This window comes from Protopterus annectens, chromosome 10.part0 (genome assembly GCF_019279795.1).
Source record: "Protopterus annectens isolate FY-2018-M chromosome 10.part0, PAN1.0, whole genome shotgun sequence".
NCBI classification, from domain to species: Eukaryota; Metazoa; Chordata; order Ceratodontiformes; family Protopteridae; genus Protopterus; species Protopterus annectens.
In genome coordinates, this window is record NC_056744.1 from 684,118,315 (window position 1) to 684,262,493 (window position 144,179).

Consider the following 144,179-nt stretch of genomic DNA (forward strand, 5'->3'; position numbering starts at 1 on the left):
TGTACTGGGATGGGTGCCCCAAGGTTGCCAAGGAGCTTCTTGGTGTATGTCAGTGGGGGCTGCATGGCTGGGCCCCCACCTGTGGCTGTGCGGTCCCTGGCCACTGCAGCAGCCCTTTGCCGGGCATGGCGTATGAGGTCATTTGCACAATGCTGGACCTGCTCGTATGTACATGTATGCAGGTTGACATTATTTACCCTGTGGACAAAGTCATCCCACAGGCCAGTCCTCTCCCGCAGATGCTGCTTGCTCCAACCAAACATTATGGCATGGTTCTGTAGTATGGCTTGTATGATTATATATGTCTCAGCTGCTGAGAAAGTAGACCTTTGCTGATGTGACATTGCACCTGGAAGACATAAAAAGGGAAACACATCACAGGACCTCATGCATTTGGCAACAGTATGTAAAGAACCTGCACAGCTACATTGAATACCAGTAGCCACCACTCACAACCACAACATAACCCTGTAATCTATCAGCACTGTATCTGCTTGCATTGCACTGCTGGTCCTGATGTGTCATATTCCCCCCAATGAGGTCTAGATAATTTCATAATCCTCTACTCCTCATTCATGCCTGTGTAGAGGGATGACATTGGGCATCTTCCATGTGGATGGGGTGTGGATGGTGCCAAGACTTGGTGTGACTACAGTCTGTAATGGAGCTGGGAGCACATGCCTGAGTTCATGCAGGATGTGGACAGGGATGTTATCAGGTCCCATGGATACTTACTTTTGTTGCCTTTCAGTAGGCAATATGTACCTGCGCACTGGTGATGAGGGGAGGAGTGTGGGTGCTGTGCATATCCACCTATAGTGATGCTGAGCCAGGGGGTGATGTTTGCCCTAAACCTATCTGCAGCAGGTTGGCTATAGCTATGTTGTGTGTGTATGTGGTGAGATTGACCACCATTACAGGGTGGGTTGGTTTGTTGCCTCTGAGATTGCCGACATATGTGAAGATGGTCTTGTGATTGGCCTTGGTGGATGTGTTCAATTTGTACTCATAGTTAGCCATACAGTACTCTGCCTGTGACCTTATATGCTCAATCAGACAAATGCTGACTTGATGCCAAGTTGGTGCCAGCTCCTAATTTGCCCTGTACAGCCAATATGGGGACCAAGTCTGTGGTTTGTGTATTGCTGCTGTCAAGCAAAGGGGATTTACTCTACTCTACTTTGGTGGAGGCAGGTTTTATGAGTAAGGTATTGCTGAGTCCATACAGCTATGTTGGTGTTCATATAGCTGTTTGTAGTAGACATGGACACATAGTCATAACACAGTTGGGCATCTCTCCAATTTCAAACAGATAATCATGCTTATTTTGGTACCCATGGCTGTGTCAGGGCAATACAAAAACCAGTAGCTGTAGAAATGTCACTCTGTTGGATGCACAGTAACTAAGATTACACACGTGTACAACATGTACAGCTTATTTAACTGATATTTTGTATCCCATGTCTGTTGTGAGGTGGCCATTTATACCTACTCATACTGACATGTGCAGAGGTAATACCTGATATACATTTGTGTTCTATGTCAGTATGGCACACTGTATTCACACTCACTGCCCAGTCATCCCTCTCAACCCATTACAACAGGACATCTGTAGGATGCCACATATATATGGGGGCAATGGGACGCAATTAGTGACACTATCTTAATATTGCTGTAACACACTTGAGTCATTCAATAGCACAGTAGCCTTTCCATTGACAGACATACCCTGGAGGATGTCCAACACTCATATGGCAGAAAGAGAGGAGAAAGGCTAGGAGTGTGGTAGTGAGGCTAAGAACTTTTAATGTTGGCAGTATGACTGGTATAGGGACAGAGCTAGCTGATATGATGGTCAGAGGAAGGTGGATATATTGTGTATGCAAGAGACCAGATGGTAGGGGAGTATGGCTAGGTGTATCAGATGCAGGTCACAATTGTGCTATCAGGGTGTGGATGGGAGGGGAAAGGGGGTAGGGGTTATCCTGAAGGAACAGTATGCTGAGGGTGTTTTTGGAGAATGACATGAGTGTCTGATAGAGTGATGTTATGAATCTGGAAATTGATGGTGTAATGATGAATGTTGTCAGTGCATATGCTACGCAAGTTGCTTGTGAAATGGATGAAAAAGAGAAATGTGAAGTCAGTTGGATGATGTGGTGATGACTGTACCCAAGGGTGAGAGTGTGATGATTGCAGCAGATTTCAATGGCCTTGTTGGTGAAGGGAACAGAGGGGATGAGGAAGGGATGGGTATGTATGGTGTTAAGCAAAGGAATGCAGATGGTGAGATGGTAGTGGATTTTGCAAAAAGGATGGGCATGGCTGTGATAAATACATACTATAACAAGAGGGAGGAGCATAAGGTGACATACAAGAGTGGAGGGATATGCACACAGGTGGAATATATCCAATGTAGGAGGGCCAGTTTGAAGGAGATTGGAGACTGTAAAGTGGTGAAAGGGGAAAGTGTAGTTAGGCAGCACAGGCTGTTGGTCTATAAGATGATATTGATGATCAAGAAGAGGAGGAGTGTGAGGGCAGCATCAAGGATCAAATGCTCGGAACTGGAAAAGGGTGATTGCGAGGTGGAGTTCAGGGAAGGGTTAAGACAGGGACTGGGTGGCAGTGACTATTTACCAAATATCTGGGTAAGTACAGCAGAGCTAGCAAGGGAGACGGCTAGAAAGGTGCTTGGTGTGACATGTGGATGGATGAAGGAGTACAAGGACACCTGGTGGTGGACTGAGGAAGTACAGGACAGTATACAGAGAAAGAGGTTGGGGTTGAAGGAGTGACATTGTCGGAGAGATGAAAGTAGACAGGAGTATAAGGAGATGAGGTGCATGGCAAAGAGAGAGTTGGCAAAGGCTAAGGATGAGGCATATGAAGACTTCTATGACAGGTTGGACACTAAGGAGGGATGAAAGGACTTGTACAAGTTGGCTAGACAGAGGGACTGAGATAGGAAAGATGTGCAGCAGATAAGGGTGATAAACGATAATGAGGGAAACATACTCACAAGCGAGGAGAGTGTGTTGAGCAGATGGACAGAGTACTTTGAGAGCTGATGAATGAAGAGAATGAGAGAGAGATGGTTGGATGATGTGGGTATGGTGAATCAGGAAGTGCAATGGCTTACCAAGGAGGAAGTAAGGATAGCTATGAAGAGGATGAATACTTGAAAGCCTGTTGGCTCACATGACATACCTGTGGTTGCATGGAGGTGTTTAGGGGAAATGGAAGTGGTGTTTTTCGCCAGATTGTTTAATGATATCTTTGAAAGTGAGACGTTGCACGTGGAGTGGAGAGAAAGTGTTTGTGTACCGTTTTAAGAATAAGGTTGATGTGCAGAGCTGTAGTAACTACAGAGGAATAACATTACTCAGTCACAGCATGAAGTCATGGGAAAGAGTAGTGGAAGCTAGGTTAAGCAGGGTGGTGATGAGTAGTGGTCAACAGTATGTTTTCATGCCAGGTAAGAGCACTACAGATGTGATGTTTGCTCTGAGAGTGTTGGAGTAGTACAGAGAAGGTTAGGAGTTGATTTATGTCTTTCTGGACATAGAGAAAGCATATGACAGGGTGCCTAGAGGGGAGTTGTGGTATTGTATGAGGAAGTTATGAGTGACAGAGATATATGTAAGATTGGTACAGGATATGTACAAGGGTGGTGTGACAGCAGTGAGGTCTGTGGTGGGAGTGATGGATGCATTTAAGGTGGAGGTGGGATGATATCAGGAATCAGCTGTAAGCCCTTTCTTATTTGTAATGGTGATGGACAGGTTGACAGACAAGATCATACAGGAGTCCCCATTGACTATGATGTTTGCAGATGATATTGTGATCTGTACTGAAAGTGGGGTATAGATTTAGGAACCCTATAGAGGTGGAGATATGCTCTAGACAGGAGAGGAATGAAGGTCAGCAGGACTAAGACAGAATATCTGTGTGTGAATGAGAGGGAGGGTATTGGAATGTTGAGGATGCAGGGAGGAGAGTTGGCAAAGGTGGATGAATATAAATGACTGGGATCAACATTTCAGAGTAATGATCGCTGTGGAGGACAGGTGAAGAAGAGAGTACAGGTAAGATGAAGAGGGTGAAGAAGAGTGTCAGTACTGATTTGTGGCAGACGAGTACCAGTAAAAGTGAATGGGAAGGTCTACAACAAGGTAGTGAGACCAGTTATGTTATATGGGTTGGAGACAGTGTCACTGACAAAAAGGCAGGCGTCAGACTTGGACATGGCAGAGTTACAGATGTTAGGTTTTGCACTGGTTGTGATGAAGACGGACAGGATTAGCAATGTGATTATGACAGGGTCAACCCATGTTGGACATTTTTGAAACAAAGCAAGAGAGGCAAGATTACATCAATTTGGACATATGTGTCAGAGGGATGCTGAGTATATTGGGAAAAGGATGGTAAGAATGAAGCTGCCAGGTAAGAAGAAAAGAGGTAGGCCTCAGATAAGGTTCCTGGATGCTTGGATGTGGTGAAAGAGGACATTCAGGTGATTGGTGTGACAGAGCAGGATGAAGAGAACAGGCAGAAATGCAACAGATGATCCACTGTGGTGACCTCTAATGGGAACAGCCACAAGAAAAAGAAGGAAATGTGATTTCAGCCTTCACAGATCTGCCAATGATTTGCCAGACATAACACAACTGTATGAGTAAATGACTACAAATATGAGGCACATACATGGTCAGTGTGCATAATACTGGACAATTTAATGGTATGAGCTCAGTATATTACATGCAGTTCAACACACATGTGTGCAACAGTACTTTATTGTGTAAATACCATGTATAGGTCTCTCACATTTCTGAGACAACCAAGTATATCATAGTTGTATTCACAAGATATGGATATGTATGACATCCCCGTAGCTGGCCTAGCATTGTTACAGTCAGTATTGTTCAACATACACTGCAGTAGTAGTCATATGTGAGCTATCCTTTCCTGGGGTGACTCAGGGGCCTGACCTATGATCTATGTCACTGCAGACAGACCCAGATTAAATGAGCACAAATGAGCACATAGGTTAGTACTAGGCTTACTGCCCTGGTGAGCCATTTTAAGCCTAGCCAATTATCCCCTGTGAGATTTAAACCCTGTACCTTGCGTTTGCAAGTCAAACACCTTAACCATTAGGCCACCCTCCCAACCCTTATGGCCATAGGTTATGATGAGCAGTATATTAGTACAGCAAGTCTTGTTGAGACATATATGTTATAGTTCCTATTTCCCATTCTTACATACCCTCTACCACAGTCCATTACATGCTTACTTGTTTGACATACCTGTTTGTTTTATTTAAGTGTAAGTAGTTATGTCCTGCTTGGCTTTTATTTTCTTTTTCCTGTTTATCTCTCTCTCTCTCTCTCTCTGTCTCAAGGATGTAGGGAGTGAATCTGTTCTGCATAGGCAGCAGCTTGCCTTTTTAGGTAATGCTCATGAGCAGCTGATGGTCTGTGCACCAATTGGTGTACCCCACTTCATAATTGCATGCAGGACAGCTGTGTTGCTATTCATATAGCCAATGGCATGTCAACACACTCCTAACACTGAATATGTCATGTGAATGTTGGCCCTTTTCCTTGCCAGTGAGGAGAACTTCATGGAAAAGTGTGAACAACAGCATCACCAAGAGTATTTGAAAATACATCTTACAACCAAAACTGTGGAGACAGGTCAACAAAATGAGGGAGAATGTTCCAGACATAGAGACAGAATGTAAGTATTGCTGTATACATTTGGATTAATGCTAGTCTAACAGGATTTGTGTGGACATGGAGATACTGAGTGATTTTAACTCTGACAGTGTTATGTGTTTGACATAATGCTCAGCTGTAGGGCTATCCACAGAATGGCCAGAATTTGGACTCCTATGTTTGGTATGTTCCTCATACATTTTTTGTCTTTGGAAAATCAGTACATTCTCTGGGAACTGCAATCAGTAACTGCTAACATCCATTTCTGTTTCTGACCTCATATCCCTCAGAAAAGATATATTGTAACTAACCCTGTTACAACAGCAACATTCCCAGTTGTTATGTGGAAGGGCCTTATATATGAGGGGAAAGCCTGGACATGCTGTGGGACTCTATACAGTTGAGAGGTCTGTGTATTTCTAGCAATTGTTGACAGACTGTCAGGATTGTGTAGCAGTGCATTGTGTCAATGTTTTTTGGCCTGTGTAGAGAGGGGAGTGGATGTATGTGTTATGGCTCCTTTTCTATCTGCCTGTGCATCCTGCTCTTGTTTCGGGTGGCCTATTGGCTGTATATGTTTGTAGAGGCAGACTGAGACGTGCCCTATACCACAGTCAGGCATCATAGTACACTGTGAATTAGGCCAGTACATGTGGGGTTAGTGCGTGAGTGGCAAACATGTTGAGATGCTTTTCTTCACACATTCCTTATACTGTACTGTTCCTTTGGCTTACTGGTATGTCACCGTGACTGTGGTTGAATTGGTTGTGGGTATGCACTTTCACACTGGTGTCTGTTTTTCAGTGCTGTGCCATCCCTGTAGTGCCTGATATATTTACCAATACATGTGTAATTCCACTTAGCAGATTTGGGTTAGTGTTGTGTCAGTCTGAGTGTAGTTTGAACAGTGCTTGGTGACATGCTTAGCAGCAGAGTGTAGTTTCCCTAATGTGATGTTATGTCCAGATATTTGTAGGATGTAGTGTTGACTGGCCCCCATAAGTGTTGTGTATTTCTGACACATCAATAGGCTGATGTGAGGACTTCAGTCACTAACTAGTGGTAAGTAATTGAGTGTTGGACTTGTGCTATTTCAGCCAATATATGTTAGGACAGACATGAGGGTGCTACTGTAGCAACTGTGTCAGCATATCTACTCCAGTATTTCAGATATGTCTCTATTTCCATGGCTTTCCCCCCATTTTGTCAGGCTTGGCCGAGGTTCGTTGCACTAAGGGGTTCTGAACCTAACTTGGGACTGTCTGTATTGTTGCAGTATGTCCAGGTTTATTGCTCATATTTCTGGTCTGTTCCACCGATGCATGCTTTTCATATCCCTGGTAATTCACGGTGATGATCTGAGATGATTCTGACAGTAAATGATGACAAACATTTCAGTTTCAGAACTCACATCCTTCAGAACATGTTTGCTGAAACAAACCCTGTCACTCTGGCAACAGTCTACATTTATAAGAGCAATATTTGAAATATATACCTAATTTTGTCGCATTGTCCCCCATTTGGAGAGCCTTGGGCCAGATTTCTTGCAGTAAGGAGTTGGTAGGTATGGTTCTGAGATATGACTCCCCTACATGTTATGGGTATATATATATATATATATATATATAGAGAGAGAGAGAGAGAGAGAGAGATTTTTTCTATATATGTATAGTTTCTTTTTATATATATATTATATATATATATGTGTGTGTGTGTGTGTGTGTGTGTGTGTGTGTGTGTGTGTGTGTGTGTGTGCGTGTGTGTATTTTATATGTATATCACTATTTATATTATGTATATATTTGTCCATATATATGCATCTCCATACATATATACATGTGTATATGTATAAATACAAAACATGACTGATTTCACTGAATCTTTTCCTTACTGTTGAATGAGCATATATTGTAAAAAGCACCAGTAAGCACTAAAGCTCAAATGGTGAAGTGGTACATTGCTGTGTTTGTGGTATTTAGGGCCCTGGGTTCAAGACCTTGTAGCGCTGATAATTTTGTTGCTCTTACTCCTGCTTACAACTGCTTACTCACTCTTACACCTGCACTAATTATTTAAAAGAAAAGAGAAAGGGGTGATAGGAAAGTGGTGGAAAAGGGGCACGCAGAACAATATGAAAGATAGCTATGAATGTGCAGGACAGGTGTACGGAAGGTCCATAGCTGTCCATTTCTTTTACAGCAGCAGCTGTGCATTTATACAGAATTTACAGGTGAATTTGGACACTTAAAGCCCAGAGAGAATGGGTGAGGACAACAGAAATGTGTTGTTTAATCTGCTAAGTATAGCTGAACATTGCTAACCATTGCTCACAGTTCATTCTCATAATATACCACACTAATGACTTCATTTAGTAAGTGTATATGCTTTTTATTACATGGCATGGCTGTATGTGCTTTCATTACAGTAGCAAGGGGTGTAACTATACTGTATGGGACAAGTGTATACATGGGTGTTTTCACTTGTATACACTCACACATCCATTTTACACCAGCTACACTACCCTGGGTGATAAAAATAACTTACCACATATTTTAATATGAACATAGCACTTTTAACACTGCTTTCCCATGTAAATTTAGATTGCCTGTTGTATTACTCAAACTGTGTATGCCTGCATGCAAAGCTGGGACTTTGACTCTGTATATTTTTATTTATTGCCTATTGGATATTAATATTATATTACTATAGTAAATGGAGAGTACTGAGGTTTTTGGACATGTCATTGAGGACTGCTTTTATGACATAATGACATACATTTCTGTTTCAAACTTGTATCCTTCTGAACATTAGTGCTAATGCATAACCTGTTTTCTATCAACTTTCTGTCTGTCCTCTGTGCAGATGGGATGACACTGGTGCCCAAGCTGTGGTTGACTACACTGCAGAATGGGTCTGAGAGCCCACGCTTATGCTCATGTTGGGCAGCCAGAAATGGTATCAGGCCTATGGAGACCTCTGTGTGTTGCCTTTGATAGGGCATTACAGACCTGCTTCCTGATCATGAGGGGAGGGGGAAGGTGCTGCACATGCACATGTGTACCTATGGGGGGATAGGGGGGTGATGTTTACACTTCACCTGTCTGCAGCCATTTTTCTATATCCATGGCATATGTGTATGCATAGACAGCACAAGGAACAAGAAACTAAGGGTAATGCTGCTAAACGCCAGATGCATGCACTCAAAGCTCTCCTCAGTATGGAGAACATCGATATCTGTGCAGTGACAGAAACCTGGTTCAAGGCTCCAGAGAGCACCCCAGCACTACCAGGCTATACCTCATATCATGCTTTTCGGCCCCAAAACCCGGACCGAACCACAAAAGGAGGGGGAGTTTCCATATTTATCAAGGATATCCACACCTCCAGGTTAGTGGCATTGCACGAAGTATCGGAGACCATCCATGTGCAACTAACAGTGGGCAAGACTGCTTTTCAGTTTATAGCATCCTACAGACCACCCTCTCAAAGTCAGGAATCCCACTCGGCTTTCCTGAAAACATTGGAGAACATGAAGATCTCTCCAAACACCATTATATTGGGTGACTTCAACTACCCAAACATTGACTGGGAGCACTACTCAAGCCCCAGCACCTTAGCCCAAAGGTTCCTGGAAATTATAAACTCAAATGTTATGGAACAACTAGTCACCACTCCCACAAGAGGGGACAACATACTAGACCTGATCATTACCAACATGGGGACTCTATGCTCCACACCAGAAGTATATCCCTCATTGGTAAGATCAGACCATAAATTAATTTCACTGGATGTCCACATCCCGACCCTACCCCCAGCCCAGAAAACCACAGTGAAAAACTTCTCAAAAGCGAACTTCTCACTTCTCAAAACCGAAGTGGAATCCTTCAGGGCCCAAGGGCCAGTGGTAACTATGGCCCAAACTGCAGAATCCTATATAAACGCATTCTACGGACATCTCCAGGAATGCATGGATCATGCTATCCCAAACAAAACCAAGACCCAATCATCCAAAGGCAGGCGTCCAGTCTGGTGGACCCCTGCCATAAATAAACTGTACAACAAAAGGAGGAAGCTACTACATGATAGAGCAAAATCCCTAATAGGGAAGGCATCTCTGATCAGTACTAGCAAAAAATTACGATCCCTCATAAAATCCTCCAAGGCCAGCTTCGAGAGAAAAATTGTAAAGGACACCAAAGACAATCATAAGGCTTTTTTCAGTTATGTTAGAAACCTGGGATGCAACTCCCAGACTTGTTCTGAGTTGATTCTAAACGACAAAAAATACACTGAACCCACAGATATCGCCAATATCCTGGCAGACAGGTTCAGTGCAAACTTCTCCACCCCCTCCCCCCCAAAAGAGCAAGTATCTATCCCGGCAGAAGGCTGCCTCCCAAACATCTCTTATGCTCAGGTGAAGGCTGCCCTCTCCAAAGCAAAAAACACTGCTTCCATGGGACCAGATGGCGTCCCAGGTTGCGTCCTACATGAACTCCAAGAGGAACTAATCCCTCAAATAAAACAGCTATACAATCTCAGCCTCACTACAGGATATGTGCCCACAGAATGGCGTACAGCAACAGTGGTCCCACTCCACAAAGGTGGTGCCTCTACGGACCCTGGAAACTATTGCCCCATAAGCCTGACTAGCTTAGTCTACAAGGCTATGGAGAGGATCATCATGGAGCTCATAAACAAAGACATTGGGGACCTATAGACACTGGATCCTACCCAGTTCGGCTTTGTCAAGGGCAGATCCTGCCTTTTGAACCTGGTTGACTTCTTCGAAACAGTCACCAAAGCCATACATGAAGGGAAGGTAGTCCACACAGCTTATCTGGACCTTGCAAAGGCATTTGACACAATACCCCACTCAGGCATCATAGATAAGCTATCCAGCTTACATATAAACCCCTATGTCACAAGATGGGTCGCAAACTGGCTCAAAGACAGAACCCACAGAGTGAGAGTTGCTGGAGCCATGTCAGACTCAAAACCAGTCACAAGTGGCGTCCCACAATGTTCTGTCCTGGGACCACTCTTGTTCGGTATATACTTTTCCGAGGTACAGGCAAACGTGGGAGGACTATGGCTCACCAAGTTTGCAGATGACTGCAAACTGGGCGCCATAATCAACTCTCCAGCTGACACAAATATCCTTCAAAAAGGTCTCACAGAGACAGATAACTGGTGCCAGTGCCATGGTTTAAAGCTAAATGCCAAAAAATGTATAGTCATACCCTTTGGCAAAAACAATGTGCCCACAAATTACCACTTAGGTGGAAACCCATTAAGTACAGAGAAAGTTATTAGCGACCTGGGGACCCAAGTTGATAGCAATCTCTCCTTTGAAAACCACATTGCCAAAGTGGTTAGAAATACCTTCTACATAGCCCACCTCATCAGGAAGGGTTTCGCATCTAGATCAAGAGAGGTTAATCGTGCCCCTTTATTCATCCCTCATCAGGCCCATCATAGAATACAATGCCCCTTTTGGGATGTACCTTACCCGACACCTGCAGCAATTAGAAAGACCCCAAAAGTATCTCACCAAGAGGATCAAGGGTCTCAAACAGATGCCATATGCTGCTCGATTAAAAAAACTCCAGCTCTACACAGTTGCATACTGCCTACTTCGAGGCGATCTATGCCTGACATACAAAGCTATGTCAAATCCAGAATTAATGGACATGCTCCACCTCAGTAAATCTAAATCCCTTAGAGCCACACACTCGAGGGACTTGAACCTCAGCACAGAAATAAATAGAACTTGCTGGAGGGACAGGTTCATAACCCAGAGGCTCCCTTCGCTCTGGAATAGAATTCCAGTTCATGTGAGGCAGAGCACCTCACTGAATCTCTTCAAGAAGAATCTCGATAGGTGGATGGGGGATCGTAGGTTTGTCCCAGGGATTACTCCCGTGTCACTATTAGACAGAGGCACAGTAAACTAAACCTTAAAAAGGGCACAGTATACTCAAATCAAGGGGTGGCGTAAGCCATACAGAATCGGGCTAGGCTTATAAGTGCCCCAGGGCAGATAGCCTAGTATGAACCTATGAACCTATGAACCTATGTGGTATTATTGGCCACCACTATGCATGTTGCCTCTGGAATTGCAGACACACATCTGGAAGGCCTAGTGATTGGCCTTGGTGGATGTCCCCAGTTTGCACTCAAAGACAGCCTTAGAGTACATCATCTGTGACCTTATTTGCTTGTGCAGAACAAGGTGACATGGCTTCCAATGAAACACCTGTTCCTTCTTGGCCCATCCTGCGATTATTTCCACCTATGATGATAGTTACATATTGTTGCTGTCCACCACAGGTGTTCAGCCTATCTTGAGGGGGTTGATGTTGTCCTGTTGGGTATTGCTGATGCCATAAAGCTATGTAGGTGCACACACAGTATTGTGGTGTGGGCCTGGACACTGCCACTATTTCCAACATATGGGGTGCCCATCATGTGGGCCTTGCCCATTTTTCTTGCTTGTATGGGAGACATTAGGGAGGTGTGGGGGCTACAGCTTCACAGACAGTAAGTGGAATTGGGTAGAGATTGTATGCCATTAGTGCTGTTATACACATGGAGGATTGCTAGATTGACAGGGTTTGTCTGGACATGCATTTACTAGGTGACTTGACATCTGACAGTGATATGCCTCTGATATACCTCTCAACTGGCATATTGTCCACTGTCTGGCCAGATGTTTGCCTGTTATGCTTGGTCTGTTCCTCGAGCAACATCTGTTTTTGTGGGTTGGTAGGATAATGTGAGGATTGTAGTCAGTAACTGTTGATATCCATTGGTGTTCCAGACATCATATCCTTCAGGGATGTTATGTTACAACAACACGTGTAACACCAGCTACTGTTTCAATCTGTGCCACCATTATGTGTGATATGTCCCTCTTTCCAGCCCACTGTCCCTCAAGTACATCATGCGTTGTCCAGATGTCTTGCACTATGAGGTACAGGGGTATGGTATATCATTAATTACCAACTGTGCTCCAGTTACCATGCCAATGACCTGGCAGACTACTGGCCAGGGTATGCAGTGGTGGACAGAATTATGGTGCCACACCCTTGTAATTCTGTGGAAATCTGTACATATGTCAATTATGTATGCCAGGCCATTGTGATGTGTAGCAGTGTTGTGTGTAGATGTTTGGTTGGCTGGGTAGGGAGAATAGCAGATGTGAGTGCCATGCATCCTTTACCTATCTGACTCTGCATGCTGCTACAGTTGCTGGTGGTCTTTCTGGTCTGCAGGCTTGTAGGGGCTGACTGTGCAATGTCCTGTAACACGTCAGGATTCAAAGTACACTGTGAATTGGGCCAGTATATGTCAGTGTAGTGTGTGACTGGCAATCAGGATATATTTGTTCAGACAGTCACTCTACTGTAGAGTTTATTCTGGGTACTAGTATGTTGCCATGACTGTGGTGCAAATGTTTTGGTCTGGACATTTTTGCACCACTCTCTGCTTTTCACTACAGTTCCATCCATGTAGTGCATGCTGTGTTTGAATATACATTGGGTAATTGCCCATAGGTGATATGGGGGAGTGTCATGTTGATCTTACTGTGCTTCATAAGGTGCTGGGTGACATGTTTGGCAGTTATCAGGTGATTTCCATTCTGTTACATCACTGCGGTCATACCTCTACACTGTCCAGAGGCCTAGACATTGAAACTGCAGGTGTTTTTGTTTTATTTTTAAAGATCATATAATTATTTTTCTTAAAATGTTTTGTATTAATTTGGAGCTTTTCTCCCTGGGCTTCCACTGAAAATGGATTTCTATCCAGTCAGACTTTCATGATAATCAAATGTCAATAACTAATTAAATAAATAAATAAAACCACCTGCTCCCAGCAGCATTCACTGGCCAAGAAGGAGAAGATATAGGGAGTGGCTAACTCACAATAACTTTGATAATCATGAATTACCAGGTTCGGAGTGGAGATATTATAAGGGTCTTAGTATGTATGACCCTCATAGGGGTTCAGGTGGAATGTGGACTCCCTATTCCTCTGGATGCTAAGATATGTATAACCCTCACTATACTTGCCATGGGTACCTTACAGAGAAAGGCTGAGAAGACATTGGGGATATCACAGAGTTCTTTATTGAGGATACTGCAGCAGTTCCTGGAAGTACTCTTGGCACTTGTAGATTAGTACATCTATTTCCCAGTGTCACACCAAGACCAAGTCAGGACTATGCACATATGGGGAGGCACATTTTCTTGAAGTACTCATTGCAATAGTTTGCACCCATGTTATAATTAGAGCTCCTGCTGGTCCATGGGATGAATATTACCTCTATAGGAAGGCCTATCATTTCATTAATTACCAGGTAATGTGTAATGCATGGGGGTGCATCACCAATGTCTCTGCCCAGCATCCTGGTAGTGTACATGATTCCCATATCTGACACACTAACTCACTCTACTGCCTTGTCCTGCATTGTAAGATCCCAGTGGTCATCTTGCTAGAATGTGATTTTTTTTCTGTATTTAAGTAGTTTTTCATGGCAAAATGAATTTCTGAATACTTAACTACTTTTCCTTTCTTTGCTCTCCCTTTTTTCTTTCAAGTGATGCTGGATATCATGACAGCCATAAGAAATCTAAGTGAAGCTGCAAAAGACACCTAAAACACACCCTTGTCTCAGATCTATATTGTCATAGACAGGACCATCTAGCTCATGAGGAGTCATTTTAGGTACCTGGATGAGTTTGGGAGTGTTTTTTAGTATGACCCAGATACTGCCGGCAGGATGTTTACTGCATGCTGCATTCTGCACAACATGATGGTATGCCAATCTGTTTGTAAAGTTACCCATCTTGTCACTGCAGATCTGAATTCCAGTCCCAATTTGACTAAACATGACCAGCTGGCAGAAGTAGTAAGGAACCCCATGCAGTAGGCTTGTGAATGGTTTACGGCTGCAAAGGCAAAGAGGTGGTGTCTAGTTCAAAACTTTGGACCATGACACTCAGGTGAATGCTTACATTCTTGTAAAAAACACATAAGGAAAGATTATGCACTTATGTGTAAACTTTCTGAATTCAAGAATGGCCCTACCACAATACTTGTGCTCTCTATTCACTCTGAAAGGTTACACTAAATGTACACATAGTGTATAGTTTGTGGTAATCTTTATGAATACAGCCTATAGAGTATAACTGCTGCATGCAAGTGATATCTGTAAGCTATGCTGTGTGGTGCTGATGAATGATCTACTGTCACTGTTCATATGACATTCTTTCTCATCATTAAATATATATTTTTTTAATTTCAGAACAGTTGATCATGTTATTCTTTGCAAAAGACATGCCTGAGTGCTCGCTGACTCCTGTACAGTGATGTTGTAAGGCATCATATATGTAATAATCACATTTTTAACTGTTTTGTAGAGTAAATTCTAGTGAGGTGGTTTACCTAAGTATGCATGTACTGAATGTCCTGAAATGGTACAGTTAGAAAAAACTGTTAATTCACTATTTAACATGAGTTCATACTCTGTCTGAATGAAACATATAATATTGTATTTTATATTCTGCAATGCTTTCTCGGTTTAAAATATAATATCTGTTGAGGTACTGTATATCAAATAATTTTATTTTGTCATATACAATAATTTGTGACTTCAAAGACAAAAAATCATAATTTGTACAGTGTAATGATGAAGTGGCAGCAGTGTTTGTTTACATGGAAGGATATTTATTTTAATCTGTCCGAGGGATTCAATACAGCCTACACAGTGTTTTTTCAATGTGTTTGCATCGCTGCATGATGTGCATATGGCTGCAGGAAAATTTAAATTCAGTAAGCACCATGTAGGCACACGCACCCCCGCAGAAATTAGTTCAACACCTTGGCATGCTAACCAGCTGCACAACAGCTAAATAGCATGCTAATCAACCCAGGAAACATGACTGAGCAATTCAACAAGCGGGAAAGGAACAGTGTAGACTCTGTGCTGGTGTTCCATCTGTATTTGAAAACTTTTGGAATACAGATACAGAAAGGAGTCTACATGGATAGACTACAATATAAAATGTGTGGGATTTGACAGAATTGACCCTAATATGTGACAGCAGAGTAAAAAAGGGCATTGCAAATAATTCATCTTTTCCCTCTTCTCTGATTCCTGTGTCCCAAACTCAAAGTATAACATCCGTGATAGCATATGGTAAAATGTAATGCTCCATAAGTTCCTCCAACACATAAAGTCTACAGTAGGGGATGACATAACTTATTCCTACTGCAAAAGTAATAGCTTGGGCTGCAGTATTAGAAAATGTAGCACAGCAAATTTTGGAGATCAGCTGGTCCCTGCCATGTACTGTACTTCTGAAAACCTGAAAACTACTTAAGAGAGAAGGTTGGATACAAAAAAAGAAGTGTAACAAAAGCAAGATAAATCTTCTTTGCGCCAGAAGAAAAATCCAGCTTTTCTCTCTCACCTCAAATGAACAGTACATATGTAAGTAGCCAACAGCTAAAGGTATAAGTGCGTGCTAATCAAAATAAATATAAAAACTATCAAACAGACTATTCATAGTTACATGTCAGCATATACGATAAGTAGCTGACAAAATGCAGGCATATCCATCTAAAAAGCAGTACTACTCTATGTAGATGTTTCACAAAATAATCCTCCCTTCTGTGCTCAACATTCAGCTCCTCTTCAGTTTCCCTAGCTACAATGCCAATGGTGTAGATTCAGGGCTGTCAGCATGGTGAAGATGCAAATGAGGTCTGAACTCATTAGAATTGCTGAATCCCAGACAAATGGATCGTTGAAGTGATATAAACATAGTTCAGGCACTCCTTCAGTGTTTGTGTTTAAGGGATGGCAACTGTGAATGCTTATATTAGGTGGGTGTTTCAGGTTACACTTACAAAGTGTTACACATAAGTCTATTAAGGTTGGAAATGCAAGAAAGTAGTGCACAATTCACAGGTTCTGTTTCATTAACATCCACCTCTTCTTCATTTGTTGGCAAATTCTGTTCTCTCCGTCAGGTTTTTAGTATTATTTAATATAAAAGAAAAGAAAAGAAAAACAAATAAAAAAGGAAGAAATAGTTGAAATGAGGAAAAGCAATCTATGATATACACAGTAGTAAATGTTTGTACACATGAGATATCTCTATATAGGTCGGGATTTCAACTCTCACTCCAATGCATCTTCAGAAAACAGGACGGGAGCCTTATCCTTCTTTGCCACACAAACAGCTTTGTGGCAAAGAACTGATGTCATTCCTCATACAATGAACTGCAACAGAATGTACACTGATATCAAACCATAAACTGTTATTTCCACATTTATTATTATATTTGAACATAGTGCACTTACTGATCACACAACCTGTTATGATTATAGATTGCAAATGCACAACTCTGTTTACCTTACTGTGTTTCCTGGTCATTCATCAGTTATATGACCAGTACTCTGAGACATGCAGTGTGTAACTCATGCTATATCCTTGGTCTTAAAATGTGTGAGGATATTAACTGGCAGTAATATGATATGCCTTTGCCAACAACTGAAGGGCAGGTTGGACGGCACAAACAAGTATTGACTGCTCTTTTTGGGGGAGCAAAGGTGAGTTACTGTTATGACACATACATGGTACAACTTTTCTGTTGAGGGGGGAAACAAAGCTGAGTTACTGTTATGGCAGATACAAGCATAACTTGGTCTTTTGTGGGGAACATTGGTGAGTTACTGTTATGGCAGAAACAAGAATGGACTGTTCATTTTGGAAGGATTAAAGGTGAGTTAGTGTTATAGCACAAACAAGAATGGATTGTTCTTTTGGTGGGGAGCAAAGGTGAGTTACTGTTATGGCATGTACAAGGGTACAATTGTTTTGTTGGTGGAACAGAGCTGAGTTACTCTTAAGGGACATACAATCATAGAGTTTCTACTGGGGCTAGCAAAGGTGAATTATTGTTATGGCACATACAAGGGTACAACTTTTCTGCTGAGGGGGAAACAAAGCTGGGTTACTGTTATGGCAAAAACAAATATAGACTATTTGTTGAGGTGAGCAAAGGTGAGTTACTATTATGGCACAAGCAAGAATGGACTGCTCATTTTGGGGGGATTAAAAGTGATTTAGTGTTATGGCACATGCAAGGGTACAACTGCTCTGCTGAGGGGAGGAAAACAGCTGAGTTACTGTTATGGCACAAACAAGAGTGGACTGTTCTTCTGGGTGCACAAAGGTGAGTTTCTATTATGGCATACACAAGAATGTACTGTTCTTCTGTGGGGAACAAAGGTGAGTTACTATTATGATGCATACAAGGTTACAACTGGTCTGTTGAGGGGGGAAACAAAGATGAGTTACTGTTATGGCACATACATGCATAGACAGTTCTTTTGGGATGAGCAAAGGTGAGTTACTGTTATGGCAAAAACAAGAATGGACTGCTGTAAAAACAAAAAGGAATAAAGCACACCGAGAAACTGAGTAAGATTAGCGCTTTTGTTTACTATTTCAGCAAACTTCTTCAGACAAATGACAAATAAATAAAATATCCTTTAAATACATAATCAAAACTGTGACATCATGGAACAATACAAAGGGCAGGCCCTCAATTAAAAAGACCCACACCCAAACTTATAACCATTCAGAAATAAAACATAAATGAACATTACTAATATATTACAAATATAGTTCAAATACATATATATATATATATATATATATATATATATATATATATATATATATATATATATGTTCAAAAATAAAAACATACATATTAAATAATTCATCATCTTAACAAAGCCCTCAATTTTAAGATACTTTTAAATGAAATAGCTTCATTTAAACCTGGCATTGTAGCTGCATTCAATTTTATTTGCCATACTAATTCCTTCTCATCTAATTTTAAATCACTTGGACCACCCCTTTCATTTCCAATTACTTTTTCCAACACCACAAAATTAAATTCATGTAAAGGGTTAGAATTAATATGTCTAGCAAGAGCATTGTTCAAGTTTAATTTATTTATTGCGTAAATATGCTCATAAATTCTATTTTTCAAGTGCCTTTCAGTACGACCTACGTAAAATGCTGGACAGCGGGTACATACTCCTAGGTAAACCAACACCCATAGTGTTGCAGTTGTATTTACCCTTAATGGGAAGATGCATATTACCTATGCTAACCTGCTTGGTTACTTTAATGTATTTACACCATCTACATGACCCGCATTCAAACATACCACAATGGGGGCCATATACTCTAGGTGGGCCACTCTCTAATAACATTTTCAGATTCCTACCTCTCCTAAATACAAACTGAGGAAGGTCACCTATATTGTTCTTCATTGAGCTATCCTCTGCCAAAAAATGCCAATTTTTATTTATAATGGATCTTAATGAATAAGCATCCATAGAGAAAGTGGTAATAAAACTAATTTTAAAGTTGTCATTATTACAAGTGCTATAAGTTTGTTCAATGCACCTAAGCTCACAGGTATCAACACTGGAAACGTGGCGGTCATTCTCATCCATTAACAATCCATCAAGATTTAATTTGGGGGATAATAATGGTTTAAAGGTACCTAATGAACGTTTGTTATGAACCTCAAATAAGTCTCTCCTGTCACATTTTACAGTAATGATGGCATAAATCTTACACCTTTTACTTGCTTACTGTAACAAGTGATGAAATACAATGATATTCTATAATATTATTAAACAATACACTCCAGGTTCAGGACTTACCTTGTAAATGCAGCAGTTGCCACAGTGTTAGTCCAGGTCTGACTCTGTCTGATGCAAGCAGTGTACAGTCAATACATGGAAAGGTAAAGGTTGTGTGAGTTGCCTGGATCAATATTACTATACGTATGTGAGTAGAGGAAGATTTTAGGCCCCTAGGTGGTGAGTGAGTGTGCTATGCATTGCCTCTTAGCTAATGCAAGGGCATACTGAACATGCCTATGTTTACCTACACCCACAGCAGCTGGTAGTTCCTCTTCTGACTCCTCAGCTGTCTGTGGCTGTGATGACCTTGGCATTGGTGGTGTGATGTGTGCCCCTTCCCCTTGCTGATCCTGCTGCAGCTATTTCCTCAGGATTATGTTGTGTACCATGACACATACTGTGAAGATTTCTGTACATATCTGTGGATTGTACTGTAGTGCTCCCCCAGATGTATCCAGGCAATGGAACCATGACTTCAGCAGCCCAAACATATGCTCTATGATATTTCTGATTTGAGCATGTGCCTCATTATGGCATTCTTCTGTGGGTGAGTGTATGTGCTTTTCTGATGTGTGACATTAGCCATGGTTCAAGTGCATAGCTTGCATCCCCCAGTAAATCACCTGTGGGATATCCCCTCTAGCAAACATCTGGTACAGTTGGGAGGTGTGCCAGATATGTGAGTTGTGGTAACTGCCAGGGTTGCCAACACACATGTTCAAGATAATTCCCTTGGCATTACACATGACTTGGGGTTAATAGAGTGGTAGCCCTTTCTGTTAATGTAGAGCCTACCCTATTCCCCAGGTTGTGCCTACATTTCCACACAAGTTCAATCTAAAGCACCCACTACTGCAGGGTAGTGTGCTACCTGGTAAAACTGTTGCATATTTATGGCCCTCTCCTCAGAGCTATGGGGAAAATATATGTGCTCACTGGCATGTTGGAGCATAGCATCCGGGAACTGGTGGAGGATCCTGGATGCTAATGCCTGTGACACCCCCCCCCCCAGCATGTTCCTTGTTGGTCTCTGAAAGGTACCTGTAGCTAAGATTCTAAGGGCTACACATATCTTAGTTTCCACTGGGATGGGTTCCCCTCGGTTGGCTCTGGCTCTGAGTTGAGGGTGGCAGAGGTCACAGAGTTCCTCTAGTGTGTCCCTGTCCACCCTGTAGCACTCTACAATTTCCATGTCATGTTGGTTGTGATAAGTTAAACATGGTTTGAAAAATCTTCTCTTTCTCGGCCTAGGCCTATTAGTGGCAACAGCAGCATTGACTTCCACCTCTAGCACATGCAAATGAATTAAAGCAGCAACAGCCCTTAATATTCTGTCTGTGTAGACTTTCCATGTCTGAACTCCAAAGGTTTTGATATTCATAGGAAAAACCAGCATGGAATCTACATGGATGCTTTATAGCTTGTTGAATAGCTCTACTGTGTTGGATTGGTTGATTAGCATGCAACTCAGCTGCTTATGCTGTAATTCACATGTATGAAACACAGACAAAGACAGATGCAATCCATTAATAATTTACACCATTATAAACAGCAAACATGTAGCTAGCCAAACTGATGGTGAGGAGAGCTCTATATGTTTAGAAGACTGCAAAAATACTATATCTGTACAGAGGAGTACTGAATTTCAGCAGATATGCTCCCATTTTATCACCTACATACTGCGTCTGCCAGAACATATTTAAGAATAGTGTTAAGCAAAGGCTTTTACATTTTAATCTGTATGCATTAGTTAGAAGTGTACTGATGGCATGGGCCTGTTTGTCTAGCCATTTCAGTGGTACACATGATTGACAATACATGAAAATGGAATGCTGTGTGATAAATATATACAAATGTGTCACAGACAGGTCCTTTGATAATACGTTTAGCATTTCAAAGAGGTTTTGTTAGCAACATGGGTCATTTGCCTGTTCTTTTATGGAGGGGGAGCAAGGTTGAGTTACTGTTATGGCACAAACAAGGATGTTTCCCTTGTTACTTTCCTTGTTTTGCATCCAGCCTGTTACTAGTATTTCACATCTCTAGACTATTTTATGTTTCTCCAGTGGGTAATACTGACTGGCTACCTTTTCTGTTTTATCTGGAAACAGTTATTTTGTAGTTATGTGATAAAGTGATATTTTTGTGCATTATACTTCTGTTGTCTTTTAGGACACCTACAAGTATGTCACTAAGGCATGTCAATCCACGGAGACCTCCCCTTCACCGATGCTGAAAACCAAGTCATAGTTGATGGGTTTTGGCAACTTGGAGCTTTTCTCTTGTAAAAGGGATGGTGAGATATGCCCCATAGGATGCAAATATGGCAGTAGATTGTTTGTGATGTCAATGCCTTGGCTGGCTATGACAGTACATATGAATAGGTGTGCCACAGGGCCACTGACATGATAACATCTGCAAGGAGGCAAGCAGCTTCAGTGGGCCATGACTGAATGGTTATTGGGGAGGGCCTGCTAGGGAACACACACTAACCCCCAATGAACAGTTCCTGGCCAATCTGAGAAATCCAGACAGCTCCCAGAAGAGTGCGGGACAGCATGTCCTGGATGTGGGTGCAACACCTTCGCGGACAGAAAGCACATCTCTAAAGGAGCTTCCAGGTAAGCTTTGATATCTCAACAATTGAATATTTTTGTACAGGAAAGAAATTGAAATGAATATGTTAATTCTGTGTATCACATGCCTTTTTGGGGAGGGAGTTGAAGATTGATATAGTTATAAGCTTAGTTTGGAATTGTCAGCCATGTTCTTGTTTAAAATACCTTTAATGCACAAATACAGGGGTAAATGCATTACCCCCTGTGTTACTGTTAATTGTGATGATGTTGCTCTTACCTCTTGCTTAACTCCGTCCATCTGAAGTGCACCTCAGTATGTCTTCGACAGATGGTAAGCCGAATATTTTTATGTCAGTACTGCTGAGCAATTTAAAGAAATAATGTAGTTTGTAATATTGATCTCAGGCCTGTTGTGTGTATTGCTGTACTGTCTGTAATAGTGTCAGCACTGTTAGTTTGTTAGCATATACTGAACTATAGTACTGCAGGTATTAATGTATTCCTGTGTTTTTACTTTTTATCACGGGTAATCATGAGTGTGAGAATTAATCTGACACAGAGGTTGACATACAGCCATCCCCTGCATTCCTATCAGACACAGCCTGTAGGCCTATGCCTACAGAGTTCACTGAGCCCACAAATATTGACAGGCCCTCTCTAGGTCTGTCCATAGCCAAGTGTCAGTGAGGTGCCACACAGGAGGATTGATAGGGGTGCTAGGAGGGGGCCTGCTTTCCTTCCTCCACCTGGTTCAGGTATCACTTCCTGTGCCACTTGATGCATGTTTAGGGCCATCATGGTGGCACAGGCACGTTCTCATAGCTGCTCCAGACAAATGCCCAGGGTCATGGATGTGGCACAGTCTGACATGCATCACTGCCTCCACCATGTTGCAGATTCACTGGATCAGATGAATGACATGTTGGAATGAGTGGTGTTTGTGATGGACCAAGGAGTGTCTCATGGAATGAGCAGTGTCTGTGATGGAATGTCTGCTTGTAATGTCTGCTGGTAAGGGAACGGCTTCCTTGTGGGTGTAAGTCAGCCACATCATTTGCTGTCAGCCAACGTGGCCATAACCAATCACACTCTCATAGTGGCAGTAGTTCCACTGTTCCATCAGCGAGTCTGCTGTCCAAGTCCAGATTTACTTAGTGAGAAATTTCTGAGGTCTCTCCAGCTGCTGCAGGTGTCTGGTGAGGTACATGCAAAAGGGAACATTGTACTCTATTACAGGTCTGATGAGGGGTGAGTACAGTGGAGTTATAACATCCTTAGTCTTGGATGCTATCCCTTACTTATGAGGTGTGCAATGTAAAGGGCCTTAATTATCACTGTGGCGACATAATGCTCAAAGGTGAAGTTGGCATCAACTTGCATTCCCAAATCTCTTACCATTGAGTTAGGACATAGGGATGTATTATCAATAGTGTAATTTGCAGGGACATCTCCTTTACCTAAAGAGATAATAGTACATTATTTTAGGTTAACTTTAAGTTGGTGGCTTTGGCAACAATAATTTATGTATGTAAGCACATTTTGTGGTATGTTGACATTGTTTTTAGATTCAGTGATTCCGCCAAATTTGCAGTCGTCCGCGAACTTGTTGAGCCACATGCCATTTTTTTCACATGATTTTCTGAGAAATACATTCCAAACAGTAGGGGGCCCAGCACCGACCCTTGTGGGCCACCACTGGTAACAGGTCTGCTGGTAGAGGTGGAATCCCCACCTATGACTATATCCATTCTGGTGGTGAGCCATTTGGCTACCCATCTAATGATGCATGGGTTAATCCCCTGGTGGGTGAGTTCCACAATGGTGCCTCGGTGAGGGATTCTTGCAAAGCCCTTGGCGAAGTTGAGATAGGCAGCATGTACTGATTTGCCTTCATCTGGGACTTTGGTGACACTGTCAAACAATTCCACTAGGTGTAATAGCAATGATCTGCCCTTGACGAAGCCAAACTCTGTCGGGTGAAGTGTTTGACAGTCATCAATATCCTTGTTGATAAGGTCCAAGATGATTCTTTCCATAGCATTACAGACAAGGCTGGTCAGGCTTATGGATCTATAGTTCCCTATGTCGGTTGAGGGACCCCCCTCTATGTGGGTCTATATTATGACATTGAAATGGCTAAACACTGAATGCCATTTCAGCGACACATATGGAGCAAACTACAAGTTACGCAAATGGCCAGATCACTGATTTTTTTCCCTGTAGACCAACCAGACATGACACACCAGCTCAAACATTACAAAGTGGGGGGCTTCACCCCCCACATCCCCCTAACTAAATATACCAACTCTGAGATCGCACTACAGTGGGGAAAAGGGCAAATTCACGGAGACGGCCATGCGATTTTTTTTTTCCCTAGGAAAAAAAATCGGTGATCTGGCCATTCACATAACTTGTAGTTCGCTCTTTATGTGCTGCTGAAATGGTATTTGGTGTTTAGCCATTTCTGCATGGTAATATAGACCACTCTGTGTAAGGGTATTATTGTTGCTGTTTTCCCATCTGCCTGTGGTTCTGCTAACTCTTGCTTTAGACTGTTTAGAAAGCAGCCTTGGATGTTATCTGTTCCCATAGAGGCTGTTTTTAGCATTGACGAGTGCAGTTATGACCTGTTATTCGGAGACAATAGGTAGAGGACGGTTTAGATAGAGGTGTAAAATTGTTGCTAAACCTGTCTGATAACAGGTTGGCTATGTCCTCAGGTTCAATATGAGTGGTACCATCCACTCTGAATTTGGTGCAAAGCTGGGCCTTCCCTTTTACATTATAGACATAGCTAAAGAATGCATTGTGATTATTCTTAGCTATGGATGCTAATAGTGTTGTCGCCTCACAGTAAGACGCTGTCCAGTTCGATTCTCAGCTAGAAAGTTTTCTGCATGCAGACATGCATGAATGGGCATACCTTCATTGAAGGTTGTGCATCAGAGCTGGTAACTCAGCACGTAAAACTCAACTACCAATCATTAGCGGATCGGAGTTCCGCTGTGGCAACCCCTAACCGGGAAAAGCCGAAAGACACAAACAATTAGCTTTAGAGGACTTTACAAGATGTTTAATTTGCTTGTTTAAACTATGGAGGGTGTTTTTCTGCTGAGACTGTTCCCTCTTATTCCTGGACATCATTTTTTTTTTCTCTTGGTATATAGTCTATTCATGCTAGATGTCCACCAGGGTGGCTTGGCTTTGTGGGCAAGTTTTGATCTGTTCTAGTACAGCTAAGTCCATACTCTTGTATGGGTGTTTATACAGGGCATTTGTGAACACATCCATATAGGTGTCTTTAGTGTCAGTGGTGGCAGTAGGTTTGAAACTATATATGTCATCACATAGAAGGCAAAAATTTGCTTTGCAGAGATTTCTCCTCCTTTTGGATTGGGGGTGGGTGTGTTAGACAAGATTGTTACACTGAGTGTGACTGATTTATGGTCAGACCTTACCAGGGATGGTCCCACAAATGGGGTGATGCAGGGATCTCCCATGTTGTTGAGTACTAGGTCAAGGACATTCAAACCCCTTGTGGGGATGCAGACTATCTATTCCAGAGCATTCAAGTTTACAAAGTGCAGGAATGGTAGGGCGAGTATGTTTGATCTCATATATGTATCCCAATCGATGGAAGAATAGTTAAAGTTACCCATGCCTAGTGTGTTTGGCTGTATTGTGAGTGACTGAAGTAGGTCCAGGAAGGCATTGTGTGGTTTTCATGGTGCATGTTGGTGGACCTGCAGCTAATAATGATGTGGAGGGGGGTGTCCTACAGTAAGCTGAACTTGGAATAACTCTAGGGAGTCATACTGCTTAACCAGTCTTGAGGTGTACTTGTCTTTTATGAAGATGGATACACCTCCTCCTTTGGTTCTCTCATGCTTTGCCAGAGATGGGCTGCATCTGTCTTCCTTGGGCTTCAGGCTCTTGGCAAAAGCTCTTGCCTCCCCCATAGTGCCTTTTTTAGGCAATGCCATGAGGTCAAAACTACCAATATGAAAATTTCATCAAAACGTAAATTAAAGGTCATGCTGCTAGGAGTCTAAACATGAAACTACACTCATTGCAAGCATTCTTTACCCTAGAAGAAGCTGACATTTGTGCAGTCACAGAAACCTGGTTCAAAGCTGCAGACAGCAGTCTAGCCATACCAGGTTATTCATCCTATCCCACTCAGACGCTAAACCGTGGGCAACAAAACAAAAGGAGGTGGAGTTGCAACATATATAAAAGGCATACACACCTCTAGGCTGGTCAAACAGTATGATGCACAGGAAATACTCCAGGTACAGTTAACAACTGACAAGACCCCTATTCAAATCATAGCTAGCTTCAGGCCTCCCACTCTGACTCAAGATGCCCACTCCACCTATCTGGACCTCTTCGAATCTATCAAGATTCAACCCTTTACCCTGATCCTGGGTGACTTTAACTATCCAACCATAGACTGGAAGAAATACTTATGCCAAAACACAAATGCCCAGAGATTCCTTGAATTTAGTAATGCAAATGCCTTGGACCAGTTGGCTGACACCCCCACAAGAGGTGAAAATATCTTGGACTTGGTATTAATCAACATGAGTAACCACTGCAGCATCCCTACAGTGTCATCATCCCTGGTAAGATCTGACCTCAAAGCAGTCACTTTCGAAGTCACCATCTCCCCCGACCCCCCCCCCCTCCCCACCAGCTAGGGTCACACAAAAAACTTTTCAAAAGCTGATTACAACCTCCTTAGGGATGGTATAAACAGCTTCACAGCCCCCTCCCCCCTCCACAGGAACTGGCACATATGTCCATACTTACACCAGAGTACTAGATGAGCTTTTATATAGCTGCATGGAATCAGGAATACCAGACAGGATGAAATCATCTTCCTCAAGGAAGAGTAAACCTGCTTGGTGGGCATCTACAATAAATAAACTCTATAATAAAAGGAAAAAATTGTTGTCCAGGACCAAGAAGGAGCAGGTGTCTAAGTGGAAGCAATCTCACCTTATCCTGAACAAGCAAATAAGAGCACTAGTGAAATCCTCCAAAGAAAACTTCAAGCCCAGACTGGCCACATCTACTAAAGACAGTCATAAGGCTTTCTTCACATATGTCCACAATTTTAAAGGAAGCACCCAGATCTGATCAGAATTGGTGGTCAAGGACACCACATACACAAACCCTGTAGATATAACCAATCTGCTGGCAGACAGGTTCAGTGAATATTTCAGTCCTCTGTCCCCCCTATCAGTAAAATAGGGCATTCCCAGTACCTGCCCCCCTCCCCTTATGTCTAGGGAGCAAGTAATCACTGCTCTTTCAAAGGCAAAAAAATACAGCCTCCATGGGACCCGATAGCATCCCAGGCTACATTCTACATGAACTCAGGCAGGAACTTGCAGCACAATTAGGCACCCTATTCATCCAAAGCCTGAGTACTGGCTTCATCCCAGCTGAGTGGAGGACAGTTACTGTCAACACTTTGCACAAAGGTGGAGCATCCACCGATCCAGGAAATTATAGACCCATCAGCCTAACTAGCCTGATCTGCAAGGCCATGGAGCGGATTATCATGGACCTCATTAACAAGGTCATTGGCAACCTCCAGACACCTGATCCCACACAGTTAGTTTTGTTAAGTGGAGGTCATGCCTGTTAAATTTGGTTAACTTCCTTGAGACAGTCAGCAAGGCCATAGACGAGGGGAAGACTAGTGCACAAAGCCTACCTTGACATGGCCAAGGCCTTTGATAATATTCCCCATTCATGTATAATAGATAAACTCTCTCAACTAGGCATCAATCCATATGTTACCAGATGCATAGCAAACTGGCTCACTGACAGAATGTACCTAGTCAAAACAGGGGAAGCCACCTCAAGTAGTAGACCCCAACAAACGGTGTACCCCAAGGATCGGTCTTGTGGCCTCTGCTGTTTGGGATATACTTCTCAGAGGTGGAGGCCAAATCTAGTGGGCTATGGGTGACCAAGTTTGCAGATGACTGCAAGCTGGGTGCTGTCATCAATTCCCCTAGTGATGTGGATATCCTCCAAGAGGGTCTCACCCAAACAAATAACTGGTGCCAGAAACATGGCCTCGAACGGAATGCCAAAAATGCATCATCATCCCTTTTGGGGAGAATGACATCCCCACAAATTATCTCATTGATAATAAGGCACTAAGCATGCAATCAGTCATGAGGGGCTTGGGCACCCAGGTTGATAGTAAACTGATTTTGACCACCATATTGCCTCCGTTGTATGGAAAGCTTTCTACATGGCCCACCTCATTAGTAGGAGTATCTCATCCAGGGACAAGGTGGTCATAGCATCCCTGTATATTCCCATTTAAGACCCATTACTGAGTACAATGCCCCTTTCAGCATATACCTCACAAAGCACATGCAGCAGCTGGAGAGACCACAGAGTTTCCTCACCCTGAGAATCCAGGGCCTCAAATATCTACCCTACAAAGATAAGCTAAAAGTCCTGTCCCTCTACTCAGTCTCCTACAGATTCCTCAGAGGTGACCTCTGTCTGCCCTACACAGCAATATCAGACCCCGCCCTGCTGGGACTGCTACATATCCGCAAGTCAAACTCTGCTCAAGTAACCGGCACATGAGACCTCAACCTGGTTTGTGACATCAATAGGACTTGGTGGGATAGATTTGTGTCCCAGAGACCCCCCCCCCCCGTTTTTGGAATAGACTCCCTCTCCATGTAAAGCAGAGTACCTCATTAATCCTTTTTAAGCACAACCTGGATAACTGGATGGGAACAGAAAATACACCCCTGGGATTCCACCTGTGTACCTGCTTGACAGTGGCATAGGGGGCTGACTTGTTGAAACATGGGCTAAATTCTTGGCTAGGCTTGTAAGGGCCTCAGGGCCAATAGCCTACTAACTTCGTTTGATCTTATGATCCTATGCTCATTTTGCAGCCTGAACGTGCAGAAGGCATTATAGCTTTTCATGGCCAGAGTACTCTCTGCAGCCCTAAGCCATGTATCTTTGACTGCACAAACAGTGACATCTTCCCAAGTAAGAAGTGCCTCCACTGAGTGTAGTATCTGACTTAGACTCCTAGCATTAAGCAGCATAACCTTGAGTTTGTTTTTTAAGGATAGTTTTACATCAGGATCTTTGCTCCTATGACATTGCCTAAAAAAGTCACTATGGGGAAGGCAAGTACCTTGGACAGTAACCAAAAGACAAGAGGTGACAGATGAAGACCATCCCTGGCAAAGCAGCATGGTCTGTCGATCATATTATCCCAGCCTGACAACTACTGGATCCTTCTGGACTGACACCAATAGCTAAGCCAACTGTTGAAGTTGATAATTCTTTTGTTTGTATTGAGGCATCATCCTGAGTGAAGGGAGAATGCTACTTAGGGCTACAGACATACCTTTCTGTGATACATAATCTGAGACTTCAGTCATATTTCTCTTCATATAGTCCAGTAAGGTACATCTCAAGTCATTTACTCCAACATGGAGTATGACAGAGGTGTAACTGTGGTTGTTGCTGAGAGACTTGAGTGCATGCATGGCTTTGTGGATCCTGGCATTTGACAAGCAGCTAATCATGACTAACTGATTCTACAACCTGGTGAGGGACATGTCTGTGTATCTCACTATGGGTCCGCCTGTGACCAAGACATTGGTTTTGATGTGTTTTGCATTAAGGGCTTAATGGGTGAGGCACTGATATGGTTATTTTTATGTGTAGTGGGTTCCATTGGGACTGTCATGTGTGCATAAAGTTTGCATTTGTGAGGTCTCCACTCTTTTGCTAAGATTCTAATGAGTACCTCTGTGTAAGTGGGTTTATGTGTTGTGCACTTGGTTTGTTGAGGAGCTGAAGTTTGTATGCTGACAACCTTTATGATATCTGATTTGTTGTTACCTGAGAGAGAGAGAGAGAGAGAGAGCATTTATTCTAGAGTCATTGTAAACTTACATCTATCACATATTATATTGGTACGTTTTAAGAATACATGGATAGCACTATACATGAGGCAATAGAAACATAGTTGTATAAAAACACAAATACCCTTATTAAGTATATTTAGATGGTCATTGCTAGGAGAGCAATTTTGTGAGCAGCAACAACTGGGTCTGTCTATGAGGGACATTGGTGCCACCCCAGAGGCTGTAATAGGCTCCACTGCATGTGAAGCAGTGCTCCTCAATGACTCTGTTCATTCGCAATGTGGACTACTGGTTGGGTGATTGTACAGTCCTCTTTGAGCTGGCATCTATGTCCCTCATGGGCAGGGCCAGCTGGAGCTGCTCACAAACATGTTCTGCAAAAACAACCATAAAACTATGCTCAATAAGGGTACCTGTGTTTTTACACAGCTATACCTCTACACACCCTAGTTCTATTAGGCTAGTAGCATCATATGAACCTATGAAATTATGTGCCTATGAAGGCCTCACAACCTGTTGGACATCACATAGGTTCATAGGTTCATAGGTGTGTACTAGGCTAATGGCCCTGGAGCCTATATAAGCTTAGCCCAAGAAGATTCCTTGGCATCATGCCACCCAAAGTTAGTTTCCAGAGCCCCTGTCAAGCAATCCTACTGAAGTGATGCTCAGGGTGAACTTCCTATTGCCATCCACTCGTCAAAATTTCCCTCAAAGTGGGCCAGTGAAGTGCTCTGCTTGACGTGAATGGGAAGTTTGTTCCAGAGTATGGGAAGTCTCTGGGTTAGAAACCTGTCCCCCCAGCATGTTCTGTTTATTGTGGTAATGAGGTTTAGGTCTCTGAAGCATGTGGGATGGAGGGATTGGGATTTCTTTAGGTTTAGCATATCTAGCAGCTCTGGGTCAGACATGGCTTTGTAGGTCAAGCAGAGATTGCCTCTAAGTAGGCAATAAGAGGCAGAGTATAGCTGGAGTTTTTTGAGTCTGTCTGTATAGTGCATGTGTCTAAGGTCTAAAATCCTCTTAGTGAGGTATTTTTGTGGCCTTTCCAGTTGTTGTAGGTGTCTAATGAGGTACATACCAAATAAGGTGTTGTATTCTATAATAGGTCTAATGAGGGACAAGTAGGGAGGGATTATAACCTCTTTCTTCCTGCATGAGAAACCTTTTGTAATGAGATTTGCCACATAGATGGACTTTCTGACTACAGTGGCAATGTGGTTATCAAAGGGGAGGTTGCTGTATCCCCAGGTCTTTTATCACACCTTTGGTGTTTAGTGGACTACCACCTATGTGGTAGTTCATGGGCACATGGCCTGCTGATGTCATCTATAAGTTCACCTGCTTGCATATGAGTCAGACTTGAGCTGTGGCTGTGCATTAAATACTGTGTCCTGTAGTCTATGTAGTTCGATAGGTAGGGGTTCTGTTCTCACAGCAGTCCAGTGTGTGTGTGTGTGTGTGTGTGTGTGTGTGTGTGTGTGTGTGTGTGTGTGTGTGTGTGTGTGTGTGTGTGTGTGTGTGTCTAGACAGCAGAGCAGATGTGTGTATCCTACAGTTACTTCTCCACTGCCATGTAATGATAGTAGTTTGATACTTGTTCATGCTTACATATCCATTTCATACAGGCCTTCCAAACTCTTGTCTCCCATATGGCCTGCTGATGTCATCTACTATAAGTTCACCTGCACTCCTGTATAAATCAGACTTGAGCTGAGGTGCTTGCATTAAGTACTGTGTTCTATAGTCTGTGTACTTAGATAGGTAGGGGTTCTATTCTCACTGCAGTCAACTGGTTGTGTCTTTGTGAGCTGTTGCTTCACATTATAGAGAGGATTTTACACCAGCATCTGGGACACTGTTATCTTGTCCTCAACAGACACTGCTGATGTCATCAGCTATAAAGTGTTGTCTGACACACTGCAAGTCAGACTTGACCTGTGGCTCTTGCATAGAATACTGTATTCTGTAGCCTGTGTACCTTAGGTAGGTAGGGGTTCTATTCTCATGCTAGTCAGCTGGGGGGTTGTGTGCACTTGTGCTCTTGCTTGGCATTACAGAGAGCCTTTACACCAGCATGTTGAACAGTGCTATTGCGATATTTTCCTCACCAGACACTCCTGATGTCATCAGCTATAAGGTGTTGTCTGACACAAGCCAAGTCAGACTTGAGCTATGGCACTTGTGTAAAGTACTGTGTTCTGTAGTTTGTCTACATAGATAGGTATGGGTTCTATTCTCTCTGCAATCAACTAGGTTTGTGTGTGTTAGCTGTTGCTTGACAGTGCAAAGACCATTTGTGGTCACTGTTGTCTTGTCCTCAACAGACACTGCTGATGTTAACAGCTATAAGGTGTCTGACACACTCCCAATCAGATTTAAGATGTGACCCTTGCCCTAAATATAGTGTTATGTAGTCTGTATACTTAGATAAGTAGGTGTTCTATTGTCACCATAGTCAACTTGGGTGGTGGGGGTTGTGTGATTGTGCTCTTGCTTGACATTACATAGAGCCTTTTACACCAGCATATGGAACACTGTCATCTTGTCCTCAACAGAGACTGCTGACGTCATCAGCTATATTACATTTTTAGATATGCAGGACTCCCACCAGGCCAGAGCAAAGACTGGCCTGGGGGCCAGGCAAAAGTCACATCATCCTATGCAATAAAGTTTACAGTGACATGGCTTTTAATCTATCCACATATATCATGTCATGTTGTGTAGGCCCTGTGCTATCTTGCTGATAAAGCCCTGTGGTCTCTCCAGCTGCTATACATGTCTGGTGAGGTACACATTAAGAAAAACAATAACATATATTAGTGCTGTAATGATGTTTGAATACAGTGCTGTCATACAATCCTAATATGTCAATATGATGGAGTGACTTATGATGTGCACAACACAGGCTTTCAATATCAGTTGAACACTTGGTGGTCACAGTTCAGATTGCTATCTAAATGTGTTCCCAGTTCTTGTATCACTTGGTTTCTGCATAGCAGGACTGTTGTCAATGCTGTAATTAACATGGAACTTTACTTTTCAGATGGATGACATTCTAAACACATTTCTCCATTTATTTGTAGATCATGTGGCTTTGTCACCATTCCGTTATGTTTGTTAGCTCTCCTGTACTATGTCATCACCACTGGTGGACTCAGTGATTGCACACAGTATGCAAGAATCAGAAAACTTGGTAAGCCAAAAGCCATATACTTTAGCCTGAACTGTCAAGAAACATAGCTCATATAGTGAAGGGCCAAGCACAGATCCCTGGGTTTTGCCAGTGGTTTCAGCTCTACTGGTACAGGTTGATTCACCAACTGTCACATGATGTGTTCTGTCAGTGAGCCAGTTGTTTACCCATCACCTGACATAAGGTGTAATCCCCAGATTGGGAGTTTTGTCAATGATACAGTGCATGTGTGATCGAGTCAAAACCCCAGACCAGATCACAATAGGCAGTATGTACTGTCTGACCTTCCTTCAGGCCTTTCACACTGAATCAATGTGCTGTGACGACATCACAGATCACTTATGGTGTCACCCAACACATATACACCTTCCTGATATGGTAGAATGCACAGTTCAACACACCCTCCACATGGCCTATATTGCTGTACAAGGGGTACATCAACATGAATCCACCTGAGTTGGAGGGACAGCATGTGATGCATGCATGTATTGAGACATCCTGACTCTCCTCGACTGTGAGGTAGACCAATATGTCATCATGGACCTCTTCTACATGCGTACTAGTAATATTCCAGGTGTATGCAACAGACCTGTGTGAGTTGTTACTGCTACATCAGATCCATTACGTCTGATAGATGTCCTCAAAGAGGTCATTGAGGGCATGCATGTTGACAAAAGTATCATCTTGTGGAACTTGAACATGTGAAGGCATTTGAAAAAAGTCACAGTGTATTACTCAATCAACACTGTCACATGTGGCCATACAAAGCTAGATTACCAAATAGTTAGACCAGTGTATGACATACGTGGCATCTCACTATGTTTCAATGTGTGATGTGACATATATCTCAGGTCCAGTGATCAGGTAAGTACACCAGGGGTGTCTGCTAGGCCCTTGCCTGCCCCTCAGTTAAGTGATGGACATCACAGATGACATACACATGCTGTGTCCAAACAGCTGCCTGAAGGACTACAGCTTGTGGGCAATCATTGACTCCAACTGTGATATTAGTATAATACACATAGCATCAGCACATACCAGAAACTGCTGCCACAGCCATGACAACACCGGCATTAATGAGACAAATGGAAGGATATGTTGCATCAGGAAACAGACACACCACCCAAGTATAATGTGGACATCCCACCCTATAATAAATCCAATATGTATGTGATGTGTGTTCTGGGGTAGAGGGTAAGTGGTACATCCACCAGCATGTAGTCACAGTGCTGACTACTCCTTTGACTGTAACACAAGTACTGGGTATGTGAGGGACATGCACATCAGATGGCATACTAACATCATGGTTTCCAGCCTTCATCACACCAATAACTAACTACAATGCACCCTTCTCCATGTACCTCCCTACACATGTTCCAATGATGTGTAACTGAAGTGTACCAGCTTTGCCACAGCGTGCTGTCTCACAGCTTATTGTCCATACTTAAGTATTCTTTCTGGAGAATATACATGACTGTCTGATGGTGCGGAACACCAATCAAGGTGTTACATCAGATGCATGTGTGCCACCTGTCCACCTTATGCACACATACGTGCTTGACAACATTAATGGCACGTATAGCATTTGTGACAGTTTGAATTATGCCATAGATATATGCCATGCACACAAGGCAACTAGCCTGTAGTGCCCATACTGTCACATACAGGTATAGCAGTGTCCCTCCTAACACCTCCTGCAGATATTACAGTACCAGGACACTGTGTGTGGTTACCCTCATAGAGTGTGGATGTATCATTGTACTTGTCCAGTCTGTGTGCAGGCTCATCTGTTATCACTCCACATCACATATGTTATGTCAGGGTTATGGGGTTAGTGGTGGTATTATTCAGATATTGTCCATGACTGTGATTGGTTCTTATAATGTTTGCCATGATCCTTTACCTGTGGCCACCATGCTGGAGACCTTTTCTGGGAGTACACACATATTCAGGTATATCTCTTTGCACAGCTTCCCAATATGTACCCCACCTCAATTGTATTTCAGATCCTTGATTGATGTCTTCTGCATTATTCATGTAAGGATGCTTATCTCATCCACACATTCTCTAAATTGTTATGTCAACTTGTGTGTCAGTCACAGGCAACACATTTTTACTGTACAGTCCGTACTGTACCACACAGATATGTGCTTGGTGTTGCTGCTACAACCATCTTCCATTGACATGCCCTCTTCTGCTGTACATGCGGGAATGCCACCTGTCCTCTTTCCATGTGTTCATTCCAAAAATTCATCTGTGTGTCCCTATTCAATACACACACTTTCCCTGAGTGATCATGTTACATGGCAGTCCCATGTAATGTTACAGATCATTATCACAGCTTCAGAACAGAATGTCAGGAATGGGATATCACAATACTCTGTGCTGTAGATACACTGTCCTGCCGTGGTTGGACCTTATACTTCACATTCATACCTCTCAACTGTCCAGATATTCCCAGGATGTCCAGATGTTTTTCTTATCAAATATGTGGTTTCCTACCATATTACTGGGATGATCTCTGGACTGATGTGACTCAGTATTACAAACATTTGAATGCATACTTCTCAACTGTCCAATCTGTGCAGAATGTCCAATTTTGTCTCTTATTGTGATCTTTTTCCTCATAACATGCTGCTTTCCTGGCAAATCACTGGCATGGCATTGCATAGTGCAGTTAGTAACTGATGACTGACATTTGAGTTTCAAACTTCATGCTCTTCAGAATATTTAAAAAGAAAGTTCATACTAATGTACAAGCTATATATTATATCAACTTCATAAGTTTGGACATGGAATATTAACAATCTGTCCATATTTCTGCCCTCCCCCATTTTTATGGCTTTGTCCACATTTGTTGCTCTAAGAGGTCGAGAGTGTGCAGATATGTTGAACTAACAGAATGACAGCTATTTGTACAGCCATGTCTCTCAACTGTACAGATTTTTTCAGAATGTCCAAATTTTGCCTCACATTTTTGGTCTATTTCTCATACAGTTGTGGCTTTCTGGCAAATCATTGGTAAATTATTGAGGGTTGAAGTAAAAAAATAGTGACAGACATTTAAGTCTGCAACAAAAACCCCTCGCACAGACAGCACCTGCACGGCACTAAAAAACAAATTAAACCACAAAAATGGCCAACATGATAGGGAAACCTAAATTTAATGCAATACAGACCGGTTTCAGTCTCCTAGACCTTTAAGTCTCTCTGAGTTCATACAAATGCAAAACTTGTCAATCTATCAACTTTCTAAGTTTGTAAGAGCAATATTTAATAAGTTTGTCCCTAGTTTTCATCCTTTGTCACCACATTATTTACGGCTTTTGTCCATATTTCCTTCTCTAAGAGTTTCAGAAGTTTGTGTACAGCCCTGGTGATCATTGTGGCATTCCACAGAAATCCGCAGACTATATGTGCTCTTCTTTACATGTCTCAACTGTCCAGATTTTCACAGAATGTCCAGATTTTTACCTCATATTTTTAACGTTTCTTATAAAATATGTTTTACTAGCAAATCATTGAGGGCGGAAGTATAAAAATAAAGGCAGACATCTGAGTTTCAGAATTCATATCCCTCAGAAAAATTTATCCTAATGCGAAACTTGTTAGTCTATCAACTTTCTAAGTTTGTATGAGCAATATTTAAAGTGTCCCTATTTTTGGACCTTTGTCTCCTCATTATTTGTGGCTTTATCAAGATTTCTTCTGTAAGAGATTGAGAGGTGTATGCATGGAATTGATATCTGTGTTTGCTTACAAGGTTTCACAGCCAGCAATACTGTTTAAGCCATGAAATCAAGCTTAGGAGTGCCACATCTCATTAATATGCATTGTGTGCTGCCGCACGCTGAGCACTGTTGCCGTAACATGTAAACTCTGTGTAGGCTCTGTGCAAGCCTACACAGAGTTTACCGAATCCATTAGTGTATTTTTTATTACTGTGTTTCCATACAAACTTGCTTATAACTACTTTTAAGTTGTAGGTAATTGACAGCTGTCTGGGAATCCTCCCACATAACCTGGACTACTCTGACCATTTCCAGCTGACTCTCTGTGGCAGTGCTCGGAGCCCTAACAATGTTGCAGCACATTTGCTACTGTGAAGCCAGTACTTCCCATGTTCTTTTGGGTAACTGTAACAATTTTCTGTCTTTGGCTCCCCTTTGTAAAGGTGTTATTTTGGACACTATTACCTCTGAATGTCTGCCATCATCCTGAAAGTGTTCATCTAGGTTTGGAAATGCTGGTACAGATGTGCAGGAGTTTTCTGCTTATACAAGTTTGAGTATAATGACAGCATGTGCTTGACTTTGAGATGTGCTGCCACTTTCTGCAGTTACTAACATGTTGTGGAGTGTGAGATCCTGAAATTAAACTTGGGGACTGTGCCACTTTCCTCAGGCTGTCTCATACATATAATTATGTTATCATCAACATCTTCAACAGCCATTCTGCTGCTATCTTCCAAATTTATTGGTGTAGTGGAACTGTTTGTTTCTGCTACTGAACCTGTAAAAAATTATTTGAAAACATTACTAAGAAAGAAATAACATACACTACTGTATGCTTATTAAGGAGTTGTATGAGAAACCTACCACACACACTGCCTTTACTGTCATTCATTGCAGCTGGGGAAGTTTCACCTATTAAGAGTAATTTTGTCATTTATTTGATATAGTCATTCCTTGTCAGCATTCAGTTCTCTATATAAATTTATATTACTATTTTCAAACCAACCTCCCTTAAAAGACAGTTTTTGCTGCTGCTGATGTTAATAGTTGCTAGTGTCCAGACTACCTCTGATTATTACAGTGCCATTATCCTTTGTGTCATGGTCATTTCCATGGATGGAGAGGAGGTATTCCTTATGTGATGTTGACGGGATAATTGTTGGAGTCCCCCAGTATAGGTACGGGCAATTGCATTCTGCCTTGCCTTGCATGTCTTACCATATAATTTGCCCTCTTTTTTGCAGTGTGTCAACATTCAGTTTCTGCATTGCACTGCTTTTATCCTCTCAGCTTTTTGTGGCCCCCTTTTACCAAACAGACATTTCTATTATGTTCTAATATGTGCCTTGAGGATGTGATTTTCCTCATGACTGAAGAGGTCCTTTCTCTCTGCCTTGATCCGTTGTTTTGACTCATTACTGTACATACAAAAAAAGCTGCAGTCATACACAATTTTTTTGATGTAATCATCATGCAAACTATGCAATGCTGACCTTGTGTATTTGCTGTCTTCCTTTAAAATAGTTAGGCAACACAAATCCCATAATTATATGCATGTGTAAAATCTCAGTCCAGCAAAATAAAGTTGTTCTATAGCTATACTAATAGTATCATAAATACATTCAGATCAGTAAAGAAATCACTTTTTTAACAGGTTCATCATTTCCCTAGAACCTGTCATTCTCATGTATTTATAAAACTGTCATTTTTCATTCTTGAGTGACTCTCAAAAATCTCCAAGTATGTTAAGCCAACAAAACATCCTCACCTCTTCAGTACTTCACAAATAAAACAGTGCATTTCTACCATGTATGCACAATCACTAAAAGACACCAAATTAAATGTTTTTCTCAGTGATCATTAGTCATTTCCATTGCTGCTTTATATATTTTCTACTTATAAATGGCAGCTTTACACTATTCACTACAGCCATAGTAGTATTCATATCATATCAGTAATATAAACATTTCTTCAAGGTAACATCCCTACATTTACATCATTTTAAAGTACTTCACATTTAATTTCAATATTTTTATTATTTTTTTACTTTAAGAATTCCATGGTTTCCTAAGTCATTTGCCTCCTAACTTGAGTAATCGCAGTTTAATACAGCAATGCTAAACCTTTCACATAAATTTAGGTCCATTTATGCATTTTTATACAAATTAGGCCCTTATACATTTATTTCTATGAATCACAGTAGTTCACAAACATGTACATCCATTTATACACATAAATCATTTTGGCTGCATATGAATGTGGACTCGGGTTCAAGTCAATGCAATTCAGATGGTGGCAGAGTCTGCAGCAGTCTTCAGCATACCGCAAGAATGCACAGACAGCCTCAGATATGTTCAAAGCTGTATATATTTAGAAAAAAACAAAATGGACTCATATGTTTGATAGGCTGTACAACCAAGAAGTGCAATCTCTGCACATCTGACATCATGTGGCATACCTTCTCATCTCAAGCCACTCAACATTTAATGCAAATTGGTAATCATACATATAGGGCTATGTATTTCTGCAATCCTCTCCCCTAATATAAATAAATAAATAAATAAATAAATAAATAAACACATGAATGCTGCTCTACTGCATGAAAAATAACATTCTGGAGTAATAACCCAAAAAGGTAGTTAAGGCAATGCCAAGCAGTTGTTAGTAACACAAAGAAAAATGATGACTGCATTCTGTTTTTTATCCACAACATAAATGAAATGTGAATATATTCCTTTAAAAAATGCGTGTGACAAATCAGTTTTGGTTAAACCAAATGTGCCAGTAATATCAGTACCTGGTCTAATGATTCTGCTGGTTAACTGGGTTTGGTTAAGGTAATGTTGCACCCTAGAGGAAGTTATTCTACACCTGTAAACCACAACCCTACTCAAACTTTCTTCATTCTGGATCTGACACTTCAAAAGATGGCAACATTTGTAAAAGTATGGCACTGCACTCCAATTTGGTAAGACAAGGAGGCTCTGATAATGGTCCACCTTCTTTGGGAGTTATATCTGGATAAGATCCAGACACCTACATGTGGTTCAGATTGGAAAAAATTGTTATAAAGGCAGAAGATGGGTGAGCAACTTTCCTCCCTGCCAGGAATCACCCATCACAGGTGCAATGACTTACAGAAATGTAGGATTGACCAGCTGGCTGAGTGGGTTGACCAGGTAGCAGCAAGAAGGCCAGAGTACTACAGTAAGAATTATTTTTATTTATTTTTTTGTCATATTAAACATAGGTTTGAAAAATAAATTATTGAGAAGATTGTAGAACTGAAGGTATTCGCTAGAAGAAATATATGTAACTACAAATATGTATCTGTAATGTCATTATAACAACACAAAAGAAAGCATAAACATATCTCTACATAGAACTGCATCTGTAAACAAATATAAGCAATGTTTATGGGGTAACATAATTTTCTGTGTCAATATGAATGTAACATATATATGAGTAAAATAATAATCTGCATATATATGTCTGTAAATCACGGATATACATATCTGCATGAGTACGCTTTAAACAACTTGTTCGTATATTTATACAGAATGCAAAAAAAAAAAAGTTCACATTTCCACGTATTTCATTTAATATTGCATTACCTTCGGTGGTAGTTAAATTAAAGCCAGTTTGTGTAGACCAGAACATTATTAGTGCAATAGTTGTAAAAGTGAGTAATTTGTTTCATTATATTAAATGCAGATACAAAATGGTTGAACTCAGTCTGGCAGCACACCCTACTCATAGTGGAGGTTGGGGCGGGGGGTTGCAGTGTCAAGAGAATGTCCAGCACATACTTTACTGAGAAATGACCAGTTGTATTACTTTGCTTACATTATTAAATCATTCCTTTATACTCTAGAATTGTTAAAGAAGAAAACTATTAAAGATCACACACTATTGTACAATTAAAGAAATAAAAACTTCTATGAGTGGTACATTTTTTGTCCATCTGCAACTTCTAGCTAAACACAATTCACAGACTTTTACATGCAAAGCATAATGTTTTAAAACATGATTCTACCAAAAGTGTATCAGCTAGTTTATAAATTGCAGTAAAGGGAATATTGAGAAAGTCTGAGAATTCAGATGGAAATATATATTTCAGCAAACACATACTAACTCATCAACACCTATGTGGTATAGAATGTCACACTTCTAGCCACCTATACAACTTGCATTCCTGAGCCTTTTCTGAAAAATAAAGTTGAAAAGCATAAGACAGATAAATTCAAATATTTGTGAGCAGTAAAAACTATAAGTTGGGGATTTACATAATGCGTATAGTATTTACCTCGCAGACATAAGGTACAGGGTTTGATTCCTACCTTTGAAAGAAATTGGCGAAGCTTAAAATGGCCTGTAAGGGCAACTACCTTAGTACTTAGCTTTAAAACTGCACAAATAGCAATGTTATCCATAAGAAGTATTCTTTACAGTAATAATAGTCAGTGAATTCTTACTCTTTCCATAAAAAACAAAATATATTATAATACAGACAGACCCCAAATTATATATTTTGCTAAACCTTTGCAAACAAATTCTCATATCTTGGAAACTATACAACCTAAAAAACGCTGACTGCCACAGATATCCAGAAAGATGCTTCCAAAACAAGATGTAACGAACTTTTATTGAAAAAAGAAAATGGAAAAAGTTAAGCGCTTTCACCCATTGTATATGGGCTTCATCAGAACAACTAACTTAAAATGTAAAAAAAAAATGTTTTAACATGTTTTATAGTTGTTATAAGTATATTTATATAGTGCTAATATGAAAGCAATATAGTTTGAATCAGTTTTATATCAAGCAGTAATGTATGTTCCACTACAGTTAATGATTCTTTGATATGAAGTTTAGCATGCTACTGACAAAAGCGCAATTTTGAAAGAAGGCTCCTTTAAGCAGTTTTTTAAAAAAATGGCATTTGGCGCCAAATTGTTTATTTAAATGACAGTGCGTTGTGAGTTAGTTGTTCTGATGAAGCCCATATACAATGGGTAAAAGCACTTAACTTTTTCCATTTTCGTTTTTTCAATAAAAGTTCGTTACCTCTTGTTTTGGAAGCATCTTTCCGGATATCTGTGGCAGTCAGCGTTTTGTATTTTAGTGCAGTATTTTATTTTCGTTGACAAACGCTTCCTTAATTCAGTTGTATACTATACAACCTAGACTTATGTTATCAGAACGCTTTTGTTAACCCAGCATAAGTTTTCCCATGACAACAAGAATTCCACTATGAGTGCATGTTTATTGTATTAATAACAGAAATATGAAAACATTAGTTTAATTTTATTTATATTTTATTTATTTGACATTTGTTTACCGGGAAAGTCCATTGGGCCTAAATGAACTCATTTTCAATGGATGCCCAGAGAGAAAAGCTCCAACATGTAAGAGTTACAACAGTTACAAAATGTTTTTTTTTTCATATTAGCTGTAGAACATATATAGTATTACATATCTGGTTTGTAGGGAAAATAAAACATTCAACTCATACAAAAGTGAAACTGCACACTATGATTACATTGTAATTGTAGAATTAACTAATTGTATAATTAGCAATATAAATAACACTGAATATAACTAAATATGTGCCACTTATAGCAAATATCAAAGGTAGTTTTCTTCAAGTATATTTAAGGTTTCACCTGAGCAACAGTTTTGTAAGTGTCTTGTTTTTTGAAGTATTACATACATATGGAAATATTGTTTATCTTTATAATAATTAACAAACTACTAGCAACATCTCAGGTATAGTGAGATATAAATGGACATTGGCAATGAATTTCCCTGTCTCACACCATGGTATAACACACCATACCCCTCAATAACATATAGGGCTTTGAGTTTTGAAAACATGAGCATGCATATGAAAATATGAATAAAAAGTGACAAATAGTGATTAATTTCTCTACTGCAGCACATCCTAGATTAACAATCTTAGCATCATTTTAATAACTCCTTGTACTTTCTAGTACTGTCTATTATTAGCTGGTAAGTTGCTTAGTTAAAATAGCCAGACCCACAAAAGGTCTGGATGCCACAAGGAGCTACGGGTGTGAACTAGAAATATACAAGAAATGTGTTATAAGCTTGAATGAGCTAAGCAAGTACTGCAGTGAATGGAATGTCTTGGAAATAGTACTATAAGTAGTATTAAGGGAAAATAAGGACAAATACAGATAAACAAAAATTGTCTCATGCCTTCTCTTTATAGCTGTGGAGCAAATTGCCTACAAAAAACAACAGCTGCAATGAAGAACAGAAAGACTGGTTGAAAAGGTGGGTAGGCTTGAGCAAAGTGCAGTATTCTGTCTTTAACTGACTTCATTAATAGATACAGGGAGCTAATATATAAAGCATGGTAAGTGAGGTAGTATAGAGCATTCAGTATATTACTGCAACCACGAGTGAGAGATATGTTCAAAGGTTCATAGGTATATACTATGCTAATGACCACCAGGGACTTTACAAGCCTAGCCACACAACTCAACCCAATTGCATCCCCTTGTTTCACATGCACCTTAACTTGGAGGGGTATATTTGTTAGGAGATTGCTAAAACGTTTAGTGGGGTTATGTTTACTAGGGAATGTTTACTGTCAGCCTACACCTATAAAAGACATGGGGGCCAGCCCAGGGATAAATTTTTGATTTCCCATCCAATGGTCAAGATTAAATATGAATATGGTTAGGGATGGACTCTGCTTCACATGGATGAGTATCCTATTCCAAAGCATGTCGATCCTTTAAGTCAGATATCTGTCTCATCAGAATGCTCTGTTTATATTACAAGGGAGGTTGTTCAAACCCCTGGATCTAGTGTTTCTGGTGCTGTTCATTTCTCGGATGTGCAAAAGCTCTATCAAGGCTGGACTAAGGACATTTATATGCCAGACATTGACCACGACCACCTCTCAACAATCTGTCAGATATTTGTAAGACAGCGTGTTAATACCCTGGATTCTCTTGGTGAGGAACCTCTGTGGGCATTCCAGCTGTTGCATATGTCTAGTTAGGTACAAGCTGAAGGGGGCATTGCACTCAGTCATCAGTCTGATAAGTGATGGGGAGAGTGGTACTATAACTTCCTTGTACCTGGATGCTAAATCCTTACTTATAAGTTGGGTGACACAGAATGATATTCTTACTACCTTGGCTGCATGTTGGAGAAAGACTTGATTACTGTCTACATATGTTCCTAGATCTCTAACTACTGGTTCAGCTCTTAGTGGTAACTTATCAATTTGTCTAAGTCGACATTTTCCCAAAATATACTATAATGTACTTTTTTGCATTTAGTTTTATTCCATAGCTTTGGCACCAGCCATTTGTCTGTATCAGACCATCTTGCAAGATGTTAGTGTCAAGAGGAGAATTAATTATAGTTCCCAATTTGAGGTCATCTGTAAACTTGGTGAGCCAGAGGTCCTTGACATCAGCCTTGACCTCAGAGAAGTAGATGCCTAACAGGAATGGGCCCAACACAGAGCCCTTTTGTACTCTACTGGTGACCTGCCTATTGGTGGACGTGATTTAGCCAATCCTGACTTCTTGGGATTTATCTGTAAGCCAGCTATTAATCCAGCAAGTTGTGTAGGGATTTATGCTTAGTTTGTTGAGTTTGCCCACAATACCTGAATGGGGATTGAACACCTTAGCCAGGTCTAGGTAGGAGGTATGCACCATTTCCCCCTCATCCATTGCCGTGGTTACCTTCTCAAAGAAGTCTTCCAGGTTAAGTAGGCATGACCTTCCTTTGACAAAACCAGACTGGGATGGGTCCAGTGTGTGTGTGCATGTTGCCAATGTCTTTGTTGATCGTTTGCATAATAATTCATTCCATGACTTTGCATATTAGACTAGTTAGACTAATGAGTCTATAGACTCCGGGGTCAGTTGATGATCCCCCCTTGTGAAGGCAGGAAACCATTGCCATCCTCCATTCACTTGGTACCTAGCCTGTTTTGAGGCTGTAGTTGAAAGTGAGTCAAGTAGTCCTTATATTACTGGCCATGTTTCACCCTGCTGATAGTTGGAGTGGTTAGCCTTGTAGGGATTTCACAAGGGGTGGCAGGGAGGAGTGGAGGTAAAGTTTGAGCTGAATTTATCAGTCAGCAGATTCGCTATATCACTCTGCTCAATGAAAGTGATACCATTTACTACCAGTTCAGAATAATGTTGTGTATTACCTTTGAAGTTTTGGATATAGCTATAGAAGGCCTTGTGGTTGTCTTCAGTCTAAAAAGCTATCTTGACCATATAATCGGCCTTGTAGTATTTAATTAATCCTCTTAATTTCCTGTTTAGTTTCATTCATGAGCTCTTGTCATTATGAGAGAGGCTCTTTCTGACTTTGACCATAACTTTTTTCCTTTTATTATATACCATGTTAAGATTAGGATTCCACCAGTGGAGTTTGTTTTTGGGGTTTATTTTGGGCTTACTTCTGGTAGGTATAGTGGCCTATGTACAACAACTTACATAATGCACAGTGTTTTGTGAATAATTCTATATAAGCTGTTGTGAACGCTGTCTTGGGCAGGGAATTGAATTTTGAAAAAACTGTCACTTATTAGTATGTAGTCTGCTTTAGAATAGTTTCTAACAGTAATAGATTTGCTGGCTTTTCCAAGTTGCATTTTATTTTGAATGAGATAGCTTTGTTATCCAACCTCATCATTGAGGATGTGAATCTCTGAGTAGTGCTCTCTCATATTAGTGAGAACAAGGTCAAGTAGGTTTGAACCTCTGGTTTAACTGTGCGATAACTGATCAAGGGCATTAGCATTAAAAAAGTCCAGGAAACATTGTGCCTGAAGGTTGGAGGCAGTGTATGTTTCCCAGTTTATAGAGTGGTAGTTAAAGTCTCCCAAGAAGAAAGTGTCTGGTTGGATGAAGAGTGCCTCCAGTAGGTCTAGATAAGAACTGTGGAATTCTTGAGATAATGACATAGACAGTGACTATCTAAGGTTATTTGCACGTGGATGTGCTCCAGGGTATCATCCTTTTTAATCATCGTTGAGGTATACGTGTTGCTAATGTGGATTGAGACACCTCCACTTTTAGTCCCTGTCTGTGTAACTGATGGCCTAAATGTAAGGAAGACACTGTAGCCTTGCAATACCAGAGAACTTTTTGTGCCTTTAAACCATGGCTCAGTAATAACAGAGATGTCTATGTCCTCCAGAGTGAGGATAGCTTTTTTGTTAAGGCTCCTAGCACTGAGCAGCAATATCTTTGAGTTTCCTTGGGTTTTATTTGCTATGTCCATAGGTTTGTTACTTTGTCATTGCCTAAAATAGGTTCTAAGGGGGTGGATAAAATTGTATCCAGAATCTGTAAGCCCAAGGGAGATAGGTGCAGGCCATCTTTGGCAAAGTAACATGATCTGTAGACCATGTCCTCCCAGGCTGAAAGATATTGAATTCCCCTGGATTTATACCAGAAACTAAATCAATGGTTAAAGTCAATCATTGTTTTGCTCATACTGTGGCATAATCCTTGGTGAAAGTAGAATGCTTTTTAATGCAAGGCTCATACCGGTCTGAGACACATATTCAGAGAGGTCCATAATGTCTCTCTTCATATAATCCATAGAAGTATGTCTTAGGTCATTTATACCCATGTGAACTATGATAGAATCATACTCGTACCTGTGGTGCAATGACCTGAGTGTGTGTGTAACTTGATGGATCATGGCTCCAGATAAGCAACTGACTGTACTCTTCTTGTTGTCCAGCTTGGTGAGTGGGGCATCTCTGTGTCATACAATGGAGTTCCCTATAATAACAGCCATGGGTAAATTGTTTGCTTGCCTTATGGGCTTTATTTTTGGTGGTCTATTGGGTGTAGGATTATGTGTTGCGTTTGGTGTTGCTTCTGATGTATGCTTTACAGATTGCTGAGAATGGGCCTTGATGTGTCTAGTCTTAGGAGGTCTTTGAGTTTGGGGAGATTGCTTCTTAGTGCCTCAGCATAAGATGGTCTATGTGTATGGACACTGTGTGGTGGATTCAGTGCGTGTGTTTTTGACAACAGCATTTGCATGTGACATTTTTGCCTTCAATGTTAGCAATGCCATTTTGTACACACCTCTTGAGGTACTACCTTATTAACATTTGATGAAGATCCCCGAAATGTTTACCCCAATTCTTGTCTACCATCTCCCCACAAGACTTCTCAGTCTCTTCGGATCACAAAGACAAGAAAAACAAGTCAAAGCAGGTGTAGTTTGTGGGTTTGTCCTACTTAGCCTAGTATACTAGAAATATAATGTGGTGATTATGTACCATGTAGTGCTACTTAGCACAAATATATATATAGCAATTGATGAGGTAGTTTTGCCTTTTACAGAAACTGATTATGAACAAGCTTAACATCAAAAAGTATGCCCCATTCTATTGTGTACTGGAGTATTTTAGTATCACAGACATGCTGCATTTTGATATTATATCAATGTATGTTTTCTTACTTGTATAATGCTGTTGGCAAACCCTCATAAAATAGTAGAGCTACAACATTTGTCTTCTGCTTAAAGATGAATCATTAAGTTCTATGGGAATACTTAACATGTTTCATTTAAGCTATGTAACACTCATTTCTGTTGCAGTCATCTATGGTGTAAGCCTAGTCAGAGTTGAATTATTCCTGCAAATTCCCATGTGGAGCAGGGATATTCTCATAAAGTGACTGACAATGGTAGGCAGTTTCAGTGATGGCTATATTTACATGAGAAATTGTACAGTACATCTGTTTGGTGAAATGTATTTTGCAGTATATCCTAGACCTCCATTCCAATGAACTTTTCAGTTCATATATTCATAGGTAAGTATTAGACTAGCTGTCCTTGTGGACCATTTTAAGCCTAGTCAATTTTCCTTGGTGAGAACCAAATCCTGCACCTCTTGTCTGTGACGTAAACACCTTAACCTTACACCAACCCCCAACCCTTTTCAAAATTGCCTGCAAATGCATGTATGAAAATATACTATGCCACCTTTGGGTACATTCTGGGACAATCTTTTCCATAGAACTAATGCCATTTGAGGATGCTCATGGAGGTACAATGTCATGTTTACTGAAAATTTTCTATACCATAATGGATTTCTTAATTAATATTAACTATAAAATTGAAATGTATACCATTTTATATAAACTGTATAATTTTGTTAAATGATTTGGGATTTTATTTACATGTTTTAGTTTACTGAAGTAGTAACATAGTTGGTTTTCTTTTTCAAGCATAGATACAGTTCTGGTCAATCAATTGTAATAAAACATTTTTTTATTCTACTGGAGTCCCAGTTTAGGGTATTCTTGAGTTTGAGTGCAAAGTTTGCAAGGCTAGCATGAATGAAAATATTACAGAAGAATAAATGTTCATCCCAGTGATTCCACAATAATTATTCTTAATAAAACAATTTTGACGGAATGCTGCAACTTGAAAACAACTCTTAGAACTTGCTTCCATCTGCTTCCCTAGCTTTTGTTTAGATCAGTACCAAACAACCAAGCAACATTTCCTTATATTCTGCTGAACAGGGTGTAATATATGCATGACAATGAATGGCGTGAACCACTTAGAACATAGTTTACAAATAACTGCAAGTGAAACTACTATGATGCCTATATTTTTCCTCTGTACACTGTAACAGTTTATCTTTTTTTCTTTGTGAATATATATATATATATATATATATATATATATATATATATATATACAGAGGATGTATATTAATCACCAAATATATACAGGGTTTACATAGTTTCATAGTTTCATAGTTTCATAGTTTAGTACTAGGCTATCTGCCCTGGGGCATTTGTAAGCCTAGCCATAGTGATGTGGCTTTCGCCACCCCATGAAATGGTACAAAAAATGCACAGAATAGATTTAGAATACTGTGCTTCTGACTAGTAGTGACACAGTGAAGGTCCCCTTATATAAAAGAATTAGTTTACTGTGCCCCTGTCTAGTAGTGACACAGATGTAACTCCTGGGGTAAACTTACAATCTCCCATCCAGTCATCAAGATTTCTCTTGAAGAGAGTCAGTGAGGGGCTCTGCCTAACATGAACTGGGATCTTGTTCCAGAGCATGGGAAGCCTCTGGGTTATGAATCTATCCCTCCAGCATGTCCTATTCATACTTGTGCTGAGGTTTAAGTCTTTAGCTCTCGTGGTTCTGATGGATTTGGATTTTTTGAGGTGGAGCATGTCCATCAGTTCCTGATTGGACATGGCCTTGTACGTCAGGCAGAGATCTCCTCTGAGCAGGCGGTATGCTACTGAATAGAGCTGGAGTTTCTTTAGTCTGGCAGAATAAGACATATGTTGAAGACCCTTGGTCCTCTTGGTGAGGTACTTTTGTGGTCTCTCCAGCTGTTGCAAATGCCGGGTGAGGTACATACCAAATGGGGCATTGTACTCAATCATGGGTCTGATGAGGGAGGAGTATAGGGGTACAATGACATCCTTGGATCTGGATGTGAATCCCTTCATGATAAGGTGTGCAAGGTAGAATGTTTTTCTAACCACTTTGGCAATGTGGGTGTCAAATGAGAGGTCGCTGTCGACTTGGGTCCCTAGGTCTCCGATTACTTTTTCCGTACTCAGTGGGTTGCTGTCTATGTGATAATTTATGGGTACTTTGTTTTTCCCAAAGGGGATGACTATACATTTTTTGGCATTTAGTTTAAGGCCATGACTCTGGCACCAGTTGCCCATTTCTGTGAGGCCTTTTTGTAGGATGTATGTGTCCGCTGGTGTATCGACTATGGCGCCTAGTTTGCAGTCATCTGCGAACTTTGTCAGCCACAACCCTCCCATGTTTGCTTTAACATCTGAGAAATAAATGCCGAACAAGAGGGGTCCCAGGACAGATCCCTGTGGGACGCCACTTGTGACTGGCTTTGAGTCAGACATTGCTCCAGTGATTTTAACTTTATAGGTTCTGTCCTTTAGCCAGTTTGCAACCCATCTAGTGACATAAGGGTTTACGTTTAGGCTGTTGAGCTTATATTAATGAGTATAAAATTGACTTGCAGGTGTGAGCCTCTATTAATACATATCTATATATCTATATCTATCTACATATATATATATATATATATATATATATATATATATATCTGTGTGTGTGTGTGTGTGTGTGTGTGTGTGTGTGTGTGTGTGTGTTAAAATAACCATTTAACTCTGAGAAGAAAAGTAAAAATTAAAGAAAACACTTCTGAACAAAATAAAAATGGCTTGGAAAGAAATAAAATTGCAAGAAACTGTAATTTATTTAGCAATTTCATTCTTTCATCATGAAGAACTTCTTCAGAATACTATCAAAAGTTAAGAAATACAGAGGTTTAAATAACACATCTAGGAACTGATTAACTTGTGTCAACCAATAAAACAAGCAGTATTCAGTGTCATAAAACATATCAGTTCCTAGATGTGTTATTTAAACCTTTGTATTTCTTAGTATTCTGAAGAAGTTCTACATGATATAAGAAAGAAAGCAGTAAGTAAACTACAGGTTTTTGCAATTGTATTTCTTCTCCAAGACATTTTTATTTTATTTTGTTCAGAAGTGTTTTCTTTAATATATATAATATATATATGTATATACATATATATATATATATATGTGTGTATGTGTGTGTGTGTGTGTCTATAGACACACACACACACACACACACACACACACACACACACACACACACACACACACACACACACACACACACATATACAGAATAAAGTGAGTATTGACAAATTATATATACACAAACATGTAAGTCTGTGTATAGAATCTGCTATGAGAATTCTATATTTCTAAAAAAATATATATATATATTCCTATCATCTCCTCTCAAATCTTCATTCATATCTTCTGCTATCTGGAACTTAAACGCCATTCCTTGTAGACAACATTTTGATTGTTTTAACCAAGCATTTTTCTCCCTTTGTTTGCTAATACAATTAAGCTGTTCAAATATCCTATTACTAAATTTTCCAGTATATTTCCAATAGACAACAATTTATACCTTTGATGTATAGCTATTTATATTATAAATGCAGCGTTAGTTATCATACTGTAAATTCGATATTTTTTTAGTTTTGAGATGTGTATAATTATTCCCAATTTCAATATTTTGATATAAACATCTCCCATATTTAAAGGTGCCAGTTTTATTGATGGACTCTTTATTACTCTCATAGTTATCATATTTTAGTAACTGTCATTAGGTACACCTTCAAAGCTGATCCCTATGCATTCACTAGATATGCAATGGCAGTGAAAATAAAAAAATAAACAATAAGAAATATTTTCATATCATGTGGAAAGCCTCTCCTAATCTGAAGGGTAGTATTCATTTTATCAGGGGAAAATTTTTCATTTTCACAAAATTCCATGTAAATGTCAGTACTTTTATTTAGTATTCTTATAGGTTCAGCTGCAGCAGGTCTGTGACTTTCTAATGGCATATTTTCATTCTTGATTCTGGGCAATGAACCATTGTCCCGCCTTACCCATGTTTGCCAGCCTTAATCCTAATGCTGCCACTTGCTCTATCCCCACCCCTATACCCCTGCACATAACCTTACTAAAAATCCTTTCCCTAACAGTACTACCACACAAGACACACACACACACACACACACACACACACACACACACACACACACACACACACACACACACACACACACACTAATAACCCTTATACCAACGCTTTTGTTTTATCTGAAAGCTTCATTCAAACTACAGCTCACATTCAGAAGGAGCACTCAGCATTCCTACCTTCAATATTTTTACCAGTTAATTTTTTTATTATTTGTTTTATTTATTTTACATTTGTTGACTGGGCTGGCCCAGCTGGATATATTTCCTTTTTCAGTAGAGGCCCGGGGAGAAAAGCTCCACATATAAACAACTACCACCACACAAAAAATGTTTATAATAAACAAGAAAGGTATTACAGTTTAAATTCTGGGAAGACTATGTGACACACTATAATAAATACATCATACACCTACAGATCATTTTACAGTATGAATATCTAGGGCAGCCCCAAGACATTATTAGAATACATTTAAATCATTGGTTATTCTAGTTTACTCCAGACAGTTACCATTTCCAAAGGGTTAGACAGTAACAGTAGAAAAAGGAAGCGCTATAAAGAAAATGGCAGGAATACTACCTTCAGGGTACATTCATAGCCAAGTAGAAAAGAATGTAATCGGTGCCTAAGTAGTAGAGATAACTTATAGGTGCTACTAATTCAGAGGAGTAGACAGGAAAGAGTGGAGGAAAGTAGGAAGTCAAGAGATGACAAAGAGAAATTAATAATGCATCCTTTCAACATTAACAGATAGCAGTAAACTCTGTCAATTAAAAGAACTTTTGATGGAGTTTAATACAGTCATATGTATATATAACTAGCCATGCAATAGTGTGAAAATTGCCTCTAGATAAGTGTCACTGTTGGTATGATACCCAGACCTTATATGCAAAAATGGAAAAATGGGTTATGGATGGTTGGATGGATAACACAGAAACAGACTACAGCACTCAAAAATATTGGTCACCAAAATGCACTAAAGATAGTCTTTTATTTATGGCATCATACTTTACACAGATGTCAACTGGCTTTGAATGAATCATCATTATTAAATATAAATAAACAAAGCAGGTTTTTTTTAAATAACTCAAAATTATATGACCAGATTCAACAAATAGGAATAAAAACTAATTCATAAGCCTATGCCTCCCTTCCCAATTTGTGTGCCCCAGCTGACCTGCTGCACTATTTATTAATTATTCGTAAGTGCCCTTGGTACTGTCCCCTGGGGCTCAGACTGTGGTAATAGCAGACTGGGCAGGGAAAGTGAATTGCAGGCACCTGCAGAATCATATACGCTGGTCCTGCACCCCAGGGAGAATTTTGGATATGATCTAACTCTGTGCAGTTAATGACATCACTGCTGGCAACACCAGCTTGCTATGCTCCCGCCTCCCCGATGACATCATTTTACTGGCAATATGTCCCATAATTATGGCACATCCCCATCATTGGTATGTATCTTTATCATGGACAGTGATCCTGGAGGTGATGAGCCAGCAAAGCCATTCTTTCCCACACATGCTGTACCTTCTTGAAATCAACAAAGTTATCAAAATAAATGCTGAACACCCAATCCTTATTTAACATAATGTATATGAATATTACAGTAAACAAATGTATAAATCAAGATGAATGCATAATAGAAATTTGAATTATCCTGCAGAGAAGGCTGCTAATTTAAATTATATTCTTAGTCTGGAACGTAAGCATTAATTCAAAAGTAACATAAAAATATTAATGCAAATATGAACATAAATATAAATGTGAATGTAATAAATACATGCATAAACTTGTCTCAGTCAAAAAATTTATGACAAAGGTATGAATATTTTAGTAATATGATTATCATATGTTAACGAAGGGTTTCTGCAGTGTATTGGAACATGTATCATGGATTCTATCTTGTGGCTGTTTATAGTAGTAATAACTAAATGTTTATGTAAAAGGCAAAATATACTTAGCTCTGGAAGATAAAAATTAAATAATATTGCTGCAATGTAATATTGCAATACATATATATAATTATAGCTATATCTATATATCTATATTTATATCAATATACTATATATTTTTTTTCCATTCAAGCCTGCTTTGTATCTAGCTCCTAAACTTATGACCCATACCTTCATTTTTTTGTCTAACAACTTATGTTGCCAAAATTAGATCATCCTTCAATCAATATTTTAAGAATACTTAAAAAATATAAATACTGCATTTGGATGTTGTAACTTATGCTTGTAAAGAGCTGTACTGTCATATTTACAGCTACTATTACCAATGTGAACTGCTGTTCTCTGTTTTTAAATTCTGGAAGTGTGTCCTTCATAGAAGGCATTACGGGAGTAGATGGCCATATAAACAATCATTCCAAAGTTCAAGTAATTCAATTTCAAATGTCCAGTTTGTACTACTGCATACAATGTTTACATGATACACTGTCCTGTGGCTCTGTGTGGAGCTAGTAACCACATTCATCTGTCATCATGTGGTATAGTTTTTCTCAACCAGCTCATGTTTTCTCATATGATTCTCCCTCTGCAAAGACTAAACTTACAATCATCTGTACCTATTTCTTAAGAAAATGATTTTTTAGTAATTACCAAAACTTTACAACTTCTCTGATTTTGAAAGAATTATTAGCAAATATTGTTACTAGTCATAACTCATTTGATTCTGACAATTGTTTTGCACCAGAGAGACATTCCAATAAAATATCTTTGCATTTATCAGAGACATACTTATAGATACTTATAATATCTAATGTGATGTAGCCCTACCAAAAAGATGTCTTATCAATGTCATTAGCCTGAGTTTCAAAAGCTGACTTTTGCTATAAAAATGTCTCATGTCTTCTGCTAGCAGGTGATTTTAGTAAAGTGTTAGAACAATATCCTCTGCTGCAGCTGAGCGACATGTAAGGTTCCAAATGTAATAAATGAGTTGAGGAAATAATTAGCCCTGATTGATGTATGAAGGGTTCTATTTTCCATCTCAAAGATGTTCATCATATAGGTTCAGGGGCTATCTGCCCAAGGGCATGCAACCTAGCCCATAGTTGTTATGCCATAGTTATGTGGCTTTTAATAAAATTAAAACTATCATTTTCTGTTTTCTGTGCCTCTCTGTGCTCTGTCACACTGAAGTAATCTGTAATCCTATATCTACGATCCACATCCATTGGTCAAGATTCCTCTTGAACAAGGCCAGCAGTGCTCTGCCTCACATGTACGGGATTTGTTCCCACAGCATAGGAGTCTCTGGGTGATGATTTTACATTATCAGGTAGCATCAGTTCTAGCTACCTAGTTTATTGGCCAGTTACAAAGGGAATACTGCTTAACGATTCAAAACTGAAATTGTATTGATTCTTATGAATGATCATTCAGTGGTTCCATGTCTGCTGTCCTTGCTGGAGACACATAATCACAGAAAACCCTGAAAAATAGAACTTTTGGTCATGAAAGGCACAACATTTGGCAAAAGCACTGAGGTGGGAATTTGTGCATTTATCAAGCACAACTCAGTAGGCAGTTTCCATATCAAAGTGTTGTGGGGCTGTCTGAATTTAGAAATAAAGTGTGTGCACTTGGGTAAAGGATCAATATCTAGCTAAGTTATTTCTCATTTATGGCAAGTGAGAGCCTTCACCCATCAGGAATGCAAATGTGCTAGGTTTAGAAATAAGGAAATGCTATGTCAATATATATCTTTTCATTTTCAGTTAAGTCTAGCAGAAAATGACAGAGCATGGCTATACCTAAATTATACAGCAATGAAATCCTGGCCTCTGGGTAAGAACTGGAAAAAAATATTAGCATTATGGGCTTAATAGCGAAAACTTCATGGGGGGATCACACCTGTCTATCAGAAGTCATTCAACAAGTTATTAACTAAGACAGACGAGATTAATAACGGGTTTGTTCACTTTTATTAATGAATATATCCTGACACAGAAATGAGAGACTTGCAAAGATACAGTTAAACTTTTATTAACAAAGATCAATCTCCTAACTCATTACCTAGAATAAAAGAACACTTAGCAAAACCTTTCACATCAAAAGTGATACAGGCAACAAAGAAGAACATACCACCAGGGAAGGTACCTGGCACTGATGTCCTTAATGCCAGATTATGTAAATGCATGGATGCCCTTTATGTGACTGTTTTCATCTTTCCAAACTGATGGCAGGATAGACATTTCCTTACTGAGCACTCTGCTGGTGCTGACACAGCCAGGAAAAGACCCCTTAAAGCTGCAGTACTACAGATACCTCTTATTACTGAATATTGACATTAAAATGTATGCTCAGCTCTTAGAAAGTAGATGAAATCTCATCCTACCTTCCCTTATCCTACCACATAAGCAAGATCTGTCTCTGTGGAAGTGTTCTGAATAGTATACAAAAGCTGTCCTAACTCATAGCCCCTCGCACTGCTCATTCCTAACTCATAGCCCCTCGCACTGCTCATTCCTAACTCATAGCCCCTCGCACTGCTCATTCCTAACTCATAGCCCCTCGCACTGCTCATTCCTAACTCATAGCCCCTCGCACTGCTCATTCCTAACTCATAGCCCCTCGCACTGCTCATTCCTAACTCATAGCCTCTCGCACTGCTCATTCCTAACTCATAGCCCCTCACACTGCTCATTCCAAACTCATAGCCCCTCGCACTGCTCATTCCTAACTCATACCCCCTCGCACTGCTCATTCCTAACTCATAGCTCCTTGCACTGCTCATTCCTAACTCATAGCCCCTTGCACTGCTCATTCCTAATTCATAGCCCCTTGCACTGCTCATTCCTAACTCATAGCCCCTCACATTCCTCTATATTCCTCCAACATTAAATGAGTGCCTCTTGGTCTTGATTCTGGATTCCATTCTGACACCATGTTGCTCATCCTATGTTATGATTTAACACAAACAGGCAAGGTAGTTCATTTATATGCTTTATTATATTGAAACACATCAGGATGGATAGCAGAAACATAAAATATAAACAAACTGATTAAATGACAAACCATTACATACATGCATGCTTACATCTCAACAGCCCTCTACAAAATGGCAGTCTGGTTTGCACATGATCAGTAGTTACATACATGTGCAAGCCCATGGAAAGCTTCTTAAAGGTATACATACATACTGATCTTCAGTGACTAGGCATGATCTGTTCTTGATAAATAACAAACTGGCTTGGATCAAGGATTAGTAGGTTGCATATATTCTTGTTTTTTTAATTCCATAATGATCCTTTTCATAGCCTTACAGATGAGGCTTGTCAGACTTATGGTTTTATAATTATCTGAGTTAGTTGATACCCCACCCTTGTCCAGGGCAATGAATGGTGCTGATCTCCATTCATCTGGCACATTGCATATTTCGTGGCTGATATTGATCTCTGTAGAAGGTTTGACAGGTCCTAGTTCAGGCTAGCCAGTAGGCATCCTGGTATGTTATCTGACCCCACAGAAGCAGTGTTGTTGACCTTGGATAGTGCTGTCCTGGCTGTTTGATTGAAGCTATAAAAAGTCCACCACTTATATGCTCTTCTGTTTTTTCACACACCTCTCAAGCTCTTTGTCTTGTCTGATATCTGTACTTGTTTATCAGTTCACTTAAATAAACTTAAACGTATCCCTCCTTGTCTCTTCTGTTAATTAAAACAGCTTCCATTTCTTTTTTCCTTCTTTTCTTTACTGCATTCCTACCAACTACAGCCCCTCAAATTCATCAAACATGATATAGATACCAATGTTTGGAAAACAATCCTGCAGGGAATATTCAGGCTTGGTGTCCCTTATGTGTCTAATCACTGTGACAATTTGATACATGCAATATGACCTCTATTCACCTCTACATTTCCTACTACTATTGCAGACTAACTTTCCTAGTTAACGTTTTACAAATTAACAAAACTGTAATAGTATGTTCTTCAGATCTAGTCCTAAGTGAAAAATAATAATAATAATAATAATAATAATCATAATTAAAACACACATTTTATAAGGACATTTATACTCTTGTTTTTCAGCAAACTGAATGAATAAATGCACTCCAATGAATGTGTACTCAAAAAGTGTTGTGCTGAAGTTCTTCATTGTGTGAACAAGTTGCAGTTAATGTTTTGTTAACTGCATATTGTTTGTTGTAGCCCTCCATGAGAACTGATTCCTTATTATTTTTTTATAATCCACTTTATAATCTATTTGTTAGCCATGTAAGCCCAGTGAATGCAATTATCCCTTTCTAGGGAATCTGGGAGCATTATCTGGATACGTGACTTGCTCAAACTCACAAAGTGGGCAAAGACATATAGAAGGATTCAGGCCCTGTAATTCTGACTACAGGAAACAGGGTGCTAACAAGTTAGTGCCTTATTCCCCTGCATTAGCTGCCATTTTCTGCTTATCTTGTTTTGGCTCTATTGACCTGGATAACGATATGGTCTCCTATTTAGAAGCTTATATTATCAAGTGAGTTTTGAAGTCTGATTGCTGTATAGATCAAAATTAAACTTTTGTGTAGCAGACTTGGCTATGTATTACTGAAAAGTTATCTAATATTTAGTAAATGTTGTATATATTTAAAAAAAAACATAAGAATCCATTAACATTTCAAATAATGATTACCAACTGGTATTTTTCAGCTAGAGTGCTGAATTGTGGTTCTAATGATTGTTGGTGATCTATTACAATATTTTAATAATATTAAATAGTTTAGTCAGCTAAGCAACTGAACTGCTGTCATTTTTCATTCTCAGTTTTTCACACCAGATTTTTTTTTATCTACGTACATTTATTAGATAAGTCAAAACTGATTTTAGCAAAGGATCTATAGTGGTTTTAACACCCGTACTGATTATTCTTAATATGTAGAAAATAGTCTGAACAAATTGATGATGCATGACAGAAAATGACACAAAAAATGTAATTAACAATAAGCAGACATCACAGCTTTTCTATGGAATACACATGCTCTACTGCATCTTGCCATATTATGCTAGTATGTGTTAATAAAGTGCTATAATGCTTCTGCTATCTGCCTGCATTGGGGACATTACTGAGACAAACATCATTGTCATCCTAATTATGGAAGAAAATGGTACTTGACTAACAATGCGGCTACAGCCATGTTTTGTTGTTTCCGTAAAAAGAAATGTGGTTTTAATCTTTGTATGTGTCCACTTCTTGCATGTCAAGTAATTCTGCATGTAACGGTTTTGGAAATTCAGAATGTCCACAAATGACTAAAATGCTCTTTCTACTGCCAAATTGCTTCGATTGTGGTTTATTGATTTTTACCCCTGCTATGCAGTACATATAGCTAGCTATGTTGAAATGTTGCAGCAATAAATGCTGCATGCCAATGTGTAACATTCTTTAGTGAACCATGCTGTGAATTATTCCATTATTTTGTATTACTGGTGCTAAAGGAATTGGGAAACACACACATCAAATGAAACAGCAATAATAATGCATATAATCCTTCTCAACAGGATCTTGTACATGCATTCAATGCTGAACAGAATAATAATGTCACACAAAGCCATGCAGATAGTCACATGCTGCCCTCTTTGCAGGTCTATGCTGGACAACATTTTTTCAGTTCTTCTCTTATATTAAACCACTACTTTATAAAAGTACTGACAATCCAGCTTAATCTACACTATATCATATGCAAGTGCACATTTCTGCTGCCATCCATAAATAGGTACCAGTGGTGAAAATCTAAGCACACCATTGAATAATCAAACTAACACTTCTGTTTAGTTTGTCTTGTTTTTTTCTCATCATATGGCCATCAAGTTTCTTGCAATCCACCAATTAATACATTTGATTTTCCTTCTTTGTCACTATAAGGAAAGAGAAGAATAGGAGACAACAGCTGAGGATAATGGCCATAATCTTGTAGGAGGATATGAGTGGTCAGAATCCCTCCCTGTGATAATGTGATTAGTATGCCAAAAGAACAGAACTTGCAATGCTGGCCTGACATACATACCCACACACACATACACACACACACACACACACACACACACACACACACACACACACACGCACACACACACACACACACACATTCTATTATTTACCTATAGTGCATGTCCTGCCTTGAAGGTCAGTTCATATGTCTTGATCTTTTTATGGCTGTGCTCTGACACTTGTCCATGAACTGTGTCACTTCCCTCTCCTCAATTATCTCCTCCAGTTAGCTCTTCCAGCATATAGAATTAAAAAAATCAAACCCAGGTCACTAGGGCTGCTGGCAGAATTTAATCCATTTGTGTCATAGGTCCAGTAAATTCATACTATTATTTAAAGTATTTTTAGAAATAGAAGTCATTATCATAATCCTCATCATCATCATCTTCATCATTATCACCCCATTTATTCCCATTTTCTTTATGGGGTCTGCGTGTCATACTATCATCATCTCTTTTGATTCAATGACACTCTCCTATCTTCTTCAACAGTCATGCCTGACTATTGTAAGTCATTTCTCACACAATCCATCCATCTCTTTTTTTGGATGCCCTTGTTTCTCTTGCCATCTTTGTGTCTGACCCAAATCTTCTACACCAGATTGTATTCTGTGTTCTTGCCCAACTGCCTGAACCACCGTAATCTGTTTTCTTTCAGCTTCCCTGTAACTGGAGTTACTTTGACTTCTGCTTTGATGTCCTCATTTCTTCATCTGTCCCACTATGTGCATCCTACCACCTGTCTCAGGCATACCGTTGCTATTCCCATTAGCTTCCTCATCTGCTCTAGCTTCATAGTACAACAGTAATGGTCACACCACTGTTTTTTATACCTTACTTTTTAGCTTCTTTGGTATTCTTCTGTCACATGTGACCCCTGTGACTCTTTGCCAGTTGGCAGCAGCCCCTTGGATGGTAGCACTGACTTCCTCATTCAAACTTCCCTTCTCCTCAGCCACCCCTCTCAGATACTGGAAGCTGCTAACCTGTTGCCCTATTTTTTTCTTCTTTCTCATTTTTCATCTTCTTCTGATTTTCCCCATTTACTGTCATTACAACTATATTATCCATTCATTTTTTATATAGCAGTGGCTTAATCGAGTTGTGTTTTCTTTACAATGTCACTTGTGAATGAAATCAACAGTAATGGTTTATAGTTGTCTTTTAGTACACAACTATAAACCCACTAAAGTCAGGCTGTAGCTTTATACACCTGGGGACTTGTCAGTCTTGCTGAAAGTAAATAAAATGCCACAATTCTCCAAGAATGTTCTTAATGACATTTTTCAGAAAGCAACAATTAAAGCTCAGACACAGTGCATTTGCATCAGGTACTCTACTGCATAACTGAGTTCTAGTCCATCTTATTGAAACTTATTACAGAAACCAAAAGTCACAACAGCAAACTGTGAAATCCCAACTTTAACAAAGTTCGGAATCTATAAATTTATGGGTGAGTACTTAAGCATGTACATTTAGAAGACTCTCAGACATAGTGGTCCACTGCTGCTAGGTCTTTTCATATCACTTTTTGTCCTAGACCTGATCATGTAACTTACCCAAATGTTACTGTGCCGATATAGTGGTAGTCTAAGCCCATAAACGACAAAAGCACTAGAAGATTGCAATAACTTAAGTTTTTCCTACCCTTTAAGTTGATTTGCATATTCGGAAAATGGGCACTGAAACTTATGCCATTATAGATGACTTAAAAGCTACAAGGAAAACAGCTGAAGGGTTGTCAACCATGATACAAAAAAAAAAAAGATTTTGGACCTCAACCAGATCAAGAACCACATGTTTGTCCTGATAAAACTGCAAGAGTTTCAAGAAGTTCTGCAGGTCCAGGAAGAAAAGCTTGAGGATCACAGATGAGTTATTGTGACATAATCGCAATCTATACAGAACTTTCAAAACAAGAAGCTCTTTAACAACTTGGGAATGATCTAGCTGCCTAAGGTGGAAGGTAGCATTCCAAATCCATTCATTACAGAGGATTTTCATTACCTTGTGGTGTGGCATCGTCTATTTCCTCAGTAAAAGAATCAGATCATGTGATAAACCAAAGCTACACTTTAGCATTGTCATACAGCATTTGGATTATAATAACAGGGAGTTTGTTCTTCATAGCAGAAAGAAGCTTAAAGAAAGATTATATATGGGCTGTTTATTCAGTGAGAATAGCTGCTGACTATACAAATTTTCTTTTTCAAGGGCATACAACTTATGCTCACTACATTACATGTGCAGGGGAGCTTGGATATTCTGCATATCTGGTATTTCCACAGTACTCTGGTTATTGTAAAAGACATCTGCTTCTACCTTTTATACAACACAAGAGGCAAAATGCTTCCTAATGAATCAATACACAATGGATTAGTTCTCACACACAGTGGTGTTGAAGGAGCAGAGGCAAGTAAATCAAAATAAGAAGGAACAGCTTACTTCAAACATCCTTACCAAATCCTTTACAGTAAAATAATGCAAGAGAAGTCAAACAGTTAGGGAGATAACTCTCTCCTCACTGCACAAAACAAGATCAAAGAAATAACTATTTGAGGTATGTTAGTAAATCAAACAGATATGAGATCTTAATATTCCTGTCAGTACTAGAGGAAGAAAACTGATTTTACGACTCCTGGCAGAATCAGTTCTGCACGTAAAAATGGGATCTAGTCTCTCAAAAGAAGTCTCTTTAATATACTTAGTCTTCTCCCAATGAAATAACATGTTTCTCCTTTGGTGATGAGCTATATATTGTTTAATATAATTGCTTGCCAGTGCTTCCAGTTTTATTTAATGTGTTAAGGAGGTAATGTGTATATGTAAACCCAAACCAATTACATGTTTTAATATGCATATGTGACTTTCAGTCCATTTAGTATTAAATTGTAACTATTTGATATATTTGTACTAGGATAATGCAACAGTGAAATCTAAAATACAGCATGTAAGTAGATATTGGTGTATGCTTAGACCCAGTTGGGCGACAAGATTCTAGCCCTGTAAGTGAGCATACATGATAATCTGACTTTTTGATTACACTTTCTTTTAAACATACAATTTAAGTCACATCAAAACAGTTATCATCTCATCTGTTTCGCAGGGATGCATATAATATGCAGTTGACTGTTTTTTTTCAATCACATCTGTAAGCTCTTAAGTTAATAATTTGCCCTGCTGTTAATCTTTTTCTCTCTTGTTTGCACCATGGCCTTCATATAGTTTAGGCTTGTGTAATATTACAGCCATCAAAGTAATGAACAGATTGGTTGAGTGAATGTTGTCCACAAAACAATGTCTGCCATGTCATCTATATTTATATATGCCAAGTAGAATATGGATCCCTTTTTTAACTCGTAACATCACAGCTTATCAAGGGTGCAGACAAAAAGTATGATGTGAAGCTTCTGCTTGATAAACCTGGATGGACTTCACAAATGCATGATGAGGAAGCCATCTTACCATTGAAGTTTTCCCTTCATGAGGGCCTCAGAGAGTACAATGGTCTCATGAGCAGAGTTGTATATTAATGCAGCAGACCAGGGGAGTGACTAATATTAAAATTGTTTCTTTGGAATTAGAGTGATTGCATTCATTTCATTAACACTGCTATAATTTCGCTAAATTCTTTAATAGTTAAATTTCTTTCATTCTATTCCAATACAAATGGGACCTGGAAATGAATGCCAAAGGACTGGAAGCAGCAGACTGTAATATACAGAAGCAAGCGTAACCCTTCAAAGTATGAAAATATGAACATATCAGCACTGGACTATTCAACAAGATGAGTGTGGTTCGCCAGAGGTGAGCTGTGTAAATTTATAAATGTTCTCACTAAAAATATGCTATTTTCTGTCACTGTACATGCTTAAAAACTTGTACATCTTCTTAACTGAATTCATATAACGATATTATGTAACTTAACTACTACATGAGATGCATTACTTGTAAATGCTGTAAAACTCTTTATGTACTATATATCCTGATTTAATATTATTATTGTATATAATATTATTATTACATCATTATTACAATATTATTGTCTCCAGTATTCTTTCTTCTGGCAAATGTACTGGAGCTTTTCTCCCTGAGCCTTCATTGAAAAGGGGTGCACCCAAAACACAGTTGAACTTTCCCAGTCAATGAAAGCAAAACAAATAAATAAAAAATAATTAAAAAATACCATTTATTTTGTTTTCCCATTTACTGCTGTTTTTCCCCCAAACTCTTTTATTGAATTATCACTTGTGACATAGGCAAGTGTACATTCATATAAAAGTAATCAAACTATATTAGCATAACAAACATTATATTTCACATATATTGCTATATATCATTTAACCTAAGCAATATTACATAAATTATTTAATTCCTACTTTTTTAACAAGAAACATCTTTATTAAACCATCACTTACTACACAGGCAATCATACATTTATGTAAATGAAAATAAACCACTCAGACACAATTCTAGTTGCAAGCATTTTACATCACAAGCCATACTGACACATTCCTAGATGCAAACATTATACATCGCTTACAACCTACCCAATCTTTCTCACTCAAATATTACATAGCTCATTTAAGTCCTGCTGCCTTTTAGACTTCATTCCTCCCTTGTATGTATTGCTCCCACAATTCCCATTTTTCCTATGTAGTGCACTCTTACCCTTTTCTAAAGATCTCAATTCCAGTTGTTTTATTTCTCTCCTTTACTGCTGTTGAGTAGAAATCACATTTATGACCATTAATCAGAAAAGGTGCTTAGAGGCCCTGTACTTTAAGAGTATGTCTTCTATATAAATAATTGTGCAAGGTTTGCATACAATTTAAATTCTCATTTCTGGTATATTATGTTTTTCTAGAAACTAGAAATGAGTTGTTAGCTTTTACGTGATAAAAGAATGTCGTAGGCCTAGTGTGTTTGCTATTATTTTCAGTATAGTTTGCCAAAGTTTATTTTACATCCTTGCATCATTCTCAGATGGGAAGACTTACCCTAGGATTCAGTAATCTCTGTGCTAAGCCTACACAAAATTTACACGTGAACATGGTGATGTGCAGTGAGCAGCAGTGTTAATTACATATCCATGCCGCACATCACGCTTAAATGTAAATAAGCACATTTTCGTGGTTGGCAACAGTTCTGCTACCAGGAAGCCATGTAAAGCAATATGGATAGTAAATCTGTGTACATCAGAGCACAGTCAATTAGAGTGGTTGCATAGAATGCCGCAATGATCACCAGGGCTTAACATATACTCTCATAGCTCTCAACTTCTAAGTACAAGAAATCTGGACAAAGACCAACATAATGGGTACAATGACACAGAAATAGGGGAGGATTTTGCACATTTGCTCTTTTAGACTTGGAAATGTGCTAGAAAAATAAGATTTGTTTTAAGATACATTATCTGAAGGAATTGAAGTCTGAAACTCAAATGTATGTAATTATTAGTGACATCAGTTCTAAGATCATCCCAGTGATATGGCAGAAAACCACAAATTTTATAGGGAACAGACCAGAAGATATAAGGCAAAAAAACTGGACATTCTGAGAAAATCTGGACAGTTAAGAGGTATGATAGTTATGTATATGGTCCAAACACAGTACAGGACAGTGTATGCAGTACAGAATATTGTTAAATCCCATTCCTGGCATTCTGTATCAAAGTTATGTAAATGATCTGTAAGGGTACATGGACTGCCATGTAAAATAAACACTCAGTGAAGTATGTGTATTGAATAGGGACACACAGATAAATTGCATGAATAAACACAGGGAAAGATGATGGGTGACACAACCTAGCATGTCGATGGAAGACAGTTGCAGCAGCAACACCAATCACATACCACTATGGTACTATGAACTGCACAGTGATAATGTATATTATGTGATTGTCACACAGGGTGACATAACAATGGGAAATATGTCTGTGTGAGATAAGCATCCTTACATGAACAATGTAGAGGACATCTATCAGGGATGTTATATACAATTGGGGTAGGGTACATATTGTAAAACTGTGCAAACTGATTTGTCTGAATATGAATGTAATCTCAGTAGCAGTCTCCAGGAAGTGGGACACAGGTAAAGACACATGGGCAGCATTAAAAAAGGCCTGCACAATCATGGACAATATTAGAATAATATCACCAGTAACCCCATGTCTCTGACATAGCATATGTGATTTACAGTGATCAGGGATGGTTATGCACAAATACACTTGAACATCTATTATGACATATCTGCACTTTATAAGGGTAATCACACACACTGTCCTGACACTGTAACATCTGCTGGAGGTGTTAGGAGGGACACTCCTATGCCTGTATGTAACATTATGATCAATATAGGCTAGTTGACTGTTGTGCATGACATATAGGTTCATAGGTTCATAGGTAGGTACTAGGCTATTGGCCCTGGGACCTATACAAGCCCAGCCAAAAAGGTACCCTGGCTTTTGCCACCCAAGAAAATTATTTTCCTGTGCCACTGTCGAGCAGAGCCACAGAGGTGATTCCCTGGGGTGAATTTCCTATTTCCCATCCAATCATCAAGATTTTTCTTGAAGAGTGCTAATGAGGAGCTTTGTTTGATATAGATAGGTAGTTTATTCCAAAGTATGGGAAGTCTCTGGGACAGGAATCTATCCCTCCGGCATGTTCAGTTTATTGTGGTAACAAGGTTTTGGTCCCTAGAGCGTGTAGCTCGGAGGAATTGGGATTTCTTTAAGTGGAGCATGTCCAACAGCTCTGGGTTTGACATAGCTTTGTATGTTAGGCAGAGATCACCTCTGAGTAGGTGATATGTGATGGAGTAAAGCTGGAGGTTTTTTGAGACGGTCTGCATAGGGCATCTGTTTGAGGCTGGAAATCCTCTTTGTGAGGTATTTCTGTGGCCTTTCCAGTTGTTGTAGATGTCTTGTGAGGTACATACCAAAAGGGGCATTGTATTCTATAATGGGTCTAATGAGTGATGAGTAGAGGGGAACAATGACCTCTTTTTTTCTGGATGAGAAACCTTTTGTGATGAGGTGTGCCACGCAGAAGGATTTCCTGACTACTGTGGTGGTGTGATTATCAAAGGAAGGAAAGACTACTGTCCACCTGTTTCCCAAGGTCTCTTTATCACACTTTCAGTGTTAAGTATACTACTGCCTATGTTGTAGTTCATGGGTACAGAGTTTTTACCAAAGGGGATGGCAATGCACTTTTTGGCACTGAGCTTGAGGCCATGGCTTTGACACCAGGCATCTGTCTCAGTGAGGCCCTTTTGTAGGATGTCCACATCATTACGAGTTTTGATTATGGCTCCTAGTTTGCAGTCATCTGCGAACTTCATTAGCCAAAGACCTTCTGTGTTAGCCTGTACTTCAGAAAAGTAGATACCAAACAGGAGAGGACCCAGGACTGAACCCTGTGGTACTCCACTTGTCACTGGTCTGAAGTCGGATTTGGAGTCTGTTACTTTCACAGTGTGGGTTCTATCAGTGAACCAGTTGGCAACCCATCTTGTGACATAGGGATTTATACCTAGTTTAGTGAGTTTATCTATAATTCCAGAGTGGGGGATGGTTTTGAAAACCTTGGCAAGATCTAGATAGGCTGTGTGAACCACCTTACCCTTGTCTACGGCTTTGCTGACTGCTTCAAAGAAGTCTATCAGGTTTAGGAGACATGATCTGCCTTTTACAAACCCGAACTGGGTAGGGTCCAGAGTTTGGAGATTACCAATGTCTTTGTTGATAAGTTCCATGATGATACGTTCCATGGCCTTGCAGACCAGGCTCATCAGGCTAATGGGGCGATAGTTCCTGGGGTCCGTGGTGACTCCCTCCTTGTGGAGTGGGATAACCGTTGCTGTGCGCCATTCAGCAGGCACAAAGCCTGAGGTGAGGCTATGATTGAACATAATATTTAGGTGGGGTGCCAGTTCATTCTGTAGTTTGCATAGAACGCAACCAGGGATGTTGTGTGGTCCCACGGATTGGAGAGTTCTTGGCTTTGGAGAGTGTGGTTTTTACCTGTGCAGCCGTGATTACAGGAACTTTGCATTCTTCCGGTATAGAGATGGGCTCTTTAGGGGGTGAGAGGGGGGTAAAGTTAGCACTGAACCTATCTGCCAGGATGTTGGCAATATCAGTTGGTTCTGTATTTTTGGTGCCATTGTGCTGTAACTCAGAACAGAGCTGAGTGTTGCCATTGAGATTCTTGACATAGCTATAGAATGCTTTGTGGTTGTCTTTAGAATCAGTGGTGATTTTGTTTTCGTGACTAGCTTTGGAGGATTTTATCAGGGATCACAGCTTCTTACTGAGGGTGACCATGGAACTCCTCCAGTCATGGGATTTTACTCTCTTTTGCAACAATTTCTTCCTTCTGTTGTACAGTTTGTTTATTGCAGATGTCCACCAGATTGGCTTCCTTTTTTTGGAGGATAGCATCTTGGTTCTGTTTGGGATAGCACGATCCATGCACTCTTGTAAGTGCTTATAAAGTGCAATTGTGTAGGATTCAGTAGTCATAACTGTATTGTCCATCTGCATGGGTGTCATGAAGTTCACCACTTCTGTCTTAAGAAGCATGAAGCTGGCTTTGGAGAAATTTTTTACCATGGTTTCCTTAACGGGGGTGGGGGCAGGATGTGGATATCTAGGTTAATTAGCTTATGGTCAGATCGGACCAATGAGGCGTTGACTTCATTGACTTCAGGTGTGGAACACCGGTCACTCATGTTGGTAATGACTAGATCTAGGATATTGTTGCCCCTGGTGGGGGTGTGGATAAGGTGATCCAGGCCATTGGAGTTTATGAATTCCAGAAAGCATTGAGCGAAGGAGTTGGTACATGAGTTGTTTTCCCAGTTAATGGTGGGGTAGTTGAAATCGCCCATTATTAGGGTGTTTGGTTGAACCCTAATATTTTCCAGTACATCAAGAAAAGAGGAGTGGGAATCCTGGGGCATGGTGGGTGATCTGTTGCAAGCTACAATTTGGATTGCAGTTTTGCCCAGAGTTAGTTGCACTTGGATAACCTCAGCTGCATTATACTGAGCAACTATCCTGGAGGTGTGGATATCCTTAATTAATATGGACACACCTCCACCTTTGGTGTTCCAGTCCAGGTTACATGGTCAAAAAGTGTGGTATGAGTTATAGCCTGGTAGTGCAGGGGTGCTCTCTGGAGCCTTGAACCAGGTCTCAGTCACTGCACAGATATCAATGTTCTCCATTTTAAGGAGTGCCTCAAGTGAGTGCATTTTGAGATTTAGACTTCTAGCACCTCAGTTTTTGCTTGCCTGTTCCTGTTATGGTGGTGAATTTGTCATTTGAACCTTGTCTAAAAAGACACTATAGGGGCGGCAAGAACCTTAGCCAGTATCCAGAATCCCAGGGGTGACAGGTGCAGGCCATCTCTGGCAAAGCATCATGGTCTGTCGACCATGTCATCCCAGGCAGACAGATACTGGATCCCTTTAGAATGGCACCAGAAGCTTAGCCAATTGTTGAAGTCAATAATTTTGTCCTTGTACTGCGGCATCATTCTGGGTGATGGCAGAATGCTACTCAGGGCTAGGGTCATACCTGCCTGGGCTACAAGATCGCAGAGCTCTTCCATGTCTCTTTTCATGTAGTCCAGGGAGGTACGTCTCAGGTCATTCACACCAACATGGACAATGACAGATTCATATTTGTACTTGTTGTGGAGTGACCTGAGTGCGTGGGTTATGTGGCGGATCCTGGCACCTGACAGGCAGCTGACAGTAACCTTCTCCTTGCTTAGCCTGGTGAGTGGGACATCAGTGTGCCTGACTATAGAGTCACCTATGACTAGTGTGTTAGGTACATTGTTTTGCCTTATTGGCTGTGGTTGAGTGGCACACTGAGTCTGCGAGCTATGTGTCATTTGGGTTGTGTTGGGGGGGTGGAGGTTGCTTGCATTTCTGCTTTGGAGGTCTCTGTTGCTTGAGCAGATTATTATTGAGAGCCTCCGCAAATGTTTTTGTGTTTCTATGTGTAGATTTTGGTGGTGTAGATTTAGTGAGACTATGTGATGAGTGTGGTGTGTTGCAAGTGTTTACCTTCTCCTCTTGACTGTCAAGTTCAGTCTTGATTGTAGAGAGCTTTACCTCCAGTTTGGCTAGATAAGTGCAACTCTCACAGGTTATAGTGTTGGGTGGTAGGAAGACAGGGTTGTCTGTGCACATGAGGCAATTTCTATATTGCCCCAAGATGCCCAGATTCATCAGATAGACAGGAGAGAACACTGGGAACTGACCCTTGGACATGCCTGAATAAAAAAACTATTTTTCTCTAGATAAGTGAGGAAAGTGAATACAAGAGCTGTTTTTCTCTAAGCAAGTGAGGAAAGTAAGTACCAAAACTGTTTTCCTCTAGTTTAATGAGGAAGGTTGAGTGCTGTCGTAATTAGTAGGTTGTTTAGTGCTTACAAGTTCTGAACAAGTGCTGATCACAAATAAGCAAATTCAAGTGCTAAAACTAAGAATTTGTATCTGGACTAAACTAGTTACAGGAAAGGGGGAAACAAGTGCAAATGTGGGCTTTTAAATTCGAAAGCTGAGAGAGATGGAAAAACTGACCAAACGGCCAATAACTACAATTTCTGGGCCAGAACCACTCCTTATTTGTTAGATAGGTTACCTAGTGCTTTCCACTCCCACTGATAAGCTAGAAGGCTTCCCTCCAACACAGAAAGCTTTGGGGGGGGGCTCAGAAGCTTACATAAAGTCCTGGATACAGCAAATCTGTATCTGGACTACACTAGTTACAGGAAAGTTTATATATATATATATATATATATATATATATATATATATATATATATATATATATATATACAGAAAAGTAGCTAAAACAGCAGTCAAAACAATTTAAATGCAATGCAAGCAAGCACACTTGAGTATGTAGCAATGTTAGACCAAACAGTTTAAAAAATGCAATTTAATTAAAAATGACTAAAAACAAGTGCAGAAGGAGTCTATTAGGTAAAATGAGGTAAAGAGATGGACTGGGGGGAGTGTCCCAGATCAAATCTACAGTGGGGGCGGGCAACTGCAAAAGCCTCCAAATTTAAACAACAACACAGGAATAGGGAGGGTGGGTATGAGAAAACCAACACCTTCAGCAGAGATCTGAAAAACTATACAGTAAAGCAAAAATAACAGTGCACAACTCTGAAGTCAGCCAGCATTTATATAAAATTCGTCAAACAACAATTACCAGAACACAACTCTGAAGTGCTAGAAAAATATACTCAGCTCTGTATATCTCCAAATAGTTTAAAGAGCACTCTGTCAGGACACAGGAAGGCTCCAGCAGTGATATGCAGACTTTTTTTACTAAGAGGGTCTAATTTTATGCAAGTAATCCTTGAGATGGTCAGATAATATATAAATATATATATATATATATATAGAGAGAGAGAGAGAGAGAGAGAGAGAGAGAGCACAATCCAAACTGTCACAAATGTTGTCAAACAGCTATGTATGTATGATGTGCATCACTGGAACAGGTATCACACATGCATCTGGCGTAACAACTTGATGGGGGCTCTGCACCATCAGACAGTAATGTTTATACCACAAAAAGAATGTCTAGGCATGGTCATCAGTGAGATGTGTGACCGCTCACTGTGGCAAGGGTGGTACACTTCAATTACACCTCAATGGAAGATGTGTAGGTTGGTACATGAAGAAGGGTGCACTGTACTCAGTTATTGTTGTGATGTAGGCTGGGAACTATGGAGGTATTATGGCCTCTGATGTGGATGTCCTTCATATACTCAGTACTTGTGTTACATACAAGGGAGTAGTCAGCACTGTGGCAATGTCCTGTTGGACATTCCACATACCATCTACCCCAGGACACAGGTCACATACCTATCGGCCTACTTATAGGGTGTGATGTCTACATTACACTTAGGTTGTATGATGTAATAAATCCCTTGTGTTTTTGTGTCCTTGCAGGTTTTGTCATGGCTGTGGCAGCAATCTTTGGTGTGTGTTGATACTGTCTGTATTATGCTAATATCACAGGTGGAGTCAATGATTGCCCACAATTTGTAGTACTTCAGACAGCTGTTTGGTCACAGGATGTGTATGTCATTTGTGATGTATGTGACTTAAATAAAGGACAGGAAAAGGCCTAGCAGACAGCCCTGATGTATAGACCTAACCTCTGGACCTGAGATATAGGTCACTTCACACATTTCAACATAATTAGATGCCACATACATGATACAGTGGTCTCCCCACTTGGTAATATAGTTGTTTATGGTCACATCCAACAGTGTTGACCTCAGTGTGGATTTGTGTTAAATACCTTGGGCTTCTCAAGTTCAAAAGGATAATAGTATCATCGTCATGATTTCCCTTGATGACCTATATGAGGACATCTACCAGATGTAACAGATTCACACAAGTCTGTTGCACATAGCTGGGATATTACTAGTGTCAATTTAGAAAAGGTCCATGATGACATGTTGGTATACTTCACAGATGAGGAGAGTCAGGATGTGTTTCTACATGCATGCATCAGGTGCTGTTCCCCCAACTCGCATGGATGCGTGTTGATGTACACCCTTCATAGTTTGTGTGAAGGGCATGTTGAAGCATGTATTCAACCATGTCAGCAAGGTGTATGTGCTGAGTCATGCAATAGGTGATCTGTGATGTTGTAAGCCCATTGATTCTGAGTGATAGGCTTGGATGAAGGTAAGACAGTGCATACCACCTATCCTGATCTGGCCTAGGATTTGGACACAATCCCTAACACAAATATTATTGAGAAGTTCACCCAGCTGGGGATGTATCCTTACATCACTAGATGGGTAACCAACTGGCTCACTGACAGAATACATACTGTGAAATTTGGTTAATCAACCTGTACCAGTAGAGCTGCCAACACTGGCATACCCCAGGGGTCTGTGCTTGGCCCTTTACTGTTTGGAATCTATTTCTTGACAGTTCAGGCTTAAGGATATGGCATTTGCTTTACTGCATTTGATGATTCTTGCATACTTGGTGCAATCATTGAGTCCAGCTATGATGATAACGTACTACAAGAGGGGCTAACACAGATAAATGAGTAGTGACAAAGCCACACAGTCTATAATTAAGTGCAAAAATGTGTCTTTATTTTGTCCTTCTGCAAAGTGGAATTTATTGATACATATATTTCAGGATAATTTTGGATCTTGGCAATGGAGAATATTCACCTGGAAAAGTCTGCACTCATGTTTCTATAATCTCCTAAGAATATCTCTTATCTTCTAAGTTATTTCCAATCTTTGCTGGAGATGTCAGAAGAGTAAAGCTGACTCTTGGCAGCATATATTTTGGTCATGTAAATCCATATAATCCTACTGACGTGATGTTGAGGAAATTGTGCAGATAATCTGGAATGACACTTTTGCATTGAACAGAAGGATGATAAAGTACAGAATCAAAATTATGCTGTGTTCTGAACAGGATTTCAAAATGGCAAGATTGTTAGTTTCAGGTGGCCAGATCTGTATACTCTGTGTTTGTAATGAAAACTATTCCCCAATAAAAACATATTAGATCCAGGGAACCTTATCAGAAATCCATGGTGTCACCCAGTTACTATTAGTATAGGTCAGCAATATAAAGGTTTATCAGTACAGATTGAATTGTCAAATGGTACCAGAACACTGGCTGTAGGTTTCAGATTAAGAGGACTGGTAGGTTAAGTGCAATTAAATACCTATTAACCTGCTAAGTTCTGCTTAGCCTGCATCAGAGTCAGAGTCAGGTAGGGGATATGCATAATCATGGCCAGAAGTGATGTTGAATTATTTATTATTATTTGGGGAAGAAGCTCATTTTCTTTCTCAGCCTGGAAAGGAACACAATCCTATTCTTGATTAATTTATATACATAAATCTATGTTGGATAGCAAAAAAGGTACGTTACTTATTAAATATTTTCTTTATGGTGGTGACTTATGCATTTTTCTCAGTAGGTCATAACCATAAATAAATTGGTATGAAACTCACTTTTCCCCATGACTTTGACTTGTATTGCAAGTAATTATTTTGTAAAGAAATTTCTTTATAATTTTTTACTCTTTTTTTATTTTACCTGGATACAAAACATAATGTTAATTTAGGGTAATAACCTCATTTCTTTTTTTATTACAGAAGAACACACTGTACAGTCCTCTCTAACTATTGCAAGACACATTGCTGCTCTTCTTAGGTGCAATTGTCTGTTGGCCTTCAAACATAGCTTAGACAATTGGATGGGTATCTTAAAATGCACAATTTTGAGTGGAGTTTTGTGTCTGAAAGGGTATTAGTAGGGGAGGTAACTTGCTATTAGGGTTTGATAGGGTAATGGATAAGGGGCAGTGGTCAGTCAGGCTTGGGTGAAGGATATGAATGTTGGAGGCAAGTGTGGAAACGATTCTGATGAGGATATTTATAAGCATGTTGCTAAATGAGCTGAAGTTGGGTCTAGTTGGTGTGCTGATAAAATAGATTTCTCTGGGTTGGCTAGTATGTCTGCAATATGCCAGTTGCATAGACCTTGGAGATTAATATTAAAGTCTTACAGGATGATGACATCCTTTATTGTGGATGTGATTTGAAGAGATTGGTTTAGTGTGGTTTGAAATTTGACTGTGGATTGTAGAATGTAAGCTATTATTGCACACAGTGAGGATTTGCCATAACTGATATTTAAAGACAGCCAGTTGGCATCATGATCATTCGATGAAGTGTTTTGCCTTAGGATAGATGTCACTAGGTTAGCTTTAATGAGAATGGGTAAGCCACTTCCCTTCCTGAGCCAGATCTCCAATTAAAGGCATACTTGCAGTTGGGAAAATGTTGGGTTAGTTCTGTGGGATCTGTTTTGATTCGGGAATTGGTTAAGTCCACTCATATCAGTGTTGTGTACGCTGATGAATCAGTGTTCCTGTTGTAGTTTGTTGAGTTTCCTGTGTTCAGTAGTGCTTTTTTCATGTTCTGGTTGAAGGTGAGTGGAGGATAGTGCTAAGAGTGTGTGGTGGTTTGAATAGGATTCTATGCAGCATGTAAGATTAGTATGTTTCAGTCAGGTTATCAGAATGCAGAATGTTAGAAGCTCGAATGCATTTAAGTTGGGGACATTTGTTGTTATGTTTGGTAATGGCATGGCTGTGTGATATTTTGGTGATGACTGTTGTGGGGTGGAAGGTATGTGTATGATGGTAGCTGGAAGCAGTACTTGTGTAGGATGGTGAGAGATAGTTGTGTGGAAGGTTTGGAATATGTAGAAAGTGTTAGTTGAGTTTGTTTGATAAGGGTGGCTGTTTTGGTTGGGTGGGAGCATATATATGTATATTAACAGAGCTAGTGGTATATACCCCATTGCAACTTGGTGTGCTTTGTCTTTGTATGATTTTTTTATTGTAATTTGTACACAGGTAGGTAAATGGATGTTAACAAATCTACAAGTCTTTCTTGATATTATTTTATGGGAGTTTGTGAGGAAAAAGTAAATCACTGAATTTTGCTGTAAATAATGAGATGATCTTGTTTTTTTTTTTTGCTGCCAGTTAACACACTTGTAGAATCAGATAGATAATTACACTGCTACTACTGTTATGAACATTAATCTTCATGCCAGCATTTTTAAAAGTCATGACATAATACTTTATATGAAAAAAATAATATGTTAAAAAGCACCATAACATGAAAAGGAAACTTCACACAGTTTAGTTTATGTTCAATTCAGTGGAACATTTTGTAATAAATAATTCTTGAATGTTTAGATGAAGGGCTACTGGATCCATTGGTACATGTAATGACAGTAAGAGGTCATGTCTGAATAATCAAATGGATGGGATATCTGGGAAAATGACACAGTATACTAGGAAGGGTATGCACATGAATTACCTAGTATGTTTTACAGTGTCATACAGAATGGTAATGGTAAAGGTAGCCATGGGCTCCAACTGTAGTAGATTAAGTAAAAAGTCATTTGAAAAAACAGAATATAGGAAATGTTTATAAATTAGGTCTGTAGTAACAGAATGCACTACTACCACAGTCCCATAACGTTCAGTTTTTGGATATTTTTTTTTTATATAACTGATAATGATAACTGATTGAAAATAAATGTATTTTTTATAAGAATACACAAGGATCTACTCCATATCTTTCAACCTTATAATACAACAAATTTGGAAAATGCAAAAAATAATGGGGGGGGGGGGGCAAAGGGCCAAAAAGTAAGGACAGATTTTAAATAGTGCTTTATAAACTTAGAGAGCTGCTAGAATAACAGGTTTTGTGTCAGTAATTTGAAACTAAAATGTATGTCATTATTTAGTGATTCAAGTCTTCAATGATTTGCCATTTTATGAGGAACAGACCAAAAATATGAGCCCCAAATCTGGACATTATGAGAAAATCTGATCAGCTGGAAGGTATGCATCTGCAACAAGAATGTCACACATTTAGGTAAGGGAAATATAAGCAGGAATTCATCAAGCATGAACTAAATGTTAAACATATAGTGGCTTAAACCAAATACTTAAGAATGCAAAGTTATACAGAGTGTGTGCATGCATGCGTGTGTGTGTGTGGGGGGGGTGTATACACACCTGTGTGTGTGTGTGTGTGTGTGTGTGTGTGTGTGTGTGTGTGTGTGTGTGTGTGTGTGTGTGTGTGTGTGTATACATATCTGTGCATGCAGATCTACTTCATATGATTTTAATTTCATTTGACTGAATCTCATTTGACCAAGACCATAATACTGAAATTTCAAAATACTGAAAACTCATTTGACTGAAACTCATAATACTGAAACATTACAATGCTACATTTCAACATACTAAATTGTAAACCATAGACATGCACACTTACAAAAAAAATGACTAACTCTTTCCAGAACTTAAAAACTACTTACATACCCTCTTAACAGAAACCAGACGATATAAAACCAAACTAGGTGGAGGGCTACCTACTCCACACCCCCCAATGTGGGGGGCATTGCCCCCCACCCTACTCCTAACTATATATACTAACTCCAGGATCTCACTACAGTGGGGAAAAGGGCATATACCTTTTACTTAACTTACAGTAGTCTACATGCCGCCACTACTATGTTGAAATGTAGCATTGTAAGGTTTCAGTATTATGAGTTTTCAGTCAAATGATTTTTCAGTATTTTGAAATTTCAGTATTATGGTCTTGGTCAAATGAGATTCAGTCAAATGAAATTTCAATCATATGAAGTAGTCCTGTGCATGCATATGTGTGCATAGTGTGTATGTGCCTGTGTGTGTGTATACATGTGTGTAGAGATACGTGTTTGTGCATGTGGATATGCATGTGTGTGTGCAAGCGTGTGTGCATTTGAGCATGTGTGTGTGTGTGTGTGTGTGTGTGTGTGTGTGTGTGTGTGTGTGTGTGTGTGTGTGTGTGTGTGTGTGTGTGTATGATAAAAGCTAAAGGAAATGGGTGAATATGGCAATTATGCCATAAAATTAAAGATGACACCAATGGTGGATGGTAGTAAGGAGTGCTGAGGAGAGCATGCAAGATACAGAGAGATGTGCCCCAATAATAAAAAGTAAGGCATTACCAGTCCCTTCCTGGATAGCTTGAGTTTATTTCTGGGACCCCATCTATGCAAAGGCTCAAATAGTCTAGAAGATGGACAGAGGAGAGCAGTCAGTATTTCACTCTCTATACAAGAAATCATGTATATATGTAAAAAACATAGCATATACACCACTGCAGATGGGGCATAACAGAAAAATGAAATGCCTTAAGTTACTCAGTGATATGCCGGAAATCAGAATATTTCAGACTAAAAAAATCTTCACTGACTACAGATCCCACATTAAACTAGATGCAAGATGAATCATTCATGGTAGGTGAATATTTTTTTCTAAATGAGTCTGCCTAATGTATGAATCTACCATCCTAAATATGAAATAGATACCATTGCTGTTGAGTATGTCAAGAATATATCAAAGTGATAATGATATCTTTTAGTGCAGTGTAGTTTGCTAGTTACATGTAACTGTAGCTTTTCCATTAGAGGGGACATGGACATAAAAAAGCAGACTAAATTATCCCTGTTATTCCTCTTAGCCTACATTTCTACTACTCCACAATGCAGCAGTGCCATTTAGTTTCATGATTTTAAAAATATGGGGTTATGGTCTGATGCATTCTGTTAGTGCACAAGTAAATCACATGCCTTTTTTAGCAGCCTTTTCAGTGACAGAAAATAATACAACACAGACAAGAACAAAATGTATTCCCTATCATCAGGATTAGTTACGATCAGGGGATTTAAAGTAACAAATGCAGGGTCCATTCTGTCAATGACAATCTTCTCCTTGATATAGCTATCATGAGTACATACCTATCTAATATGAGGTTCCAATTTCCTAATTGGTCTGCTTCATACAAAGAGGTTTGACAGGCTACAGAAAATGAGGCAAACAAATATTGTAAGTTTTGAATTACATCATTATTAACATCATTCAGACTAGAACTCAATACAGTATCATTACCATGAAAAGATGGACTTCTGTTAAGACAATGAATACTTTCTTAAACACTGAAATTCACTGGATAGAATTAGTTTTATTATTATTATTTTATTTATATGTTAACTGGGTAACTGGGGTCTATATTAGAAGCACGAAAATGCTTCTAAGCAAATACGGAAAGAGCAACACATATTCATCGAATCGTATTTAAGCGATTCGATGACTATGTCATAGGGCAAGGAGATGGTTGGCCAACTTCACAGAGTTGTCCTTTCCTTCCCTATAGTGCGATCTCAGAGTTGGTATATTTAGATAGGACTTGTTTATGATGTTAAATTATTATTTTTTTTTTTTTTAGCGAATGTCCGCAAGTTTTTTCCCTAGGGAAAAATTTGCTTATGTGGCCATTTGCTATTGTTAGTTTTCGTGCATTATGTGTCGACTTTTATGTAGTTGCACATATGCACTTTCATTCTTATAATATAGACCCGGGTAACTGTACTAGGTGAAGGAAAAATGGAAGCACTGTCTAGTTATATAAGTTGTTCAGAATCACAGAGTTTGCGAGTGAAAGCGGACAGTCAAACCCAGGACAACAGGCTGTAAGTCATTGCTACATGTATATCACTACCTCAGAGTTAACACATACTATCACATGCACATTGGAATGGAAAACTCCAGCATTGCTCAAGTTGCATGACTTTAATTCGACTGTTGCCATTAATGTGATGCAACACTATTACACTATAACTGCAGTTTCATAGTACTGTTCTAATAATATCTTCAAGTTCTTGTACCACATCACAGTAATATCATCATAGCTTAGTGTGATCATCAAATTTTATCACATGAAGTTGATATTTTTTTTGTTTGTTTATATGTGTGCATTTCCCTCTACATGTGTACATCTGTACATGTCTGTTTTATTCATCTTTCCCTCTACATCCTCGCAATTTACATTGGGTAGCTAACATGTTTTTAACACCCATGCTTAGAATACTATCTTTATCAATGAAATTAAATGAAAAGACAGTAAAGACAGAAATCCATTTAAAAGCTTTGACAGTAGAAATCTAGGGCTACAAGACAGAAGCGGATATGAATGTTGGGAAACCAAGATTCTAAACTTAGCTGTGTAATTAAACTTCCTTCGGTAAGAAAATAACTAATGCTCCCAATTTATATAAAAGCACTAGAAGGTTATAAGATAAGTATATTCTTGGTAATAAAGGGAGGGGGAGGGGTGTGATAGAAGAATAATATCAAAGTAACTGCATGGCTCAACTAGCTGCTGTTGAAATGCATTCAAAATCATTTTATCCTGATTAAAATTAGTTCATTTAATATTTGTAAAAAATGTTTTGGGAAAGGTTTGTGGAAATGTGTATTATTAAGGAGAGGAGTGATAGCAATTCTGAAACTGTTAGTAGTTTTCTTTTTACAGTGGTTCCTATTCTATACTGAAGTAATTAACTGATACATATTTGTGTAGATGTGTCTGCTTAATGCAAGCTAGTGTGGATAGATTTCTTCTACTGCAATGGTAAAAGATCAAAGCTCTTTAAACTGTCTGTTTTTACACATAAACTATCCATTTAAAAATAATGGCATTACATGAATTACTACTCATAATGTACTACTTATTTGTTTGGTCACCAGAATCCATATAATACCATTTCACATTATATTAATTTTATAAACTAAAAAAGTATCCATTTTCTTCTTTGTGCAGAAAAAAGATCAATAAGAGGTCCTGGTCAGTAAAAGGCCATTAGCACAGAGAAATTAATTACTTCATTTAAAAGTTACACTCAGATTGCATCATGCCATTAAAGCACCTCCTGTCCTTGAATCTCAGCACGTTGTTATGGCAACCGGAATTCTAAAAATGGTCTAAAACCTTGTACACCATATAAAGCAAATGAATAAGCACTGGGCTATGGGTCAACAATCCGTACTCAGGTCAACAAATTCACAAGGCATTGCATTCTAGACACATAATTAAACAACTTTCAGACAGAGGCATCATATCAAACTAGACTTGATTTTTTTTCAAGACTGTGTACTCCCATTGCATTAGTAAACACTGTTATTGTATAAAGACAATGGAAATCTTAATCATTTTAAGCCTTAGGGTTACTATCTGAAACAAATAAATATGCCACAATGTTTCCAAAGGTAAACAGAAAACTTAGGCTGAATATTATGATGTGACCACCCTGCACTACCCTCAAATGACATAGCTATAAAAATATTTTAGGGCACGTCCCAGAGAAAATAAGACAGGAGAATAAAAACAGACAATGGTAGCAAATAAATTGCTAAATGTATATAAAAAGTGAGCTGATCTTATCAGGTAAATTAATAAATAATAACTAATTTTCTTATACAAGATAACTTACAAACTTTTCATAGCCTTATTCTTGAGTACAAATATCTGCGCGAACTTCACTAGCGATCAATTACACTTAACATTTTGTATTGATTAGAATTGTCATATGATAGTCTTAAACTGTGTGCATTGACTTTTTTGTCACCCTTGACTATTTTTTTAAGTGAGTTTATTACAAACTTTGCTTGTAGTGGTAGATTTATGTCACTTTACTTGCATTTTCTTTTGGATTATTTACTTAAACAGTAATGTTCAGAAAAGTAAATGATAGCAGGGGCTATTTGTGATATAGCATAAAACCTGAGTAACCTTTAGTTCCTGGAAGACTGATGATTTCTCATTATTGTCCAATGTGAAGTTTAATAATTAACCTCAGAAAATCAACTTTTTGTAGTTTATAAAGTAGTTGAGGGAATAAATTACATTAAATGAATTTTGAGCATTTTTATAATACTGGGAAAAGGAAAAAGTCGCATTTTAGGATGTTAAAAATAACACATATTTTAAACTGTTTAGGTATTGCAGCCTTTCAGAATCTCACATGTGCATCGATTTCTGTTTGCATGACTATGAGTTAAGCTGCATTTTTCGGTACAACATTAATATGCATTCAATAAAATGAGATCCAACATATTACTGCCGTTGTTTCATTTCTTAGAGAAAAAAAATCACTTATAGGTTATGTGCAACATCTGATTAACTGTGATCATCCAAGTGGCTATGTTCTGTCTTGCAGGTGTAAAAGATATTCATTAGTTACTGTAAATGCAGAAGTGAGCCTGGGGGAGGTGAATCTTTTGTTTTCTGCCAGTCATGGGAACGTCATAGGAGATGATTTGTCTTCCTAGTGCCAGGAAATAAAACTTCATGCACATAAGCAGTGGTGACTCTTGGTTTGCTTATTTACTTTCTTGACAGGGCCAACAGGAGCTTCATGGTGGGGCATATAGAGCATCTGAAGTCGAATATCTATCTATTCTCTATCTATCTATCTATCTATCTATCTATCTATCTATCTATCTATCTATCTATACATCCATCCATCTATCTATCAATGCTAGCAATTCACCTGCAATCCATTGTTAAACATGACAAATCATTTTCCTAATTTCCTTATATTCCTCTATGAAAAAAATAAATTCTACAGTGTAATAATGTATTTTCATGTTTTACATATCCTGGCAATTACACAGCACAGAGAAAAAATAAATTGGTTGTGCTCAAGAATCTGGTTTTGATAACGTATGCTAGACTGTAACAAATCAAGTTGATGGCTAATAATGGAAAATAAGTGGGGGAATGTCACAAAGGCATTTGTATCTTAGCAAAAGGAGAAAAATAATGTCATAACACAAATTCAAGAATTGCAAGTTGCACTTGGTTTACACTGCTCTGAGATTTTGGATTGATTTTAAAAATTACAGCAAAAATACTGACAGACATTTGATATACAAAACAAAATACTGTCAGATTGAAAGCTGATGAGCAAAAGTAGTCTCTTCTTCCCTCGAAACTCCCATGTATTGAAAACGCATCTTGCAGCCCATTAAAACTACAAGAAACCTACCAGGATTCATATTCAAAAAGCACACAGTGAAATACTAATTAGTGGCTATGTGAAAGGTGCAGGAATTTATAAGATAAATGTGTAATTCATTTGTTTAAAGCCTTTGACAGCCCAATAGACACAATATCCCTTTCCAATAACAGCTCCAGGGGGGTGTCTATATTATAATTTCGAAGTTACGGAACATCGAATACAATATGGTCGACACCATATTATCAAAGTTCTGTAACTTCAAAAATAAATTAAAAAAAATTCATACTTCAAATGCTTACACTAACGGGTTTAAGCAGGAGGGCAATCAAAATTTAATAAAAAAAAAAATTCAAAACAAAACAAAACAAAAAAAACTAACAGGTGTAGGCAGGGACGCAAGTCCCCCTGCACCCTCTACACCCCCGCTACTTAAATATACCAACTCCGAAATCACACTTTAATGTAGTATGGTGCGGAAAGAGAAGATTTCCCTTTCCTGCACTGTAGCGTGATCTCTTTTTTTGTTTTGCTTTTAATTTTTTTTTTACTAAATTTTGATTGTTTAATGGTTCGATGCATAAAGTTCGGTGTTTATGCATTTGATCCATTAAACAGTCGAGATTATAATATAGACCCACTCCAGGGTACTGTCTGGTGAAGTGACTTGGTCAGAGTCATACTGAAAACAAGAAAAAGCAGATGGAATCAAACTCTGTATTACAGGAAGCAGTTCATTAGCAGGTCATACTCATCAGCACTAAATGCCAAACTGTTGTAGCCTAAACACAATGCATTTTACACCTGCGTGCCTGGAAAAAAAAGGGTGACTTAAAATATATTCATAATTAAAATATTAACATTAAACTTACAGATTTTATGCTGTGAATATTCAGCAAAACACGTAAACCAAAGTTAATTCCCAAAGAATACAGCTCATATAGTGATGCTCCTATTTACTACATTCTATTCTTTTCCTTACATCGTAACTACACTGCGATGCAGGGACCAAGTATTTATACTCACACACATGCAGAAGTGACCTTCAGTTACAACCTCCTCATATGACTGTGTACACATCAGATGTTTGCTTATGACTGAATGAGTGCAAAAATACATAAATAATGACCTAGAAGTATATTTCATCTTGCTACTGTAAGAACAATACAGTGCAATTGCACTTCCTAACTTCTTAACTCAAGAATAAAAGACAAGCACCCAAGATCAGAAGCAGATTTTAAATATCAATCTAATATACTCAGAATGTTTTTAGCCTAGAAAGTTTTGCATTAGCAAGTATTTTTGAAGTGTATGAAATATGAAACTCATATGATTATCATTTAGTGACGGTAGTCCACAGAACTTTGGAAGCCACACATTTTATTAGGAACTGACCACAAATAGGGGAAACATTAAGGACAGTTGAGAATTAAACCCTCTACACACACACACACACACACACACACACACACACACACACACACACACACACACACACACACACACACACACACCAGTCACCTTAGATATTACTTGAGATCAAGTGACTGAATCAATTCATAAATAATGACCTGGAAATGTATCTCAGTTGAGTGATATCGGAACCATAGAGTGCAACACACATCTGCTCTCTCAATGTCTCAGTGAAGAATTAGAAACAAAGTAACAAAATCCATAACACATTTTAAATACTTATCTTATATACTTAGAAAGTTGCTAGAATAATAAGCTTTGCACCAGGATACATTTTCTGAAGGAAACAGATCTAAAACACACATCTGTCAGTATTTAATGACTACAGTCTGCAACAAATTTCCAGAAAAACACAAATATTGCAAAGAACAAACCAAAATTCCTCTCAGTTTCTTTGCTCAAGAATTCTGGACAAAGCAAACAGAACGCTGTGGCAAGAAGGGGCACATTTTAAACATTATTTTATGTATTTGTTAACCAGGCAAATCCACTGTGCAAGGTGTCCCATTTCATGACTGTCCAGGGATCACTGTCTTGTTAAGTGACTTGCTCAATGTCTCACAGTAGCCAAATAGAAGTGAAAGGATTCAAAACATGTACTTTGACTGTATGAATCACATCATTAATATCTCAGTGTCTTAAGTGCCAGATAATTCCAGATCACTTAAAATGTTCACAGAACAATATGTGTTGCATGGGCATACATTTTCTGAAAAATAAAAACTATGAAACTAATGATTTGCCATTACTGACTATAATCCTCACTGATTTACTAGGAAAAAAGTTATTGAGGGACAGGTTATAAGTACATGGTAAAATCAGAGATGTTCTGCAAAACTGGAGACAGATAAGAGGCAGACTATTCTAATTCTCTTAAAAAGTTAACAGAACAAAAGGGTTTTCCTCAATGTACATTTTCTGTACAAAAAATATGACACTCTAATAACTGGCATTGCTGATTGAATGTAAGCCTCAGTAATACTTTACTTTCAGTGATTTATCAGAAAATGAAGATGTGGGTGCGTGCTTGGCAGTTAATGGAGAGGATTAAAGCTCAAATGTTTTAATACAGTGCTTCCTGTATTCCAAGGGACAAGGTTTGATTCTTTCTATCTCCTTATAAACTACAAGGTGCCACAGTAAAAGGTGTTTCCTCCAGAGAGCACATATAAGCCAGTTTAGATCATTATTTTGATTTCTCAGTCTGCTCAACTTTCAGCCTTGTGGCTTTTAGTCTTTCTCAAAGTTTCAGAATTGAAACTGTATGGGAAATCTTACCCTGGGATTGAGAAGCATGCCTTATGTAGTCATACTATTGTTAACATGATCAAGCCAAGTGATGTGATATAGCTCTAAGATAATAAGCAATATAAAAAGAGGCATTTGTTTCCATAACAACCAGCTAATTAAATAATCTCATACAAATGGCATTGTCAACAAATACAGGAGTATAGCATGGCTGCAGTTACATAATTCATGAACAGCAGTAGTGTGCATGTAGTAAGCATGAGAACATGTAAATCCACATGCATAACATTGTGCCACTAGGATAACAGCTGCGAACTATAATATGTGGCTCCCAGCAGGTTACCTGCCATTTTTTCATATAAATAGGACCATTGGGCACATAGGATAGTCAGATAGGAAGAACAGGCAACAGATGAACATATAGAATTACACTGGAAAGGAAAGAGTGTTAAAGGGTTGTGGGAAAGGTATATTTTTCTGGCAGCAGATGGCATTTTTAAAGGGTAGGAGAAGCAATGTAAGGAGAAGGCAGTAGAAGGAAAAAGGGTATAGAGATAGAAAGAGTGGCAGACAAACAAAGAAACATAAATAACAGAAAAGACTAACAAGAGAAGTGTTAATACAAATAGGGAAAACACAATGGACAGCATCATACAGACAGAAGGAGTACAACTGGTGTTTAGGGGGACTGACCTACAATCAGGAAAGAGAGGCAAAACATAAGGAAGGAGAAAACCATGATGGGATTATGGTGCTGTGACAGCTCCTTTTTCTGCTGCAACCAGAGGACAGTCTCATCTGTGACTGACTTCTTCACTGGATCCTGCCTCTAACAACATCTTGAGCTGAAACTCATTTTTCCACTAGGTCCTGCTTCTGACAGCATCCTGAGCATTGCTGGCAGAGATGTGGCTCTGCTAGTTGTACAAGGGCTTTGTGCAGTTGGCCAATAAGGGTGTAAGCCATCAGTCCACCACTGGCATCATCACCCCCTCCAACTCCTGCTGCTTATATACTAGGACCTACTGGAAATGTCATCAGTGGGGTGGGTAATAATGCCCCTCTCTAGTAAACTACCAGTAGAGGATACCATTGATCCCTTCAGGTCACCCCATAGGGAGGCAGACCTACTTCACTCTGTGGACAAGCAGAACTGGTAGTAGGTGGAAGATCCAGTGGGAGAAGGCAGAGTATGATGATGATGGTGTGGGGATGTCTGCCACACCACAATCACAGCTCAGGCTAACACTGCTTAAAATAATATCATAAATGGAGAGAAATATAACAAAAAACAGCAAATACAAAATATAAAGGAGAAATAGGGAGAGAAAGAAAATCAAAGTCATTTTTATCCTGTCTGTGTCTATGCATGACTACCAGACATTCAGGTAAAGAAGTGCAAAATATATGTTTGGTATTCACTGATGATACAGAAGGCAGGCATGACAAAGTATAGTACAGGGTATATTGCTATTTGGGGAAGTTAGTCCAAAGGATCATTCTTGGATATTACAAATACCTCCAGGATGACACGGTGAGAAGATTGCAGAGGCTATATAAAATGCAGGGGGACATATGTATGGATATGTACTGAGGGAAACAGACAAGAAAATATATGGTGAACAGTGCCACTTGTACAAAATATGCAGGACAACATTTAGTTATTTATTTGACATTTGGCATGCTTACCATGCCAGTGTGACACAGTAAAGGCAACCAGTACTTGGCATCAAAATGGGCATCTGTCAATATATAGGTTCATAGATTCCTAGATGTATACTAGGCTAGCAACCACAGGGGTCTTTTTAAGCCTAGCCATGCATCCCATTCACATCCGACAAATTTAGGGACCTTAACATTATCCTAAGGGGTATATGTAACCTAGGGTTTAGGTGGTCAAGCTTTTACTGTTTGTCACTGTTCATTAGAGATATAGGTGCCTGACCAAATAGAATTTCCAATTCCCCATCCATTGGCTCAAATTACACTTGACTTGGTTTAGAGAAGAACTCTGCTTCACATGGATGGGAAGCCTGTCCAAGAGAAGGAGCATTCTCTGAGACACAAACCAGTCCCCCCAACATGTCCTATTTATGCTGCAAGTAAGGTTTAAGTCCTTAAATCGGGCATTGCTGATACTGATTGCTTTGCATATGTGTAGAAGGTCCATCAGAGCAGGATTAAATGATACCTTATATGCCAGGCACGGATTACCCCTCAACAGTCTGTAGGAGACTCTTCTCAGCAGTCTGTAGGAGACTGAGCACAGGGATAGGTCTTTTAGGTGATCCACATAGGATATGTTATTTACTCTCAGTATCAGTTTTGTGAAGATCCTATGGGGATGTTCCAGTTGTTGCATGTACCTGGTCAGATACATACTAAAAAGGAAGTTGCACTCAGTGACTGGTCCAATGAGGATTGAATACAATGGAACAACAACTTCCTTTGACCTAGATTTAATACCATTGCTTAGAAGCTGAGGGCAAGTACTATGATGCAAGCCAGGTAATAGTGCAAGACAGAATAGTCATAAAGGTAGCTTGCCATGCCTATGCCATGTAAAAGTGGTAACTTTGACCATTTTGTGAAGGAATGCCCACCAAATATAGATTCATAGGTTCATAGGTAAGTACTAAGCTATCAGCCCAAGGGCATAAGTAAGCCTAGCCAAAAGTGTCTTGGCTTTCGCCACCCTTGTGGATTAAATTCCTGCCCCTCTATCAAGCAGAGCCACAGACATGATCCCAGGGGTGAATTTCCTATCACCCATCCACTTAATAAAGTTTTTCTTGAAGAGTGCTAATGATGAGCTCTGCTTGATGTGGATGGAAATTTTGTTCCAGAGCATTGGAAGTCTCTGGATCAAGAATCTATCCCTCCAGCATGTCCTATTTATTGATGTGGTGAGGTTTAGGTCTCTAGAGTGTGTAGCTCAGGGTGATTTGGATTTCTTTAAGTAGAGCATGTCCATCAATTCTGGGTTTGACATAGCTTTGTATGTCAGACAGAGATCTCCTCTGAGTAAGCGGTATGTGACCAAGTAGAGTTCGAGTTTCTTGAGCCGGTTGGTATAGGGCAACTGTTTGAGGCCAGCAATCCTCTTGGTGAGGTACTTTTGGGGCCTGTCCAGTTGTTATAGGTGTCTTGTGAGGTACATCCCAAATGGGGCATTGTACTCAATGAGGGGTCTGATAAGTGATAAGTAGAGGGGAACAATGACTTCCTTTTTTCTAGATGTGAACCTTTTTGTGATTAGGTGGGCCACGTAGAAAGATTTTCTGACCACTGTGGCAATGTGATTGTCAAAGGAGAGGTTACTATCCACTTGGGTCCCAAGGTCTCTTATCACACTTTCTGTGTTAAGTGAACTTCCCCCTATTTGGTAATTCATGGGTACCGTGTTTTTACCATAGGGGATGACGATGCACTTTTTGGCATTTAGCTTGAGGCCATGGTTTAGCACCAGGTATCTGTCTTGGTGAGGCCCTTTTGCAGGACGTCTACGTCAGCAGGGGAATCGATTATGGCACCTAGTTTGCAGTCATCTGCAAACTTGGTTAGCCATAGACCCTCTGTGTTTGCTTGCACATTGGAGAAGTATATATCGAACAGGAGAGGTCCCAAGACTAAACCCTGGGGCACTCCACTTGTCACTGGTTTGGAGTCAGATCTGGAGTCTGCAACTCTCACCATTTGGGTTCTGCCTGTGAGCCAGTTGGCCACCCATCTTGGGACGTAAGGGTTTATGTTAAGGTTGGTGAGTTTATCTATGATTCCTGAATGAGGGATAGTATAGAAGGCTTTAGCAAGGTCCAGGTAGGCTGTGTGGACCACCTTGCCCTCGTCTCTGGCCTTGGTAACTGTTTCAAAGAAGTCTACCAGGTTTAGTAGACATGATCTACCCTTTACAAATCCGAATCGGGTAGCATCCAAAGTTTGGAGGTTTCCAATGTCTTTATTTATGAGTTCCATGATGATACGCTCCATGGCCTTGCAGACCAGGCTTGTCGACTAATAGCTCAATAGTTCCCAGGGTCTGTGGTGGCTCCTCCTTTGTGGTGTGGGATACCTGTTGCTGTGCACCATTCAGTGGGCACACAGCCTGTGGTGAGTTTGATTGAACATAGAGTTTAGGTGGGGGGCTAGTTCATTTTGGAGTTCGTGTAAGACGCAGCCTGGGATGTTGTCCGGTCCCATGGACGCTGTGTTTTTGGCTTTAGTGAGTACCATTTTTACCTGAGTGTTTGTGATTAATGGGGCTCTACAATCATTCGGTATAGTTATAGGCCTTTTGGGGGGGTGAGAAGGGAGTAAAGTTAGAACTGAACCTATCTGCCAAGATGTTGGCAATATCAGTTGGCTCTGTATATTTTGTGCCATTCTGCTGTAGCTCAGCGCAGATCTGGTTGTTGCCATGGAGATTCTTTACATAGGTAAAGCATGCCTTGTGGTTGTTTTTGGAATTTGTGGCAGTACTTCTTTCAAAATTCACTTTGGAGGATTTTATGAGGGATCTCAGCTTCTTACCGTCAGGGAGATCCTCCATTCATGGGTTTTTACTCTCTTTTGCAACAGTTTCCTCCTTCCGCTGTAGAGTTTGTTAATGGCAGGGGACCACCAGATTGGCTTCCTTTTTTTGGAGAATAATGTCTTGGTTTTGTTAGGGATAGCACAATCCATGCACTCATGCAGGCGCTTGTAGAGTGCACTTGTGTAGGATTCAGCAGTCATGACTGTATTATCCATCTGCAGGGGCACTGCGAAGTTATCCACCTCTGTTTTGAGTAGCGTGAAGTTTGCTTTGGAGAATTTTTTTATGATGGTTTCTTTGTGTGGGGGTGGGGTTGGGATGTGGATATCTAGGGTGATTAATTTATGGTTTGATCTAACCAGCGAGGAGTTGATCTCGGGCGTTGAGCACTGGTCACCCATGTTGGTAATGACCAGGTCCAGAGTATTGTTGCCCCTGGTGGGGGTGTTGACAAGTTGATTCAGGGCATTAGAGTTTATAAATTCCAGGAATTGTTGATCAAGGGGATCAGTACAAGAGTAGTTTTCCCAGTTTTTGTTAGGGTAATTGAAATTGCCCATTATTAGGTTATTTGGTTGGACCCTCATTTTTATCAATGTCTCCAGGAATGAGGAGTGTGGGTCCTGGGTCATCGTGGGGGATCTATAACAAGCTACAATTTGGAATGCATTTTTGCTCAGGGTTAGTTGCACTTGGATGATCTCAGAGGCATTGTGTTGTGCAACTAGCCTGGATGTGTGGTTATCCTTGATCAATATGGACACACCTCCACCCTTAGTGTTTCAGTCTGGGTTTTGTGGCCTTAACGTGTGGTATGAGTTATAGCCTGGTAGTGCTGGGGTGTTCCCGGGAGCCTTGAACCAAGTCTCAGTCACTGCACAGATATCGATGTTCTCCATTTTCAGGAGTGCCTCGAGTGAGCGCATTTTGAGGTTTAGACTCCTAGCATTGAGCAGCATTGCCCTCAGTTTTTTGCCACTTGTAGTTTTTATGGTGGTGGGTTTGTCTTTTGAGCCTTGCCTAAAAAAGGCACTATGGAGGTGGCAAGAGTCTTGGCCAATATCCGGAATCCCAGGGGTGACAGGTGCAGGCCATCTTTGGCAAAGCATCGTGGCCTGTCAAGCATGTCATCCCAAGCAGACAGATACTGGATCCACTTTGAATAACACCAGAAGCTTATCCATTTGTTGAAGTTGATCATTTTATCCTTGTACTGTGGTATCATTTTTGGTGAAGGCAGGATGCTACTCAGGGCTAGGGTCATACCCGCCTGGGCTACCAGATAGGAGAGCTCTTCCATGTCTTTTTTCATGTAGTCCAGGGAGGTACATCTCAGGTCATTCACACCAACATGGACAATGACAGAGTCATATTTGTACTTGCTTTGTAGTGAAATGAGTGCAAGCATTATGTGGCAGATTCTGGCACCCAGCAGGCAGCTGACAGTAACCTTCTCTTTGTCCAGCCTGGGGAGTGGATGTCAGTGTGCCTGACTATAGAGTCACCTATGACAAGTGTGTTGGGTATGTTGTTTTGCGTTATGGGCAGTGGTTGTGTGGCACTCCAAGTTTGTGGGCTATGTGTTATTTGGGATGTGTTGGTGGGAGGAGGTTGTTTGTGTGTCTGCTTTGGAGGGCTCTGTTGCCTAGGCAGATTTAGTTTTTTTATTCAGAGCCTCAGTATATGTCTTGGTGTTTCTATGTGTGGGTTATGGAGGTGTTGGTTTAGCAGGACTATGTGAAGTGAGTGTGGTGCTGTGGGTTTTTATCTTCTCCTCTTGACTGTCTGTTCCAGTCTTGGTTGGAGAGAGGTTTGCCTCTAGATTGGCTGTATAAGTGCATGTTTCACAGGTATTAGTGTTTTGTGGGAAGAGGAGAGGGTTGTCTGTGTACATGAGGCAGTTGTAACATTGCCTCAAGATGCCCAGGTTCATCAGGTAGACTGGAGAGTACACCGGGAGCTGTCCTTTGGACATGCCTGAGTAAGTAGTAAAGACTGTTTTCTTTTAAGTGGGGAAGTAGTAAAGACTGTTTTCTTTTGTCAAGTAAGGAAGTATATAGACTATTCCCTCCTGGCAAGTGAGGGGTTGAGTGCTGGGGGTTATTTAGTGCTACAGCAGATTTAAAATAAGTACGGGGCTAGAAGATGTGGGTCTGAGTGCTTAGGCTGAAAGACTGACTAGTTATGAGGTAAAAACTGAAGAGCAGACTTTGTGGAGCCAGGGATAGTTAACCCTAGCTAACCAGCGCTGCGCAGTGCACAAAACTGTGCAAATGCAGTTTTTATAACCATTTTCTAGTGCAGGACTGCTAAGGCTGTAGCAAGTAGGGGACTAAAGTCTTTGATGTGTGGTAGTGTGTTGTCTTTGGCATGATACAAAGGCACATCATGACAAGCATGTGCTCCTTACCCTGGAATTGCAGTTACCACTAACATGTCATGTGGGTGAGTTAGTGCCTTTTCTAGCATGAACAATGCAGGTGTGTCCTGAGGTATGTATTATGGCAGGCAATGGGTGTTACAAGTAACTACATTTACATTTAGGCAAATACAGGGGCAGGTCCTGGTACTGGCTGTTGGACAGCATCACCCCCTCCTCCCAAAAAGGAAATTGCATTATTTTCATTTATTTGTTTTCTTTGTCTTTTTTATATACAATTTAGTTTGACCATTACTGCTACTTTTGAGGAGTTCAGAGCATGCAAAAAAAAAGCACAGAGTTTCAGCAGTTTCCAAGGTCCAGTGAATAAACAAAGAAAAAGAAAAATGAAATTAGATGGAGCAATGGAGTGGTTATGGAGGGTGGTTCTGTTAATAGCCTTAAAAGCATTAAACTCATTCCTTAAACAAAGTCCCGCTTCCCCCTTAACACCAAAGTATAAACTGAGACTGTTGTTTCTGTGACTGTTGTTTAATGCTTTTATTGCTCTTAACAGAAACACATTCTGTAACCACTCCATTGCTCTAAATAACCTGATTTTATATAAATAATGAATGTCTTTAATGCATTTCATTATACTCAGCCAGGATCACTTATTTGTGTATTTCAATAATGGATATTCCATTTTTAGCTCAACTGTGGACTACCTACTATTTTTCTGTTTTATTATTTTGCAGCACATATTTTACAGTTCGATTTTTATTAGTGAACTAGGTGCATAACATATTTCAATAAGTGAACTTTACACCCTGCACACTGCAAAGTTTCTTATCGGTTTGTTTTTGACCTGGTATAGGTTGCATACTAGGTTTTCTGAGACTTTGAGGGATATCACAAATTTTTCTTGTTGTATATAATTCTAAAGCAATCTTTATTCCAAAGGAAAATACTGGCACTAAAGACCCATCAAATTATAGAATGATTTCCCTTATAAAATTAGACATTAAAATAGTTGCCTCATTATTCGTAAACCAGATATAAACTGCTACTAACAAATATAATTTAACCTAACCATTCAGGTTTTCTTCAGGGTAGACAAATCTGTGACCATACGTTAACTATGGATACCCTGATTTCTCTTTCTAGTCAAAATAATAATTTGGTATTCACACTTGCTCTTGATGGTTCCAAAGCTTTTGATAGACCCAAATTAGATTTTCTTTTTTCAGTAATGCCACATTTTGGTCTACCACAAACTTTTATTAACTAAATTAAAATTCTTTATGCAAATGCACACACAGCTTTACATATTAACAAAACTGCTTCTCCACCAATAAAAAAAAAATATTAACGGAACAAGGCAAGGTTGCCCATTTTCCCCATATTTATTTAATATCGATATAGAACTGCTCTTCCTTCTTATAGGCAAAGAATATTTCACTATCTTCCTACAATAAATAATACAATGCTTAAAATAATGGCCTTTGCTGATGACTTAAACTTTTACTTTACTTTACCTAATATTGACCTACCCAAAATTCAGCACATTATTGAAATATTTTCTAAATTTTCTAATTACAAACTTAACATGAGTAAATTATCTGTTTTTCCTTTAAACCCAAACTATAACTTAATTAATTACTTTACAGAGTTTAGAATTAAGCTAAATCTCTCTTTGAAATATTTGGGTATATTTTTTGTCATGACCCAAAAAAGTTTTACCAGATTAACTTAATGAAACTTTGGACAAAGATTGAACAGGATATCCTCAGGTGGAGCACATTAAAATTCCCTGCATTGTCAAAGGTAGCTATTATTAAAATAAATATACTACCTAGATTATTGTTTCAGTTTAATACAACTAATATAATAACACCTACAAAATTTTCAAAACCTTAAATGTAAATCTTTCAAAATTTCTTTGGGGATCCAAATTGATCCATATTAGTTATAAAAAAATCCATTATCCCCAAATGATTGGCGGTTTGGGTCTCCTGGATTTTAATTATTGTCCAACTAAAACAAAATGGAGGCCTATTTGGGTAAAGATATGCTATTATCTTGTAACTGGTTCCAAAATCGACTCTAAGGCCCTACCCTTCCTCAGTAAAGAAAATATGGATAGAATCAAACTAAATAACTGCCAAAAAACATGATAACTATCTTGCAAAATATTATCTAATCATTAAATCTAACAAGTCCTTTTAATATTTTCCAACCATTCCACATCAATCCAAATTTAAATAACTCTGTGTTAAACCTGATTAATTACCCCTTAATCAGAAGAATGAGAATACCAGACATTTATTATTATAAAAAAAAACTGTCTATTAATGATCTCACCATTGTATTAAGCCTTCCTAAAAGCTATCTAGTTATACTAAGACAGATTAAGGAAATGACATCAACTCTATTAGAAGATCCAAAAATAGATGATAATAATATAAATCGCTGTAAAGAGTTATGGAATATGTTCACACTTAAAAAAAGAAAATGATAACAAATACATATAAATTAATTAAAGCTACTAAATATCAAGATAATGGGCAGGATTCACGAAGCCTCTGTGTAAGAGTTATAACTCATACACGGAGGCTGCAGTTAAACGGAGTGATGTCAGCATGCTCTGCATATTAATGAGAGCATGCTGAATCACACCGAAGGCCAACACGGTCCGTGTAAGACAGTAGGGGGCGTGTCCATAGGCCGAGCCCTGTAAGCGGACACGCCCCCAGAAGAGGAAAAGTACCCAAAGGAAACACCCACGACAGAGTCCATGGAAATGTGAATAAACACAACACAACACATGCCCCCACAGACTATGAACAGAAAACATATAAATAAACATGTTTCATATTTTTTTTTAAATTGTAAAAATGTTTAACCGTGAGTGCACTCATTTCTTGGGCGTGCCGTAAGCGCAGCTACAGTTAGCAGTCAGTGGGAAAGCATATAAGAACTAAATATGCAAAATAAGCCAGGAAGCAATAGCGTAGCGGTAGAGATGTTGGCTGAAGAGCAGGCATTCATGGTTCGAGCCCCCACAACACCAATTTTTTTTTTTTCCAAAGTAAGCAGGAAACAAGTCCCTGACAAATATGTACACATAAAACCACAAGTTATGTAAAATGTAATGAAATAGCCCATTTATATTGAAGACATGTGAGGTAACAAAAGAAAAAAAAAATGCCAGATGTGTTCATAGCTGAGCTACAGTTTAACAGAGTGAGTGCATCTGCCCGTAGATGAGCAGTGGTTTAACTGGTGCAAAATGAGTGCCCGTAGCTGAGCAGTGGTCTAACACGCTAAATCTATGTGCCCCTAACTGAGCTGAGCGAAATATGCGTGCCGATAGCCAAATGAGGCTTAAACCAGCGTACCCCATTTGCGCGGAGCTGCGCACCGCGCAAACGAGCTAACCGATGGGCAACGTTGAGCAAGCCATATCAAAACTGCCTTTACACAGACACACCCCTCAGCATGTCTAGACAGTCATGAAAAATAAAAAGCAGTGGCCAGGTTCGAACCCAGGATACTATACACCATAGTCAAGGTACAGAACCACTAAGCCACGACAGCAGTACCTGTAAATGCAATAATAGCTAATATATAGGAATGAATACAAACTAGAGCATGACAATGCAGGTTTACTGAAGTTGATACAATTCCAAAATGGCCAATCACAGATATGTGCGGAAAAAACGGACTATATAAGCCGCATAGGCAGGAATACACAGCATAAACGATTGTAGAACTGACCTGCAGGCAGAATGACAGGAGTAGGAGAGGGTAGTCGCTTTCAAGCACAGAGGTGAAGTGTTGAGGAGTCCAGGTACATGGTCTGGCTCCTAGTCCATAATCATGAGGCCCAACTCATGCAGGGCCAGGTCCTCTGGGGAGCATACAAGGCTGAGGCATGGGACCGGTTGACTCATGATCTCACCAGTGCCACAGGGATTCCAAGGACTGGTGAGCAGGTCCGTCACCACCATGCGGACCTGAAGAGACGCAAGCAGGACCAACTAAACCTTTGGATCCAGGAGGCCCGGCAAACACCCAATGCCCCACTACTGAGTAAGTAACATTTAATTATGTATGTAAAAAATTAAACTAGCTGATATTATGGAGATGTGTATTCCAATATTACTTCATTTATATTACAGCTGCAGGTGTCCGTTCTGCGAACCGCAGAGCCTATGGCGATAGGCTGGAGCGGTTGCGCCACCAGGCAGGTCAGTAATCCACTACCAGTAACTGTAAAGAAATATAAAAGTATGACAGTCAGCAAAAGAGTGCAGTGTAGTCAGTAAGGAATAAAATCTGCAAGTAACAGTGTGAAAGTGTATGCAAGTATTGCTTGATTACAAGAGTTTTCAGCCTGTAAGTTTAACCTAAACATGAAACTGTCCGACATATATTCTGAAATAAAAATGCCCTGCCTGTAAGAAAATAGTACACAACCTGCAGCAGGCTGAAAAGTATAGCTGCAGAAGATGATGAAATCACATGTGTGAAATATATCCCTGTGGAAATACTGAAACATGACAGAAGTGAGACTACTGGAAAGGATTGTAATAACTACTGTTAAAACATGTCAATAAAGCCTAGAAGTACCATCCTGAATAGTAAAATGAAAGCAAGTGAGAGAGTGTGAGAAAGTGTCATGAATCCAGCAATACAGTAGTAATAACCCCTGAATAAAGTATACTGCAGTCAAGACAGAATGAAATGCATGTGAGATTCAAAACCAAACAACGAAATCTGTTCAAAGTGTTGCTGCATGTGGAATGTGTATCCCAAAATCTGGATATGTTGCTCTCAGTCTGAAATACGCAGATAGGATGATTGTCTGATATACCAAACATCCACACTTGTCTACAGCTATATAAAGCAAATGTAGCAAGATGATGTAGCTGAACAAAGCTAGATATGAATGTGTATGAAGAACACTAAAATGTATATTGATGTTGCAGTAACAGTCCTATCACCAAGGTGAAATTGTTATCATATAGGAAACTGTAGTTAGAACAGTAGTGTGTATATAACTGTAGCTATTAGAAATGTACAGCATATGTATTGTTATTCGACGGTGTTAATATTACTGTCTTTACCCCACCCTATAACCACATATAATCCATTCCACGTGAAAATGGTATGTGCAATCACAATTAACACCCCTGGACATTTGTCCTGTTGGGTCATATATATCTGCATGTCTGTTGATGCATCTGCCCTGTTCATACATCCGCACCTGATGGCCTGTTGCCATCAATTAACCCTGCATGTTGTTGGACTGTGTATTTCTGTTCAAATTATGCATGTGTTATGCACGCTGTTCAATGGTGTGAATATCTGGGTGTTTGGTTAATGGGAATACTAATGCATGCTGTTACAACTAATTGTGAATGGTATTATATGTCACTAACCCAAACTGTCATGACATAATGCAAAACATAGAACGACAGGGAAGGCGGGTTCCAGTGGACCCACCTCTCCCACCTCAGCTAGCGAGTGCACCTGGCACTAGTGCCGAGTCCGGACCCTCCTCCGGTGGCCCTGTGCCACCTGCGGGTGGAAGCGCTGCAGGGGATGGGGCTCTCCCCCCCTCTGCAAGTGTGGCCAGAGGAGAACCACCACTCACCCTCCGTAGCGTCCAGACTGTGGTGCGTAGTGAGATTCGGGACTCTGTTCTTGAGCCCGTATGCCAGCTTGAGGCACGGGTGGTGCAACTAACGGGCATGCCTGTTGCCCCGCCTACACAGCCCCCAGCACAGCCCCGTCCTGGGCAGTGAAGGAACAGTGGCAACTGCCTATGGGTGGGGATATCAGTTCCACTGTTGCCATCTGTGGGCTCATGGGCTCTGGATATCCAAAGCTCCATCCCCGTCAATTGTGTAACCCCCCGACACGTGTCATACACCGCCCCTGTATGCATCTTGTTTGTCTTGTCTGTTTACCTACCCAACCTACCTCCCCAGCTGTACTGACTTCCTTCACCTGACATACCACTCTCACCTGAAAAAAAAAAAAAAAAAAAGGGCACTCTGTACCCACAAAGAAAAATTACGCCCTATACATAGCTGCCCATTCCGCACACATGTCTGCTGGACATGGAACCTATCAATTACAATTGGCTGTACAACAAGTATTATTGTTGTCCTGACACCTCTCTCAGGGGTGGAAGGTTTCAAATGTCACACCAAATTACATACATATGCACAGCTGTTGCTGATGAAGAAATGGGCAGCTATGGGCCTTACCTACATCCCTCCTGCACATCCCAAGCTTGTTTCCCTCTGTCTTACCCTCTTTGTGATCCCTTTTTCACCACTTTCCTGTCTCCCCATTTTCTTTTCTTTCAAAGAAAATAGCTCGGGCGTGCGCCAGAGTAAGCACCGTTAAGCGGTTGTAAGCGGGTGTCTTGTGAGCTAACCGCCAGTCTTGCATGCGTGAGCTCCACGCAAACCAGCGCTAGCCCGGTTACAACTGCTTAAAAGTGCCTTAGTCACTGTGATTGACAGGTCCTGTACTCAGTTCAAAAGAAAAGTGAAATCCCACTGTCAGTCCCGAACCCAGGACCTTGGAAACACTAGTCTGTACGACCTACCACTAAGCCATGACTCTTATACAAAAACATTGTGCTAAAATAAATATAACATGTAATAGTAGGGATGAATGTAAAGGGAATATAGGATGTGCAGTACACAAAGCATGTCATTTAAAATTACTGTCAAAACTACTGGATTTCCATAATAGTAGTGTGTGAACAGAAACAGCCATGCTAGTTGGCAGCTTGTAGATAATAAGGTCAGTTAAAGTGCATAGATATATGTATGCATATGTACATATATATATATATATATATATATATATATAAATATATCTATATATAGTTGTAGGAGTCAATGTGCATACACACTTGCTACAGGGAACATGAGAGAGGAATGGAGAATTGTGAATATACAACACAGCCTGAAGCATGAGAGAGATACTAACCTTTACACTCACAGAACACTGTCCACAGCATACCAGCATGGTCCCCGCCCTCACAATCTGAAAGGGCAATGCCTATCCCACATACCCTTTTATAGCACTGACCTGTAATCACAGTGAGAACTGCAATCAGTACACAACTGGCTGTATGCAATTAGCAAATGCTGGCTTACAATTGGTGCAGAGGCCATCACATGGACCTATGCAGATACCTACAAAAGCATCCAGTGCTAACACTCCCCACATGCAATACATCCATTGCATTGTCTGCAAGCAGACAGAGGGAGAAGTGAGAGAGAGAGAGAGAGAGAGCAAAACAAAAATAAAAACCAGACACTGTGACTCTGTAACCCGAAGCTGTCAGCACTGACAGTAGCAGCAGCAAGCAGAAGCTGTGGTAACGCAACCAGCTGCAACAAACAGAGGTAATGCAAAGTAGCAGGTTAATAGTGTGCATACTGTGAACCCTCCAAATGTGTCATAGGTCTGTATCCATAGGTATGTCCATGTGATATGTTGTGTGTACGTAGTTCCACCAAAAGGGGATGACCATACATCACATGTCAATCAGTCATAGGCCAGGATCCTGGCAGCATGTGTCTGTGCGCTGGCCCAGCAATGGCTGTAGTGACTGCTTTGAAATGTCAGCCAGGCTCAAAAGTCAGGATCAGCCCATCCCAAAGGCACACTGGCTGGGAACAAGTGTCTGCAGGTACCTGATGTCACTGCATATGCATCCCATACTGCATAATTCCATAGCTTAGCAGACCAGGCCCGTTATGCATATGATGTGGTAATTCCCAGGGTCAGTCGAGGTGCCCCCTTAGTGGTGTGGGACCACTGTTGCTGTATGCCACTGTCCAGGTACATATCTTGTAGCATGGCCAAGATAAACTATCAGTGTTACATGCTGTGGTATGTCCTCTCAGAGTGCCGGTAGCACACATCCAGGGGTACCATGAGGTCACAGTGATGCTGTGTGTTCTCCTCTGCTGAGGGCGGCCCTCACCTGGACATGTGAGATGATGGGGAGGTTACATCCAGCTGGGATAAATATTTCAAAGGTGGGGGAGAAGGAGGGGGGATATGTGCACTGAACATGTCTGCAGAATTGTTGCCAATATCCGTGTGTTTGGTGAATGTTAAGTAGGTGTGGATTAACACAGAGCATATCTGAGGCATGTGGTCCATATGTGTAACATAACTGAAGAAGGCCTTGTGGTCATCCATAGTGTTTGTGTCCATTTCCCTCCCAGAGTAGGCCGTGGCTGTTGTTATGACGGACCGTAGCATAGTACCAGTGCTGACCACAGATGCCTACCCTTAATGTGAATGTGCTCTGTCCTGCAGTAGCCTCCTGCTATTGTTATACAATCTGCCTCTGTCTGGGGTCCACCAGACAGGATGCCTAACCTTGGTGCATAGGGTCTGGGTTAGACATGTGTGTGCAAGTGTCATGCAATCCATGGCATGTCCGTGGTAAGCATTTGCAAAGGGGTCAGCAGTGTGGCTTGTGGCTTCCACTGGCCCAGTGTGCTGCATGGATACCATCTCAATCCCAGCAAGTGAATAACTGTCTAATCACATACATATCAAAGTAGTCTACTGTGCTGGTGGTGGTGGTGGGATATGTATATCCAGGCCGAGTAACGTCTGTCCACATCACAGTAGTGGATGGTGTCCCACATACAGTACCCTGGGATGAACCCCCAGAGTGAGGTTGTGCATTGCACCTGTCAGTGTGTGCTGACCGATGGGGCATGCTACTATGTTGTGTGGAATGTGGCAGGTATTGTTGCACAGGTGTTGGCTGAGCACTGATATCTGGCCATGTACCTGTGTATCCACCACGACACACACACATGCAACATATGGAAGTAGTAGTATATCACTACACATGAGTATCATGTATAGTATGTGTGCCATATATTGCTGACATGGTCTGCTGATATCCTGTCTGTGTTCTCTTCCAGGAAGATGGCGTGACAGTGTAACCCGCCTACTCTGTGGTGGAAGATGAGGAGATCCACCAGAGCCTGGTGCGGGAGTATGACATCCTGTTTTCCCGCACCAGTCAGAATCAGCAGGAGAGGGCCGCACTGTGGCAAGACCTTGTCTGTAGGGTAAATGATATTGGCACGCATAACAGGACATATGAGCAGCTACGACATCACTGCAGTGATTTAATCCGAAGTGTCCGGCAGCGTGCATCAGATATCCACAGGCAACAGGTCGCCACAGGAGGTGAGGTGGCCACACATCCCCCCTCACCAGACTGGAGGGGCTACTCCTAAGTGTTGTGGCTCCAGCCCCGGAACACCAACAGCAGTACACCTGCATTATGATGGAGGCTGGTTCCACACAGCAGCACGACATGGAGCGTGCAGGTAATATGCCATATGTACACCTGACTGTTCTGTACACTGTATCATATGCAATATCAATGGCACAGATGTGCCCACTGACATTAATATCATCCTTTCTGCAGGTCCCTCCAGGGTTACAGCGAGACAGGCCATCCATGCAGGTGAGTGTGTTTAACATAACCTATAATAGTCCTGATAATGCTAGTAACAGTAGTGTAACTCAGTAGTGCTCTGTGTGTATACTGTGGGGTGTGCATGTGTGCATGTGTGAAGGTGTGCCTGTGCCAATGTGTGCATGTGTGCAGGTGTGCCTGTGTCCACGTGTGCATCTGTGCATGTGTGCCTGTGTCCACGTGTGCATGTGTGCATGTGTGCATGTGTGCATGTGTGCCTGTGTCCACGTGTGCATGTGTGCATGTGTGCATGTGTACATGTGACCATGTGTGCATGTGTGCATGTGTGCATGTGCCCATGTGTGCATGTGACCACGTGTGCATGTGTGCATGTGTCCATGTGTGCATGTGTCCACGTGTGCATGTGTGCATGTGTCCACGTGTGCATGTGTCAACGTGTGCATGTCTGCATGTGTGCATGTGTGCCTGTGTGCATGTGTGCATGTGTGCATGTGTGCCTGTGTGCATGTGTCCATGTGTGCATGTGTGCATGTGTGTATAAGTGCATCACTGGTAACAATGTCTGGAGACTGTAAACTGTGTTTCCTGTCTTCATCCTACAGGTTCTGGGGCTGCTCTGGTGACCTGCAGCAGGGAACCTGAATCCTGTGCCACGGCTACTGGTAATGATGATATTTGTGTAATGGTACAGGAAGGTGTGTCAGGGTCTGCCATTGGTCAGCCAATTGACAGTACACTGCTGTCAACCCCATCATTGCGCACAGTCATCATGCCTGTACATCCTTTGTCACCATTGTCCCTAGGTGACGGACAGGATACAGCGGGCATAGACCAGGGTAATGTGGTACCTGTGGCACATGCGTCCCCACACAGCAGCCATGGGCAGGGTCCTCCGATGGTACCACACAGACAGTTTCCCATGGGTTCTCGTGGGAGCGTCCGTGGGCGTACTGCCTCTGGCCGACGTGCCCAAAGAGGTCTGTCAACCTCAGCCATGTTTCGGACTGTCATGCAGGCTCAGTCACGTATGGAAAGGTACACCAGACAGGGTCTGAGGGAGCTCAGAGCATGTCACACAGCCATGACAGACAGTATGCGTGACGTTGTGGATGCTATCCGTAACTTCACCGATGTCATAGACAGACGTTGTGGGGGCATATTACAGCAGTTCCACAACCAGATGTCCATGAGCCAGGGCAATGGTGGGTGTTTGCGGCATCGACGTGGCCGTATGCCAGCAGCAGCTGGCAGTCGGCGCGGACGACAACAGGCTCGCGCACACCCCCATAGTGCCAGCAGCAGCCCCAGCAATGCTGGGTCTGTGCTGTCATCGGAACGCCCCAGGAGTCCACGTGCACGTGGCTCTGGACAGTCCCAACAGGGACATGTGTCCAGTCAACACACCCCCGCTTCTGATGACAGTACCCAGTTTGGCTTTGTACTGGATACGGTCCGTAGCACCCCTGCCAGGCACAGGTACCATGTCCGTGCACACAGACACTGATCTGTATGGCCTGCCAGGTGCAGTCTGTGGCTGTCCACAAACCCCTGTATATGGCAGCCATGAGGTGGAACTGTGTGCGTGCATACACACATGCGAAATGTTAACACTTAGGGCAACCACATACACACTGCACCAACACTGCCCCACCCTGTACTGCTGCCCCTCACCAACACACATACACACACATGTCAATTGGTGGTATCAGTGGCTGACTCAGGCATACCTAATCCACACCCTGTGCATATGATGACACTGTGCCACCTCCTGCAATCTCCAACATCATTGCGGGAACAGGTAAACATGTTGCTGATGCACAGGGTGACTACATAGACGTGTATTAGTAGTATCATGTTGGTAACAGTACAGTGTGCTGCTATGACTGTGTGTTTATCCCAGCATGCCTGCTGTAGTAACTGTATGAATGTCCTGAATTGTTATCTGCACCCATAGTACATACCAAAGTATAACAGCTGCACATAATTGCATGCCGGTGGTAAGGTTGTCAACAGATAGCCGCATACATGGGTAGCACAGGGGGAAAGCTAACGCAAGTAGTGATATGCAATGGTGGACATGTACAGTAATGGTGTCAAGTTGCCCACAACGACTATGCCATGTGGATGTTCATGCATGTAGATATGTGTGCAGTACCAATGTAATCCAAATCACAAATAAGTTTGACATAATATCGGTTCCTGGGTACATGTTGATAGTGCCTACATATTTGTATTGATACTTACTGTTATTGTTACCCCTTCTTTGTTGTATAATGCACTACTTCCTGCCCTGTTTACTGTAGCTTTGTTTGCATGCATGTTCGCTTGGGGTCCCCTGGAACACTGCTTACACCTGCAATGCAGAGTTACAGTGCTTCTGTAGACTTCTAGTGACATCTGCATAGCGTACGATATGTATGTCAACTTTACACATGACAGAACGTCACTGTCTGTCCTGTACGCATGTACGTTGCCTGTGACACATTGCACACGTCTTACCTGGCATTTACCCACGTGTGCAGTCATATATGTCAGTGCTATGAAACAGTAGCAGTCCACCCACACATACACACCTTCAGTATGTTGTTCCCCATTGGCCCTATGTGTTGGTACTCACCATGGCAATCACACTACTAGGGTAGCATGTGCAAAGATAAGCTGTGAATCACCTCTATGGTCCAGTTGTGGTTTATGTGAGTCATGTGTCATTGTCACAGCTGCCACTTGTATGCAGTCAGCCATCACCCTTGGCTAGGAACGTACAACACATGTGTGGGATGCCACCACACAGCCAATCTGGGGTCTGGTCTCTCTGAACCCAGTAATGCCATACCCTGTCAAGTGGCATGTCATATATACTACGTCCAGGACAAACATCCACCCCAATCCCTGCTGCTACTATTGATAATACCCCTGAAGATGTTCCTGATAGTTTTGACCAGTCCTTTACTGAGACATTTCAGGCCCTAGCTAGCCATCTACCTCCTAGCTCCCCTGGTCCTGAAAGTAGCACCCCTAGAAAACTACTTGCGTCCAGCTGCCAACCAGTCACCACTTCACTTCTCCGTACCTTGATTGTAACAGTGAAACCCACTACACTTTCTGCTGATCAACTCCCTGCCGAGTACCTATCAAAACCAGATGATGCTATTGCTTACCCCGTCTCAAAGGTAATCAAAGGAACCATGTTAGAATCTAACTTTCCCACCATCTGGAAAATGTCATATGTAATCCCACTTCACACAGGAGGCAGCTCTACTGAAGTCTCCAATTATAGGCCAATAGCTATACTCTCTCCACTTGCAGAGATTATGGAAACTTTCGTCATAGACAAGTCATGCACCACCTAATCCAAACTCGCATTATGGCAGACACTCAGCATGGCTTACGTCCTCATCACAGCACTACGTCAGGCCTCCTAGCCTTTACTAACACCATAAGCCATACTTGCAGCAATAATTATATATCCGCAGCCCTCTTTTTGGATAATTCAAAGGCATACGATATGGTTGATCACCAACTTGCACTCCACACCCTGCAAAGACTGTCTAGATACTGGAGCCTTCCAATTGTTTCAATCCTACCTGCATGGTCGACAGCAGGCTGGCCTCTGGCAGAACAAACTCTCTAACCTTCTACCTAACACCCTCAGAGTACCACAAGGCTCAATACTAGGGCCCTTGCTGTCCTCCATCTTCATTAACGACCGTTATACTGTCATCCCAAAAGTCAGCTGTATCCAATATGCTGAATACTCTACTCTGATCTGCTCAGCCACATCTCCAGTAGAGTTATGGTCAGCTACCCAGACCACCTTTAATACAATAGCAAACTGGCTTTCTGAACATCGTTTGATCCTAAATCCCAATCAAACTAAACTGCTGTTATTTCACCAACACGTAGGTCTATCACTTTCACCGTTACCATAACATCAACTGATGGCACAATAATCTCCCCTGACCCATCTCCGAAACTATCAGGTGTCATCATAGACAATAATCTCAAATGTGACATACATGTTATCCAGATTAGCAAAGCCATCAATAGAAAACTAGGGTCACTTTACAGAATTAAAGCCTTCCTAGCCCCTCCAGCTAAAGGTGCCATAGCTCGCTCACACCTTGTTTCAACCCTTCTGTATGCATCCCCTCTACTCTCGAATATGAACAAGACTGTCCTTAACAAACACTCGATTTGCTACAACCACATTGCCAGGTTTGCCACTGGCCTGCCTTTTAGGACACATCATTGCATCAATCTAAATCAGCTTGGTTGGCTTGCAATACCCAGCCTAATACAGTATAACCAACTGATTATGGCCTATAAAATCCTCTATAATCCAGACAATACTCCTGCACTTCAAATATTATCACCCCTATAACAATCCTAGACCGCTTGATCCTCTAACAAAGTACTACTTCAGTCTAGCAAGTTTAATAACACAGCGGTGATTCTCTCTTTGCAAACCCTGTAAGTAGATCCTGGAACTCACTTCCAGCTGATATTACCCTACTGTCCACCTTAGGTCAATTTAACAGTAGACTCAAACAACATTTGTCACTTAACTGGCTATGTCAATGTATCAAGCCTGGCTAACTCGAATGTGTATCTTCTGTGAACCACTTTACTGTGTAATTTTAATTTAATCCTGACTTGTGCTCAGGTCTAACATTAACCTGTGGAACATGTTTGACTTGCTTACTTATGTAATCTCTGTAAATAATCTGTTTGTAATATGTAATGCTAGTATTATGTAATGCTGTATCTGCTACCCTCGTAGCTTGTCTCCACGGGCCTCCTGAAATGGACATGCATCCAGTTGGGCTATCCCAGTCAACAAATGTAGGATAAATAAATAAATCAATACAATATATTACAGTGACGACAATACCAGCAGACATTGACACACACTGACAGCATGCTGAACACACTGGGGCATACGTGGAGACTCAGACTAGCAGCCTGCCTGGGCATCACACACCTCCGCAGCTGGCGCACAGGCATATGTTCTGTCGGAACAGAGCACATGCCACACATGGCACGCACATCCCCTGTGCCACACACTCACAGCCTGTAGGGCTACACAACACACCTGCTACAGACGTGTCAGGTACCTGTCTTGTGTGCTGCACTGGGGTCCCGCTCAACAGGCTGTATCTGGTGAAGGTCACAGTGATATGACTCAGGGGCACTATGGTCCACCACAGCACACATGCATACAGGTCAATCAGAGGCATGGACAGATATGACTCACTCATTGACCATGCCAGTGTGGCTGCCTGAGACATACCTCCCTGGACTACATGATAGGGAACATAGAATGGATCTCTCAGCATGTGGCACAGGCCAGTATGAGCCTGATGTTGGTTGCCAACATACCCTCACTAGGTATTCTACCACTATATGTGGGAAGGGTGTTGTATGTCTACATTATGCTCAGTCTCCACTGTCATTCATAGGGTATCCACTGGCTGTCAACGTGTGCTTACATGCTAGGGAAGCCACATTGATGTGCACAGGTCATCTTGCATGTGACACCCATGGCCCGATGTATAATGGCAAAGCTCCTTGGTACACACATACTGCCTTATGCTGCAGGACATGGTTTACATAGCGACCTCCATGGGTATCACACAGGTTAGGACACTAACAGTGCTGCTACACAAAAACAGCAGTGTACACCGGAAGATGCATGCACCAGACACTGCCCTCAGCATGATGAACTGCAATGTCTGTGCAGTACCAGATTCATGATTCATGGCTCACAGGTGTTACCCATCACTGACAGGTTATGCCCCATACCATGCCTGTCGTCCCGTACACATGTAACACACATGGATAGGGGGGTGGTATCCCAAGGTAACACAGATACACACACCTCCAGGTTGTTGGCACAGCACAAACCATCAGGGCCTACTCATGTGCAGCTGACAGTGTGTCGGACTGCCATCTGGTTCATAGCCTGGCACACACAACCCTCACATACACAGGAAGACCACCTATCCTCCATAACAACACCGGCAATATGACAGTCTCATGAACTGTGTTTATAAGGCCATACTGCATCCAGCCAAACATTGTGTGTGAGCATTACTGTAGCTACAACACTCTAGTTGAAGAGTTCACAGCATGTGGTCACTGAATTGCAGTGGAATGACATGTTACCACTACCACAACAGGTGGGAACATGCAGCACCTGTACATCGACTACATGTACACTATATGGCCCAGACCAGATGTGTATCCCCTGCTGTAGGTCTTTCACCATAGACACCCACACTGTATAGGGACATACCACGTGCGGACCCTGCACAGTAAGACACAGTCATATTGGTATACATTGCAAATACCATTTATCCACACGAAGTATGTGTCAGACATGGTAACTACTGCAGGTCACAGGTATTTATGTGTATGTGTCACACACATACATCATGTGTGCAATGCCATTGCTGGTTTAGGCAATGGCATGCATTGTTATGTACAAACACCCACACAAGGTCATACTGTGTGACACAACCACATGTGACAGTTGTGGGTTACCAAAACATACCTATCTGTACTCTGACAATGGTAATAGACACAGTAGCAGAGCACACTATTGGCATTACTAGCCAACTAGCCCTGTTTGGCTGTGCTGATAGTGTGGTGACATCCCCTGTGTTTTCTGGGGGAGTATGCAGCATCTGGTGTATTGTAGTATTTGCCAAAAGGATCTGTTCCTTCACACTTGCATTTACTCACACGCTACTACCCCCACACACATGCACACTTGCCATTTGCAGGATTCATTCCCCTACCTAACTAAGTCATGACACGTGAGAAAGACGCATTAGCAAAGCGCACTATTCGGTTTACTAGATAGTTCATCTTCTCTGGCTATACTTATAGGGTGCTGACAACATCAGTACTTTGAAAGGGTAATGTGCATCAGGTAGTGTGATCTCCTGATTGCCAAAACTAACATGTTTGTCATACGGAAATGCACACACATAAACTCCCCACATCCAAGCACGCACACATGTCATTTACAGGTTTTAAACTCCTACCTAACTACATTATGATACGCAGGAGAAACGCATTAGCAGAGTGCGCTATTCACATTACTGGGAGGCTTCCCTTCTCCTGCTGTACTTATAGGGTGCTGACAGCATCTGTGTTTAGAAAGGGGAGTGTGCATCCTGTAGTGTGTTCTCACAGTTGCCAAAAGGGACATTTCTCTCATACATATTTGTACACACACAATACCCCCCCTCATCCAAACACACACACTTGTCATTTGCAGGATTCAAACCACTACCTAACTATGTTATGACACTCAAGAAGGACGCATTAGCAGAGTGCGCTATTCACATTACTGGGAGACTTCCTTTCTCCTGCTGTACTTATAGGGTGCTGACATCATCTGTGTTTAGAAAGGGGAGTGTGCATCCTGTAGTGTGTTCTCCCAGTTGCCAAAAGGGACATTTTCCTCACACATATTTGCACACACACAGCAACCCCCCTCATTCAAACACACACACTTGCCATTTGCAGGATTCAAACCACTACCTAACTATGTTATAACACTCGAGAAGGACGCATTAGCGGAGTGCGCTATTCACATTACTGGGATGCTTTCTTTCTCCTGCTGTACTTATAGGGTGCTGACATCATCTGTGTTTAGAAAGAGGAGTGTGCATCCTGTAGTGTGTTCTCCCAGTTGCCAAAAGGGACATTTCCTTCACACATATTTGCACACACACAGTGACCCCCCTCGCTCAAACACACACTTGCCATTTGCAGAATTCAAACCACTACCTACCTATGCTATGACACTTGAGAAGGATGCATTAGCAGAGTGCGCTATTCACATTACTGGGAGGCTTCCTTTCTCCTGCTGTACTCATAGGGTGCTGACATCATCTGTGTTTAGAAAGGGGAGTGTGCATCCTGTAGTGTGTTCTCACAGTTGCCAAAAGGGACATTTCCTTCATACGTGTTTGCACACACACAATAACCCCCCTTATCCAAACACACACACACTTATTTGCAGGATTCAAACCACTACTTAACTATGTTATGACACTTGAGATGGATGCATTAGCAGAGCGCACTATTCGCATTATTGGGAGGCTTCCCTTCTCCTGCTGTACTTATAGGGTGCTGACATCATCTGTGTTTAGAAAGGGGAGTGTGCATCCTGTAGTGTGTTCTCCCAGTTGCCAAAAGGGACATTTCCCTCACACACACAGTAACCCCCCTCATTCAAACACACACACTTGCCATTTGCAGGATTCAAACCACTACCTAATTATGTTATGACACTTGAGAAGGATGCATTAGCAGAGTGCGCTATTCACACTATTCACATTACTGGAAGGCTTCCTTTCTCCTGCTATACTTATAGGGTGCTGACATCATCTGTGTTTAGAAAGGGGAGTGTGCATCCTGTAGTGTGTTCTCCCAGTTGCCAAAAGGGACATTTCCCTCACACATATTTGCACACACACCGTAATCCCCCTCATTCAAACACACACACTTGCAGGATTCAAACCACTACCTAACTATGTTATGACACTCGAGAAGGACGCATTAGCAGAGTGCGCTATTCACATTACTGGGAAGCTGCCTTTCTCCTGCTGTACTTATAGGGTGCTGACATCATCTGTGTTTAGAAAGGGGAGTGTGCATCCTGTAGTGTGTTCTCCCAGTTGCCAAAAGGGACATTTCCCTCTCACAGCCTTTCACACACACAAACCCCACTCACCCACACACACACTGAGCATTTGCAGGATTCGAACCCCTACCTAACTATATTATGACACTTGAAGGAGACGCATTAGCAGAGCGCACTATCCGAATTACTGGGCATTTGTTCTGCACTTGTAGTATTTCTAGGGTGCTGACATCTTTATTTCCACAGAGGTATGTAGATGTAGTACTACCTGTCAGGTGGGGGATAGCATATATATGCATTTGCAGCCACCTACGTCAGGGTCAGATATGCACATCGCACTGGCAGGTTATGTTCTATACCATGCTTTGGGACCACAGGACCTGTAACACACAACACAACCAGTCCAGAACACCACACCCACATCCAGGACACACACTTAGCTTCCCTGGGAACAGTGCCAGGATATGCAGGTATTCACATACACCATTCCAGTTGTTAACATCAGGTACAGGCATATTGTGTGTGAGAACTACTCAGGCCTCTACCACTTTACCCTACCGCCACTACAATTTGTGGGTCCATGTGCTATGGCAGAACCACACACCACAGCCACATGGGTGTATGCATATTGCACCTGTCCATCTGCAACGTGGGTACTCACTATTCCACACCAGAGGTAGACCACCATTGTTGATATCTGACCATGTCCACCTTTCCCTGGACATCCATATCTCATCTCCACCCCCAGGCAAGGTTGGCACTGCACACAAACTGTGTTTAGCACAAGCAGACTCTACACTTGTGTAGACTGGGATGGATGACTTCAGAGGACCCAAGCTGGAGGACTATACTGGCCACTCAGCATAATCCTTGACACTTGCATCCTATGAGCATGTGTACAGTTTGCATTGGTCATGCTATCCCACATATACCCATGACTGCTCCATAACAAGACACCTGTCAGCTGTACACCGGCCATATATGCGCCGTTCAACAGACAGAGTGACCTAATACATTGCAGAGCTGTAGCCCACAGAGGGAGGACATCTGTGGACGGTTCCAGCACGGCACTTCATTCACACATACTCATTGCAACACAGTATTGACAGTGGAATCATCCAGAGAATGCAGATAGGGCTCCCCTCAGTCTGTTATTGACGGACACCTACTGTCAGAGATCCTCAGCAACCCTCTCACAGCACACACCGACAACATGGCTGTGGCTTAGCACATTCAATCCCTGAGACCTCCACGGTGCCCCTGCTTGACAGAGGCACAGCTCACTAGCCTCACATTTCGCTTTCTGTGACCTACTTTACAGTGGCACGGTAGCCTACTATCCTGGGGATGCAGATGCCAAGCACACTCTGGCTGAGCTGCCATTCCCTGGGGCAAGAAGCCTAGTATTGACCTCTACACCCATATGTTCAATTGTCGGATGCACAATATTTGTTGTGCTGTTCTACTGTTTGCAGGTCTTTATTGCCATAGCATTTCCTGTTCCTATGACCAACTTGTGTATCTGTGGCAGATGTTTGCATATGACGGCGATCCACTATATCACTTATGTCTCTGTGGTCATTTACTGTGTGCATTGGGCTGATTGCTGTGTTGTGGTTGGTTCCTGGACTGACACGTACAAATACCAGATATGTGTGGCCAACTGCTACACGGAGATATGGCCTAAGTGTGTGAGCATGCCCAGTTCAGCCTTTCCATGGCATGTTGTCTGACATATGCCTCATTTATCAAAGTGTGTGAGCATGCCCAGTGTGAGCTTTCCATATGTTGTACTCTGAAGTCCAACACATATTTGGGTGTGTGTGACCTTCGACATTATCACACGTTTATGATTGTGTGCTGGGTGTCATGTTGTGTACTAACTGGCCAACTGCTTCGTGCCTGCCACCAGAGGGATTATACTGTGCCTGCAGGAATTGCATGGGATACTTTGCAGACAGTTCTCAACATACTTTCATAATGACCTAACACTGTAGTACCGTATAGTGTGGTGGTTCGGTATTTCACTGTAGTGGACAGTATCCTTGGCTTTAGTCCTATCACTGCTTGACATCTTCATAGTGAGCACGACAGACTGTGTAGGGGCCAGTTGTGCACATATGACCATGTTGCAATATGTTCAGATATGGACTACCTACACCAGGCTCGTCCAACATTGCTAGTGTATTCCACAACATGGGTGGACATTGGCAAACACTAGCGATGTTCCATAGGCCATTTCTGATGGTAGTCACAGGGTGTGTTTGTCCTTCGACACACATTGTAACTGGAGTTTGCCATACATATGTCCTGGTTGGTATACTGTGCCTCTGTCTACCTCTGACATAACAGTGATACCCAGGGTAGCCTACCATCTCCCATACACTCATCAGGATGCCTCTTGAGGGGTGTCGATATGTGGCACTCTGGCTGACCTGTACCAGGAGTTTACTGAAGTGTGGGGGTGCCTTCTGTGTTTTGGATCATTCTGTACAGCTTGTCCTATGTATGTCAGTGCTGGGGTTCAGGTCTCTCATGTGCATAGCTCACTGCCATTCAGATTGTACAAGGTGCAACATGTTCATTCATTCCAGGTTGGACATGGCATCATACATCAGGCACAGCTTTCCTGTAGCCGGGAAGGATGGCAGTGTGTGGGGCTGCAGTTTGTTTACTCAGGCAACACATGGCATCTGTTCAGGCTCTTTGCTACCCCTGGTGGGGTACTGTTGTGGACTTTACAGTTGTTGGAGGTGTCTGCTGTGGTATATCCCACAGGGGCTATTGTAGTCAGTTGTGATGCTGATGGAGGATGGCTGCAGAGCCAGAGTGAGTTCCCCTTATCTACATCTGCCAGCCTTCATGTTTGGGTGGGTATATGGTACATGTTTCTGCGAACACTACAGACACATGTTTGTCCAGTGCAGGTTATTTATCACCTTTTGTACCCAGGTCTCACATTACATGTTAGGTGCCTCATGGGTTAACACCTGTGTGGTAATTTGTGGGCACTTACTGTATATCCACAGTGGTTGTCTATACACAGTTCTGTGATTAGCTTGCTGACATGGCTATGGCTACAGTTGTCTGTTTGTAGGTGTCCCTTTTGTGGGTTGCTTGTGTCAGCTGGGGGTCGGATACGGTGGGCTGTTTGTACTCCACTGCATACATGCTCAGTCACAGTCCTTCCATGTTGACCTATACCTATGGGACATGTATACAGAACGGGGGTTGGGGGGGGCAAGACCAGGCCTTGTGGGATGCCACTCATATCCGCTTTGTAGTCTGACATGGATGCAGCATATCTGACCATGTCAGTTCTGTCCTTGGTCTGCTTTGCAACCCCTCTACTGACATAGGGGTGTATATTTAAGCTGGTGAACATATCCATACTGAACACGTACGGTATTGTCTAGAAGCATGTGCACGGTCCAGCTACGCTGTGTGGACCACATAGCCCTCATCAATGACCTTAATGACTGCTTCAAATGGGTCAGACATGTTTAGGGGCCGGTTCTGCAGTTACAACAGCCACAGTGTGTAGGGTCTGGTATCAGTAGGTCCACATTAGCCTTCTGTCTGCAGTACATACTGATCCTTTCCATAGCTGTGCAGAACAAGCTTGTCAGGATCCTGGGGTGGTAGTTTGGAGTATCCATTCAGGCCACACCTTTGTTGTGATGGACCACTATTGTTGTACACTGCTCTTTGGGTACATACCCTGTGGTAAGGCTGACATTGGCCAGTAGTGTGATTTTGCATTCCAGTACTCTTGGGGTCCATGTTGGCCTCAGCACAGGACACCATCACATACCTTTGCTGCTGTGTGTTCTGCTTTGCAGATGATGGCTGTTACCTCAGCATCTGCAATGTCAGGGGACCATCTGCTGGGATAGGTATTTTGCACTCGGGGGGGGGGTGTTTGCACTGCACCTGACAGGTTGTATGTTAGCAATATGTGTGTGTGTTTGGTATGTTGTTTGTAATATCTGTGTGATTCGGAGCATATCTGTGGATGCCCAACATGGTTCCTACCATCACTTGGGTAAGCCTTGTGATTATCCTTAGTGTCCTGTACATGTTGTATCTTCATAGGTTCATGGGTTCATAGTAGGCTACACCAAAAAAAAAAAAACAAGATTGGAGCCAGCAAATAGTGATCAAAATAACTGTATTGTAGTTAAAGCATCACAGCAAACACAAACACATACCGGTTTCGGCTGGTAAATTACACAGCCTTCATCAGTGCATCAAAACTCAAAGTATTTACTGCCTATTAAATATGCAAGCATACAATTTCATTGGTGGAAAATTTATAAATATTCATTAAGTCCTGGAGGGAAAAGCCCACCCAGCTTAATGATCCACTTTTTTTCTTTACTGTTTAAAATCTCATGCCAACCAATTTTATTCCTACGGTCACCCTGAATCACATCAATAATTGTAAATAAAAATATTGCTGATGGGTGTGACAACTGATCTTTATACAATGCATTAGTAAGCTTTCTCTGTTTAATATTACTATAATGTTCTGAGATACGTAACCTAAGACACCTTGAGGTTTGTCCAATATAAAATGCACCACATTTGCATGTGGCCATATAAATGGCCCAATCACTGCTGCAGTTGCAAAAAATATTTATATCAAAGACCTTTGAGCAATTGCGGCTGGAGAATTCCTTAGTAGTACATATATATTTGCAATTTACACAATGACCACAAGGGAAACAACCATACAGACTGTGTCCAGAAATAGTAGTTTGTATTTTGTCCCTGCCCCTCCTGTCTCCAGTTTTATAATGGTTGAAATAAGATTTCAAGTTTTTACCATTCCTGTATGAACACATACATTTGTCAGGGATAATCCTAGCAACTTCTGGATCACTCTGCAAAATATTCCAGTGTCGCTGTACAATATTAACAAAACCAATGGTGTTTCTTCCATAAGTCGTTGTAAGTCTAAGTGGTTTTGGTGATGTGTTGGACTTATCCTTATCCTTATATACAAGCAACTGACTACGTTCCATGCCTTGAACCTGACTCCTGGCATTTGCTACAACGCCTTCCTTGTAACCTCTTTGTTTGAACCTGTGTATGAGGTCCTCCGAATTTTTATGATATGTTGAGTGTTGTGAGCATATCCGTTTGGTTCTGATAAATTGGGATTTCGGGATGTTGTTGGCTATGTGTGGAGCATGAAAACTTGTAGCATGCAATAATGAATTATACTGTGGAAACTTCCTATATGTCTCACTCTCAAGTGTGCCATCAGAGAGTTTGCGTATGACAACATCCAAAAAAATCATGCTATGGGTATCATGTTGTTCTGTAAACCCTAGACCCCACTCATTATTGTTCAAATATTGTACAAAAGCCAGCAAACTGGACTCAGTACCCCTCCACACTAGCCAGATATCATCAAGATATCGTCTCCAAATATCCATTTCTGAAAGAAAAGTATTTCTTGTAGAATCATAAATTAACTTGGTTTCGACATAGGCCATAAAAAGATCAGCGTATATGGGGGCAAAAGAAGCCCCCATAGCCGTGCCCTTAATTTGCCAATAACAATTGTCTTTGTAATAAAAAACATTGCAAGTAAGGACATATCTAGCCATGTCGACCAAGAATGCATTGAATGTAGAACCATATAGACCTGCATATTCCAACCAATATGACAGAGCTTGAAGACCAGCTTGATGTGGGATATTGGTATATAAGGCACATACGTCAAGCGTACATAAAAAACAATCTTTTTCCAACTGAGCATCAGATATGATTTGTAAAAAACTAGTGGTGTCATTTAATCTTGACCGAAGAAAACCCAACAAAGGTTTGAGATGTTTTGTCAAAAACAAAGACAGGGGTTCAGTTAGATATTTTCTTCCAGACACTATAGGTCTTCCCGGTGGGTGTGTAAGATTTTTATGCACTTTCGGAAGAAAATAAATATATTGTGAGTTACAATCCTTAATTGTTAGTTGATATAGAGTGTCTTTTGAAATTACACCCCTATCAAAAGCATTCTTAAGGAAAAGTTCGATACATTTGGTGAATCTATGTACAGGGTCATTAACCATATGGTTGTAATATCTGGTGTCTGATAACTGTCTGCGGGCCTCACTGTTATAATCATCCCAATTCTGTACTACAACAGCCCCACCTTTGTCTGCCATTGTAATCACAATTTGTTTGTTTTTCTGGAGTTCCAGAATGGCTTGTTTCTCCCTGGAAGTTATGTTGTTGTGTTTCCATGCCAAACTTGAACCATGAAAATGAATATCCGTAAGAACACTATTTTGAAATTGGTGAACCACAGTATTCATAGGTGGGGAAAAATTAGATGGATGATATGTGAATTTCCCCTTTTCAAAATCAAGACCAGAATCCCCAAAAAACATTTTCAGGTTAATTAATCTACAGAAACTAGACAAATCTTGTGCAAATACATCCTCAGAAATGATGGTACCAGGTATGAAATTAAGGCCTTTATTCAATATTTTGACATGTAGATCAGACAAGACATAATCAGACAAATTTAGAATGTTGTTAACAGTGCTTTGATTTAAGTCCCCAATGCCAACTCCAATAGTCCCTGTACATTGTGTATTCTTTTTGTGTTTGCACCCACCCCGTCTATGTGTGCTCCTAAAGGGGCTGCCCCCGGGCTTCTTTTGGGCGATGGTGATCCTGTTGCTGTCAGGGATTCATTATCAGTCCCTGATGATGTATCATCACATGATGAGGTAGCATTGTAGTTGCTTTTCCTCAAAATGGATCTGGGTCTTTTCCTTTTCTTATCTGACATTGGGAGGTTATTAAATCTCACATGCTTAGATTGAAAGGAGAATGGGTTACCTCGAGAATAATCCTCTTGGTCCCTATTGAACTTTTTCATCTTGCGTAACCGTAATTCAGCATCAAATTTTTTCAAATCTTGAGCCACTCTATTCAATTTGCCTTCAAAAGAAGGCTCCTGTTCATAGTTTTTTAACTTATCTGCCAAAATCATGATTTCAGACAGCCCCTTATCTATGGCTCGATTGTGGAATTTATAAAGTTGAACCACAAAAGACATTGTGGCTTCGTGTTGTATTTTTGCCCACTGTGTGGTTAATTCATCATCTGTATTACTCACATGCGGAATAATCCGTATTCTTAATCCCCTTGGGGTAATATTCGCTGCCTGATAAGCCTTAAAAAGCTTGCTGTGCCACACATTTGCTCGTAGAGCCCTTAATAGCCTGTTCAGGTCATCAATTAACTTTTGACTTGTAATATCTGGGTTACTGTTCCCCAACTGATCTCCATTCCCATTTTTGTTTGGGTACAAACCAAAAGCCCCTAAATCCTCTCTATCAGCCACTAATCCAGAAATGAGACTGGATAAATCCATAATAGCTGGGACAATAACCAAAAAAGCTATGTAGCTGTCAATAATGGTCAATCAATGATGCCACGACAGCAAAGACAGGTTGTTGATAAGGACAATAACAGCTTTCAGAAAATATAATTTCCAAGAAAATAAAAGAAAAAACAGCTGCGTCCAAAAATAAGAATACTAAAGATTTATGTGTATTAATGCAGATGATGAAAACAAACAACCCTTAATAAGAAGCCAAAAAAGAGGCTGTCAAAAAAACGGAATTTCAGCTCAAAAACTTTTGGTTAGAGTAGAAGAAGTTTTGAATTACTTGAAGCTCAAATGAAATAAGGACTTGCAATACTGATTTAATCTAAAATAGGGACCCATAAATGCTAACAAAGCCTCATACCCACTTCCATAGATTATAACATAACTCTGTAATGACCATTAAAGTAGTCAAATTTAGTATAGTTAGGAGGCAATCCCAATTATGTACCTTAAAATATAAAGGCACAATATGTAAACTCACATCTGTCTAAAGGGGAACATATAACATGCAGGGAAAGGCCAATTTGTCCTGACCCTGTAGGGGTAGTTCCTGTTGTAAAACTGATATTCATATGCTATCTTGTGAGTCCACGTCCCAAACCATTATATTAACCATTACATGACCATAACCTACAAAAGACTTTATCTACCATGAATATTCAGAGACCCAAATATGTGCTTAGAAGTAAGTAAATATTATAATATTATTAAGATATTATTGGTTTGACCATAAATGAGGGTCCCTATATATCTGTTAATGATCAAGGAAGAACCACCCTACTGTATTCACAGCAACCACATATATAAATCTGGTCAGTTTGTGTAAAAGAATCAAATCAGCTATATGTATAGACCCCGCTTATAACCAAAACCAATGTAATATGTCTAATATCCACAATGAACAGGTATAAGCATAAAAATCAATTACAACAAGTAGTAATTTGAGACCCCATAGATTGCTGTCAAATAGTTAGCGGGCCCAAATATCCAAAATAAAGAAGGCACCACTAATAATGGTGTCCAATATTTGTAAATTATGCCACCTGTCCCCACAAAGAACAGAGCTCAATAATGTTTGCTAAGCATATCACATATTGAATTGGAATACCCATGTACAATCCGGCAAGAAATAAACCTTGTTATCAATTATAAAACTAGTCACATAAAAATGTAAACCACTGTTTAGTAAATAGAAAAAGTCCTTATACAATAAGGAACGTGAATGCCCTATAGGATACTTTCAAAATAATCCCCCTAACTTCCCTGTTAGTTTAGTCTAAAACTAACAAGCTATACTATCCAAAATTGGTATAATGGGATATAAATCCCTAGTATCTAACTTATACCACTTGTAGCATTATCCGATACAAATTGTAGATATATGTATGTATCCTAAAGCAGGGCCGCCAAATTTGTAAGGGCCACAAAATCAAACTGCAGGTTGATAAGCACATATAAAATATAAAATTTGTAAACACCACTGGAGGTTATACAAAATATTAACATTGACTTTTAGCCCCTATAAGAACAAAGCATATAGTATATACATAGCATCATCCTGCCCATACATATATGAAGTTCAAAAACACCAGATAGCATGCCCTAAATAATTAAATAAACATATGACAACTGTTTAGTATGTATATACACACAGATACGTCCATATCCCTAAAAGGCATTGATGTTCCACATAGTTCTTCGAATCTGGTATCCGTAAATCTTCATCCAACACAAAGTCCAAAGTTCCATAGGTTAATAAGTCCAAACTTGAACGATGTAATATATAATGCCCTCTCGCTGAAAAAAATGTCACTTGGGAGTCTGAATAGCAACCAACATATGTTATACCTTAAATGCGATTAAACAAAAGAGCTGATTGTAAGCCCTTATATCCGTTTGTACAGACGACACTGCTCGACCGGCCTTTACACAAAGACCAAACAGATAGTCCATATGAGTCCCCTAAACCAAAAATTACTCACTGCAGGTAGATGTAACCCAAATATGCGATTGGTATTAATAGTAGAAATCCCAAAATGTTTAAATCGCATCAACATACGAACCCATATTGAAAATAGTCCAGCCCAGCTGCCAGAACAAGATGGCGTTTTCACAGCAAAGGTGTAGAGTCACGTTCCCGTATCAAAAAAGAAAAGTCCACCGGTTGTCATTTAAAAAAGGAAGGTTAGAGAGTATTCCAATACCCAAATGGGTCAGTTCTTGTAAAGAAATATAACCACCACAAATCGACAATGATTATGATCATAGTAGGCTAGACACCCTAGGCCATTGGTAAGCCTAGCTAGAGTGTGTGTGTCTTTCGCCACCCCTTGCTATGTCCAATTATGGCCATTTATGTGGTTCTTCACTGTGCCTCTGTCTGGTCATGACACAGTGGGGACCCCCAGTATACATGTACGGTCATCCATCCACTTGGCAATATTCCTGTTGAGGGGTGTCAGTGAGGGGCTCTGCCTACCATGGATTGGGATCTTGTTTCTGGGTGTGGGGAGCCTATGGGTTATGTATCTGTCCCTCCAGCACATCTTATTTCATTATGTGTTGAGGTTGACATCTGTGACTCTCACAGCTCCAATGGCTTTGATTTCCTGTGGTGTAGCATGTCCATTACTCCTGTGTTGGACATGGCCTGGTACAACAGACATACAATGCCTCTGTGTAGGCAGTGTGTGACTGCAGTCAGCTGGGGTGTCTACAGCCAGGCAGCATATGACATATATTTGCACCCTTTATATTGTTGGTGGGGTAACTATGAGGTCTTCCAAACCGCTGCAGGTGTCACGTATGGTACATCCCATATGAGTCATTGTACTAGATTATGGGTCTGATAAGGGAACAGTACAGCGGCACAGTGACCTCTGTTGATGTTGGTGTGAATCCTTTCATGATACGGTGTCCAGTATCAACAGTCTTCATAGCCACATTGGCATTGTGGCTGTCACATGACAGATTAATGTCAACCTGTGTCCCTAGGTCCCTGATGACTCCTTGCATACATAATGGTTTGACACCTATGTGGTACTTTGTGTACCTTGTCTGGTATTTGGTGGGACATCCATACTGTCCAGTGTGTTCGGATGTCTGGGTGGGGTTCTTGTGTGTGAGAGTGTGGTCTGTCGCATGCTACAGACTGTACAGCAGTTTTGACTACAGTTATGTGCACATGGGTGGTGTCCGCTGCTTTGTGCATTGTCAGTTACCTGGCTATATGGGTGTCTGTGCTGCATATGGATACTCCCCTCCTTTGATGTCTTGGTGCAGGTGTTGGGGCCATAACACATGGTATGTGGTATAACCTAGTAGTGCTGGTGTGGTATCACTAGGCCTGCAGCAGGCTTCTGTCACTGGACAGGCATCAATGTTCTCCATAATGGGAAGTGCCTCAGGGGCATGCATATTGCAGTTTACACATCTGGCATTGGTCAGCATTACCCTTATGTTTCCTACCACTTATGTTTTCTAGGGTGGTGGGTAGTCTTTGGCCTTGCCTACATACGGCTCTATGGAGGCGGCAAAGGCCTTATCCAGTATCCAGACGCACGGGTAACAGCTGACAGCCACCCCTGTAACAGCAGCATGGCTTGTCATGCTTGACATCTCAAGCAGACACACATTACACCCTCTTGGACTGACAGCTGTAACTGTGCCAGCTGTTAAACATGAGCATTCTGTGTTTGTACTGTGGCATCATTCTTGGTGAGGGTTGGATGCTGCACACAGCCAGTGTCATCCCACCCTGGGGTATATACTCGGAGGGACCATCCATGTCTCATTTGTTGTTGACCAGGGAGGTACATCTCAGGTAATTCACACCAGCATGGACATTGAGTGCATCATATTTCTGCTTGCTTTGGGGTGACCTGCGTACTTGTGTTAAGTGGCATTTTGTGGCTACCTACAAGCAGCTTACTCTACCCTTTCCCTTGTTCAGTCTGGTGAGTGGGACTGCTGTGTTTCTGCCTATACAGACACCTATTATGACTGTATCAGGCATTTGTTTCTCCTTCGGGCCTGTGACTGTTTGGCACACCAGCTTTGCGTACTATTCGTTGCATGTGCTATGTTTGAAGGTTGTGGTTGCTTGTGATCTACTTTGGAGGCATCTGTTGGTGTGGTGTGTTTGTAATTAAGGCCTCCGGGAATATTTGTCTGTGTTTATGTGTTTGGTTTACAGTTGTGGTAGGTCTATGTGGGACTGGGTTTGTGGTGTATGTGGTTACCTTCTCCTCCTGACTAGTGTTGACAGTACTAACTTGTTGGAGCTCAACCTCTGCTTTGGATACATGGATGCATCTATCACATATGTTTGTATTTATTCGGGGGTGTTGTGGTTGTCTGTGTACTTGGTACTGGCGTCACATTGCCTCTGGATTCATAGGTTATACTTGTTGTGGCTGGACTTAGTGGATTGTATGTGTGGACATATGTTGTTGCCATACTACTGGTCAGCGATTACTTCCCTTTTTATGTTTGCTCTATCATGTGGTATCTTCCTCATTCTCTTGCATGGTTTGGTAATGGCTGGAGCCCAGCATGCCAGATGCCTGCGTGTATGGCATTGTGTGTTGTTGTTATTTGTGATTGCATACTCCAAGCATTCCTGGCTGTGTTCATGGAATGCCTGTATAACATGTTCTGTGGTGTGTGCCATATTCTGCACTTGCACAGGGCCTTTTGTGGATTCAACATCAGTTTTGAGGGCTGCAACCTATACTTTACACCTGTTTTTCACTGTGGTATTCTGGCCAGGGACTGGGGTCAGGGTGTGTATATCCAGTGTGCTTACTCTATGGTCTGGTCTTACCAGTGAGGGGTACACTTCTCATCTTGCCATCCAGTACACATGTTGCTGATTATCACATCCAGTATGCTTACCCCTCTTGTGGGGGTAGTACATTGTTATTGGGCATTTTGGTTTATGGAATCTGGGTAATTTTCTCCTACTGTGTTGGTGCTAGTACAATGCTACCGGTGTATGTCTGGGTATTTTCAGTCGAGCAATATAATGTGGTTTGGGGGGCTTGATATATTCATGTATTCCGACATAGGCCAGGTGCTGTTCCTGGTATTAGGACAGTGGTCTGCAGCAGGCTATATACTGTGAGGCAGTTTTAGCCATTGGTATTTGACCATGGATATTCCATGCTGCTTCTTGTTGTGGTACCAACATGGGGGTGTGGTTATCCTTGCCATTTCTTGCTAGTCACCCTCCTTTTGTAGCTTGGTCCATGTTTTGCGGCTGTACAGCACAGTATGAGGTGTGACCTGATAGTGTTAGGGTGCTGCTGTGAGCCTTGCCCAGTTCTCTATTACAGGACTGGTATCTACATTCTCCTTACTGTGTGCGTTTACACTGCACACATCTTGCTGTTTGTACATCTGTCATGGGGTAGTATTACATCTAGGTTCCTATCCCTTGTAGAACCTATGAGGTTGGGTTTGTGTTTTGAGACTTACCTATTCAGGGCATGCTGTGGGTACTGAAAGCCTTTGCCAGTATCCAAGGGGCATGGCATGATAGGTGCATGCCACCCCTAGCAGGTGGTGCATCATGTCAAACTCCGCATATCTTCCCAGCCTGTAACACATTGGCTCCCCTTTGACTGACTGCATTACTTCAGCCAATTATTGTACTTGATCTTCTTGTCTTCATAGTGTGGCATCATGCTTGGTGAGGGTGAGATGTTCGGCAGGGTCTTCATGTTTGCATATACTAGATGGTGTTACATTGCTTAACACATGGCAATCATGCCTCAGGTGGTGCTGCAGGGCTGCCTCTGTCGGATGCACATACTACACTCCCTGTACATGTTTGAGAACAGGTTGTGTCATGTTAGGCATCCCTGTTACTATATGAGTGAGTCAGAGAGGGGTATCCTTCCCAGGGTTCCTACTGTGCCAGTGTATGTGCTATGCATTGCCTCTTTGCCAAGGCCAGGGCATACTGGGCACGCCTCCTTCTGCCTACTGGGGCAGGCTCAGGTTGTTCCTCCTCCAAGTCACGCTCTGCCTGTGATGGCCTTGGCAATGGTGGGGGGCTGTTTGGCCCGGCCCTATGCTGGTCCTGCTGCAGCTGTTTTCGCAAGATCATATTATGTAGCATAGCGCATACCATGACAATTTGGGTACATGTAGTTGGTGTGTACTGCAAGGCTCCACCAGATGTGTCCAGACACCGGAACCATGACTTGAGCAGCCCAAACACACGCTCTATCACATTATGTGTTTGTGCGTGTGCCTCATTATGGCGTTCCTGTTCAGGTGTGTGTGCGTTTCTGATGGGTGTCATCAGCCATGGCTCCAGTGCATAACCTGCATCCCCCACTAGGTGTCCGTGTGGGATGTCCCCATTGGCAAATGTCTGGTACAGCTGCGTCAAATGCCAGATGCGGGAATCGTGATAACTCCCAGGGCAGCCAGCACACACATTCATTATTATGCCCTGGGCATCACACACGACCTGGCAGTTGATGGAGGGGAAGCCCTTGCAGTTAATGTAGGCCCTACCCCGCTCACCAGCTGGTGCTATGATGCGTATGTGTGTGCAGTCTATAGCACCCAGTACCTCAGGGTATTCCGCTATTTGCTGGAAGAGATGCATATTGCTGGCCAATACCTCACGGGCATTGGGGAAATATACATGATCACCGACATGTGCTGACATGGCATCCAGGAATTAGTACCCTGGACGCTGATGCCTGTGATATCCCCATCATATCGCCAGTTGGTCTCTGGAAGGTACCTGTTGCTAGTATTCTTAGGCCAACACATACCTTGGTTTCCACTGGGATGGGTTCCCCTCTGTTGGTTCTGTGTGTGAGGCGTGGCCTGCACAGCTCAACAATTTGCTGCAGGAGCTCTCTGTCCACTCTATAGCGCTCTACTATCTCCAGCTCATGTAACCCATGGTAGGTGACCCTGGGCCTGTACATTCTTCTCCGTCTCCTCACTGTGGGTTGTCTGGCACCATCTGCATTGTCACCACCCTCAGCAAGTTGCATATGTCTCATTATGACAGCTATGGCAGCCCCTAACATTTCTGCTCTGAGTTCAGCTTTTTCAGTTTTCACTTCTATTAGCTTACTCCTGTCTTGCAGTGTCTCTTAATGGAAACATCCTGCACTACTGTTTGCAGAGTTTTAAGTGCTGGGCTGGGCTACTATTCTGCCTGTGTAATTGCCTGCTTCTAATTGTTTTCACCTGCTAGCTTCAGCAGTTATCCCTGCTAGCTTCCTAGTAATTCTGTTGCTTCCTTTTTCCTCTGTGTTTCCTCAGGGGGGAGCAACTTGCATACTATCTGAAACACGCTCACAGTGGCTTACACACGCGCACACATGCTTACACGGTTCAGAATCTACTTATTCGGGTTTAAACGCGCATACACCCACGCAAACACTGTTACACGTCTGCCAACAGCCTCCAACATACTCAGCCTGTCTTACACGCGTGCACACCTGCGCAATCAGTGTTAAACATCTCCCAACACGCTCCCACATGCTCACACTGCCTTACACGTGCGCACACTATCCTATTCACCCTTCATGGCGCGCACACGTACGCATGCATGGCCAGCAAGAAACTTTGGTGTAGGTTACAGTGTACACCTTCCATTTCTTGACTTTCCATGACTTATCTAGTGACACACCTCTTTCCATGATCTGTGCCTGTCATCTGTCATGTTACACTGGCCTCCAATGAACTGCATTTCTTTCTACCATTCCCCCCTGTGATGTCACCTATCTCCTACTCTATTCCTCCCTCTTTTGTATCTCTTACACTACTCAGACTGTGCTCATTTGGTATGTGACTGTGAGATTCAGTATCCGAACCCTCATTTACATGAGATTGCCTACTAATGCTTAGTTACATGTCTTAGACTCAGCTTCCCCCCTTAGCAACCACTACACGGTGGCCATGTTGGTTTTAGTCTGCTGGTCCCTGCATTATCATTCCATGTATTGCATGAAACACACATTTGTGGGTTTATAACCTTCTTTTTCATGGTTTTATACAGCGCAGCCCGTTTGCGCGGGGCTGCACTGGGTTTAAACATGGGCGATCGCCGAAAAAAAAAATTATATTTTTAATATTTTTGCATCGGGTTATCTTGCCAATGGCCACATATTTGGCCATTGGCATGCTGCCTGAATCATATGCAACCTTTTTTTGGAGCTGACATCGCTCCATTGTGGATTTTGCAGAAATGTACTCAGTTGTCAACTGAGTACATTTCTGCAGCTAAAACGTCTCCTACACGGACTGGTTTCTGCTTCGTGGATCGCTAATATACCTCATTTGCATACCTTTCGGATGCAAGTGAGGTATTTAGCATGTCCACGCCCAGTCCATGTAAGAGACGTTTTAGCTGGTCTCTTACATGGAGTTTAGGGCTGTTCCTGGATCGCGAGGCTTGCATGGAGTGTTGCACGTCTCTTACACTCCGTGCAAACCTTCGTGAATCCTGCCCAATATCTTTTCTCAGACTATTGGTGCAAGATGCAACCTGCAATTCAATGTAACCAGACATCTCAATCAATTCAGCTTTCTTTAAAAGTAATCCCTTTTAAAAAAAACTCATGTATTCCCAATTCATGATAGTTAATAATGCTACTTAACGCCTATCAAACTCAATAAATATTATTCCACATATTCTCTTGTCTATACTGTCAATGTCAAAGAGCTAGCATTTTGCATATATTCTGGAGCTGTAAATGTTCATGTAAGCTATGGTGCTCAACATACCTCTCAACTGTAGACATTTTCGCAGAATGTCCACATTTTTGGCTTATATTTTTGGCCTGTTCCTCTTTTTTTCTGGCAAATCACTGGAATGATCTCAGGATTGAAGTCACTAAATAATGACATACATTTGAGTTTCACACTTCATATCCTTCAGAAAATGTATATTAAAACAAATCCTGTTACTCTAGCAACTTTCTAAGTTTATAAGAGCAATATTTAAAATATATTCTTATCTGTACCCCCATTTTGACAAGCTTTGTCCAGATTTTTTGCATTAACAGGTTGAGAGGTATGGTGCTCACTAAGGGACAGCCTTAAAATGGGGTACAAAAAGACTACTGTGTCGTGGGAATTCACTATTTTAGACATTCCACCTATGGGTTTATCTAAACAAAGTCTATATACCCAAATTACCATTTTTTTTCATTAAAGAAGCTATATATCTCAGAAAAATGGCTTGACAGATCAAATGTATCATGGGATGGCTTTAAACATATGGAGATTAAATATATAATAGCTCATAAATTAATAGTTATTAACCAAGCAAATGCTCTTATTACTCACAGTGGAAAACACTTTTTGACCACATACTCCAATAATTTCAACTAGACAAATCTACACGTTATGCTGAGGTAACAAAGAGAAGTTTTATTATTAAAGTCTTGTTTTTTCTTTCATTTTTATCTCTGAGACCATACTGCTATGTACTTTTGTTACTGTATTAAGTGAAGTCATGTTATGGCACTTGTCACTCAGTGAACATAATTGTTAGGTTATTTTTTTCTTTTTTCTGTTAATTCTTCAATGTGCTATTAATTTCTTTTTTCTGTTAATTCTTCAATTTGTTATAAATAAAGCATTCTCTATGTACCTATGCTCATTGCATGTTGAAGACATTTTTTTGATATTTTTTCATGGAAATCTAAAGATATTGGAAAAAAGAAATTAGATTGCATCATTTGCCAGGCTGTTTTGAAAACAGTCTAGCACTACATCTATTCTAAAGTGAGAATACGGCAATCATACCTTATTGCAGGCCTTCCTGCCTTCTGCAGAAGAGAGACACATCACAAAAAAACTGCTCATTGTCTGTTATGCGAAGAAATGAGAACCCTTTCTACTGGGTCAGGTGTCCCCAGGTCACTGGTTCAGAGTGAGGAAGTTTGAGACTGAAAGTAAAAGGAGTATTGGAATATTGCAGAAATATCTGCATGTGAACAATTTATTTAACTACTAGACTTACTCAAACCAGTTATTTAATAAGTCAGAAGGTAACTGGATTAAATATGTGGGCGAGTGAATATATGTGTGTGTGTGTGTGTGTGTGTGTGTGTGTGTGTGTGTGTGTGTGTGTGTGTGTGTGTGTGTGTGCACGTGCGCACATAAGTATGCATGTGTGAGAGGGGGGCAAAACTGCTCTGAACTGTCCCTGTTTTACTGAATGTCTCTGGCTGTGGCTCATATTTTAGTCTGTTCCATGCAAAGTTTGTGTTTCTTTCTGGCAAATCTGTGAGAAATGCAGTTATTAGCTAATGACAGACATTTGAGTTTCAGACTTACTAAACTATATAAATGGTGTATAAATACAAAGCCTGTTATTCAGACAACTTTGTTTGCATATGAAGGCACTATCTGTCATTGCTTTTGGTCCATTGTCACACATTATTGATTAGCTATCTTCTTGATTGTTTTGCTAAGAGGTTGACAGACATATGGAAGGGAGGGTGTGCACTGGAGTGCACATTATATTCTGAAAGTAGTGAGGTGAGAAGATACATTCCTGTATAGTAGCTGATGTATATATTTTAACCATTCATTTGCTCACAGTTAATAAACTTCTAAGGTGCACAGTCACAATCAAACAATTGGTTGTATTTGATGGTGGTCATATATGTGTATGTGTGTGTGTGTGTGTGTGTGTGTGTGTGTGTGTGTGTGTGTGTGTGTGTGTGTGTGTGTGTGTGTGTGTGTGTGTGTGTGTGTGTGTGTGTATAGATGCTCTCAACTGTCCCTGACTTCACAGAATGTGCCTGGTTTTGATTCATATTTTCGACTTCCTCTGAACACTGGTGTTTTTTTTCTGGAAAATCAGTGAAGACTGCAGTCACTAAATAATGATAGGAATTTCTATTTCAGACATAGTAAGCTGTTATTCTGGGAACTTTGCATTTCTAAAAAAAGGCACAATCTGTCATTAATTCTGGTCCTTTGTCACATGTTACTTTTAGCTTTCTACTTAATTCTTAAGCTAAGAGGTTGAGAGGTATGTGAAGGAGGGTTGCATTTTGCACACTGTGTGTTCTCAGCAGCGAGTAGAGCAAATGCATTCTTATATGGCAATTATGTATGCATACATTCATTCATTTGATCACAATCAAATTTCTGAGGTGTACAGTCAATAATTCAAGTGGCTGTACTTGATAGTAATGTGTGTGTTTATGTGTGTGTGTGTGTGTGTGCGTGCGTGCATGTGTGCGTGTGTGCGTGTGCGTGTGTGCGTGTGTGCGTGTGTGCGTGTGTGTGTGTGTGTGTGTGTGTGTGTGTGTGTGTGTGTGTGTGTGTGTGTATAATACATGTGTGTGGGAGTTATAGATGCTCTCAGCTGTCTCTGATTTTACAGAATGTGTCTACTTTTTTCTCATATTTTATTATGCTTCCCATAACATTTGTTTTTTTTTTATTTCTGGAAAATCAAAGAGGATTGCAGTCACTAAATAATGACATGCATTTTAGTTTTAGACTTAATAGCCTTAAAAAAAGCATGTTGGCTCAAATCTGTTTCTTCTTGCAACTTTCTAAGTATAGAAATACCAGACTGGTCCATGACTATTCTTCATCTTCTTGTTAGATTCTTATGCTAGGAGGTTGAGAGGTGAGTAATGGCTTGCAGTAGGTTGCACACTGCATTCTGACAGCAGTAAGTTGAGAAGATGCTTTCCTGCATAAAATTAGTTATGTATTTCTTCATTTATTTGACTGAAATTGAACACCCAAGGTTATGGTTACCATCATACCAGAAGCTATAACTTATGGTCACATCTGTGTGAGCACATATGTATGCATGCATGTGTGTGTGTATGTGTGTGTGTGTGTGTGTGTGTGTGTGTGTGTGTGTGTGTGTGTGTGTGTGTGTGTGTGTGTGTGTGTGTGTGTGTGTGCATGTGTTTGGATGTGCAGAGAGGTTGTTTAGTTCTAACAGCAGCAAACTGAAATGCACATGACTTTATTTCAACATTTGTCCCGGTCCCCTTCAATAAAAACATCACACCGAATTACATTTTGTTTGTTAACCAATATTCATAAATTCCAACCAATATTCATAAATTTCAATAGGTGGAAATAACATCCATGTAACATTACCATAGGACAGCGTCCCTGCTCATCCTAAACATTAAGCAGTGTCCATGCCTCCACTCACTTATTTATGAAGCAGCGTACCACTCACTTCAGATACCATTTATTGAATTATTTCCAACCAAATAAGCAGCTTACCTCCGCTTGCTTATTTACTTATCAAGCAGTGTAACCACTCACTTGCCTTTCCCAACTTATTGAATTGAACCACCACCGCCCTACCCAAGCTGAAAATAACTGCATTCCCCCCTAACAAAAGGGGTGGGAGGGTGGGTAGCAAGTTCACGCCATAGATGTGACTTCTACTCCAGTTACACTTACCTAAAACCCTCTAAGTCCCTCCCTACCTTTACCTCATTTCCTCCCACACATCCCTCATTCCTATTTAACCCTATCCTCCCCTTATCCTCCTAATTCCTACTACTCTGTTTGTCTAACCCCAATTGAAGATGTCCCTGGACAAATTGGTCTGTTCCAAACCTCATTTGTCCCAGTCCCCTCCAATAAAAACATCACACTGAATGACATTTGACGACCTTTATTGAACTTCCATAAACACGATGGTTAACCAATATTCATAAATTCCAACCAATATTCATAAATTTCAAAACGTGAAAATAACATCCATGTAACATTACCATAGGACAGCGTCCCTGCTCATCCTAAACATTAAGCAGCGTCCATACCTCCACTCACTTATTTATGAAGCAGCGTACCACTCACTTCAGATACCATTTATTGAATTATTTCCAACCAAATAAGCAGCTTACCTCCGCTTGCTTATTTACTTATCAAGCAGCGTAACCGCTTACTTGCCTTGCCCAACTTATTGAATTGAACCACCGCCAGATGGGGAACAGAAGAGAGCAAGCCTGCCCCTCTTCTCCGCCCTCCAGCCTGACCAGGCTGTTCCCCTCTTACCAACAAACTTTCAACAATGTAACTACAATTACAACGTTAGGCCAAACATCATTCGCTGTACCCCATCCTGTCTAACCAAGCTGGGTCTGATTCATCCCCTCCTAAACCCTGTCACATAACTACCAAAATAGCCAATTACCTCATCAGCTAAAAACAAACCTCTAATACCTCTCCTATACTAAGGTAATGACCGTAGCCTCATAATCTAGCATAACCACTGCACACAAACTAAATAAGTCTTACCTCACATCCAACAGCCTCAACAAGCTTCCAACGGTATTACCAACCAAATGGACAACCAAACACTATCCCACTCCCCTAAAAACCATGCAAAGGCAATTGCATACCATCGAGTCACATTAAACCCCATTTACCACCCAATTAATATAATAAGCAAATGATATCCAAATGAGATCTCTAAGGTCAGCACAACAACAATCCTGACATCACACCAACTATGCGTTATAAACATAACCATTCCAAATGGCCATCATGACATTTTAGGAACCCAAACACCAAAACCCTAAAAACATTCCATATTGACAGCTGAAAATGAACCGAAATTCCCAACACCCAAATGACCTCCTCCCCAGCTTACCACAACCACATATTCACTATTCCATGCATCATCCTTCCCTCACACAATCCACCGACCCAGTCCCCCAACTTTATGTAAATATGTTAAAAGTCTGCTTCAGTGCTATGCTACTAGTCAATGTTGAGTTTGATACTATCCATGTAAGTTAGAATTAAGCTTGAAGCTATGCTACTCTTAATGTTAAGTTGGCATTATGTAAATTTGAATGGCATCTGCATACACATCCAAACAGCAGCCCTATATAATGTGCTAAAGCAATCCTGCCATCTCACCTACTAACCCTTATAAATGCAGAACATAATGACCATCCTAGCCTTTGCTGACCCACAAAATAGCAACAGCATGACTAAATACAGCCATCTCCACCCTACCACCAATCTAACAATGCCCTGCTGTCAGCCACCCATAAAAACTTGCCCCAAACTCCTCAAAACAAAACTTTAATCCTAACGCAACCTGACATCCCATCTAACATGCACAACAAAATCCACACCCAAGCCATGTTTATTGGCTAAACAGAATCCTAATCCCCCAACCACTCTCACTAAACCACCTACGCCATGTTAATTTGAACTCCAAATATTCATCACCCCCCCAATCGGCCTTCCTTCCATCCAACAACCTGTCAACCAGCCCCCCAATTATGCCCCCGACCCAAAACCTCCTGCCACATTTGTAAAAGGATTTCAAAACTCCACTCAAAACATTTTCAAAATTACTAACTACAGCCTTAACAAATGGCCACCAAGCACCCATTTCCTCACCTATCCCCCACAACACCTACATACCTACAGTGCTCCATCGAACCCTACCTACTCTAAATCATACATATACTGAACCACCTCCTATCAGCTCAGAGTGCCAGACAAATGATACTCTGCTACCTGATGTAATGACCTTAACCTCTTATGAGACATTCATGGAAACTGTTTGAGGAACAGATTTGTCTCCCAGACAATACCATATGTGCTGTATGAATTCCACTGCATGTCAACCAAAACACCCCATTAAACCCACTCTGAACAACTTGATGGGTAACTGTAAATTCAACCCAGAGTGTCCACCCATGTCCATCTTGGAATAGAATATTACATGCTGCATGTAAAATCAATGGAAATTTGATATCCCCAGACCACAACACATCTGTGTCCTCCTTGTGCACCGCTCCAACCAAGCAGCCTCCATCACCTTCAGGACACTGACAGATGTTTTCCCATCATTGCAGCTACTGGCACCATGTCCACTGTGTGGTCATCCCTCATTGATCTGTAAAAGAAAAGAAACTGTAAATTCACTGCCACAACCAAAATATCTTAACATTGAGTGCTATCAAGGGAACCCACCGCCATATTCCCCCCCATCAACTTTCCAATGTAATCTTAATTTAAGGCTCCCATTCTACTCTTTCGCCATCCCTCCCCCACCTTTTTTTTTATATGTATAGCCTGCTTAATTTTCCCAGTTGAGGCTGTAATATGCCATAATATGCCATTAGTATGTGTACCACTTTCCATTCCTTATGTTCCTCTTTAGCTTGCAAAAGCTCTAAACCCACATACCTCTCCACCTCTTAGCCCCGGTGATATCGACAAAGTCCATGCTTCTCAACCTCTTAAAATGATGTGTTCACAAGCCATAAATAAAGAGGAACCAAGGTATCCTTTGATGGTATAACATAAGAAACTCAAATGTCTAACCTGTTCCTAAATTAGTCTTGAATACTGTGCTACTAATTGCCAAAACCACAGACTACGAAAACCAACCAAATATGAAGCAAAATCTGGACAATCTATGAAAATCTGTACAGTTCAAAGGTATGACAACATCCCAATATCCCCCCTACTGCCTTCCAGCCTGCAAAACTGCTACTTGTGTGGACTACACACCACTCCCAGAATCATTCAGCAAGCATGCCCCCTCTAGCAGATTATCAGCAACTCTGCCACTACCTTTAGTTAAACACTGTAAATAATGAACTCCATACCAAGGACAAGCCATATGTAACTGAGACACAGGCCCACTAACTAGAGAAATTATTTTGTACAATAAATGGGGTTACTGATTTAAGAGATTATGGCAACAACAACTTTCTATACAACAAATCTAGACATAGCCATAACAGCAGGAAAAGGACCCCAAAATAAACACAGTTTCCAATATTGCTCTTACCAACTGAAAAACTGATAGAATACCAGGTTTTGCATTCACACGGATCTTTCAAAGGGAGAAGAGTCTGAAACTCAATTGTATGTCATTCCTTTGTGACTTCAACCCTCAATAATCTAACAAAGAGTTCCCAGAAAACCACGACTCCATGAGAAACAGACCAACAACTGAAGATCCAGACATACTGCTAAACTTTGTGCAAGGTTAGCTTACTGCAAATCCTGTACCATAAAGAAATATGCCACCTGCAAATTCCCTTGACAGTGCAGAGTAAAAGTCTGCCCTGAGCAACCCACTGTAAACCACAAGATGACCTGCATGAACACCAATCAGAACAAAACCAAGGTTGCTAAAACCATCAGGGGCACCTGCCAGGAGAACAATCCAGTTCTATCAATGTTGTGTGAAACTATCGAACCCCAAGATGTAACAGAGACCAAACAGGTGTATCCATGAGACATCACTACCTATTGTATCTCAAGGATGTAGCTCAACATAAGCTTATTAATGAAAAAATGAAATTAGCAATTTTGCTGCGTGAAGGGACCATGTGTGTTCAACCACCTTCATTAAACAAGCCATAGCAGTTACACAACTATGGTGTTCTTGATTCTGAGTCATAGGAGTGGCAAGGGATGCTAAACTTAGCTTACAATTGCAAGCACTCAATTAGTGGCAGACTCAGTGTTATTGTATTTGCAACATAACCTACCTTTAATTCCCCCAAATTTTGAAGCCGAGGCTCTAGCTCCTAAACAGGTATACAAAGTGACATCTACACCACCTGACCCCTACCTCAGACACACAGCCAAATGCTGAGAACAAGCCAACACCAAACCTGTCTGGTTCTATTCAGTATGCAAAATCCATCAATATGTGTATGCAAACATAGCCACCAGTGATTTACGTCTGTCACAAAACAAGGTGATGCCAGACATACACAGCCGAGAGGCATACCAAGCAAATTGCCAAGGCCCCTATGCAGAGGGAAACCTGTCAGCAAAACTCAACATTGGAACCACATGCCTGACTGGCCTCTCCAAGGAAACACTGCAGCGCAGTGCACACACCGCACTTTCCCCAAATGTCAAAACTCCTCCCACAAACTTAGAAAGTTGACAAAACTGGCCCTGAATACCCATGACGAGGAAAAACATCCAAAATCAACCGTATTCTTCTTTTTTTTTTTTTTACTTTAGTCTTCAGTAGTTTACCACTCACTGCCGGAAAACCACAATTTCATGAACAACGGATCACAGGAATCGACCCCTCCCTGCAATACAGGAAACATCCAACAGCCCCATCCAATCACCCCACAGAAAACAAGACTGCCAATCACCCCACAGAGCAGTATCCAAACAAGCAACAACACCCAACACTGCCATCGCCATGCCAGCAAGAGAAAGCTACCAGCTCTAGAATGCTCCAGTAGCATAGTGCTACTCCCAGAACTTCCCCAAATGCCTCCACTAGTTAATGAAGTGCACCAACAGGCCTGCAGCAGCACAAGTCTCATAAGGGTCAGTAGCCTGCACTGCAGTGTCGCTCCCTTCCCCATTTTTTTTTAACTAATGCAATGTAAATGTTTGCCACCAATCCATCCCCCCACCACCAATTACGAAATGGTCCCAACCACGAGAACCATTTCCAACACATACCAAACCACATGTGCCAAAGCCCTGGCAACACCAACAAGACAATACCCCAGGAAAAAACATGCAGAGGCCCAACCACACCCCTCACAACCACTGTAGCACCACAGGATGGAGCCAACACCACTACCAGTGAACAAAAGACCCCCATAGAAGCAGCCCAAGCCCAGAAAAGCAATCCATGCCCACAAGAAACCCCAAACAGTGACCCACCAGCTGACCGACAGCAACCAGCCCCAGAACACACCAGGGGAGCGGGCAATGAACAAAAGTCAGCTCGCAGGACTCAGAATCCCCCTTCTCTAAAACCCTGAGCCCAGTCCACAGAGTTCCACTATAGTGCTGGCGAGTCCCCAAACAGTGAATGCCGTGCAACAGAACCTCTCTGCCTCCAAGAACTGAGTACAACAAATGCAACGCAAACCTTCAGGAAAGAACTTCACCAACCAACCCATTTTCTCCTCTGCCTTGTCAAACAAGGAACAGCTACAATGAAAATCAGCTGCAGCCCAAGACATATCTGCTTGCAGCATACAATCAAGCAAGCACCTCCAAATCTGGAGATGAAAAATGACCCAGCTTCTCTGAACATCCATAACAAATCAGACAAAGAATTGCCACCCTCTGCAAATTACTGCTTCCTCAGCACTGCTCACTGGCACTCATAATGGACATATCAAATCCAGACAACATGTGGGAATCTGCACCCCAACTAATGGATAAACACAAAATTTTTAAAATAAGATTGCAAATTCTGCCCCTAAAGTTCATAAATAGCAATAAAAGTAGCTGTACCTTCCTACATGTGTAGTCGCGCTATGTTCATGCATGACCGACAATCCCTCGCAGATTCTCCCAGCCCCGAAACCTGCTTCTCCTAAGACAAGAGGAGAGAAAACAAATAAAACCCATTCACTATACTGCAACCACTAGTGACTGCTAACTTTTCACTAATAACTCGTTACCAAAACAACCATTCTGCCAGCAAAAGTTAAAACCCATGCTTGAACAAGAGATGCCCCTACAATTTACTGAACCCAACAAAAGCAACATAACCCCCAAGGAAAGGGGATATATATATATATATATATATATATATATATATATATATATATTTGGGAACTCTTCATTTGTTAGAACTTTCAAATGTTCGAAACTCATATGGCCGACAGCATATGAGCGAACATTTGAAAGGCCAACATATGATAGCGGAGATCCCGCTACAGTGCGGGACTGGGAGATTCCCCTTTCCTGCACTGTAGAGCGATCTCGGAATGAGGATATCTAAGTAGCAGGGGGTGTGGGGGGTGCAGGAGGGCTTGTTTACAGGTAGGTAAATGGTGCTATTTCAGGATGTCGGTCTTTCGGAATGTCAGTCATATGGTGTCGGCCATATGAAAGTCGGCATTCTGAACGTTCGACATTCTGAAGTAAACCCATATATATATATATTTTTTTTATTCACCCAGTATAGCACCAGTACCACCATGCCCCCTTTATACTCGAGGCCTACCTGTCTGCCAAACTACCTACAGGTCATCTCGGACGTAACCTTGCTTTAGCAAGTTCATGCCAAAGATGTGACTCCTACTCCAGTTACACTTGCCGTTAACTTGCAGTTATATTTTATTATTTTTATTTACTACAATCTTGTATCAGAGTTATGCTGGCTTGAATTGTTGGGTATAGGGGCTGCTGGTGAATGCAAGTTTGTGACCCTGCCATTATTTCCTCAAGTAAAGTAGTAATTATTATTCTTTTTCAGAACTAGAATGCATTTATGTGTATCCTGGAATACTTTACTGCAAATGTTTTTAATGCAGTCAGATGTCTGAGGTGTGCATAGTCTATATAATTGATGTAATTGAAGTGCTTAAGAGTTGTCTGTGATTAAATGACTGTGTGTGGGATTACAATGTATGCCATATTTTTTCACTTTGAATCACAAACGGTATTTTAAACAATAAATGACAGTCTGTGCTTATCTAAGCAAGATGTATGTGATAACTGATCATTGGCACTGTGATGCAGTGAGTAGCATTGCCATCTTACAGGGTTTGGTTCTGTGGTTGAGGTTATGGATATGATTTCTTTTGTTTCGAGTATGCAATTATTCCTTCTCTCTCTCTGTTGGCTTTATTATAGCACCCTGGTTTCCTTCTCCAGACCCTCAGCTGTATAATGTATGTCTGTGGACATTTGTGCTTTTGCTTTCATTCCACAAATACATCAGAGGGACACACAGATACTTTTGCCATATAGAAATGATATACATTTGCAAACATTTACCATCTCAGTTTATTGGGAACAACTATCTTGTTAGCTTTGAATGTTAAGCTTTAGACACAACTGATTTTTCTTGAAAAAAATAAGACATAATTTCTTTCTTTACTCATGATTTTTGTTGAGGCTATCATTGAATGAAAAGGTTATTAAAAACCCTCTAAGATGCATCTAAAACAGTCTATTACTTTTTGGCTTCTGGGGACATAGTGGACCCTGGGCCCCAGCTTAATTCAGTTACTTCTTCCACATCTATTACATTGGAGGCTTGCCCAATTGTAGTGTGTTAAAAAGATAGAGGGAAAAGCTAAAAGAAAAACAAACCCCCGGATTCATGAAGCTCGGCGCAAGGACGGTGTAAGGCCTGCACCGGCCGTGCGGCATATAAATGGTGTAGTAGCACCATATGCATATTAATGAAGGTGCGCCACTACCACATCCACGTGCATAGGACATGTGCGCGAGTGCATGAGGCGTTACTAAGCTGCGCCCGGAGGCGTGTCAATGTCGGCTGGCGATGAGCAACCTAAACTGCTGAATATCATAGCCTGCCTGCAATAGTAATCGCACCTATCAGTGTCCGTGGATAATGAAATGTATGCAAAGCATGCAAGACAGTTCCCGGCCACACAAAATGGAGAACCAAACAGAAATGCACGCAACACAATATGAGTGTCTGTCCATGGAACAAATGATATTTAAAATCGTGTGTCCATAATGTACTGCACTGTCAGAAGTTATACCCAGTGGAAGTGAAGCGCATCATGTCAGCGCGCCGCCAATACACACGTCTAGCCCCATGGGCATGGTCACCAGCAGTCCCACAGTGGTAGTGATAGTACACAGCTGGGCAGTTGTGGCTATATAACAACCGTAAAGAAACCTGACAGTCCAAATTGTATACCAAACACATACAAACATATGTATATTAAAATGTGCTATACACATGGACGTAACCGTCACATACACATAGGATGCCATATGCGGAACCGGGATATCCAAAAGAAGAACCCATGCATGCAAATGCAATATGCAACAACCCCTGTACAGCACATAACCCGCACCCATGTCCGAATGTCCACCAAATCCAGCTTCCAGCCTTGCGCATCCGTACACCTACACATAGAGAGTATTCCCCATATGTAGTAGGAAGTATCGTCCTAGGCAGTGTCAGGATTGCAAATATGTATCCCACGTTTGTAAACATCCCATCACAGGTACGTAAATCCAAATGCCTGCACATTAATGTTCCGGCAAAATGTGTGTACATCCCACGTGGGATAAGTAACCTGTTGAAACCTCAGAGTTGTTTACATGCCACGGTGTCCATTACTGTACACATCTGGACAAAACATGTATGTGTAGTCACGGTACTGTTCATTTTCCACACAGACATGCAAAAAATACTACGCAGGATGGAACAGCTGTCCCCCATGCAGGTCACCCCACTAGGGTTGCCACCTGTTCAGATGGCCAAGGTGGGACATCCCTTGTAGAAATGTGAGAATCTGCAGGATAAAACATACCCCCGGCCAGTGCAAAGGACAGAATTACACGTGTATGCCAAGATAAAAGCTTATTCCATAGTATTTGAATAGCTTATGCTATCCCAAATAATAGTTATGTGTATCAGATACAAAATACCTGTATCATGCAACTAGTAAAGAAAATAAGAAATATATTACTGTCTTAAAATCACAGGACAGTTGCCATGTCTTAGGTGTTGTCGCAGGACACAACTGTCCAAAGTGGGACCTCCCCTCGCAAAGAGGAACAAGTGGTAACCCTACTCCCCACTGAATTATCGACAGTATATATTCAACTCAATTACATACCGACACCACCTCCCAACCTATTACAGCAACAAAACCTGGACAAAGCCTAAAATGATGGGTGGACAAATAGGGACAGATGTAATTACTGCTCTCACAAACTTCAAACGTTCACTGAATAATAGCATGTACATAAGCATGAAATGTTGTGAAGGATGTGGGGTAGTCCCCAGTATTACAGAGGTCCATACATTTATACTGTAACAAAGCATCACATATGTTGACTGTACTACTGCATACCTGTAGTTAATTCATAGTTAAGTCATGTGCAAAATAATAACCCTCGTAAGAATGAATACAGGAAGTAGTCAAATGGGAACACCACTCACCATGGATTATGTATTGTAACCACCCCCACCCATATTATGTATTGCCAACATCATAAGCTGCTGACAGGTGCCCAAACACCTGTGTCTGTAAACACAGATAAAATGTTTAAAATGGACAAACCCTGTCCATGTGCTTTGTCTGATATTTGAACACGGTCAGGGCATTTCCGTTCACCAGGCAGACAAGCCTAAACCCAGATCACCACATGAACACCCTGACAATTAAAGACCTGTATGTGTCAGGACTATAAGCCTTTGGGTTCTGAATATCCTTGCAGTGATTAAATATGCAGCTTGGGTCCAGAGCAGTAGGGAATAGGGAATGTGTAACATGTAGTACCGCATTTTTCCCAGCAGGAGAATGGATGCCTGTGACGTAAGTGAAGCGGAGAGGCATATGTTAATGTAGCTATGTACTATGGGTATGCATATAAATGAGTCAGAACACCAAACGTATAGTGGTTACAGCATCCGGCCAACGTGAATGCAGTCCCGGTTCAACTACAACTACAGCACATATAATGTTAAAGTGTAATGAATGCGTCTGTGCTGTACAGACATTTAAATATGTAAAGGTGAACATGTGTTTCGCATATGTCCGTTAACCGGATTAGAGATATTTTACTGGTACTGTCACAAGTAATAAAGCCCACGTAAGCACAAAGACTTAGTAAACATATGTAACCCACAATAAGGATATGCATGTAGCCTGCGTAACCCACAATAAGGAAATGCAAGTGCACCTGTGCGTGTAATCCGCTCACAGCATAGCAAATGAATGCTGGTTTCTACGTAATGTCTATATATGGATATATACATTTGTGTATAGATATATATATCCACAGACTTAAACTAAATAAATATATGAAATAAAGAATGTACAGATATATATATATATATATATATATATATATATATATATATATATATATATATATATATATATATATATATATATATATATATATATATATATATATATATATACATACATACACTCAAACACATACAACATCAATTGATATATACCTAACAAACATATAAACAAATGTCCTCGTAGATATAACACATGTACATAAATAGGTTACACCATAGCTAGTATGGATACACATAACAGACATGCAATTAAGGTAAATACACTGCTGCTTCCAAAACCACTGGCCGGAAAGTATCAGTGTGCCAGATCTGTAAGTTCTACTCTTTAAACATGGCTATAGGTGTCCTTTGCAGGACTCCAAAAATAGTAAATTTATAAATGCATAGCCCTGTAATGATTGCCGCAAAGAAGTGTCATCCGCAACTACAATATAGCTGTACATGCAACAGTAGCTTGTGCAAGTGTAATAACACATGGGTTGACAGAATGTAAGACATATGTACCGACATGCGGAGAGTGGATAGTGCTTAGAAGTGTCGTCATAATTTATTGTCGCTCACATTAAATATGTGTTATGACTACTGTGGAGGGGTGTCAGGTCTGGGAATCATGGGTATGCAATAATGGGCCTAGGTGCCTAGGTGTTGGTTGGCACAGATTTATGAGGTCCGCCCCATGGGAGTGATTAATATACCTATGTGGGTATAGCAGACGCCTCTAACTTCCTAAAATGAAGAACCCATCTACCGGATATCGTGTAAACTATTGGGGGAAGACGTAGGGAGTTATATTAGTGTCGTGTAAGCGATTATCATGGACATACATGCGTACGAATAAGATGGTAACCATACCTCTCAATCAGAATAATACATTTGGACAAAGGCATTTTAAAATAAGTACAAATAGGGAATATCTCAAATATTCCTCTTACAAAGTCAGAACGTGGATAGAATAATGGATCAGTCAATAGTATGAATGTTTCGAGGGTTATTAATTGTAAATAACAAATGTCTGTCATTATCGTCTAACCCCACAGTCCCAAATGACTTCCCACTAAATTACCAGAAAGGCATTGCACAATATTATTAAAAAAGGAACAAAATCAGACATCTAAGTTAGGGACATTTACCTAAAATTTGTACAGTTGAGAGGTATGAAGGTAACCCTGACCTAAATAAATGTACAGAACTAGTGCGATTAGGTGGACAGGTGTGAAGAAAGACGTGATGACAAATGACAAAACATGTATAAGTCAAAAGCATGTACCTCGACAAATCTGGATGAATGCTAATGCCCTGTGATAGTCAATGTGGAAGGTTAATAGAAACAACATAAATGTGTCCCTCAAGGTGCTATGCAGTGTCCCCGAGACAGTGTTCAGTCTCCCACACACGCATGTGAGTTCTGCCACTGACGGAAAGCGCAAATACCGGCGAACACATAAGGTAGATGATAGCAGAATATGTTTTGAAAAGCACCTGTTGGCGTTTGTGAGGAACACAACACTCTGGGCGGGTGTGTCCCACAAAAGGAATGTAATGGCATCTGGCCTGTGATTTCTCCATATATTGTGTGTAGTGGTGTAATAAAATGACATATCTTGTATCAGAAACAGATACATGTTATAGGAAACAGTATCATCGACTATACCACTACAAGACAAATCTGAAGGTATGAAAAGTGCTGAAGTAGTCAGTTTAGTATTGACCGCAGGTATGTGTGGACTTGTCAAATGCCACAGCTGTACATATAGTCCCTATAGGGCTGTCACCTCTACAAATGATGAAAGTGGGAGGTGCTCTGTATAAATGACAGACGTAGCAGGTCAAAACATACCTACAGCCATGCCTACCCCACACATAGACATATTAGCACACATCAAAGCTTAGGCCAGGATTCAGGAAGCTTTGGTCGGTGTATGAGTAGAGTAAGAGTAGAGCAAGGCAAGATGTCCGCCGAGCTATTCAGCAATATCCTGTAGGGGCGTGTAACACAGCCCCTCAAACGAACGTTGCACGGACAATGTTAGGATATGCAAATTACCCCATTTGTAGGTGAAAGCTATGCAAATGATGTAAAATATACGATACATGAAACAGTAAGCTGTCCGTGCAAGAGTAGAGGTATGTGCAGAAATGTACACGGATGTTAACCGAGTAACGTTCTGCAAGTAGCTAAACGGAGCAATGTCATCTGCAAATAAAGGATGGTTTAGTTGAAGAAGCATGCCAATGTCCAAATATAACACCAGTGGCATGTATTCCCATTGGAAATTAATAAAACTCTAGTTGTCCTCCCCCGATCTCCGAGTACGCGCTATGCATACAAAACAAGACAAATATGTAAAATATACATACAAATTGTAATGTCAGTTAAAAGTTATTGCGTCATGCAGGGGAATGGCAAGCTGAAGACAACATGGCTACTGAGTAGTGGTTGCTATGTGTGGAAGCGCACACAGAGATGTAACCAAGCATTAGTAGGGAATCCTATGCAATTGAGGCTGAGGATAGTGAAGCACAATTTGTCATGCCATATGGGCCAAGCCCCTACAGTGTAAGAGTAGGTGAAGGGGACTATCATCGTAGAAGACAGGTGACATCATGAGTGTGTATGTATAAAACACTGTAATCTTATTGGAGCAGTGTGTCACATGTCTGCTGTCAGTGACTCATCAGTGGAAGAGGCGTGTTATGATTTATCCTAGGTAAAGTCAGTAAACTGACGGTGTACGCCATGGATATCACTGAAGTTCCTTGCAAACCTGGCGAAGTGTGTTTGCGCCCATGCAAGCCTGTAAGCCCGAGTAAGCATGTGTGCATGTGTGTCAGCCTGTGTGCGCGACTTGAAGAACGAGTAAGCATGTTATGGGCTTGAGGCTAATGTTCAGTGTTTATATGCATTTAGTAGGGCTATGTATTGGTTACACTTATTTATTTGGTAGCTACAGAAAATTATATTAACTTAATGAAATGTGGTTTTCTGATTTATACAAAAAACTTTTCAAAATGTTTTCAACATTAGTATTAGTTTTTGTAGATTCAATGTGATGTATAGTTCTTTAAGAAAAACGCCACTAAATTGAAGTGCTTTAATTAATTGATTGATTAGAAATCATGTGATCTATTGTAAGTATATATTAAGACACTGTTTTCAACTTTTTTTATCTTGATAAAGCCTGGTAGGAACCAGGCGAAAGCGCTTGATTTTATTACGTGTTTTTATTGCATTTTGCCTTTATTAAAGTTCGCATATCGGAAGTACTACCGCTGGTTGATGTTCCTTTGCCTTTGGAATTACTTTGGTTTTTTGGTTCCTGGTCTGTGACTTTCTACTATTTTATTATAGTAAGAGAAGTGCAAACTGTAAAAGCTCAACTGAGACAAGATAATGTTAGGGGCTGCCATTGCTATTATATGTCAACATATGCAACATGTGGAGGGTTGTGCCAATGTGAATGCCGCTCAGCATCACACAGTGAGTAGACAGAGAGGAGTGTGCAGGCACCAGGTAAACTACCAGGGGCTACATGAGCTGGAGATAGTAGAGCACTATAGAGTGGACAGAGACCTCCTGCAGAAGATTGTGGATCTGTGCAGGCCATGTCTCACACACAGACCCAACAGAGGGAAACCTATCCCAGTGGAAACCAAGGTATGTGTTGCCCTAAGGATACCAGCAACATGTACCTTCCAGAGATCAACTGGTGATATGACATGGATTTTACAAACATCAGCATCCAGGGTACTGCACCAGGTCATGAATGCCATGTCAGCACATGTCAGTGATGATGTATATATCCCCAATTCCCGTAAGGTATTGGGCAGCAATATGTGTCTTTTCCACACAATAGTGGAATACCCTAAGTACTGTGTGCAATACACTGCACGCACATATGCATCAAAGCACCAGCCAGTGAGTGTGGCAGGGCCTACATCATCCACAAGGGCTTCCTCTCCATGAAGTGGCAGTTTGTGTGTGATGGCCAGCCCGTAATAATGAATGTGTGTGCTGGATGCCCTGGAAGCTGCAATGCGTCCGATATGTGGCATCTGACGCAGCTGTACAAAACATTTGGCAATGGGGACAACCCTCATGATCACCTAGTGGGGAATGCCGGATGTGCAGTTCAATTATGGCTGATGACACACATCAGAAATGCACACACACATGAACAGGAATGCCATAATGAGGCACACGCATA